The following is a 119,081-nucleotide window of genomic DNA, read 5'->3' on the forward strand; positions in this document are numbered from 1 at the left end:
GCAAAGGCTTAAGCTTTTCCTAAGGGCACCAGGTTTTCCTAGCGGAAAAACAACCTGTGGACTGCATGCATGGGATCCTGAGTGTCCCACCATCCTTACAGCTGTGGTCCTGGAGGGACCTAGCTTTGCTATAAGCAGGCTGATGAGGGTCCTGTCCTGTCCGGTGGAGATTGGGACATTTCCTACTTGGGATGCTGAGGATAAGAGGTATCTCCAGACTCTGGGATGAATCTCTCACACTCCAGTGAGGTAGAAGGACCTGGTAGGTGGGAGAGAGGCCTGAGTCTTCCATGCCCGCCCAGTTTCTATCAGTCCATCCAGTTCCAAGACTTCCATCCTCTAATAAGAAAACTAAAACGCCGGGTGTGGTGGCGCATACTCGTAAATCCCAGCTTTCGGGAGGCTGAGACAGTAGGATCTCGGTTTGTGGACAGCCTCAGCTACTTGGTGAGGCACTTTGCAACTCAGCGAGACTCTGTTTCAAAATAATGAATAAAATAATAGGGCTAGGGGTGTAGCTAGGAGGTAGAATGCCCCTGGGTTCCATCCTCAGTACCACAAAAATAATAATAATATCCCCAGTACCAAAAATAAATAAAGCACAGCTAGCCACAGTGGCCAACACCTGTAATACTTGGGAGGCTAAGACAGGAGCCTAAGCAGCACTGTAAGACCCTGTTTCAAATAAATAAAAAGGGCAGATGGTGCAGCTCAGAGACAAAATGCCCCTAGGTTCAATGCCCAGTACCACACACACACACACACACACACACACACACACACACACACGCACGCTTAAATTAGGAGGGCACGGTGGTGCATACTCATAATCCCAGTACTTGGGAGGCTGAAAACAAGAGAATCACAGGTTCATGGTCAGCCTCAGCAACTTGTTGAGGCCCTCAGCAGCTCTTAGTGATATTGTTTCGAAACAAAAAAAATAAAATAGGGCTGGGAGTATTGCTTAGAGATAGAATGCCCCTGGGTTCAACCCCCAACACCACAAAGAAAGAAGCTACCCAGGCATGGTGGTGTATGCTTGTAATCCCAGTACTTGAGAGGCTGAGACAGGAGGATCGCAGGTTCACAGCCAACCTCAGCTACTAAGTGAGGCCCTCCGCAACTTAGAGAGATCTTGTTGCAAAGTAAAGAATAAAAAAAAAGGGCTAGTGTTATAGCTTGGAGGTAGAATGCCCCTGAGTTCAATCTCCAGTGCCCCCCCCCAAAAAAAAGAAAGAAAGAAACTAAAGTGTTGATTCCACAAGTCAGCAGGATCATTAACTGAATAGCCAGAGGGCAGAAGTCACTGTCCTGTACCTAGCACCTGACTTAAAGCATGTGACAGAATCCACCAAAAGCCTCCATAGTAGAGCCCCATATGGACCTGGGTGGTAGAGCAACCCCCATAAAGAGGAGAAAGAGGTCACAGGAGACAGAGTGAAAAACTTTATTAACTGGTTTCAATGACAAAACAAGTGAATACACCTAAAAACGTGGACAGCATCTCCCCCCAGCAGCAGGCAGGGTGGGGGAGGTAGGAAGGGTAGACCTAAGGCTTTCCCCTCTATCCCCCAGCAGAAGTGGTACTCTAGGGAAAGGGCCAGGCTTCCTCCACCCAGCTGGGGGCCAAGAGATTTCCTCACTCAGGTAAGTCCAGGTCAGCAGCTGAGGGCAGCCAGTTGAGCAGCCAAAGGCCAGGCCAGGCCAGGGAGAAGATAAAGGGGGTCCAGGATGCCACCCCTCGAGGCTGACATCACCAGGGGGGTGTCATGGGCTGAGGATTCTGCAGATATGACATCACCACGGCAGAAATAGACAGCCTGAAGCAGAGGAGAGGAGTCAGTCCTGGATGATAGGCATGGATCCCCCCCTCTTACTCAGGAGCCCCACACCCAGCCCAGGCCAAGCCTCACATGAAGCTGCTCATCATCTGCTTAGTGTCCTCTGAGCTCCGGGAGTTGGCAAAGCTGATGAAGGAGCAGTAGACAGCAACCCAAGCACACCATTTCAGCTGGGGGACGGTGGGTGAATGGGTGTGTTAGGGTGGTGAGACATGAAAAGGAGCCCCAATATGCCACACCCCCAGGCACCAGTGATTCTTGGCCTTGTGCAGCTTGGACCTTGTCCATCCTGTCTTTTCATTCCCACTCCTTCACAGACTAGTCCAGGTACTGGGTTTTTGGTCCTAATGCCTGACCTACATCTCTGACCCCACCACATCCTCTCAGACTCCTCACATGTTAAGAACCCTGCCCTTTTTCCACCAGTCCCTTACAGGTAGCTTCAAAGCCTGGTTGCACTCTCTGGCCCTCCAGCCAAGTACAGATCCTGACCCGCCCCGGGCGATCTCAGGCCCCGCCTCCTCCGCTCCGCGGTCCCGCTCCTTCCCGAGCCCGCCGCCAGGGCTCACTCGCAGGCGGGGCTACGCCTGTGGGGAGAGCCCCGCCCACCTTAAGCATGAGGCCGCACATGCTGAAGATCATGCCCAGCAAGTTCATGTAGTCTGGCGTCGGGTCGTCCAAGGCCGGGTTATTCTCGCTCGGCGGGGGCTTGTACCTGCGACAGGATCAAGGGTCAGGGGCGCTCTCAAGTCCCGTCCCCGGGACGGCCAAGCGTGTCCCTCGGTCCTGACCGGCACCCAGAACCCAAGTCCCGTCGCCACGACAGTGGGGTCTTCACCTCAACACTTTGTTAGGCCTCCGAGGGTCCGACATATTGTTCGTGGACATAGCGAGTCCAAGTCCAGGTCGCTCCTCTTCCGCTGTGGGAGTAGCAGCTTCCGGTCTGGAAGTGGGGGGTGGATTTTAGAGTAACACCCGTAGTCCTCACGCTTCAGTTCCTAACCGCGGAGGCCAGGAACACCCCCAAGTGGAGGACAGAGAATGAGTAGATGCCAAGAAGAATTCCTTGAAAATTAGAAGGGGTCAGAGACTGAAAGCATATTTCAATATTCCCAGCCCTCCCCCAAATGTTGAAATTTTGAACACAGAAACGCGAAACTGGAAGTGGATCGTGGGGGACAAAAATAACATTACACCCAAGCATGGGTTTGTAAGGCTCGGAAGTCGGGATGCAGACTGGTAGTATGAGGCTGCGGGGAAGGGGGTCCGGGAGTGATGGCTTTCCCTGAGCCAAAGCCACGGCCCCCGGAGCTGCCTCAGAAACGGGTAAAGACGCTGGATTGCGGGCAAGGGGCAGTGCGAGCCGTGAGATTTAATGGTGAGCGTCCTCGTCTTCTTCCCGGGTCTTCCCGCCTTCCGAGGCCGGCAGCCCAGTAACCCCCGCTTGCTGTTCCCCAGTGGATGGCAATTACTGCCTGACGTGTGGCAGTGACAAGACCCTGAAACTGTGGAACCCGCTGCGGGGGACGCTGCTCCGGACGTACAGTGGCCATGGCTACGAGGTGCTGGACGCGGCCGGGTGAGCTGGGGGCCAGGCTGGGGTAGGAGCGCTGAGACCAGAATGAGAAGTCGACATTGACCTCTTTCTTGTCCTCCACTGACTTTCTCTTTCTTGTCCTCCAGCTCCTTTGACAATAGCAATCTCTGCTCTGGCGGCGGGGACAAGACGGTGGTGCTGTGGGATGTAGCATCAGGGCAGGTGGTGCGAAAATTCCGGGGCCACGCTGGTGTAAGTGCAAGCCTGGAGACTCTCACTTAGAGAACGCATGGTGGAGAGGACCCCATTAGCGCCTAGGTCGTGCTAGCTTTCATTATAGCTTTCCCCATATTAACACTCCACCAGCCACCACCACCACCTAACCCTGCCCCTCCCTGACCTCTACCATGTGCCCTTGCTTTACACTGCGAACCTTGCTGTTATCCCAACTCTGAAAGTCCAGCCTCCTCTGAATAGCAATTCCTGTTTCTCAGAAAGTGAACACAGTACAATTTAATGAAGAGGCTACCATCATTCTGTCTGGTGAGTTCAGGGGCCTGGGCAGGGGGCCCAGAGTGTAGTTGTAGAGCCCCAGACCTGACCTCACGATCATGCCCACTTCACAGGCTCTATTGATTCCAGCATCCGCTGCTGGGACTGCCGCTCACGAAGGCCAGAGCCAGTGCAGACACTGGACGAGGCCAGGGATGGCATATCCAGTGTGAAAGTGTCAGACCACGAGGTCCTGGCAGGGTGAGTGGATCCAGGACCCTGCCCCTCCTCAAGTGCTACTGAAAGCAAAACTACCTCTGGTTAAATTAGAATCTGCAGCTGGGTAGGGTGGCGCACCCCTGCAATTCCAGTACTTGGAAGGCTGACACAGGAGCTATCCCAGGTTCAAGGCCAGCCTCAGCAACTTATCAAGACCCTGTTTCAGTTTTTTTTTGTTTGTTTGTTTTTTGTTTTCTCTATACTGGGGGTTGAACCCAGGGGCACTCTACCTCTGAGCTACACCCCCAGCTCTTGTGTTTTTTTGTTTGTTTGTTTGTTTGTTTTTGCGGGTCTGGGGATGGAACCCAGGGGCATTTGACCTCCGAGCTACACCCCCTGCCCTGTTTTTTATTCTTTATTTTGAAACGGTCTCACTAAGTTGCGGAGAGCCTCACTAAGTAGCTGAGGCTGTCTGTGAACCGCGATCCTCCCGTCTTAGCCTCCCAAATGCTGGGATTACAAGCGTGTGCCACCACACCCAGCTTCTATTTTATTTCTTATCTTGGAACAGGGTGTAAGTTGCAGAGGGTCTCACCTAAGTAGCCATGAACTTGTGATCCTCCTGTCTCAGCCTCCCAGGTACTGGGATTACAAGCGTGCACTACCATGCCTGGCTTCCAGCCCTATTTTTTATTCTTTATTTTGAAACAGGGTATAAGTTGCAGAAGGCCTCACTAAGCTGCTGAGGTTGGCTGAGAGCCTGCAATCTTCCTGTCTCAGCCTCTCAAGTACCAGGATTACAAGTGTGTACCACCATGCCTGGCTCAAAATTTAAAAAACAAAATAGAGCCAGGCATGATGGTACACGCTTGTAATCCCAGTACTTGGGAGGCTGAGACAGGAGAATCACAGGTTTGAAGCCAGCCTCAGCAACTTAGGCCCTCTGCAACTTAGCAAGACCTGTTTTCCAAATAAAAAATAAAATAGGAGTTGGGTGTGGTGGCGCACAGGCTTATAATTCCAACATTTGAGAGACTGAGACAGAAGGATCGGGGTTTGCGGACAACCTCGGCTACTTAGGCCCTTTGCAACTCAGTGAGAGCCTGTTTCAAAATAAAAAGAATAAAAAAGTAGGGCCAGGGGTGTAGCTCAGAGATAGAATGCCCGCTGGGTTCCATTCCCAGTACCGCAAAAAAAAAAAAAAAAAAAAAAAAATAGGTCTGGAGGTATGGCTAGAAGTAGAACACCCCTGGGTTCCATCCCCAGTACCACAAAAACAAAAGACTGTGGATATAGCTTGTGGGTTCAATCCCCTGTAACAAGACAACCCCGGAACCCATGAATGTGGAGGGCTGACTGTCTGGTGGACGATCTGGAAAGCATGGAAAAGGGGGTCCAAGGGCTTGAGGAAGAGACTGTGGATCCTGGGTCCTGAGTCACCAAGCCATTGCCTCAGAATCCCACTTGTGCCCAGAATTGCTCAGAGGGCCCCCACCAGCTGGGAGTGAACTGGGAGAAGCGCTGAGGCTTGCCCCAGCCAAGGCTGCAGCTGGATCCACCCTCTCCTGCAGTTCCGTGGATGGCCGCGTGCGGCGCTACGACCTGAGGAAGGGGCAACTCTTTTCAGACTACATAGGCAGTGAGTGTGGCCGGGCTTGGGGGTCAGACAGGGAAGACAGTGGGGCAGTCAGCACCCTGGTCTCACCTGTGCCCATGTTCCCGCTCCCAGGTCCTATCACCTGCACCTGCTTCAGCCGGGATGGGCAGTGTACACTGGTGTCCAGCCTGGACTCCACATTGCGGCTTCTAGACAAAGACACCGGGGAGCTGCTCGGCGAGTGAGTCCCCCCAGTCCTGAGGCCCTCCCGCTCCCTCCCCTCCTCCTGCTGAGAGCCAAGCCCCTCTGCTCCTCCTGCCCCAGGTACACAGGCCATAAGAATCAGGAGTACAAGCTGGACTGCTGCCTGAGCGAGCGCGACACACACGTGGTCAGCTGCTCTGAGGATGGGAAGGTGTTCTTCTGGGACCTGGTGGAGGTGAGCCTTCCCTGCCACATTCCTACCAGGGCACCTGCCCCGCTCCTCTGTCCTTAACTATTGCTCCCAGGCCTAAAAAAGGAAGTAGTGCTGTGTATTGGAGCTGGGATCTTAAAGGGCATTCCAGACAAAAGGAACCGCATATGCTGAGGTCGAGGCATGGCACACACAGGTATGTCGGGAAGATTTTGGGAAGGGGATCGCAGCAGCACCCTGCAAATGCCATGCTGAGCCACTGGACTGACCCCTGGATGTGAGGAGCCAGCAGCAAGGTCTGACACTGAGCAACATGAGGCTGTAGTTCAGGAAACCTGAGCTACCTCCAAGCCAGGTGCAAAGCCTCAAGCCATACTGGGCGTGTCCCAGCCTGGTGGGGTGTTGGGCTGGGGACAGATCATCCTAACTTAGTGAGATCAAGATTACAAAACCTCAGGGAAAGAGACATCAGCACTGGGGCTCTGCCAACAGAATTCAGCTCTCTAAGAGGCCAGAGAATCAGGGGGAACTAAGATAGTAAGCATGTTCTGCCTACTTCTCTTGGGTCCCATAAACCAAAAGGATATTTTCAAGATGCAAAGAGGAACTGTGGTTCGCCTGAAAAAACATATGTTGTGCTGTGATTGGGGTGACAAGTAAGAGTCACTGGGGCTAGAGGCCCAGAGCAGCAAGACATGCTCAGAGCAGGGTGGTGGCCATGAATCGGTGGTCTCTGAACAAAGAGTGTAAAGGTAAGACCTGGGTAGAGAGATGTGGCGTAAGAAAGACCCTGAGGCCATTCGGCCTGAGCACTCAAGGACACGGCTCCTGGGGGGCCTAGCTTGAGCAGATGAGGTTGCACTGACCAGGAGGTCACTAGAAGCTGGCGGCCGGAGGCCAGGGGGAGGTAACTAAGGGCCTTGTTCTGGATCTTAGGGAGGGCACATCCTGGCCACTAAGAGCTGCTCCCTACCCCTCTCTCCACAGGGTGCCCTGGCACTGGCCCTGCCTGTGGGTCCCAGTGTGGTACAGTCTCTGGCCTACCACCCCACGGAGCCCTGCTTGCTGACTGCTATGGGGGGCAGCATCCAGTGCTGGCGAGAAGAGGCCTACGAGGCAGAGGGGGGAACAGGCTGAAGCCAGGGGACCCAGCACCAGGACCAAGGACCAAGACAGACTGCCAGAGACCATTTATTCCAGAGATGCTGCTGACCATGGAGTGGGAAGGGACTGGGGCTACAAGCAATAAATAGAGAAGGGGTAAGGCCTCCCCAGGGCTCAGCTGCTCAGTCCTCATTCTTCTCCGGCATGAAGGCATCTGCCTTCTGGGCAAAGGTTTGAGCCACCAGCAGAGGGAAGACCAGGGAGGCATCAGCATAGACCTGCAGAGGAGATCTGGGTGAGCCCTGCCCTGTGGCCACAGCCCAGAGGCCCCAGGCCCCCCTTAGACAAGCTGTCACCTTGACTGGCTGAGCATCCATCCGGATCTTGCCCCAAGAGACAGCCTCATCTGGCCGCGCACCTGAGTCCGAACCATCAAACTCCTGGGCTGTGTTGATGTAGACGGCATAGTCAGCCCCATTGCGCTGTGGGGAGGAGCAGGGCAAGCCTTGTCAACCAGTCACGGGGCAGACAGGCAAAAGGGCAGTATACCAGGACATTGGAACCAGTGTCCTGTTTGAAGGAACCCCTTGAAAAGTGCTTTGTTCCAGGAAAAATGCCTGACTCAAAGGAGTTGCTGGGCAAATAATGGGGAGTGTTACCCCAGAACTGACCTCCTAGGCAAACATCCCTAATCCAGAATGCTTCAAGCCAGGCGTGGTGGCACACACTTGTAATCCCAGTATCCGAGAGGCCAAGACTGGAGGATCGCGGTTCATGAACAGCCTCAGCTACTTAGTGAGGCTTTTGGCAACTCAGTGAGACCCTGTTTCAAAATAAAGAATAAAAAAATAGGGCAGGGGTGTAGCTCGGAGGTTGAATGGCCCTGGGTTCCACACACACACACACAGCTTCAAAATCAGCCAGTAATCCCGGTGCTTGGGAGGACTAGACAGGAGGATTGCAGGTTTGAAGCCAGACTCAGAAACTTAGTGAGGCTCTGTTTCCAAATAAAAATAGGCCTGGTACATGTTTGTAATCCCAGTACTTGGGAGGCTGAGACGGAGGATCACAGGTTCATGGCCAGCCTCAGCTACTTAGCTGGGCTCTCAGCAACTTAGTAAGACCTTGTTTCCAGATTTAAAAAAAAGCCGGGCGTGGTGGCGCACTCTTGTAATCCCAGTACTTGGGAGGCTGAGACAGGAGGATCACACAGGTTCGAAGCTAACCTCAGCTACTTAGTGAGGCTCTCAGCAACTTAGTGAGACCCTGTTTCCAAATAAAATATAAAATAGGTCTGGGAGTATAGCCCGGAGGTAGAAAGCCCCTGAGTTCCACCCCCAGTACCAACAAAAAGATAAAATAGGGCTGGGGGTGTAACTTGCAGGCTGAATGCCCCTGGGTTCAATCCCCAGCACCACACACACGCTTCAAAACCCAAGATTTTGCTGGGCGTGGTGGTGCTGCACGCTTGTAATCCCCTCACTTGGGAGACTGAGGATTGTGCAGAGATTGGGAGAGGAGGACTGTGCAGGTTCAGAGCCAGCTTCAGCCAGCTTAAGAGACCCTTTTCCAAATAAAATATAAAATAGGTCTGGGAGTATAGCCCAAATGTAGAAGGCCCCTGGGTTCCATCCCCAGTACCACCAAAAAAAAAAAAAAAAAAACAACCCAAGATTTTAAGAACTGCTAGAACACCACAGTGGGAAATTCTACACCTGGCCTTCTGTCACAGGTCACAAACTACAGGTAAGTTAAAAATACTGAATCACCTTCAAGTGGTGTGTATAAAGTATGTGTGAAACTAATGGATTTCAAGTTTAGACTTGCGTCCCATCTCTAAGATACTTCATTATGTATTGCAGATATACAAAATATCTCCAACTAGTCCAGGTGTGGTGGTGCACGCTTGTGATCCCAGCATTTGGGAGGCTGAGACAGGATCGTGGTTCACGGACAGCCTCAGCTATTTAGCGAGACCCTGTTTCCAAAATAAAGAATAATAAAATAGGGCTATAGCTCAGAGGTAGAGTGTCCCTGGGTTTCAGCCCCAGTACCTTAAGGAAAAAAAAAAAACACATATATCTCCAACTGAAACACTTCTGGGCCCAAACATTTCCATAAAAGATATTCTGGCCATGCGTGATTGCATGAATGTGCACACCTGTAGCCCCATCTCAGGAAGCTGAGGCAGAGGATGGCTCAGGGCCAGCCTGGCAACAGAGACCCTATTGCAAAAAGGAAAAGAAAACAGGTATTTAACCTGTCTTAATCCCCCCATCTGCTCAACAGCAGTTGCCGCTAACTCTATATGAAGATGCCCAAACCCAACCATCCCTTCCCTGCTCCACTCAGCCACCCAGGTTCAGCCCCAGCTCAAACTCAACTTCCCACAACCTGTTCTTCCTACAGCCACCAGAGGGCACTGATGAGTATCAGCATACACCACCACTTCTGAGCTAGGCCAGCCCTTCTCTTGCCCCACAAGGCCAAGCACACTGAGCAGAGGCCAACCAGGGCCACGCCACGCCCACTCCCCCTCTAGCACCTACCTCAGGCACTTGAGGGCCTTTGCACTGGCCGTTCCCTCCACCGGCAATCTTCCTGTGATAACCACATGGCTCCTAGGAGGGATCTCCCAAAACCTTTGCTCACACAACAGTTCCCCGAAGCCTCCCTCCAATACCCTTTACTGAATGTGCCTCTCTCTGTCATCCAGTTTTTTTGTTTTGGTTTGTTTGTATAAAGGGCATTCTACCTCTGAGCTATATCCCCAGACCTATTTTATTTTTATTTTTTCTTTTTGCAATACTGGGGATTGAACCCAGGGGCATTCTACCTCTGAGCTACACCCCCAGCCCTACTTTTTTTTTTTTTTTTTTTGGTGGTACTGGGGGTAGAACCCAGGGGCTTTCTACCTCCAGGCTATACTCCCAGACCTATTTTATATTTTATTTGGAAACAGGGTCTCACTAAGTTCCTGAGAGCCTCACTAAATAGCTGAGGCTGGCTTTGAACCTGTGTGATACTCCTGTCTCAGCCTCCCAAACGCAGAGATTACAAGCGTGCGCCACTATGCCCGGGCCCAGCCATATTTTACTTTTTACTTTTTTTTTTATGGTACTGGGGATGGAACCCAGAGGCATTCTACCTCCGAGCTACAACCCCAGCCCTATTTTTCATTCTTTATTTTGAAACAGGGTCTCACTGAGTTGTAGAAGGCCTCACTAAGTAGTAGCTGAGGCTGTCCACAAACCACGATCCTCCTGTCTGTCTCAGCCTCCCAAATGCTGGGATTGCAAGTGTGTGCCACCATGCCCGGCCTTATTTTTCACTTTGAAACAGCATCTCAAGTTGCTTAAGGTCTTGCTAAAGCTAGCCTTGAACCTGGGATTCCCCATTTCAGCCTTGCAAGTACTGGGATTACAGGCATGTACCACCATGCCCAGCTTCCAGCCATTTTTCTTTTTCTTTTTTCCTATATTGGGAATTGAACCTCCAAGCTACAGTCCCAGCCCTATTTTATTTTTTTATTTTGAAACAGGGTATTACTAAATTACAGAGGGCTTCACTAAGTTGCTGAGGCTGGCTGCGAACCTGCAATCCTCCTATCTCAGCCTCCCAAGTACTGAGATTGCAAGCATTCGCCACTACGCTGGCTCTTCTTTATTTTTTTGAAAAAGGGTCTAAGTTGAAGAGGACCTCACTAAGTAGCTGAGGCTGGCCACACACCTGCGACTTCCTGTCTTCTCCCAAGTACTGGGATTACAAGTGTGTACCATGCCTAGCTTTAAATTTCATTTTGAGCCAAGGTCTAACTCTGTTACCAGGCTGGTCTCTGTCTCAACCAGTCTTCCTGCTTCAAGGTTCCCAGCAGCCCAGATTACAGGCTCGTGTCATGGCGCCCAGCGAGCCTTATTTCTCCCGTTAGCAATTACTGCCTCCTGACATGTATGTCACTTGTTCTCTCTCCTCCTAGGGGAGTCCTAGGAGGGAAGGGACCCCAGCCTGTCTATCCGTGGATGTGGCCCAGGTCTAGCACACAGTGTGTCTTCACAGTGGGCATAAGTCCAACTCCCCCACACCACGCCCACTCACCATGAGGTTGGCATTGGCGATGTGGTGCTTGACCACGCCCCCACCCAGGATGATCATCCCGGAACGCTTGGCAAAGATGGCCTGTGTGTTGATGAGCCGCAGGTCTGAAGGAAGAGGCCATGGTCAGGCTTGGGACACAGCAGACCCTCTTTTCCCTGCTCCTCTGGGGCCCCAGCACCTCACCCTCAACGATGTCCAGGACCAGGCCAGGATTCTTATAGGAATGGAAGAAGATCATGTCGCCTAAGGAACCGTCTGTCAGTGCAGGGCTCAGCACCGGGATGTGGTTCTGAGGGAGGACAGAAAGGTCAGCAGAAACAGCTCCAAGCCCAGCGGGGCAGTTCGGTCCCTGTCTCCATCCCAGGAGCACCCTCCCTGCCTGAATGGGAGCAGGCTGCTTCATTTCTTTAGGCCTATTTCCTGTACTGTGAAACAAGGAGAAAACCCACAAAAGATATGTAGGAGCCGGGCATGGTGGTGCAAACAGCATTTGGGAGGCTGAGACAGGAGGATCATGGTTCGTGGACAGCCTCAGTTACTACTTAGGCCCTCCGCAACTCAGTGAGACCCTATTTCAAAATAAGAATAAAAAATAGGGCCGGGTGTGGTGACACACGCTTGTAATCCCAGCATTTGGGAGGCGGAGACCGCAGGATTGCAGTTCGCGGTTTGTGGAGAGCCTCAGGTACTTAGCAAGGCCTTTCACAGCTCAGTGAAACCCTGTTTCGAAAAAAAAAAATAACAGGCATGGGGGTGTAGTTCAGAGGTAGAATGCCTCCTGGGTTCCATCCCCAGTACAAAAAAAAAAAAAAAAAAAGATCTGTAGGAAGGTATCTGTGCTTAGCAAGCAGTCATTTTTGTTCCTTTACAGACTCAAACTTTGCAGCTTCTGAGGAGCAGGGTACCCTGGGCCAGGTCCCGGGAGTTGCCAAATGCTCTCCTAGATCGTGGAGGACCACAGCCAGGATATTAGGACCACCCATTCAAATTCAACAGCTGTGTGACTTCAGACAAACTACTTAAACTCTCTGTGTTTAAGGCTCATCACCTAAGTGTGGGAATGCTGGGCACAATAGCAGCGACTTCCCAAGTGGCTCTGAAGATAGGTTAACACATGACAAAGCCCAGGAACTCTGTCGCCACCCAACCCCTCACCTTCTGGGCCCAGTAATACACCGACTCTGGGTGGTTGATTTCCTTGCCAAGCCGGGCGATCATCTTGGAAGGCGTCCACTTCACACCCTACGGGGGAGAGACATTAGTATCAGCCCACATTTCCCCCAACTCCACCATGCTGGTCCCCTCAAGCCATTCCAGACCCACCTCACCTCTGTGTTCTGCTCCAGCACCATCTGGTCCAGAATGGGCATCAGCCAGTCCTCGAACTTGCAGTAATTGTCATTGGGCACCAGCAGGTTCCCAATCCTGGGGACGGGAGACATGTGGGCATTAGTCCCTGGGTCCTTGGCCCAGCTCCCCTGCCTGGCACGAGGATCCCCACCTGTTGATCCCGTTCTCTCGGAGCTCCTTGCCCCTCAGACTGAACTCGCCCAGGTATGTGGGCGCCAGGCACTTGATGAGATCCTCCTCCACGCCGCCAGCCGTGGTCACCAGTACATCCACCTGTGGCCACAAGGCAGCGAGGTGAACGCTCGCGCTGGTCAGGACTCCTAATATCAGCCCTCACTCAGCTCCTCGCCCTCTCCTCTGCACCAGAGCTCCTCATCTCACTTAAATGCTGAATAATCTTATTGCTGGTTGACCCAGATAGACCACAGCTATAGCCCCATCAAGCCCCCACCATGTTATGCTGCACAAGGTAGCGAATAGTTTCACGGATGCCTGAGCTGATGAGGTTGGATGTATAGCCCAGGAAAATGGTGCAGCCAGTGAGTGGGCGGCGGCTCTGGGTCAGGTCCGAATGCTGGTCTTCATCTTGGGACAGCGGCTCCAGCTTCTTCTCTATCTAGTAGGAAGGGACGGGGCACATTAAATCCTGGCTCCCATACACCAGCCCGATGACCCCACACAGGTTCCAGAGTCAGATTCCTCCTCTTGGCCTTGCCCTTTTCTTTCTTTCTCTCCTTTCTTTTCTGTCTCTCCTTCCTTCCTTCCTTCCTTCCTTTCTTCCTACCTTCCTTCCTTCCTTCCTCCCTCCCCCTTCCCCTCTCCCTCTTCCTCTCTCTCTCTTTCATGGTACTGGGGATGAAACAACCCAGGACATTTTACCTCTGAGCTATACCCCAGCCGTATTTTTTTTTTTTTTTTTTTTTTAGAACTGGGAATTGGCCTGTAATCCCCACCTTTGGGAGGCTGAGACAGGAGGATCACACAGGTTCAAAGCCAGCCTCAGCTACTTAGTGAGGCTCTCAGCAACTTAGTGAGGCCCTATTTCCAAAATAAAAATAGGTGTCTGGGAGTGTAGCCCAGAGGTAGAAAGCCTCTGGATTCCACCCCCAGTACCACAAAAAAAAAAAAAAAAAAAAAACTACTTCTAACAGAGACCAAGGAATGTCCTCTATGTACTCTACTCCTTTCCCAGTATGTATCTCAGGGAACACATTGAGATTTTGCCCTTTCATTAATCAACTAATTTAATTATTTATTATTTTGGTGCTGGGGATTGAACCCAGGGACATTCAAACTCTCAGCTACACCCTCAGCACGTTTCATTATATATATATATAATTTTTTTTTGGGGGGGCAGGTCTGGGGATGGAACCCAGGGACATTGGACCTCTGAGCTACACCCCCTGCCCTATTTTTTATTCTTTATTTTATTCAACACCTTAGTGAGACCCTGTTGCCAAATTAAGCCAGGCATGGTGGCACATGTTTGTAATCCCAGCATTTAGGAGGCTGAGACAGGAGGATCGCGGTTCATGGACAGCCTCAGCTACTTAGTGAGTCCCTTTAAAACTCAGAGAGGCCGTTTCAAAATAAAGATAAAAAATATGGCTGGGGTGTAGCTCAGAGGCAGAATGCCCCTGGATTATATACCAGTACCAAAAAATAAATAAATAAATAAACTTTGCTTAAGCTTGCAGCAGAATGGTTCTGGCTATTTTTTCTAAACTAGCTAAGAACAAGAATCCATGGTGACATCTCAAAGGGTTACAAGCACCACCAGAAAAAAAAGGGGGAAGGGGGCTCACTAAACTGACCTCGAACCTGCAATCCTCCTGTGTCACCCTCCCACGTGCTGGGATTACTGGTGTGCACTACCCACACCCGGCTAGACTTTCTCCTTTTATAGCTCAATTTAATTCTTTTTTGGTCTTTTCATTTTTGGTCCTGGAGGTCGATTCCAGGTTGCCCTCTTTTTTTTTTTTTTTTTTTTGGTGGTGGTGGTACTGGGGTTCCTGGAAGCCCTTCTACCTCCGGGCTACACTCCCAGACCTATTTTTATTTGGAAACAGGGTCTCCTAAGCCAGTGCGCGCGGCTGGCTTCGAACCTGCGTGATCCTCCTGTCTCTGCCTCCCAAGCGCGGGGATTACAAGCGTGCGCCACCACGCCCGGCTCAGGTTGCCCTCTTTTAGGAATCAGCATCTTTTAAGGTCTAGCTCCCTTTCCAGGCGGGAAAAGCAAATCCAAGTTCAAGCCGCGCCCTGATTTAGGTTTCTCCTTCAATTCTGTTCCATTTCAGAAATCTGTAAATTTGCCTAGAACCTATCTCCTATACCCCACCGCTCCTAATACTGGGATTTAATTACTGCTGGAACGTCCCTTTCCCTGAACAGAAACTCCCGCCAAGGACAAGCCCGCCTCCCTCCAGCTATTGGGCTGCTCCAAAAAAGGCACACCCCTTTTTCCCCCGGTAGGTCCCGCCCTCAAGGTTGCCATTGGTCCTACGAGGCGCCACGCCCCTCCCCGGCCCAGGAAGTCCCGCCCTAAGCCTCACCATAGCGTTGACTTGCTGTACGGCTCGCCCAAAATTGGTTGCCTGGAAGCCAGTGGTGCCGAAGGCCTCCAGGAGTGCGTGGTAGTCGACGCCGCGGCTGAAATCGTATCCCCGGACCTGGGCGCTCTCGGGCGGCAGAGGCGAGCTGTGCTTCAGCACGGCGGCCACCGCTGCTGCGGGCGCCTCCCCGTCCGGAGACCCCTCCATGCGCCTGCGGCCCAGCTTTCGGGTCACAGCCGCCCCGGGCCAGGCCTACGGCGGCCCGGCACGCACGTCTCTCCGAGAGCACAGGAAATACTGCTGGGGAACCCTGCCTCCCCCCCCCCCGGGAAACAGGAAGTTGCTTTGTCACATGACTCGGTCCTACCTATAAGCTAGGGCGCAGACTTCTAGGCGCCGAGGGTTGATACTACGGAAGCCCCAAGGAGGCACTATTTCTTTTCGCGTATTAGCTTCACATAAATGAAGATTTATTCCTACTTTAATGCCCCCTGCTGGAAACCCGCAGTTTTATACGGTGCTTGCCCATAAGCCCCTAACCCTAAGGAGCAACAAAATATTTCTTTGGGCAGAATTTAGGTCAGCAGGGAGAATCCGTTTCAGCCTCTCTGAGCCTCTCGTCAAATGGAATAGTAATTCCTATCGGCGCCCTTCAAGTTTCCACCTACTGTGCAACCCCCATTCTTCCTTCCCCAACAGCTGGGTGAAGGATCTCCTTTGGGATGTAGGTCAGATATCCTCCCCTAGCTAGACTGTGATGCCCCCATGGGGTCTGTAGCGCATACACACTCCTTACCATACGCAGGGGCCCCCCTTATTTCCTTATAGTAAAGGAAAGGCTCTATGTGATTTAATGGTAAATGAGACCAAGAAGTGAACTCTGCCATCTTGGAGACCACGGTATGATTTGGGGATATAACAGCAGTAACCAGGCATGGAGACACACACCTATAATCCTAGTACGTGGGAGGCTGAGGATCTAAGGTTTGAGACCAACTTCAAATATTTAGCAAGACCCTATTTCAATATAATGTCGTTGTTATGTGTAGTACTGGGGATGGAAACCAGGGGCTTTCTACCTCCAGGTTTCACTCCCAGACCTATTTTTATATATTTATTTGGAAGCAGGGTCTCATTAAGTTTTTGAGAGCCTCACTAATTAGCTGAGGTTGGCTTCCAACCTCTGTGGTCTTCCTATCTCAGCCTCCCAAGTACTCAGATTACAAGTGTGTGCCATCACATCTGGCTTTTTTTTTTGAAATAGGGCCCAGCTGGCTGTGGTGGTGCAAGTTGTAATCCCAGCATTTAGAAGGCGGAGACAGGAGGATAACAGTTCACACATAGCCTCAGCTACTTAGGCCCTTTGCAACTCAGTGAGACCCTGTTTAAAAAATAAAGAATAAAAAGTAGAACTGGGGGTGTAGCTTGGAGGTAGAATGCTCCTGGGTTCCCTCACCAGTACGGCAAAATAATAAATAAAGAAAGCTGGGTGTGGTGGCTCACGCTTGTAATCCCCGCGCTTGGGAGGCTGAGACAGGAGGATCACATAGGTTCAAAGTCAGCCTCAGCAGCTTAGTGAGGCTCTCAGCAACTTTGTGAGACCCTGTTTCCAAATAAAATATAAAGTAGGTCTTGGAATGTAGCCCAGAGGTAGAAGGCCCCTGGGTTTCATCCCAATACCACAAAAAAAATAGGGCTGGGGGTGTAGCTTGGAGGTAGAACACTCCTAGGTTCAGTCCAAACACACATACACGCACGCACACACACACACACACACACACACACACACACACATATACACACATGCAACAAACAAATAAGTGAGCAGGGAATATAGCTCCGTGGTTGAGTGCCCCTAGGTTCAACCCCCAGTACTGGGGTGAGAACCAGGGTGTGTGTGCTAAGGACAGAGGCAGTCCTGGGAGCTGGAGTCGGGGTGAGCAGGATACAAACAGGCACCATCAGCATAAGCCAGGATAGTTATCTGTGGGGAGGGTCAGGCAGTGTAGACAGAAAGCAGGAAGGCAGGGTGGGGCCTGAAGCCAGGTTCACTCCATGTCATCAGGGGATGGCAGAGGCTGGCAAAGGAGGCCTGGTGAGGATGTGGGGACAGTTAGCAAAGCACCCAGCAGGTCAGAGAGGCCTCGCCCCTACTCCCCAACCAAGCTGCTCATCCCCAGGGGAACGGGGTTGGGGGGGGGGCACATGAGGCCAGCTCAGCGGGTGGGCCTCCTGGGGCAGGGACCCCCTCTGCTGAGCAGCTGCTGCTGTTGCTGCTGGTGACATTTCACTGGGTCCTGACTTCAAAGTCTCTGCAGGGGTGGGAGGGAGGAGAGGGCTGGAGAGGGGGAGGGAGCCAGAGCAGAGCCACTGCGGAGGATCAGGCAGCCAGGGGCTTCAGGACTCCTCAGCCGAAGTACGTGACGGGTCCAAGAGCAGTGGCCTCACCCGCGGCTCCCAAGGGGACAGGGCAGGAGGCGTAGGGGCCCCTCGGGCAGCCCTGGGCTCGGGGTCTGGGGCTAGGTCCACTGCTCACAGCCCCGCTCATCCTCCCCCAGATGTCTAGCAAGGTGGCTCTCGGCAGTGACATCGGACAGGCCCGCCGGGCCGTAGAGCAGCTGCGGATGGAAGCGGGCATCGACCGAGTGAAGGTGAGGACTGCGCTGAGCGAGGAGGGCATGCAGGTGGGCGCACCTGGGTGGGGGGACAGGTAGACACCCAGGTCTGGCTGTTGGATTGGTCTGCAGGTATCCAAGGCAGCTGCCGACTTGCTGCAGTTCTGCACGGAGCAGGCCAAGAGTGACCCCTTCCTCGTGGGCATCCCAGCTGCCACCAACCCCTTCAAGGAGAAGAAGCCCTGCGCCATCCTGTGACCCCACAACAATGCCACCCCCATCCCCCAACAGCCCAGGAGGCCCCAATAAATATGAAATGATTCTTCCTTGGGGCAAGGCTTGGTTGATCTGAGATGGGGGTCATGGGAATGTCTGGAGGCTTGTGGGGCTTGCAGGCATGAACCCTCCTCCCTCCTCCACCCACCTCCAGGGTCACAGCCACAGCAGCACGCACAGCCTGGAGCCCTAGACAGAAGAGCCCACACCCCAGGCCCTCCAGGATGGCCTGAGAAGGTGCCTACTGGTGTTGAGACTTGATCTGGGCTCAGGTTCCCCTCTACACACCACATGCAACTTGCACACAGAGGACACCACCGTAGACACAGGCACCACAGCCTTCGGGACTCCCTCTGACATACAACCTCCGTGCAGCAGCAGCGGGCTCCTGCACCCAGCTCCGGGCTGTCTCTTCTGCCCCGTCCCTCGTGGCATGCAGAGCCCACACTCCAGGCCAGGCACTGGTACAGCACATACGGTTTATTTTTCCTTTGCTCTCAACGTGGTGGGGGAGCATCCAAACCAGGAACAAACAGGAGCCCAAGGGTGGGGAGCAGCCCCCTGGGTGGGCCAGAACCGCAGTGTCACCAGACGCTACGTGCAGCCCAGGCACCCCACCTGGCCACAGCCAGGCTCTGTGTACCCCAGGCCCATGGGGCAGGGGCAGAGGCAGCACCAATAGAGGAAGGTCCCCCAACAACAGAGGCCGAGCCTGCCAGCCGGCAGTGCCCAACACCCACATCCGTGTCTGCCTGCTCAGGCCTGCAGCCTCCACACCTCCAGCGACACGTTCCCAGAAGCCACCACCATGTTAGCCTGGGCACAGACCTGCAAGAGGAAAACCAGAGTGAGGGTTGGCCCCTGGGCCAGCCCTGCAGGCACCTGGGGCAGGGTCTTACCCCGTTCATCATGTTTGGGTGGCTTCGGGTGTAGATGGTCCTTGGTGGGTCTGTGGGCACGTGGACCTGTGAGGGACAATGGGCATCGATCAGAGGTGAGCCCCTGGGAGGTGGGAGAACCCAGGAGGCCCTGTCCTCACCCGGATGGTCTTGTCCGTGGATATGGTATATAAGGCCCCCAGCGAGTGCTTGATCCCTGTGATTTGAGACTTGTGGCCCACGTCGAAGGACTACAGGAGGAGGGGCATGACACTCAAGCAAGGCTCTCCCACGGCCAGCCCTCCCAGACCACCAAGGGACAAGGGCAGGAAGGAGGCCCAGGGTGGGGGGTAGACGGGCACAGCCAGGCACCCCAACAGACCCGGATGAGCTGGAAGCCACCATTGCACTTGGCGAAGACTTGCAGCAGGCCCTGGTTGTCGCCAGTCCAGAGCTGAGGCTCCAAGTAGGACATGCAGAGCAGGTAGGAGTCCAGCTGGGAGAGGGTACAGAACAGAACAGCTCAGGCGGACTGGCCAGGCCGCAGCCCAGGCCTGAGAACCCCAGGGAGGGGAGAGGGAGGGGGAGGGCAGGGGAGGGCAGGGGAGGGCTCACCCACCTGCAGACGCTGGAGGACCCTGTTGGCCCGCCGGTCAAACACCACAAGGGTGTGGTCCTCGCTGCCCGTGATGATGTGCCTGTCCTCGGCCAGCAGGGCCAACACAGCGCTGGAGTGCAGCTTCAGGCTCTTCAGTTCAACTAGGCCAGCTGGGCAGGTGACAGGCCGGGGAGGAGGGGGACCTCAGAGGCCCTCGAGACCACCAGGCCCACATGAGGATCCCCGCTCCCCTCTGCAGGGCCTCTGACCAACTCTAGGAACCCTGGGCCTCTGCCATGCCACCCTTCCTTCAGCCCCACCAGCTCCTCTCAGTACAGAACCAAGCATCTTATCCCCCACTGGGATCCATGCTCAGCTCTGCCTGGAGTGCCCAGTGGTCCTTTAATTCCACAAAATAACAATAAATAAGCCAAGAGTGGTGGTGCAATCTTTAATCCCAATACTTGGGAGGCTGAGACAGGAGGATTGCAGGTTTGAGGACAGAGGAAAGCTTCAGCAAGTAGTGAGATTCTCATCAACCTAGTAAGACCCTGTTTCAAAATAAAAATTAAGCCTGGTATAGTGGCACACATTTGTAATCCCAGCATTTGGGAGGCTGAGACAGGAGGATCACCGTTCGAAGACAGCCTCAGGTACTATTTAGTGGGGCTCTTTGCAATTCAGTGAGACCCTGTTTCAAAATAAAGAATAAAAAATAGGGCTGGGGGTGTAGTTCAGAGGTAGAATGCCTCTGGGTTCCATCCCCAGTACCACACACACACACACAAAAATAAAAAATAAAAATAAAAATAAATAGGGCTGGAGATGCAGCTTGGAGTTAGAATACCTCCAAGTTCAATCGAGTACCACACACACACACACACACACACACACACACACACACACACACAGAGAATACATAAGCCACAGAGGAGCCACGTGCGGTGGTGCATTGCTTGTAATCTCAACACTCAGGAGACTGAGACAGGAGGATCCCAGGTTCTCAGCCAGTCTCAGCTACTTAGTGAGCCCCTCTACCACCTAGTGAGACAGTTTCAAAACAAAGAATAAAAAAATAAGCCAAGTGTGGTGGCACATGCTTGTCATCCCAGCATTTGGGAGGCTGGGATAGGAAGATCACGGTTCACAGACAGCCTCAGCTACTTAGTGAGGGTCTCTGCAACTCAGTGAGACCCAGTTTCAAAATAAAGAATAAAAAAATAGCCAGGCGTGGTGGCGCACGCTTGTAATCCCTGCACTTGGGAGGCTGAGATAGCAGTATCGCACGGGTTCGAAGCCAGCCTCAGCTACTTAGTGAGGCTTTCAGCAACTTAGCGAGACCCTGTTTCCAAATAAAATATAAAAAAGGTCTGGGAGTATAGCCCGGAGGTAGAAAGCCTCTGGGTTCCACCCCCAGTACCACAAAGAAAGAAAGAAAGAAAGAAAGAAAGAAAGAAAGAAAGAAAGAAAGAAAGAAAGGAAGGAAGGAAGGAAGGGCTGGAGCCAGGCGTCGTAGTGCACTCTTGTAATCCCAGCATTTGGGAGGCTGAGATAGCAGGATTGTGGTTCACGGCCAGCCTCAGCTATTTAGGCCCTTTGCAACTCAGTGAGACCCTGTTTCAAAATAAACAGGGCAGGGGGTGTAGCTCAGAGGTAGAATGCCCCTGGATGTCCCCAGTACTGCAAAAAAAAAAAAAAAAAAAAAAAATCTGGGATGTAGTTCAGAGGTAGAATGCCCTTGGGTTCCACTCCCAGTACTGCAAACAAATAAATAAATAAATAATAAGATAATAAGCTGCAGAGAAGGCTCGTGTGCCAACAGCATGCATTCTAGTTGTTTTTTTTTTTTTTTTTGGTTTTTTTTTTGTTTTTTTTTGTTTTGTTTTTTTTTTTGTCGTACTGGGGATGGAACCCAGGGGCATTCTATCTCCAAGCTCCAGCCCTATTTTATTCTTTTTTTTTTTTTTTTTCTTTTGGTGGTACTGGGGTTCCTGGAAACCCTTCTACTTCCAGGCTACACTCCCAGACCTATTTTTTTTTTATATTTTTATTTGGAAACAGGGTCTCTTAAGCCAGCGGGGCTGGCTTCGAACATGCGTGACCCTCCTGTCTCTGCCTCCTAAGCGCGGGGATTACACAAGCATGCGCCACCACGCCCGGCTTTTATTCTTTATTTTGAAACAGGGGCTCACTGAGGCTGGCTGCGAACCTGCGATCCTCCTGTCTCAGCCTCCCAGTGCTGGGATGACAAGCGTGCCCACCAGGCCTGGCTCACTCTAGACCTTTTATGTGAACTAACTTATCTAGTCCATCTATGTTATTATCACCCCTCCCTAAAGCCCTACAAGGCCAGCGGTGTTACGGTGATTCAGGGGCGTGCGTGCGTGTGTGTACGTGCGTGCGTGCGTGCGTGCGTGCGTGCGTGCATGCGTGTTGCCAGAGGTAAAATCCAGGGTTTCTTACTATGCTAAGCAGGTGCTCTAACACTGGTCTATACAGTCACACAGCACGGAAGTGGGGGAGTCAGGATTCCAACCCAACCTCAGGGGCCACTCAGGGCTCCTCTACACCTCAAGCTTAGTCGCGTGTGCAGCCCCACCCACGCCGCTCTTAGGAGTGAGCACCTGGCTCACTGCCTGTTGCCCCAGACAGGCTGTGAGGCCTGGGCGCCTCCTTCCCCAGCGTGGTCTGCAGGCCCGAGATAGCCCAGCTCTCCCATCTGAGATCCAGGACTCCCAGCCCACCTCTGGGGTCGTAGATGGTCACCTTCTTGTTGTAGGTGCCAGCCACCAGGATGTCAGGTAGGTAGGAAAGGCACAGCACCGCCCCCTTCTCCCTGGGGACAACAGACCACAGGGCAGGGCAGCAGCCAGGCAGCACCCTGCCCCCCAGGGCCCCCCATCTGGGTCCCTTCACACTTTATCTCGCCGAACTGCTGCCCGTCGGCCGCCATGTCCCACAGCTTCACGGTGCTGTCCCAGGAGCCGGAGCACACACGATGGTCCTGCGCTGCCAGTGACCACACCCAGCCCTGCGGAAGCAGGCACTGCAGTCACATGTGGCTGCCCACCCAGAGGGCTCAGGGCTGGCTCTTCCCACAGCCCACGGGGCAAGGCTGGGTGGACTTTCCTGTTTTGGCACATGAGGGTCAGAGAGGTCAACAGATTCACCCAAAAGCCACACAGCTTTTTTTCCCCACTGAAGTGTGTGCGTGTATCACTGGAGATTGAACCCACGGACATTGACAAAATGGGCAGGGGAAAAAACAGTCCCTAGCCAGGCATGGTGGCACACACCTGTAATATTAATCCCAGTACTTGGAAGGCTAAGACAGGAGGATCACAGGTTTGAGGCCAGCCCTGGCAACTTTGTGAGACCATCTCAATAATAAGAGCCTCAGCAACCTAGTGAGGCCCTTTTTCAAAACCAAACAACAACAAAAAAGACTTGGGGTGTAGCTCAAAGGTAGAATCCCTCTGGGTTCAATCCCCAGTATCTATCTATCTGTCTCTCCCTCTCTCCCCCTCCCTCCCTCCCCCCTCCACAGTCCTTGTATCCATAGCTAAAACACCCAGAATTCTGGCAATTGATTGGCTTATTTCTCACCAAATCCTGAGGAGGGTACTGTAATGTATCCCTGGATGAAGAGTGCCCAGTGGCCCTTCAATCCCACAAGATAAGAATCACAAGCTCAAGGACGGACGTGGCAAGTTAGCAAGACTCCCAGCAACCTAGAGAGATTCTGTTTCCAGATAAGAAACAGTATAGGACTGGGGTATAGCTTGGTACTACCAGATGCTGTTTTTTTTTTTTTTTTTTTTTTGTGGTACTGGGGTTCCTGGAAGCCCTTCTACCTCCGGGCTACACTCCCAGACCTATTTTTACATTTTTATTTGGAAACAGGGTCTCCTAAGCCAGCGTGCGCGGCTGGCTTCGAACCTGCGCGATCCTCCTGTCTCTGCCTCCCAAGCGCGGGGATCACAAGCGTACGCCACCACGCCCAGCCAGATGCTGTTTTTTAAATAAATAATTTTTTTTGGCAGATCTGGGGATGGAACCCAAGGGCATTCGACCTCCGAGCTACATCCCCTGCCGTATTTTTTATTCTTAATTTTGAAACAGGGTCTTACTAAGTTGCAGAGTAGCTGAGGCTGTCAGCAAACTATACCCGATCCTCCTGTCTCAGCCTCCCAAATGCTGGGATTACAAGCGTGCTACACCACGCCCGGCTCCAGATGCTGTTTTATACATGATTCAACTGAGGCACAGACTTGAGTCTTCTCCCCAAGATCACACAGCCAGGATGTAGCAGAGTGGAGATGTGAACACAGTATCAGCTTGTCAGCCATGGACCTGATCCACCTTAACGACTGGTAGCGGTACCCTTCATAGCCACTTCTCATGAAAGGAAAGTTAAGCGGAGTCTGGCTGATCCCAAAGGGCAGCCCTACAATGCCCACACTGGGCCTCTTGAGGTACACCTGGCCCCTACTGTGGGCCAAATCCTGACATTAGTGCATGTTTTTGTTTATGCATAGTTAATCTCTATTCATCCACATCCTTACTGACCACTGCAAAAAGAAGAAACAAAACCAGAGAATCAGGCATCTCAGCCAAAATCACACACCAAAACCACATTGCAGGATGAGATTCGAATCAATGCCCACGTTACATGCCTCAACCCCTTGCCGGCCCTCACCTTGTGGGTGCTGTTGTGTCTGGTGCCCAAGGTCTTGACCAGAACATGGCTGGGGTCTGCCCCCAGCTGCCGCAGGTCCCACAGGTTGACATTGCGATCTCGGGAGCCCGACAGACAGAGTGCCCCATCCTGGAAGGAGAATAAAGTGATGTTGTTGCGGCTCCTCTGGACCCCCGCTGGTCCTCCACTGAGCTCCCCTCACCTGGAGCAGCAGCACTGTGTCGATGCAAGCCACATGCCCATCGGAGAGGCAGAAGTATTCAGCCCGGCGTCCATCATCTGCCCACTGGGCCAGGTGCTGTTCCAACTCAATGCAGGCTGCTGGCCAGTCAAAGTCCTCCTCTGTGGGATATCACGAGCAGGGTCCGCAGTGGGCACCAGCTGGCAGAACTCACCCCTGGCTTCCTGAGTGCCCAACCCACACCAGCTTTGAGCAAAACCTACCTGGATCCCTTGCCCTACCAGAGCCAGCCTAAGCTCTGATTGGGAGCCACTGAACTCCCAGTAGGTCTAGGACTACTCCTCACCCATTTACAGAAATAGGGCCTCAACACCACCTTTCCAAGCCTCATCCCCCATCCTAAGCTGAGGGGACAGAAGCCTTAGGACTTTGATATCCTTACCCTTCAATCCTCATACTGGGGTCATATAAATAATCCTTCTTGCCTCAGCCACCTAAGCAGACCCAGGCAAATCTTTCTCAAACTACTCTTTGTAAACCAGGATTTGCCAAGATACAGAACCCAAAGGGTTGGGGCTGAAGCTCAGAAGTAGAGCACTTGCCTAGCATGTGTGAGGCCCTGGGTGCCATCCCTAGCACCAAAAAAAAAAAAAAAAAAAAAGGGCAAAGACCAAATGACAGAAATTTTAATGGGTTGGATGGCAACAACTTGAGATTTACTGATCTAAGATTCCACTACCCACACCCTGCACAATCAAAGCTTCCAGATGAGGGTAACCAACCATCTAACTTCTTACTCATGTTGACTCAAGACAGTATCTCAGGCTCGATAATATCAATTGAAGGACTCCACACTGTCTTCTCCCACAAGGGCCAATGAACTTACTGCCTAAGATGACTGACTAGACCAAGGACTTGAAGTTCTGTGGTAGTTGGGGTCAAGGATCCCAGCCTCTAAGCCTCAAGCTATCTTAAGTGTTGCGGGGTCTGGACTATAGATTCCCAAACTTACTGGTTTACCAGCCCATTTCCAAGAGGGGGGAAAAATCTACTCAGTGCTCTCTTGGGAACTTCTACTAACCACTTGTATTTATTCAGTTGCCTCAATTGCACTAAAGTCCACTACCCATTCTCTGATTATTCCAGCATCTCCACCCAAGGCGCAGTATTTATTGGGGATTCTGGAAAACTATGCTAGCCTGGATCCTGAGTGCTGGCCTCATCCCTCTTGGGTTAAGGTTCTAGGGGACAAAGTCTTTATCACCAATTGCCACCTCCACCTCAAGCAATACACAGAGTCTGAGACTTACTCTGAGTCCCAAGCACTTTAAATCCCAGGGTTACCCCCAACCAGGGATGGAGTGCCATCAGATGCCAAGCCTGAGGTTAAGGCATCCCAGAGACCCAAGTGTCTGCGTCTTGTTCCACTCACAGGTCATAGGTTTTGGCGACACCAGAAACACCTTAGGCTCCAGCCTGATTCCAGAACAGACAAGCCTGCTCCAGAAGCTGTGCCTACAGCACCCCCACGAACCTCTACCCCACCCCAAGCCTGACCTAGGCGGGCGTCCCCGATTCCCGGGGCGCGCGCACCTTCCACCACGGGGTAGGGCGCGCGTACGCGGCGCTGCACGCGTAGCCTCCAGGTGACATGGTCACGCACAAGGTCGCTCAGCGCGTGGCACACCCGCGGCAGGACATGGAGTACCAGGCGCGCATCCAGGTAGGCGCAAATCTCGAGCAGTATCTCCGGGGGAAGGCTCAGCAGGCCCGGCACACCGGCAGTTGGGACCTTTGTCGCCGCCCTTGGCTCGGGGGCGCCGCGAGACTCGGCGGGCGCAGCTAGCACCGAGGCGCGAGGGGGAGCCAGCCCGGGTTTCGGGGGGCTGAGCACGCGGGCCACGTAGGCCTCGGCCTGCGCGTCGGGGTCAAGCTCTGGCTCCGGTTCAGAGTCCTTGTCCCAGACGCCAGAACAGTCGCACGACCCTGGAGGAAGCTCCATGGCGACCGGGTGGGCGCGGCCGGCGCAGCCCTGTCAGCCGCCAGCCCCGCGTCCTGTCTCCTAGGCAGCGAGGACACCTTCCGGCGCTGCCTTATGACGCTAGCAGACCGGAAGTGGGCGGTTCCGAGGGAAAGTGGAAAGGCGGCCAAGGCCCGCGTGCTAAAGGGGTAGTGTTGGGCAAAAGGGTCGGTACCCGCATTTTCACCATAGTGCTGGGATTGAACCTAAGGTATTCTACCTGAGCTACACTTCTAGCCGGATTTTATTTTGAAACAGGGTTAGCTTGAAGCAAAGTAGAATTATCTCCACCTTGCCTAACAGATGTTCAGAATAAAACTGGCGACCAGAAGTACTTTTATTGTGGTACTGGGGATGGAACCCAGGGGCATTCTACCTCGGAGCTACACCCCCAGCCCTATTTTTTATTCTTTATTTGAAAACAGGGTCTCACTGAGTTGCAAAGGGCATAAGTAGTTGAGGCTGGCCACGAACCTGCAATCCTCCTGTCTCAGCATCCCAAGGGCTGGGATGCACCACCACACCTGGCCTGGCAAAACATTTTTGAGACAGGGTCTCACTAAATTGGTCAGGCTGGACTCCACTTCCCATGCTCCTGCCTCAGCCTAAATTAGGATTACAGCTACCCACAACCTCCACCAGTGACTTCTGTTTAGGTAATGAAGCTTCTTCAGGGGCATACTACCTCCAAGGTACGCCCTCGACCTCATTTTATTTGGAAACGGTTGTGCTAGGTTGATCAGTCTCACTGCTTGCTGATACTGCCTCAAGCTTGTGATCCTCCTCTCTCAGCCTCCTAAGTACTAGGATTCCAAGCTTGCTGCGAGGCTGGCTCAATTACTCCCAGAGGCCCCATGCATCCCATTTCTACAGATCCACACATCTCCGCCACTACCAATCCCAAGAACACAGTAAACTAGAGACCATGGGTTTCACAAGAAACTGATCTTTACTCAACAAAGTTCTACACAAGTGGAATCTCACGCCACCTCGGCGCCAGTTCCCAGCACAGCACTGTAACAAATGGACAGACCTGGGAGCCTGCAGGGAAAACAGGAGAGGGAGGGACTTGGGGAAACAGGGAGGACTGTGGATCAAGGCCAGTCTGGGTCCACAGCTCTGGGCAGGGGAAAAGCTGAAACTTGAGAAGCTGAAACTTCGTTGTGCAAAAACCAACCAAAAATAAATTAAAAAAATTAAATAGCTTTCTTTAAAAAAAAAAAAAGGGGGGGGGAGGAAAACTAGAACCAGGCTCCCCTTCCCTGAAGGTGGTTGGAGGCCCCCATCTTGGACAGAATGAGGGTTACCAATCCCATCAGACAGCCAATCCATCTACACACCCCAAGTCTCAGTGGAGGATGCTCCCAAGAATTGGAATTACCAGAAATCTAAATGGTAGTTTAAAAAAACCTTTTTACAAATGGCTTCCAGAGACCTGCTCAAGTTTTGGTGGCTTGGTGGCAGGGGTTGGGGGGATGACTAGCTGAACTATGGAATGTGTACTAAGTACCCCTTGGAATAGAGGCAGGGCCTGACCCTGTCCACAAGACACTGGGCCAGGGTGGGGGTGGGGTTCAGGGCTTTGGAGGGATGGATGAAGCAGACTCCAAGATGCAGGCCTACAGTCAAACCCCAAAATACAAGGTACCCCCAAAATAGAAAGCAGAAAGAAGGAAAAAGGAAAAATACTAAGGGGGCCACAGGGCCCAGTTTCTGGCCAACTCCAAAATAACTATGCCCCCCTCTTCAGGGGAGCCTGTCCCACTTTGACTGAACTCCAAAGCAATCCCAGAAGGCTCTCTAGAATTGCTGTCAAGGTCTGGTGAGGTCTCCGAGCCCAATGGACACTGTGATGAGCAGATAGTCCCAGAGGGATATCCCTTTTCACCTCCTCAAAGCCCTGGGGTTACTTCTTGCTGGCAAAGCACAAACTTCCACCCTGTGCCATCACCAATTATATGTTGCTGCCTGGAGCTCTTGAAGGAGGCTCTTGGGAGCACAGGAGCCAGTCTGCTCTTGTAGCTGCTTCTGGAGAGCCTGGAGAGGCACACGGGGTGCTAGCAACTCTGGCTGCCCCCAGCTTCCTAGGGAAAAAGGTCCCAGCCCAGCACCAAATACCGCTGGCGAGCAGGAGGGAATGGGGCAGCCCCAGGCCAGCCCCAGCTGCTGTTCCAGTGGCCCCACTCTGCCAGTTTGGGATGGGACCAGGATGGGGACACATTGGCTGAGGCTGCCACGAAGCTGGCAGGAAGTGTGCGGAGCAGGTCCGAAGCGTGCACGTGCTGACAGTGTGGCCAAGGTGGCCGTCCTCCTCCCCCGCCCCAGCCCTCCCCAGTCACTGCCGATTCCGGCAAAACAGCAGAAGCTTCTTATACTCTAGATGCAGGTTACACAGAAGGCCGCACGGCTTAACTCAGGGGTTCACTAATTCTACTGTCTCCATGCAGTCGGGGAAATGGTGGGGCGGCTGGCCCAGCCTGGCTGGCTGCAGTGCCCGCACATGCGTGTGGCCACGTGTGTGTACGCGTGTCTACAAGGACCCTCCCTCCCCGCCTGCGATCCCCTCGCCTCACCCGAAGCCAGATTCGGCCATCTTTGTGGATTCTTCCCTCCCATGTGGCTGGCCCAGGTGGGCTGCCTGCGGCGACCCCGACTGGGGGGGCCCTTGCCTGCCAAGAAGTCCCACCCCCCTCCCTGTTTGTAGGATGAGTGCAGAGGCCCCACCCACCTGCCCGTGCACCAGCCAGACAGGCCTGGGGGGCAGGTGAACGGACGGTTCTAGAAGGCGTCTGGATTTGGGTCCCACTCACTCCTCCCTAACCCCCCTGGACCAGGGCACAGCGACTTCTGGATGCAGCGCACTCCCCAGCAATCCCTCCAACGACGACACAGACAGAAACCTGAAGGGGAGAGGGAGCGTCAGGACCTGTGTGCCTTCCGCCCGTGACATTCCCGGCAGGGAGGCCTGCTCACCTGACAGTCTCCAGGCTTGCCTAGACCCCGTAGAAGGCCGCTAGTCTCTCCTTGAGAAGCGGAGGAAACTGCTCTGAGAACTGCTGCCAGTTCTCCTCCCCGACTTGGTCTTTGAAGCCATGGAGGATCTGTAGTGCAGGAGGAGTGAGGGGTGGGCCAGGGCACAGCCAAACAATGGCCTTGCCCCTGCGTAGCAGTCAGGAGCCGCCCCAGGGACTGACAGGGCTGAGCAAGAGGCTCACCTTATAAAACATGTCCCGAAGGTCATCCTTTGGGCTCACCCAGGAGGCTACAGCATCGCAGAAGAAAATAAAGTCCTGAAACATGACGGATCCCATGTGAGGGGCCGCCCCAGCCAGCCCCCCCCCGCCCTCAGAGCCCAGCTGTCCGACCTGCACGACGCCTCCAGGGTTGACACCAATCATCATGCAGATGCCCCGGAAGGCAGAGTCCTTTTCCTCGTTGTCCCTGATGTTCCTGAGGGACGTGCACCTGCAGGGAGGGAGCACTGGGTCAGGGGACTGAGGCTGGTGCAGTCAATGGAGGGTGGAGGAACCGGGAAATTGGTGGATAAGCCTGGGACAGACATCAAATGGGGATGAGGCAGCGGAAAGGGGTCAGGCCTGCCTGTCCCACCCACCCCGCTCTCCAGGCCGCAGCCCAGCAGGCACGCACCAAGGCCGGATGAACTGCTGCAGCATAGGTGCCACCTCCTGGGGGCACACGTAGCCCAGGCGGCCGATGGTGATGGCTGGAATGGCAGAGGGACTCGTCAGGCGACCTGCAACCCCGAGCGGCCCCGGGACGGTACGTGGCGGGGCCTCTGGCACCAGGCACCAAGCCCCGCCCCACGGGCCCCAGGGGAATGGCTGCCTCAGCCAGCTGAATGCCCAGTTTGGCCCAGTCAGGGTCCCCTCCCCTCAGCCTGGGTCTCTTTCCAGTTCTCCCCAGAGCCAGCATTTTTCTTGGGCGGTTCCCAGAATCCCTTCCCAGGTGCTTCCACAAACCCTCACTGGTTCTTTGGCAAGGCCTTTAGTGAGTCCCCTCCCAGTCCAGAACTCTACTCCAGGAGGGGAGCAAGGGAGCAGGAGCCCAGGCCTGGCACCCACCTGTGTTTTCCAGCAGCGTCTTGGGTGTGTTGGGCCGGTTAATGATCTCCACCAGGTTGTTAAGAACCATTTGCACGTAGGGCTGCATCTCTGCCCCTAGGGAAGAGCCAATCAGAGTGCAGTACTCTGCCACCCACAGTGAGCCAGTTAGGGATGAGGCACCTTTTCTTCACTGACCCCAGCTCCACCTAGAGGCTGGTTGTTCCCAAATGTTGAGGGAACAAAGGACCTTCTCTGACTACTCCCCAGCCCAGGATTCATAGCCAGTCAGAGACGGACCCATTCGCCATACACACCAGAGGCTTCCCTGGAATCCCCCACTGGACACCATGAGACCACTCTGTCCAAGGGTAGGAAACCCTTAGAGGCATCCTCTTTTCTTTTTTCCGTGGTACTGGGGATGGAACCCAGGGGCATTCTACCTCTGAGTTACACCCCCAGCCACACACACACACACACACACACACACACACACACACACACATATTTTTTTTTTTTTTTGAAACAGGGTCTCACTGAGTTGTAGAGTGCCTCACTGAGTAGCTGAGGCTGGCCACGAATCGTGATCCTTCTGTCTTAGCTGGGATTACAAGCATGCGCCACCACGCCCAGCAGAGGCATCCTCTTGACCCTGGCTCCCATTCCCCAGGCCTGGAACAGACCAATGGGGAGAGGTACGGCCAGTCCACTTGCAGCAACTCACCCATCTGCATGCATATCTCCCCAATGGCCCAGGTGGCATTGTTGCAGACAGAGATGAATTCAGGGTTTAGATTGGTACCCAGGATTGGCATGAATTCAGCTGGAGGGGAGAAAGAAGTATGGTAAGCAGGAAGGCTAGGCAGGGCCGGCTGTCATGACAGACCAGGCAGGCCCATCAGACAGTACGAATACATCCCAGTTCGGTCACAGTGCTCCCGGGGCATGAGTCCATCACTTGGGCCAGGGCTACAGTCACAAGTAGAGGACAAGGTGAGTTCTTACCAATACAAGGCTTGACATGGATGAAGCAAGCTTTGGTGAGGTCTCCCAGGAGGGCAAAGGAGCTTTGCCGGACCTCAGGCATGGAGTCCTGGGGGTACAAGAGGGTCAGCATGGCAGGGCTCCCCTCCACTACCCAGCAGAGCAGAGGAAGCACAGTCCTTGGTATACATCCTGAACATGAGCACTGAGGCCAAGGCTAAGTTCTACCTTCTTGTGGGGGCCGAGTGTGGCTCCATGTGCTTTGCCTAGCATGCTGGCCCTGGGTTCCGTACCTAGCACTGCAAAAAAAACCCCTACTGAATGTATATCCCCCCATTATTGCCTAAATAATACTATACAACCTTTTCACTACATTGCAGAGGGCCTCACTAGGCAGCTCAGGCTGCAATCCTCCCATCTTAGCCTCTGATACTGGGATTGCAGGCATGTGTAGTACAACCATTTACATCGCATTTATATTATACTTGGAGCCATCTAGATACCCAGGACAACTGCACTGGAGAGGAGCTTGTGTTTCCTTTTTTTTTTTTTTTTTTTTGGTGGTACTGGGGATAAAACCCAGGAGCATTCTACCTCTACACCCCCAGCCCCATTTTTTATTGCAGAGGGCCTCACTAAGTAGCTGAGGCTGTCCGCGAACCATGATCCTCCAGTCTCAGCCTCCTGAATGCTGGAATTACAAGCATCTGCCACCACGCCTGAGGTTCCACTTTTTTTCTTCTTTTTTGCAGTAATGAGGAGAGAACCCAGAGGCACTCTGCCACTGGACAACATTCCAGACCTTTTTATTTTGAGACAGGGTCTTGGCTAAGTTGCCAAAGAGGGCCTCAAATTTACAATCCTTTCGTCTCACCTCCTGAGTAGCTGGGATTACGGGCATGTGCCACTGTGCCCAGCTCAGAAGCTTTTTGATAAGGCCCCCTTTCCACGATGTCCTTTGTGCACAATCGTGGTCACGAGTCCTCCAGGGCGGCCTGCACAGGCTGCTGAGTGTGGCTGCTGGCCAAGTAAAGGCCTGCTTCCCTGCCATCAGGGGCGGTAGGTGTAGGAAGCAACCTGTATGGATGGTCCACCTACCTGCATACACTGGAAGAGTAGTGTCATGATGTTGCTTCGGGCCACCAGCTGCTCCACATGGCCACCCAGGCCCTCGGCCAGGCCACTGAGCAGATCCAGGGCCACAATCATGAAGTCCTTGTCTGGAGCCTCATACTGCTCAGGGTGCTGGGTGTACATCTGGATGGGGAAGGGAATGGGGATGGGTCAGGGGGAGTCTGAGCGGTGGCAGCAGCACAGACGAGCAGGGGTCAAGGGGTGCTCACCATAGCCTGGGCCAGCGTCTTCTGCACCAAGGTGACACAGCGCTGGTAGACAGGCTCACAGTAGGGCAGAAAGCCGCTCTGCAGGGCGGTGGCCACTGACGACAGGCACTGGTGGGGGAAGACGGTTGGGGAGGTGAACTCAGACAGGGCTCACGGGCGGGGGAGGACCTGGGCCCACTCACCTCCAGCAGGGGGAAGAGGTCCTTGTCTTCATCCTTGAGCTCGTTCCACTTCTGGATCAACGGGGGCATGAGCTTCTGGATGTACTCCTGGAGGGGGAGCGGGAGGTTGGCCTCTCGGGGGAAGCCTGAAGCTCAGAAAGTCCAGCAAGGCCTCACCACACAGCCAGACCTCCCGGCCCTCCTGGCTTTTCTCAGCTGTCTGTCTGGGGTACTTTCTCCCCTACCCAACCTTCCCCACGAGAATCCTGAGCTGGGGCCTCCTGATTCCCGCAGGCCCTTGTACTCTGGGCACAGCACTCACCACACTGTGTCCTGTCTGTCTCCCCCACTAGAATGGGAGCATGACAAGGGCAGAGATCAGGTGGGTCTGTCTGCCTGTCCAGGTCTTGGCCACGGAGTGGGGAGGAGGGCCACTCTGGGGTCTCACCGGCTGGTTGAGGTGGTGGCCCACGGAGTCAGCCAGAGTGCCGATGGCATCGTAGAGGATGAGCAGGTTCTTGTGCTGGTACTTGCCAAAGGCGAAGACAAGGGTATCTAGGATGTAGCTGAGGTAGGGCACCAGCTCTGTGCAGGCCTCCTCCTCCAAGGTGGCGAAGGCACTGGCAGGAAGATGGGATGGAGGTCTTAGTGGACCACGGCAGGTGGCACTGGGCCACGGTTGGGAAGGACCCACATAGGATCAGCCAGTACGAATACAAGACAAATCAGGGCTAAGTCAGCCGTCAGAGTTGTCATCATTTCCCAGAGAGCAGCCAGGGCTGGGAGCCAGGCGGGTCAGGGGCCAGGGTCACCTGCAGGCAGCCTCCTGCACTCTCTTGTTGCCATCCAGGATGCGCTTGAGCAGTTCTGTCATGAGAGGCTTGAGGTGCATGTCGGGAGGCTGGCTGACCACCCAGTGGGCGTAGCGGCTCAGCGTCCAGCAGGCGATGGAGCGGACCAGGGCCTTCTTGTCTGACAGGCACTGGATGAGATGTGGGATCAGCTCGGGCAGGTAGGGCACCATGCCCTGCATGCAGCCTACAGCGACCAAGAGACAGGAAGGGACAGTTTGGCTGGGGCCCAGAGCAAGGCTGACCCCAGCTGAGCCCAGGGCCACTTATTTTTATTGAGAAAAGGATCGGCCCCACCTAACAGATGGAGAAACTGAGGCTCAGAGGTTAAACCACTGGCCCAGGATATTCTCACAGAGCCCATGAAAGGGAGGGCAGGAGGGGAAGCAGAGGGAGTAAAACCATGGCATCTGGGGGCAGTGTTACCAGTGAATCCTGGATCAGAATCTACAAGGTGGCAACCCATATGCCAGGCATGTGGTGGACCACTGAGTTATACCCTCAGCCCACTTCAGACAAGTTTTTACAAGCTCTCCAGGTAGGGGGTTCCTGCTGCCCTGTCCAAAAATTTTAGGACAGTTCTAGGGAGCCTGAAGACCATGCCAATTACAACACACTATGTTCAACACGGGGAAACGCCATCAAGGCATGCTTCCGATTCTGGTAGGGCAGCCTGCCCCTGGCACTGCCTGGGCCGGCTCCCAAGGCTCCAGCCAACATGAGGGTCAGAGGGGAGGCCAGGTGGACACCTCCGTGGGCGTGGGTGGGCGGAGGACTTACCCTCAGCAATGGCACCCAGCACCAGGATGCCGGACTCTTTGACTACCCACTCGGGGTGGAACAGGAGGCCCTTGAGCAGGGGGAGAAGGTGAGGCAGCAGTTCTTCCCGGAAGACATTGGCAAGGACATCGAGGGCAGCTGCTGAGCACTTCCCTGGAAGAGGAGTTGAGGGGCAGAGTCAGGGAGACCCATCAGGCAGGTGGCTGGCCTTCCTGGTGACCCTCCCTACACCCCAACCAGAGACTGGCCAGCTTTTTGGCTTTCTTTTCTTGGGGGAGTATTTTTGGTACTGGGGATTGAACCCAGGGGCATGCTACCTCTGAGCTACAACTCCAGCTCTAACTTATTTCTTTTGAAGCAGGATCTTGTTAGGTTGCTAGTCTCGCTGAGTTGCTGAGGCTGGCTTTGGCCCTGCGATCCTCCTGAGATTGTAGGCGTGCACCACGGCACCTGGCTGTGATCGGTCCTTCATTCACAGTCTGCTCCCCACCAGCTTCTAATCACCTCCTGAATGGGAACCCGGGGCCTGCCACCGCACCCCCAGGGCGGGGCCACGCACTCAGATTCCAGTCAGACAATGCGTCGTCATCATCATCATCTTCTGCATCATCAGAGCCATCCGGCCGCTCAGCCTCATGGGGCAGCGTCACTGTACGCGACTTGTGGAAGCGGGGCTTGATGTCCTGCTCGCTGTCCGGGACCGCTTCATCCTCCTCCACATCCCCCTAGGGACCGGGCCAGCAGATTATTCAGCACTACAGGGAGAACCCAGCCCCAACACGTCTTCCCTAGAAGACCCATGCCCGGCATCGCTGGACCCTGCCTGACCTTGAGAAGGATGATGTCAATTTCTGAGTACTTCATCCCATTTACGAGGATGGGGATCAACCTGTCAGGAGAGAGGCTGTTCATCCGGGTGCAGGGGCCCTGCTTGGGGACCACAGCCTGGGGAGAGGGAAGCAGAGGCATGGGCAGCAGTGTCCACAAGGGGCACACTGCAAAGCGTGCGAGTACCATGCATCCTGCACCCATTCGTTTCCCTTTGGAGAATTAATTACCCAACACATTTTCAGCCACCACAATTAGGTGATATCACCTAGCAGCCTGTGTGGACTGCCCTAAGGTACTCAGAGGCGAACTGGGCGTGGTGGCGCATGCTTGTAATCCCAGTATATGGGACGCTGAGATAGGAGGATAGCAGGTTCACAGTCAGGCTCAGCAACTTAATGAGGCCTCCACAATTTAGTGAGACTGTGTTCTAAAATAAAGAATAAAAAATAGGGCTGGAGGTATAGCTTAGAGGTAGAATGCCCCTGGGTTCCATTCCCAGTACTACAATAAAATAAAATAAAATAAAATAAAATAAAATAAAATAAGCTCTGAGTCCAAAATAAAGAATAAAATATAGGGCTGGGGGTATAGCTCAGAGGTAGAATGCCCCTGGGTTCAATCTTCAGTACAGAAGGAAAAAAAAAAGCTGGGCATGGTGGCATACACTTGTAACCGCTGTACTTGAGAGGCTGACATAGAAGGATTATAGGTTCATGACCAGCCTCAGCTACTTAGTAGGCGCTCTGCAACTTAGTGAGACCCTGTTTCAAAATAAAAAATGGGGCTGGGGGTACAGCTCAGAGGCAGAATGCCCCTTGGTTCAATCCCAAGTTCTGCAAAAAAAAAAAAAAAAAAAAAAAAAAAAAGTTCTGAGCCGAGCCATGCCAGGCATGGTGGCACACACCTATAATCCCAGTACTTGGGAGGCTGAGACAGGAGGACCACAAGTTCAAGGACAGCATCAGCAACTTAATGAGACCCTTGTTTTCATAAAAATAAAATAGGGAGCTGGGCATGGTGGCACAGACTTGTAATCCCAGCACTTGGGAGGCTGAGACAGGAAGATTGCACAGGTTTGAAGCCAGCCTCAGCTACTCAGTGAGGCTCTCAAAAACTTAGTGAGACCCTATTTCCAAATAACGTATAAAGTAAGTCTGGGAGTATAGCCCGGAGGTAGAAAAGCCCCTGAGTTCCAACCCCAGTACCACGATAAAATAAAATAAATAAAATAAAATAAAATAAGGGATAGGAGTGTAGCTCAAAGGTAGAATGCCCCTGGGTTTAATCCTTGGCACCACACACAAAAAAAAATATATATAGTGCTGGGGGCTTGGAAGTAGAATGCCCCTGGGTCCAATCTCTAGTAACACCACACAAACACATGCGCACACACACACACACACACACACACACACACACACACACTCGGGGCACATTGGGACATGTTCATCATCTCAGTATTTGGGAGGCTGAGACAGGAGGGTCACAGGTCAGAGGACGCCCTCAGCGAGAATCTCAGTAGGGTACAGCTCAGAGGCAAAATGGCTCTGGGTCCATCCTAGTGCCACAATAAATATGTAAATGAATCATGTATGCAGGATTAAAGTAAAATGACAGAAGGTGTGGACTGCAGCAGGTGCAGAAGGTGATCAATCAAAAGGGAGGCAGATGCACCACGAAGGGTGGAGGTTAGGGTGGGCCAGGGCAGAGGCTGCACTCACTGGACCAGATGGGAGGCCAGAACTTCCTTGCAGATGGGCTGCTCGGCCAGCGTCAGCCAGAATTCACAGGCCTCGAGGGCCACGTTCTCATCATGGTCCTGGGTCCTCTGCAGCATGTACTGGGGTAAAGGGGGAGAGACTGAAGCCTAGCCCAGCTACAAGTGGCTCCCAAACCCCTTAATAGCTGTCCACCTGCCTGCCTGGGCCGGCCTTGGTCATGCACACCTGGATAATGCTGTGCATATGGGGGATGAGCCTGTCAATCCGCACTTCCAGAAGCATCACCAGGGCACGGCACACATTTTTCCGCACTTCAGGGTCATCATCCACGGCCAGGGCAAACAAGTGCTGCAGGGAAGAGCAGGATCAGCTCTCAGAGGCCCATGGCCACTCACTGTCCTACCCCAGCCCTGCAGCTCACCTCGATGAAGGTGTCAATGTTGTCCATCAGTGCCTGGGCCCGGTCCATGATGAACTGGTTCACACAGGCGATGGCATGGGACCTGAAGGGATAAAGGCATGGGGTCAGCTCTGGCCTCACTTGCTCCAAGCCCCTTGCCCTCGTGTGCCCTGAGGAGCTGAGCCCACCGTATTTTGGGACTGCAGTGCTTGAAGAACTGCAGGAACTTGGGGATCATGATGTTCAGGGGCCTGTTGAGCGCATCACTATCCAGAAGCTCTGAGGAGTCTTCACAGATCTTCTGCAGGGCTCCAAAGGCTCCCTGTATGGAGAGGAGAGGAGAGGAGAGATGGGTGTGAGTCCCCATCTGGGCTAGGTCCCTGCTTGGGTGGGCCACAGCTGGCCTCCTACCTCACAGGTGTTGTAATCCTCCGAGTTGAGCAGGTTGCACAGCTGGGGCAGCAGCTCAGGCCACATCTGCAGCTCACCCTTGGAAGCGATGGTGGTGATGAGAATACCTGGGGCAGCCGGGAAGCACGCTGCCTCAGGCTGGGTGGGCACTGGCTCCAGCTTTCCCTGTGCTACCCTGCTAAGTCCTGAAACTTCCAGGCCTCATTTTTTTTTTTTTTCCTTTCTTTTGCAGTGCTGGGATGGAACTTAGGGCCGCATACATGCTAGAGAAGTGCTCTGCCTTTGAGCACCACCCCAGCCCTGGGTACACATGGTGTTCACTGACTCAGCTTACATCCTCGGGGCCTGTGAGCAAGCCATTCCAGCCCCCGGGAGGCAGCCTGAAATAAACAGTAGGATCCCTGCCCCTGGAGATGAAAAGAGGATGTAAGGTAGGGAGACGTAAAAAGAACCAGGAAGCCACATGCCAGGGGCCAAGGGGGGAAATACAGCAAAAGACGCTACACAGAGGCCAGCAATTTCATTTATTTATTTACTGGTACTGGGAATTGAACCCAAGGACATTCTACCTCCAAGCTACAGATGCAGCCCTGTTTTATTTTTTATTTGAAACAGTCTTGCTAAGTTGCTATGGCTAGGCTTGAACCTGCAATCCTCCTATCAGCAACCCAAGTATAAGGAGTAGACGTGGACAGCATCAGGCCGGGCAGCAGCCATTTTAAACTGGGTAGCTACAGCAGGCCTCACTGATGGGGCATCTTGACATGGGAACAAGACCTGAGGGAGGTGAAACCGGTCAGGGAAGAAGCATCAAGGTCCCTACAGAGGGAGCATCCTAGGCAGAGACTGGGCAGTGCAAAGGTCCAGGGGCAGGACCAGTGAGGGGGCCACGGGGCAAGAAGAAGGGGGAACTATGGGAAGAGGTGATGGGGACAAGTGTGCAAGGCTCGGAGCCTCACAGAGAATTTGCTGTCTATTAGAAATCTAAGAAGCCAGGCACAATGGCTCACACTTGTAATCCCAGTACTTGGAAGAGTGAGACAAGAGGATCACAGGTTCAAAGCCAGCCTTGGCAAGTTAGTGAGACTCTGTTTAAAATTAAGAAAGAGTCGGGCGTGGTGGTGCACACTTATAATCCCTGCGCTTGGGAGGTGGAGACAGGAGGATCGCACAGGTTCAAAGCCAGCCTTGGCAAGTTAGTGAGACTCTGTTTAAAATTAAGAAATAGCTGGGCGTGGTGGTGCACGCTTGTAATCCCTGTGCTTGGGAGGTGGAGACAGGAGGATCGCACAGGTTCAAAGCCAGCCAAATAAATAATATAAAATAGGAAGCCGGGCATGGTGGCACACGTTTGTAATCCCCATCCCCGTGCTTGGGAGGCTGAGACAGGAGGATTGGGCAGGTTCGAAGCTAGCCTCAGCTGGCTTAAGAGACCCTGTTTCCAAATAAAATATAAAATAGGTGTGGGAGTGTAGCCCGGAGGTAGAAGGCCCCTGGGTTCCATCAAATAAATAAATAAATTTGGTACCACCAAATAAATAAATAAAAAATAAAAATAATTTAAAAATCAGGCTGGAGGTATAACTTGGAAGTAGAATGCCTCTGGGGTTCAATCCCCAGTACCAAAAAAAAAAAAAAAAGAAAAGAAAAAAAGGAAAAAAAAAGGGAAAAAGATAAGAGCAAAGCATGCATGGTGGTACAGGCCTGTACGCCTGTAGTCTCAGTACTTGGGAGGCTGCGACAGGTGGATCCCAGGTTTGAGGACAACCTTAGCAATTTAGCGAGACCATGTTTGCAAATAAAAAATAAAATAGGGCAGGGGGTGTAACTCAGAGTTAGAATTCTTCTGGCCTCTCAATCCCCAGCACCACACACACACACAAACAATAAATAAAGCCTAGGACAAAATCCAATCTGAGGCAAGGGAGACCAGCCGAGTAAAGGTGCTGTCAAGGCAGACATCACTGAATGCCACAAGATGGCAGTGTTTCCTAGAAGGTGAAGCCAGCACCACTTGACTCCCAAGAGTAGAGAAAGGCACAGGTTCACAGCCAGCCTCAGCTACTTAGTGAGGCCATCTGCAACTCAGTGAGATCCTGTTTCAAAATAAAGAATAAGACAAGTGTGGTGGCGCACGCTTGTAATCCCCGTGCTTGGGAGGCTGAGACAGGAGGATCGCACAGGTTCAAAGCCAGCCTCAGCTACTTAATAGGTCGGGGAGTAGAGAAAGCCTCTGGGTTCCACCCCCAATACCAACAAAAAAGGGGGGGGGAGGGGGGCAGGGGTAACTACAATGCACAAATTAAAAAAAAAAAAAAAAAAAAAAACAGCCGGGCGTGGTGGCGCACGCTTGTAATCCCCGTGCTTAGGAGGCTGAGACAGGAGGATCGCACGGGTTCGAAGCCAGCCTCAGCTACTTAATGAGGTTCTCAGCAACTTAGTGAGACCCTGTTTCCAAATAAAATATTAAAAAGGTCTGGGAGTATAGCCTGGAGGTAGAAAGCTTCTGGATTCTACCCCCAGTACCACCAAAAAAAAAAAAAAAAAAAAAGTAGATGAGGGTGCAGAAAAAAACAAAGGTGGGGATATAGCTTGGAAGTAGAATGCCCCTGGGTTCAATCCCCAGTACTGGGGGAAAAAAAAAAAGAGAGAGAAAAAGAAAAGTGCTAAGAATCTGGGCCAGACCATGATACAGATGCCTCTCACCCATCTGTGAACCTGGCCACATCACATAACCTCTGTCCTGGGTGCTTGGACCTTAAGGAAAATAAAGAACACCAACCTTAAAGGCAGGCATAGAAGAACATGCCTGTAATCACAGTGCTTGAGAGGCTGAGACAAGAGAGTCGCAGGTTTGAGGCCAGAACACAGTAGATTAATGAAACCCGTTTCAAAATAAAGAAAAAAATAGGTCTGAGAGTGTAGCTCAAAAGTAGAACACCTCTGGGTTCGATCCCCAGTACTACAAAAACAAAACACTAGTCTTAGTTCTACACAGTAAGGCTGGCCTCTTAACTATAGCTACTCAGGAGGCTGAGGCATGAGGATCTGATTTAAGGAGAGCCTGAGCAATTTATCAGAGATCCTGTGTCAAAATTAAAATGACTGGGCCGGGTGTGGTGGCGCACACTTGTAATCCCCGCACTTGGGAGGCTGGGACAGGAGGATCGCACAGGTTCAAAGCCAGCCTCAGCTACTGAGTGAGGCTCTCAGCAACTTAGTGAGACCGTTTCCAAAATAGGTCTGGGAGTATAGCCCGGAGGTAGAAAAGCCCCTGGGTTCCACTCCCAGTACCACAAAAAAATAAGTAAAATAAAAATAAAAATGACCGGGGGTGTAATTCAGTCTTAAGAGTGCCCCCGGGTTAAATCCCCACAACTGCAAAAATAAATACATAAGATCACCAGCTTCCTAAGGTTACTGGGAGCCTTCGATGATTTAGTCTAAGTACCGTCATCCTATGGGGGACTGGTTCTAGGATACAACCTCAGAATATCAATCTCAAGTCCCTCTGCAGAATATGGCCTAGTATTTGTAGAGAGCTTTCACACATCCTCCCAAACACTCTGCACTGTGCATGAGAGCGTGTGTGTGTGTGTGTGTGTGTGTGTGTGTGTGTGTGTGTGTGTGTGGTGTACTGAACCTGGGGCATTCTACCACTGAGCTACAACTCCAACTGGTTTTTATTTTTTAGAAAAAGGGTCTCACTAGCCGGGTGTGGTGGTGCACGCTTGTAATCCCAGCATTCGGGAGGCTGAGACCAGAGGATCGCAGTTCACGGACAGCCTCAGTTACTTAGGTCCTTTGCAACTCAGTGAGACTGTTTCAAAATAAAGAATAAAAAAATAGGGCAGGGGCTGTAGCTCAGAGGTAAAATGCCCCTGGGTTCCATCCCCAGACCCGAAAAAAAAAAAAAGGGTCTCACTGCCTGGCATGGTGGCTCAGGCTTGAAATCCCAGCACTGGGGAGGCGGAGACTGGAGGATCAGGGTTTGCAGATAGCCTCTACTACTTAGGCATTTTGCAACTCAGTGAGACTGTATCAAAAAAATAAAAAGACTAAAAATTAGGGCTGGGGTGTATCTCAGAGGTACAATGCCCTGGATTTCATCCCCAGTACCACAAAAAAAAAAAAAAAAAAAAAAAAGGGTCTCACTAAGTTAAAGCTGGCTTTGAACCTGTGATCCACCTGTCTTAGCCTCCCAAGTACAGGGATTGCAGGTATGCGCCATCATGCCTGGCCTCCAGCCAATTCTCAGCATCCTCTGTAACTTCCTTGGTCAGCCTTCTGAGACTCAGAACAGTGTCCATTAACTCATTTACATTGCATCTGAATCGCTATTGGTGACAATTAACAAAGGACTGTCCCTGCACGGGCAGGGAGTCCTGCTAGGCCCTTAATACTAAGAACAGGACCTGTCACAACATTCTGGACACTGAGTCACTATCTCCAAATAAGAATGGCCATTTCAAAGCCGGGCGTGGTGGTACATGCTTGTAATCCCATGATTTGGGAGGCTTTGACAGGAGGATCGCAGTCCGAGGACAGCCTCAGCTACTACTTAGTGAGACCCTTTTTCAAAAAAAAATAGGGCTGGGATGGTGCTCAGAGGTAGAATGCCTCTGCGCTCCACCCCCAGTACCTAAAAAAAAAAGAATGGCCCTTTCCAAAGGGAGAGGCTCTCTATACCGCCCGAATCCTTCCCCAACTCTGCCACTCACCACTCAGGTCCCTTAACACCCCAGAGCCTCAGTTTCCTCACCTGTCCAATGGCAACAGTTAACAGTGCTACCACACAGAATGCTGGAACCTTTGAGAGCAAGCCCCTGAACACACTGAGCGGCTTCCTGGCCCAGAGCCTCTGAGCCGACCCCTGTTGCCCTCCTGGTTCAGGGCCTCTGAGCCGACCCCTGTTGCCCTCACCGATGGTGGCCCGGATGAGCGAGGAGGCGTCGCCAATGTTGTTGAGACACTCCTGCTTGATGAAGTCGGCCACGGGCGGCGGGAAGCTCTGGTAATGCGCCTTCACGTTGTTCTTAAGGATGAGGCCGCTGAGCGAGCGTGTCGGCTCATCTGAGGGGAGAAGTCTGGGGTTCAGGAGGTCACGGGGAAAGCGGGGTGCAGCTCACGTGAGGGGCGCACAGGGCATACCTTCTGATTTGAGTCTGGTCAGGACGAAGATCAGGTAGTTGTTGAAGTCAGGGAACTGGTTGAGCTGTTTGAGTTTCTGCTAGACTGTTAAGGGACCTGGAGACAGGTGGCTTCCCCAGGCAGGGTGCCCTCACGGCCACACAGCGGAGGGCACATGTGACTAATGGGACCAGGCTGCAGTTCCTAGAATCCCACTCATCCACCACTAGGTCCAGAACACCTCAGAGCATTTCAGGTAACCCAAACTCACACATGGACCAGTGCTGAGTGACTGAGCGTCTCCCCTGAGCCCCTGCTTCTGAAGACTCTGCCAGAAGAGAAGAGGGCAGAGAGCCCTGATGCCCTGAAGGTAGCAGCTGATACTCAGCACTACTCACTAAGCAGTCCAATTTTGCCTGCTTAAAAAAAGGGGAGACAAGGTGCATAGGCACAAGAGTAGTCCCAGCAACTCAGAAGGCTAAGACAGAGCCGGGCGTGGTGGGGCACGCTTGTAATCCCCGCGCTTGGGAAGCTGAGCAGGAGGATCGCACAGGTTCAAAGCCAGCCTCAGTTACTTAGTGAGGCTCTCAGCAACTTAGTGAGACCCTGTTTCCAAATAAAGTATAAAATAGGTCTGGGAGTATAGCCTGGAGGTAGAAAAGCCCCTGGGTCCCACCCCCAGTACCACACACACAAAAAAAAGCTAAGACAGAATCACAAGTTTAAGGTCAGACTCAGCAACTTAGCAAGACCATGTCTCAAAACCAAAAGCAGAAAGGGCTGGGGGGTGTAGGTCACAGGTAGAGCATCTGTAGTTTCAGGCCCCAGTACCACACTCAGAGTGGATGACTGGGTTAGCTCTGTGGCAGAGTGCCCCTTAGGCAAAGCCCTAGGTTCTATCCCTAGCAACTCCAAAAAAGAAATCCCAAAGTTTCAAGTGAAAGCTATTAATGATTTAAAGATTGACAAAATTTAACTTATATTTTGAACATTCAATTGAAACAAAAGTTAACCACGAAGCCTAAACAAAACCCAGTGCCCACTCAAGGTGCCCCCTCACCTGGGGCCACACCCCCCCATTCTGATAGGACAGGTTAAACACAAATCTGCAGGGGCTAGAGTTCCCATCCTGGCTCCACTTTTTACTTGCTGCCATCCTGGGTTAGACCTTCTGCCTCTCTAAGCCTGGACGTCCCCATGTGTAAAATGGGGAGAGTAAAAGCACCTAATTCAATATTTAAAGGAATAAGCACTCAATGAACACTGGATATTTTCAATATTTCCATAGTAATCCCTGTCACTCTGGGAATGGGATCCAGATTCTAATCTGTAATTCTCTGTCCAGGTCACGCTGTCTTTCCCACAGCAGAAAGTCTGGAGGATCAGAAACTGGTCCCCTCCCTCTCTGGCCATCAGGAGCTGCTGCAGACATCTGTCAGGTTCCCCCAGCCCCAGCCCCGGAAGGAAGGAAGGATACATCCTGCACGACGCGCTGAGTGGCTGTGTTGGGCGACTGCGAGTCTTTGAGCAGCTGCAGGACCTGCTGCAGGCCCTGCTCGTCTGGCTGCCAGTCCATGGCGCAAGGCGAGCTGCAGGGGTAGGGGCCGGGGTCAGCGCTGGATCCCTGGGGCTCCGCGTGAGAGCCGGGTTGAGTCCCCGAGGCAGTGGCAGCTGCCTGACGGCGGGAGCGCCCTCGGCGGACAGGCGGAGGCCGCCGATCCACGCCCGCCCAAGTGCGGGGTCCCCTCCAGCTGCGCCATCCCCGGCCACGCAGTCGCGAGCTCGGGAGGGCAGGTGGGGGAACATGGAAGCGGGCCACGGGAGGCGGTAGTGCTCGGCGGATCCTCATCGGACCCAACCTGGAGCCGTCTTCCCAAGGCGGCCCATGCCGCCGCCGCCCCCGGCTGCGGGCCCTAAGGCTTCCGCCTCCCTCGCAGCCACTGGGCGAGGGCCCACCCTCCTCCACATCCAGGGGCCCCGCCCCAGACCGCGATAGCGCCCCGGCCCCCGTGGTCTCCCTTGTACAGGCACAGTCTCTGAAAATTCCCCTTCCCACGAAACCAGGCCCTCAAGCTCCGCAAATCCCAGCCGTCTCCTGCCCCGGTCAGTTCCCCGAGTTCCTCAAGGTGCACCGTCCGGAGGCGCTGCGATCATCCAGACCCCGGTCTCCTCCCCTAGTCCGGCCCTTCGAGCTCAGCGGATGCCAGACGCCCCCTTTGTGGCCTGGCCGGACCCGGTCCAGCGATTCCCCTTGATCAGCCCCGAAACAATCGCCAGCTAGGTCTAGGTGGCCTCTTCGAATGACAGCCGGCCAAGCCCGCTCAACCCGCAGCAGAAGCCCCCTGGACCGTCCCCGCCGCTGCCCCAATCAGGTCTGGCCAAGCCTCTCCCCTCCCCTCCCACCCTCCACCCCATCCAGCAGTAACTCGTACTGACGGATCTCTGCTGACTCCCCAATCAAGTTCCGCCAAGCGCCCCCCCACGAACCCGAACCCCCCTCCGTCAGATCCCTGCAGTTCCCCCCAGTTAGGCCTGGCTCAACACCCCCCGAGGCACTCCCCTCAAGGGATGCCAGCGCCGCCGCCAGGCGACCCAGACCCAGCAGAACCAGAGCCCTCTAGGCCGAAGTCTGACGCCCCTCCCTGCCAGGGCCCAACGAGCCCCCCCAACTTTCAATGCGGCCTCCCCCAATCAGACCCAACCAAGCCCCGCCGAGGCAGGCCCCCACACACACCCGTTCCTCGCGACGTCCCCCAATCAGGCCCTAAGCAGTCCCCGGCCGCGTCCCCCAATCAGATCCCCTCCAGCCCGACCCCGGCCGCCCCACTGGCCCGCTTCTCTCGGCACCGGGACCTGGCCCGGCGCGGAGGCCCCACCCCCGAGCGCGGCGGCTTCCCCCTCCCCCGCCCGGCCCGTTCTCCCAGCCTCGCGGATCGGGCCCAACCGGGTTCCCGGCCTGGCCCGGCCCGGCGCGGCCCCGACGGCCGGGTGCGCATGGAGCAGGCCCAGGGCCGGGCGCGGGCCGGGCTAGCGGGAGCCGAGCGGGCCCGGCTCTGAGAGAGGCCCACTTACCGGCCCCGGCGGCGCCTGGCGCTGCGGCTTCTCCTGAGCCTCGCGCGGAAGGAGGGAGCCAAAGAGAGGGAATAAAAAAGAAAACGCGGCCCTACGTGAGCCGCCGTGGCTTCCGTAGTCCGTTCAAACTGGCCCAGCCCAGCCAATTGGAAGGCGCCGCCATCGCACGTGACCTGGCACTGGGCGACCCGGGCCCAGCCAGAGCCGGGTCACGTGACAGAAGAGCTGCCGCCTCTGTCGGCCTCTCTAGACCGTAGGTCCTCCCAGCGTCTTGTTTTCTCAGCATTTCACGCCCAGAGTTCTTTGCTGGGGCCACTATTTGGTAGCGAACTGGGACTCTTGCTCTGTGATGGATCTGGGAACTCCTCGGCTAGAGCCAAGTGCACCCTTATCCTCCTAAGAATTTAACTGTTCCCCTTCCCGCCCATCCGAGGGTACTTAGGAGTACCCTGTGTGCGCACACAGGCAGAGGGACTGAGCTTGGGGCGGACTTTATACCCCAGAGACAAAGCAAGTCAAACCAAGGGAGTGCCGGCCAGAGTTCCTAACCTAAGCCACCGCTCCCACTTTGTGTGATTTTCTTTTTCCAATGTGATACAAGGAAATGGAAAAAGCCATAAAGATATTTATATATATATAATTTTTTTTCAGTACTTGGGATGGAACCCAGGGGCATTCTACCTCCGAGCTACACCCTCAGCCCTATTTTTTTATTCTTTATTTTTGAAACAGTCTCACTGAGTTGCAAGGGGCCTGAGTACCTGAGGCTGTCTGCAAACTGCGACCCTCCTGTCTTAGCCTCCCAAATGCTGGGATTACAAGCGTGAGCTACTATGCCCGGCTAAGATGCAAAATTTTTAACTTAAAATGAATAAAATAAGCTTGAGCAGAAGACCTAATCCTTTTCCCTACCTGAAATGGAACGAGATGAATCCCTTGCCCAGGAAATTTAGGGCAAGGGCAGGGTCACGAAGAAAGAAACCGTGATCCACACTCCACCCAAATACAGTAGGGCACTATCATTTTTCCTGAGCAAAGCATTGTAGAGTCCTGGAAGCTTTTCCATTTCCTTCCTCTCCTGGCCCTATGGATAACAAAGTGGTGGGCGTCCTCCAGTCACTGGGGGCTTCAGCTTCCTCTTTTGTCAAATGTGTAGGATAAGTTTGTTCCGTAAGAAATAGCCAAGTTAAGCATTACCTGGCCAGCAACCAATTGTTCTTTAAAAACGCAAAGGCCTCCTTTCCCTTTATTCAGCTAGTTACTAAACCAATATTTACTGAATCCACCAGGGCTCTACTTCCGAAAGACAACCCAGCCCTGCCCTGAGGGACCTTTTGACCCTAAGAAAAGAAAAAGGTCAGCTTGCTCTACCCTGAAGAAAAGGGGCAAGTTTAGCCCACTTTCCGTTGGCAAAAATCAGTCCCCGCTCCATTCATTCGTGAAGAGCAAATGCTAGGGCTTCCCCAGCTGACGCCTAACTTCGCTTGGAGAATCAGGAAAGACTCCCTGAAAAAGCGGCAGGAATCCATTCCACTGCCAGCGGAGCAGAAACCGGTCTTGAGACACTGGCCAGAAGCTGTCGTCTGCGCGTGCGCAGTTCCCCCTCCCACTCCCATGAGCCCTGAACTACAAATCCCATCCTGCCTAATGCTTGCCCCCACATTTTTAGGCTCTAGCTCAGAATCAAAAGCAGTATTTCAGAGGCTGAAACAAGAGGACCAAAGGTTTAAGACCATCCTCCACAAGTTTTCGAGGCCTTGTTTCAAAATAAAATAGGGTAGAATGCCCCTGGGTCCAATCCCCACTAAAGTATGCGCGCGCGCGGGCGCGCACACACCCACACCCACACCCAAAATCATCGTTCTTGTTTTAGTTCTTTAGGCTCTGGAACTTGAACCCAGGGGCATTTTACCTCTGAGCTACCCCACCAGCCCTATTTTATTTATTTGGAAACAAGGTCACTAAATTGCCAAGGCTGAAGCTGAATCCTCCTGTCTGGACTCCTCCAAGTACTTGGATTACAGGCATATACCACCACGGCCAGCTTTTTTTTTTTTTTTTTGGCAGGGGGGATTGAACCCAGGGCTCCACCGAGCTCCACCCCCAGCCCTATTTTTTCTTCTTTCATTCTTTCTTTTCTTTCTCTCTCTCTTTCTTTCTTTAGGTGGTACTGGGGTTCCTGGAAACCCTTCTACTTCTGGACTACATTCCCAGACCTATTTTTTATATTTTTATTTGGAAACAGGGTCTCTTAAGCCAGCGCGGCTGGCTTCGAACCTGTGCAATCCTCCTGTCTCTGCCTCCCAAGTGTGGGGATTACAACCGTGTGCCACCACGCCCGGCTTCTTTATTTTGAAACAGGGTCTCACTAAACTGCAGAGGACCTCACTAAGTAGCTGAGGCTAGCAGCAAATCTAAGATCCTCCTCTCTCAGCCTCCCAAATCCTGGGATTACAAAATGGGATTACAAGCATGTGCCACCCACCTCTCATGGCTTTTTTATTCACTTATTTGTGGTACTGGGAACTAAACTCACTGGGCATGCTACATCCAAGCTACAGTTCCAAATCTAGTTTTTATTTTGAAACAAGGTTGCAAAAATGAAACAAGGTTTTTGTTTGTTTGTTTTTGCAATACTGGGGATGGAACCCAGGGGCATTCTACCTCCGAGCTAGACCCCCAACCCTATTTTTTATTCTTTATTTTGAAACAGGGTCTCACTGAGTTGCAAAGGGCCTATTTGCTGAGGTTGGCCAAAAACCTGTTATTCTCCTGACTCAGCCTCTCAAATACTGGGACTACTAATCTCACCACACTTAACTTTTTAGTTTGCTAAACTGCTGAGACCGGCCTCAAATCTATGATCCTCCAGTATCAGCTTCAAAAGTATTGGAATTATGGGTGTGTGCCATTACCACCAGCTTGATCAGCATTATTATTATTATTATTATTATTATTATTATTATTATTATTATATTTGGTACTGGGGGTTGAACCCAGGGGCATTCTACCTCCAAGATACACCCCAGCCCTATTTATTTTTTATTTGGAAACAGGGTCTTAATAAGTTGCTAAGCTTGTCTTCCATCCTCCTGTCTCAGCTTCCGAAATACTAGGATTACAGGCATGTGCCACCACGTCCAGCTTTCATCAGCAATTGTGTGTGTGTGTATGTGTGTGTTACTACAATTCTACGATTGAGCCCAGGGCCAGTCTACCTCTGAGTTACACTCCAACCCTATTTTATTTTTATTTGGAAATAGGGTCCCTAGGTTGATGGAATCTCACTATTGAGACGATCCTCCAACCTGCAATCCTCTCAGCCTGCCAAGTACTATGGTTACAAACATGTGCTATCACACCCAGGTTTTTGTTTGTTTGTTTGTTTTTGCAATACTGAGGATGGAACCCAGGGGCATTCTACCTCCGAGCTAGACCCCCAACCCTATTTTTTATTCTTTATTTTGAAACAGGGTCTCACTGAGTTGCAAAGGGCCTAAGTATCTGAGGCTGTCTTGAAACCATGATCCTCCAGTCTCAGGCTCCCAAAAGCTGGGATTACAAATGTGTGCCACCCAATCTGGCTCATCACGCCCAGATTTGATCAGCAATACCCACCCCTCCCCGCCCGCAGTACTGGGGATGGAAACCAGGGGCATTCTACCTCTGAGCTATACCCCCCAGCCCTACTTATTATTCTTAATTTTGAAACAGAGCCTAAGTACCTAAGGCTGTCCAGGAACCACGATCCTCCTATCTCAGCCTCCCAAATGCTGGGATTACAAGTGTGAGCCACCAAGTACAGCTTGATCAGCAATTTTTAAATGACCCCAAGATGAACTTCAGCTGTAGAGTGCTTGCCTGGCTTGGGTGAAACCCTGAGTTCCATCCCCAGCACAAAATGAAACAAAAAGCCGAGCGTGGTGGCACACGCTTGTAAGCCCCGCGCTTGGGAGGCTGAGACAGGAGGATCGCGCGAGTTCAAACCAGCCTCAGCTACTTAGTGAGGTTCTCGGCAACTTAGTGAGACCCTGTTTCAAAATAAAATTAAAAATGGGTCTGGGAGTATAGCCCAGAGGTAGAAAGCCTCTGGGTTCCACCCCCAGTACCACCAAAAATAAATAAATAGACTGTATGAATATGGCTCTTAATTTTTGCAGTGTATAGGATTGAATCCAGGGTATCATACATACCAGGCAAGTGCTCTACCACTGACAGCCCTGGCACTTACTTTAGAACTTGAGATGCTTCCCTATTTTGCCCCTAACAGATGAAGAATCTGAACCACACAAAGGCTAAGTGATTTACCCAAAAGCACACAGCCAGCAGGCACTAAAATAGGTTGAGGCCAAGGCTGTGTCTCACCAAAGCCCAAACTTGATTCTCCTCCTCCTTTCTTTTCTCAGGTCAGAGCTGTGAAGCATGGCGGAGGGAGGTACCCAGACTTGGAGTGTCTCTTGCCTCTCGATGCTACAGAATAGAGGCCAAACTGCTGCAGAGGTGACCTACTTCTCTTGCTTGTTTCTTTTTAAAGATCCAGAGGTTGTTACTGGCTTCTGGTTATGAGAAGAGTTGGTGGCAGGACAGCTCCATTGGCTTCCTGAGCCCCCCATCCTCAGGCCAAAGTCATACCTGGACCATCTCAAATACCCCAAAGGAGGAGGACTTTTTTTTTTTCTTGGGGGGGGGGTCTGGGGATGGAACCCAGGGACATTCAACCTCTTGAGCTATACCCCCTGTCCTATTTTTTATTCTTTACTTTTTTTTTTTTTTTTTTTTTTTTTTGCTGGTCTGGGGATGGAACCCAGAGGCATTTGACCTCCGAGCTACACCCCCTGCCCAATTTTTTATTCTTTATTTTGAAACAGGGTCTCACTGAGTTGCAGAGAGCCTCACTAAGTAGCTGAGGCTGTCCATGAACCGCAATCCTCCAGTCTTAGCCTCCCAAATGCTGGGATTACAAGCGTGCACCATCACACTCGGCCAGAGGACTTTTGAGCCTTCCTGGAAAATAAACCAGGTAAGTATTGTGTCTTAGCCCAAAGTAAGAGGGGAGGGTGTCCTGTTCCAAAGTCTGCTTTCGGTTTGATGGTTTGACAAGCCAGGCATGGTTTCAGCTAAGGGTCTTGCACCTGCCTTCCTTCTACTTGGAACACTCCAAGGTCCCTCCTCCTTCCCTCGAGATTTGGAACAAATATCACCTTCTTAAAATCATCCTGACCAACATACTTAAAATCACCACTTTTTCCACTCTCCTCTGGGACTTTGTGTGTGTGTGGTACTAGGCATGGAACCAGGGGCATTCCACCTCCGAGATACACCCCTTGTCCTATTTTTTACTTATTATTATTTTGTGTGTGTGTGTGGGGGGGGAGGTACTGGGGGTGGAACCCAGAGGCTTTCTACCTCTGGGCTATATACTCCAGACCTATTTTATATTTTATTTGGAAACAGGGTCTCACTAAGTTGCTGAGAGCCTAAGTAGCTGAGGCTGGCTTCGAACCTGCGCGATCCTCCTGTCTCAGCCTCCCAAGGGCAGGGATTACAAGCATGTGCCACCATGCCTGGCTCTATTTTTTATTCTTTATTTTGAAAAAGGGTTTCACTGAGTTGCAAAGGGCCTAAGTAGTAGCTGAAGCTGTCCTCAAACCATAATTTTGTCTCAGCCTCCCAAATGCTGGGATTACAAATTTGTACCATCATGCCAGCTCTCTGGGACCTTCTGCTACAATGTATAACCACCTGAGTGTTCTTTGTATTTGTTTCTTGCCTGCCCTCCCCCTAACTAGACCACCAGATCCACAAGGGCTGGGATTTCTGTGTTTTGGTGGCAGCTGTATGTCCTTATAAGCAGGTGTTCAGATCTGTTACCAGGGAACACTCTGCCCCAGAGGCTGCATCTAAACTATCGCCCAGCAGCCACCTGTCCTTCCTCAGGTTCCCAAGAGGGCCAGGCACTTTCTGTATGCTGGGACTTCCCTCTACATGGGACCTCCTTCTTGACTTTCCTCAGGACTCTGAGCAAATGTGAACTAAAATAGCCACCTCCCCGAAGCCTCTATTCTACCCCTGTTTGTGGTCACCACCCCAAATGGCTTCCCCTTTGTCCCTACCTCCTCCAGCATCTGCAGAGAGCATCTGCGGCATCTCCTTCTGCTCACTGCCAGGGTCCCTGGGGCCTAGAATGGCTGGGCATACGTGTTCAGGAAGTATAGCCAAGTGAACAAAGCATGGCCTCCGGGCCACCCAAAATGGAGACTGCGTGTGTGGTGCTGGGCTTGGAACCCAGAGGCTTTGCACATGCAGGCAGGTACCACTGAATTGCACGCCCAGTGGCAGCCAAAACAGGCTATGAAGATGGACACTGGGCTTCATGTACAGAGGGACCATGGGGTCTCCAGGAGAGTCCCTGACAAGAGGAGGGTGTGCCCCTGCCCTCCAAACCTTCCCACTGTCCTCATTTGAGCCAGATCCCAGCTTTGGCAGGTGTGGCGCAGCCCCATGGGGAAGGGCTTAAATTCCAAAGCACAAAAAAGACAAAACCATGCACACAGCTCCCGCACTAAGTCAAGTTCTTTACTTCCCAGAAGTGATGGCTAAGGGGAGGGAAAGGTGAAAAGAGGAAGACAGAAAGAGGCAGAGAGAACAACAAGGTGGGAAGAGAGGGGATAGTAAACCACTGTTCTAATAAGTCTCAGGAGGCAAGTGCTCAAGGTAAAAAAGAGTCCTGGAGAATCATCCGCGGCTGCGGGAGCACCTCGATTTCCTTGTGTGTATCAGTCCTCGGGAAGGCTGCTGCCGCTGCCGCTGCATTAAATAGTTATGTACATCGCAGAGAGTCCCAGGCCGTGGTGCACGGAGAGGGGTCATTTCACCAGGGGCCGAGTTTTATCATCGTCGCCGCACTGGTGGGCTTTGTACTTTTTCACTTCTGCCATGTACTTGGCCCACGCATCACCTTTACTTGTTAATACCTGTGGGGTGGGGGACAAGAGGGGTTGGGAGAGAGGACCATGGAGGCCGAGAACCGAGGTCAGGACTGAGACGGCTGACCCATCCCCAGTATCGCCCTGAACGTCCTGGGTTTGAGGACAAGGTAGGCAGAGCTATCTGGGGACTTTGGGGAGAGCCTTGTACCCACCCAGGCACACCCCCCAGGGCAGGAAGCTGGACAGGGAGGGACAAGCCTCATCACCAGCACAGAGGCTAGAAGGCAAAGGCGGGGAGACAGCCTCCCTCCCGGCCTGCTCACCTCATCCTCAGTCTTCTGCTTCTTGGCTACTATTCCCGTCTTGAGGGCTAGTTTGTTCCCGCCTCTGCGCTTGCCCACCTGGGTGAAGGGACAGAAGACTGCAAGGGTTACAGGAGCCGGGCCCGCCCTTGGCGGCGCTGAGGCCCACTACACCTTCCTAGCCCGGCCCGGTGGCCCGTCCCGACGCCGCGCCCAGCTCCACCAGCCGGCCGACCTGCGCAGCAATCAGAGAGGAGCACACGCGACTCAGCGCCTGTCCTGGGCCTGCCATGCCCAGGCAATCCTGGCTCCTGGGCTGCCCTCCCAGGGAGCTTGAAGAGCGGCTTTCTGGGTGGGGACCAGTTCTGTACTCTCTCTATGCAAGGGCCTCACCTGCCCCTGGTAGAAACCATGAAAGCTGCAGCAGCTCCCTTTATAGCACACTTACTGTATGCTAAGCCCTGGCTGAAATGTGTCATCTCCTTCACATTCGGTTACCCAAAGATGAAAGTTAAAAGTCTTTTAGGAGAGCTCATGATAACAAACACTGGAGGGAGGCTCGGGGTTAGACGCGTCTAAGCCACTGGGCAGAAGGCATCCGGAACCACTGGCCAACAGATTCCCCTGTACCTAGCCCGTTAAGGAAGCAGCCACAATGGCCCCTGGATGAACAAATGAAAAAGACAGTGACAAACACTACTGCTCCCAGTCATGGAGAGGTCTCAGCTTCCATGCTCAGCTGTCACACCTACCCATGCCCTGACTTTTATCCTAGTATCCCATCATTTCCTCTCAACTGGGGATTTCCTGTGCTCCAGGGACTGCAAAAGGCTTCAGAGACATAATCCCATCTTCAACCTCTGTAGGTGATCCTGGGTCTATTCTCATCCTTTTTCTTTTTCTTCTTTCTTTCCTCTGTGTGTGTGTGTGTGTGTGTGTGTGTGCGCGCGCGCGTGCTGGAAATGCAACCCAGAACTTCACATATGCTAGGTGAGTGCTCAGCCAGATATATATATATATATCTCACACCACACACCGCACACCACACAGCCTATTTTTTTTTTTTTTGGCGAATGTGGGGATGGAACACAGGCATTCAACCTCCAAGCTACACCCCTTGCCATATTTTTTCTTCTTCTTTTTTTGTGGTACTGGAAGTGGAACTCAGGGGCTTTCTACCTCAGGGCTATATTCCCAAACCTATTTTATACTTTATTTTGAAAACAGGGTCTCACTAAGTTGCTGAGAGCTTCACTAAGTAGCTGAGGCTGACTTTGAACGTGTGCAATCCTCCTATCTCATCCTCCCAAGCACAGGGATTACAAGGGTGCACCACCACACCCAGCTATTTTTTTATTCTTTATTTTGAAACAGGGCCTCACTAACTTGCGGAGGGCCTCATTAAGTGTTGAGGCTGTCCACGAACCATGACCCTCCGGTCTCGCCTCCCAAATGCTGGGATTACAAGTGTGTACCACCACACCCGGCTCCACACAGTCATTTTATTTATTTATTTTGGTGCTACTGGGGTTTCTGGAAACCCTTCTACCTCCGGGCTATACTCCCAGACCTATTTTATACTTTCCATTTGGAATCAGGGTCTCTTAAGCTGGCTTCAAACCCGCGGTCCTCCTGTCTTCACCTCCCAAGCGCGAGGATTACAAGCATGCCCCACCACGCCCTTCTGCACAGTTAAAATAACAGATAAAGAACCCGAGGCTAGCAGAGATTAGATCACTTGCCCAAAAGCCACACAGGGAGAGCCAAGATCGGAACTCCCAACCAAGTCTGTTAGTCTTAAATCAGTACTCTTTCCTCCACAGGGCCTTGATCTCAACACCAGAGACCAAGAAAGCTCAGGGCTGGCAATAAGTCCAGTTTATCTAGCTAAGAGTTTCTCAACCTAACACTGACTTTTTTTTTTTTTTTTGGTAAGGGGATTGAGCCCAGGGCATTCTGTCTCTAAGCTACATTCCCATTCTGTTTTATTTTGACAAAGGGTCTCAGACTTGCCTCTAACCCACTATCCTCCTGTCTGTCTCAGCCTCCCAAGTACTGGAATTACAGGTGTGTGACATCGCGGCAGTCTCACTATTGATATTTTGGGCTGGATTGTTCTTTGTTGAGGGGAAAGGGGCTGCTCTGTGCATTGTAGGATGGTAAACGGCATCCCTGGCCTCTACCCATAGACGTCAGGAGCATCTCCCCAGTTTTAACAACCAAATATGTCTTCAGCTCTTGCCAAATATGGGGGTGGGGGAAAAGGTCACCAGTTGAGAACCACTGGCTTAGCCCTTCCGATAAAACAGACTTGTGCTAACCACTTTTCCAGGATCACCTCATGGAACCCGTGGTACATCAAAAGATGTAATGATGCCCATTTCTGCACCTAGAGAAAATGAGAGTAGGCCTGCACAGAGACTCCAGAGGTGCAGGGATCTTATCCATCACAGCCACTACTGCAAACCTTGCACCTCGCACGATGCCCAGCACAAGGTAAGGTGCTCAATAAATGGATATTAGTTGAATAAGATCCAGAGAAGCTAAGCAACCTTCCTAAGTGGGCAGTCAGCGTTCTGACACTAATGTACACAACTCAGTGTTGGGACTCAAATTTGCAACCCTCCCTCCTATTTTTCCACAGTAAAGGATGGTTCCCATAACCAAAGTCTAGGTACCAAACAGAAGGCCTAGTATCTAAGTTTCCCTGGACCCGGAGCGCTGTTTCCAATTCAATCCCGGCTCCTAGTTCCCGGAGAGTAGGATCTGGGGGTCCCCACGCCCGCCCTCGGTCCCCTCTCGTCGGGAATCCAGGTTCCACGTCTCATCGGGTGACCTGGACAGCCAGCCTTCAGCGGCTGGAGGGTGGCCTAGGGTTCCGATTCCCCTCCTCAGCCCCGGAGTCCCCTTCCAAGGCAGGCCCTGGCGCCCGCCCCCACCCCCGCGGCTCCTTACGAAGCTGAGCGTGGGGCCCGGGCCGCCCTTCCTCTTCGGATCCCCTGCGCCCGCGGCTGCGGTAGCCGGCTGGTCGGGTCGCGGCGGGCCCGGGGGCGGCTCCTCCTGCCGCTGTCGCTGCTCCTCCTCCATCTTCCGCTTGAACAGCTCCAGGAAGCTGCCGTCGTTGGCGAACAAGTTCACGCCGCCCGACACCGGGCTCGAACCGGCGCCCGACACCTCATCGTCTCCGCTTTCGGGTGACGTCCCCGGCCCGGACTCAGCCCATCGGCTCCCGCCGCCGCCCGCGGGGCCTGGCGCCTCCCGGCCTGGAGGCTCCGCCCGTCTCCCTCGGGCAGCCATTTTGTCGCCAGGTGCCGCGCAAAGGACTTCGGGAAGGCCGCTCCGGCCCGCGCTTGGCGCCCGACTAGCCTCGTCCGGAACAATGCATGCCGGGAAGAGCTGTCTGGGCCCGCGCGCGTGCGCAGAGGGGCGGGGACTAGGGCGGGGCGAAGCGGAGTATGACCCAATGGGGCGCGGCCTCGAGGAGCCGGCCCGCCCCACGGCTTTTAACAATCCGGCTAGACAGGGGTTGGCTACACACCAACGTGGGGTCCCGGGGAGTGCGGCTTTCGTCTGGGACTGGGCTGTAACAGACTTTCCGAAGTGGGGTTCCCGTAGAGGGTGGGAGCGTACTAGCTTTCCAGGCTAGACTCTCCGTCTGCCACCAGGGATTAGCATTGCGAGTGAAAGGACCCTGACTGAGGCTGTATGCTCAACACATTGGAACTTAGGTCCCTAGCTGGGTCTAAAGCATGTCCCGGGAATCGCTTCTACAAGGAGCGTGGGTGCAGGTATGGTTCCTGCCCAGCATGGGGGCTCAGGGCGTACTGGACGGGAGTGTGCAGACCCTGCCCGCAATTAGAGTCGTTTTCCCGCTCACCTAATCTCGGCCCCGACACCCGTTTTCAGCCACCCGATCGATTTGTCCCTGATTGGTTTGCGGCAGGAGCAGGAGGTGGCTCACAGCCAATTGACTAGCAGAGGGGGCGGACGTGACTCTACGTTCGGAGCCCAATCTGAACAATAAGAGGAAAATGATCGACATGAGGTTGAGCCTATAGAATCGATCCAGTACCGACCTCGGCTCAAACTTCACTGAAAGGGCTTGGACAGGGTGTTTGGCTGGTTGCTAAGGAGAGGTTGGCGGCTACCAGGGCGTGAGCATGACTGGTGGAAGTCAAAAGATGTAGCCAATGAAAGGAGTGCTGCAAGACTTAGAGCCCAATCAGTGAAGGGGAGTACATGAGCCCTACCAGTATGTTCACTAGGCAGGGGAATCCATTAAAGATATAGGCAAGGTATTTATAACATGAGACTGAGAACTATAAAGCAATGAAACTATAGCTTCTCTTATCTCCTAAAAGTCAGTTTGTCTGAAAATTAATTCAGGCTCTTAGTCGTAAGAGGAATGTAATAGATAAATTTTCCTTGTAGGCGCTTTGCGTGGTGCGCTCCGCTCGATCACGTGAGCCGGCTCCAAGATGGCGGCAGGGGTGGCTGGGTGGGGGGTTGAGGCAGAGGAGTTCGAGGATGCACCTGATGTGGAACCGCTGGAACCCACGCTTAGCAACATCATCGAGCAGCGCAGCCTTAAGTGGATCTTTGTCGGGGGCAAGGGTGGCGTGGGCAAGACTACATGCAGGTAGAGAGTCTAAAGAGGGGGCCTGGGAAGGCGGGTGGGATGTACCACTGAGGGAAGGGGAGGCCCGGGACCCGCTTTTCTACCCCGAGCGGAGCCGGGAGGCTGGGCTGGGGTCTTCTGAGTTGTAATCTCCGTAAAGTTACCTGCAGCCAATAAATGACAGCACCCCGATGCAGGTCTGGCACCATGTGAGTTGGACTATCCCTGTTGGGGATTGGGTGCCAAACCACAGTGAACCCAGCGCACGGACGGGCAGAGGAGGACCTAGATGTCCCAATCGGCTAGGCCATACTCGACTGAGCTTGAAGTAGGGAGAAGGGCACCATGGCAAGCTGTCTGGACCTGAAGAAGGTGGGGGAAAGAACACGTGATCAGACTGTCTCGGGCGGGAACCATCCTAAACTTCAGCAGAGAGTTGAGGGAAAGGGAACAGAGACAAGCTATGCTGGCTGAGCAGCTGGACCATGCCACTCTGTGCCCAGCAAAGGAAAAACGGGCGCCAGGTCCAACTGAATCAGTCAAATGAAACTAAGAACTGTGATCCAGATGGGAGAGCTCGTAGATGAGATCCCTGACAGGATCTCATGCTTAGTTCCACAGTGACTCATGCTCTCCTCCTAAGACCCCTGCTAATTCAAGTCTCTGCTCCTCGGACTCAACATCTCCCCATGCAGACCCAGGCAGCAGAGCCCAACACCTTGCTCCCAGCCTTTCCACATTTCCTTTGTGCAGCTGCAGCCTGGCAGTCCAGCTATCCAAGGGGCGTGAGAGTGTTCTGATCATCTCCACAGACCCAGCTCACAACATTTCAGATGCTTTTGACCAGAAGTTCTCCAAGGTGCCTACCAAGGTCAAAGGCTACGACAACCTCTTCGCTATGGTAAGTTAAGCAGAACGTGGCTTCCCACTTCTGGAAGAGGGCCCTTAGGCCTTTCTCTGGCCTACCCACCAGCAGCCACCATTGTCCTGCCCATCCTAAATCCTGTATCTCTTCTGTTTCACTCCTTCCTTGATGAAGGAATGAAGGAGACGTGTTTGAGGGGCAGTAAGTGGTCAGAGTGACTAGAGCTCACTGTGCCGGGGTAATGGAAGGAGAGGTTGAAAGATCAACCAGAGGTACATGGTATGGAACTTTGCAGCCGTTGTGAGCAGTTTGGCTTTGTTTCTAAGTTTACAGGGAAGGTGTTTATTTTATTATTTATTATTTGTTTATTTTGGTATTGGGGACCAAACCTAGAGACATTCCACCTCCAAGTTATATCTCCAGCCCTTTTTTCTTTTTTTGGTAGTACTGGGGTTCCTGGAAGCCCTTCTACCTCTGAGCTACACTCCCAGACCTATTTTATACTGTTTTTTATTTGGAAACAGGGTCTCTTAAGCCAGTGCGGCTGGCTTCGAACCTGCGCCATCCTCCTGTCTCCGTCTCCCAAGTGCAGGGATTACAAGTGTGCACCACCACGCCTCTTTTTGGTTTTTTTTGGTGGTACCAAGGATGGAACCCAGGGGCATTCTACCTCCAGGCTACACCCCCAGCCCTTCAGCTCTATTTTATTTTTATTTTTATTTTGAAACACAGTTTTATTGAGTTGCTGAGGCTGGCTTCAAACCTGCAATTCTTCTCTCTCGGTTTTTCCCAAGTACTGGGAGTACAGGCACATGCCACTATGCCAAGTAGGAAGCTATTTATTTTAAGCAGAGCACTATCATGGGCAAATTTGTGTGTGTGTATTTGGCAGTATTGAGGATAGAACCAGGGGCATTGTACCTCCGAGCTACACTCCCAAGTCTATTTTTTAGCATTTTTATTATTTGACACAGATTCTCACTTAGTTGCCAAGGGCCTCACTAAGTAGCTGAGGCTGTCCACAAACCTCAATCCTCTGGTCTCTACCTCCCAAATGCTGGGATTACAAGCATGTGCCACCATGCCCAGCCCAAATTTATATTTTAAAAAGTTTCTTCTGCCGGGCATGGTGGCACACACTTGTAATCCCCACGCTTGGGAGGAGACAGGAGGATCACGCAGGTTCGAAGCCAGCCGTGCTGGCTTAAGAGACCCTGTTTCCAAATAAAAGTATAAAATAGGTCTGGGAGTGTAGCTCAGAGGAAGAAGGGTTTCCAGGAACCCAGTACCACCAAAAAAAAAAGTTTCCTCTGGCCAGGCATGGTGGTGCAGGCTTGAGACCCTGTTTTCTAATAAAGTATAAAATATGTCTGGGAGTATAGCCCGGAGGTAGAAAAACCCCTGGGAGCCAGGCATGGTGGCACACGCTTGTAATCCCAGCATTCGGGAGCCTGAGTTTGAGATTGGAGGATCACGGTTTGCAGCCAGCCTCAGCTACTTAGTGAGGTCCTCTGCCACTTAATGAGACCTGGTTTCAAAAAATAAAGAATAAAGCCAGGTGTGGCACATGTTTGTAATCCCAGCATTCAGGAGGCTGAAACTGGAGGATCATGGTTCGCAGACAGCCTCAGCTCCTTAGTGAGGCCCTCCACAACTTAGTGAGACCCTGTTTCAAAAAAAAGAATAAAAATAGGGCAGGGATGTGGCTCTGAGGTCAAATGCCCCTGGGTTCCATCCCCAGGCCCTCAAAAAAAAAAAAAAAAGAAGAAGAACAAGAAGAAGAAGAAGCAGCAGCTGGGTGTGGTGGCGCACGCTTGTAATCCCCGCGCTTGGGAGGCAGAGACAGGAGGATCGCGCAGGTTCGAAGCCAGCTGCGCGCGCTGGCTTAGGAGACCCTGTTTCCAAATAAAAATGTAAAAATAGGTCTGGGAGTGTAGCCCGGAGGTAGAAGGGCTTCCAGGAACCCCAGTACCACCAAAAAAAAAAGAAGAAGAATAAAAAATAGGGTAGGGGGTGTAGCTCAGAGGTTGAATGCCCCTGGGTGGGAATCCCAAGATCCACACAAAAAAAAAAAAAAAGAAGAAGAAGAAGAAGAAGAAGAAGAAGAAAAGAAAAGCCTCTGGGTTCCATCCCCAGTACCGTTAAAGAAAGAAAAAGTTCTCTCTGGCTGGACATGGTAGTGCACATTTGTAATCCCAGCACTTGGGAGGCTGAGATAGCCCGGAGGTAGAAAAGCCCTGGGAGCCGGGCATGGTGGCACATGCTTGTAATCCCAGCACTTGGGAGGCTCAGATTGAGATTGGAGGATCAGAAGGTTTGTGGACAGCCTCAGCTACTTTGCAGAGCTAAGTTGCAGAGAGGCCCTCTGCAACTTAGTGAGACCCTGTTTCAAAATAAAGAATAAAGCTGGGCGTGGTGATGCACATTGTAAGCACACTGTAATCCCAGCATTTGGGAGGATTACGGTTTGCAGACAGCCTCAGCTACTTAGTGAGGCCCTTTGCAACTCAGCAAGATCCTGTTTCAAAATGAAGAATAAAAAATAGGGCTGGGGTGTAGCTCGGAGGTAGAACACCCTGGGTTGGTTGGTTGGTTGGTTGGTTGGTTGGTTGGTTGGTTGGTTGGTTTTTTGGTGGTACTGGGATGGAACCCAGGGAACTTCTACCTCCAGGCTATACTCCCAGACCTATTTTATATTTTATTTGGAAACAGGGTCTCTTAAACCAGGCGAGGCTGGCTTTGAACCTGCGAGATCCTCCTGTCTCAGCCTCCCAAGAGCTGGGATTACAAGCGTGTGCCACCACGCCCGGCTAACACCCTGGGTTTAATCTCCAGTACTAACCAAAAAAAAGTTCCCTCTAGCTGTCATATGGAGATTGCATTGTAGTAAAGGTTAGGAGGAGGTAGACTAATAAAGGGGCCAGGGGTGTGAAAGGTGAGCAGTGAGACAGTAGCCTGCATGCTCATGCAGGAGCAGAATGTTGGGGGACAAGTAGTTAGGTTTGGGTGTGTATTTTGAAAGTATAACAGAGTGCTTGATTATAATGGGTGAAGAAATAAGGAAACAAATTCAGTATATGTCTTATCTTTCTCCCTAAGTAGTTGGAATGGGGAGAACTAGGAAAAGAACAGATTTAGGATGGACAGATCAAAAGTTCTGTTCTGTCTACAGGGAATTCAAGGTGCCCACTTGAACACCCAAGTGGGGAGATGACAGTAGCTTAGTTATATGACCCTGGAGCTTGAAGGTTAGCATTGACTTGAAAGTAATTTTCCATACTTATGAGACTGGTCTTGAACTCAGCTCAAGCAATCCTCCTGCCTCCGCCTCCCCAGTAGCTAAGACTACAGGTATGCGCCCCCTTACCAGCTGAGAAGGGCTTTTTGGTTGTAGTACTAGGACTTGAACCCAGAAACATTTTACCTCTGAGCTCCACCCCTAACCCTTTTTATGTTTGTTTTTCTGTTTTGTGGTGCTGGAGATGGAACCCAGGGGCATTCTACCTCTGAGCTATTTTGAAACAAGGTCTTACTGAGTTGCAGAGAGGGCCTCAGTAAGTAGCTGAGGCTGTCCACGAACCCAGATCCTCCTGTCTCAGCCTCCCCTCCCAAATGCTGGGATTACAAGTGTGCGCCACCACGCCCCGCAACCCCTAACCCTTTTTATTCGTTTGTTTGAAATAAGATCTCCCTAAGTTGCCGAGGCTAGTCTCCAACCTGTAATCCTCATGTCTCAGCCTCCCAAATTCTGAGATTACAGGCATACGACAGCACACCCAGCACGGGGCTGTAAGCGAAGACAGAGCGTGTGTATTTGCAGCAGGGAATTTGCCAACAGTTGGGGACAGGTAATGCTGGAAAAGAATAAGTTTCATCCAGCATATAGACCCAAGACTTGGGTCTGCCAGGGTCAGGGACTCTTTGGGAAGCAGAGGAAACTGGGGCATTTCCTGGAGAGGATGACGGTTCTGGCGGCCAGCAGCTTCTCTTTCTCACAGAGTTAAGGGCCTCAGTGAATAGGAACAGGAGCAATTTGAGAAGGGACAAGATACCACAAAAACACTTCTGAGGACAGAAGGAAGGCCACAGGGCTTCTGGCTCGTCCAGTGCCCCTTGTAGATCTGTGATCAGGAATTACTGGTCAGATGTGCTCAGGCCCTTGGGTGCAACACCACCAGAAAGCTAAGAATAAGCAGAATGGGAGGTTTTCCAAGCCCAGAGGGAAGAGGAAAGCAGCCTCTGGAACCTGGACTTACAAGGGTCCTGACCCACAGAGGTTTGAAATAACAGGCCAGAGAAAAGGAGCCTCAGGTCCAAGAATAGAATGTGGAATAACCTATCAAGGGTGTGGCTGGGCCTGTACTGGAGGAGTGAGGGGAGGCAAGCTCCCGGGGGCTTCACCAGGGGATCTGTGAAGTCACCAAGAAGAGGTGGCGCAAGCTGGACGTGGTGATACGCACCTGTAACCCCAGTACTTGGGAGGCTGAGCCAGGAGGATTGCAGCTTTGAAGCCAGCCTCAGCAACTTAGCGAGGCCTTAAACAACTTAATGAGACCCTACTTCAAAATTAAAAAGTAAAACAGGGCTAGATATGTCACTCAGGTAGAATGCCCCCAGGTTCAATCCCAGGACCACCAAAAAAAGAAAAAAGAGGTGTGCGGGCAGTCGTGGGTGTGTCTTAGGAAATCAAGTTCCAGGTGGAGAACACCCATGCAAAAATGCCCTGAGTGTGATTTCAGCATCTTTTTTTTGTAGTGCTGGGGATGGAACCTCTGGGCCTTCTACCGCCAAGCTACACTCCCAGACCTATTTTCTCACTAAGTAACTGAGAACCTCACTAAGTTGCTACGGCTGGCTTTGAACCTGCACACCCCCTGTCCCAGCCTCCCAAGTTCTGGGATTGCAAGTGTGTACCGGCATCTTTTTGCAGACCATGGTCAAGGTTTGCAATTTTCCACTTGTTTGTGGCGGTTTGAGCACTAGCCCAACCACTGGAGATCCTAAGTCCCCAGGGAAAGGCCAGGACATAATGATGCGGGGCCTCTGGTCAGAGCGGCACACTGGCTCTGTGGCAGGCCGGAAGCCTCCCCTGCCCCAACAGTCATACTGACTTGAGTCTCTTCCGCTCTGGCCCCCAGGAGATCGACCCCAGCCTGGGCGTGGCGGAACTGCCAGATGAGTTCTTTGAAGAGGACAACATGCTCAGCATGGGCAAGAAGATGATGCAGGAGGCCATGAGCGCCTTCCCAGGCATCGATGAGGCTATGAGCTACGCCGAGGTCATGAGGTCAGGGCCGGCCAGCGGGGGTGGGGGCCGCCCGGGGCGGAGAGGCCGGAGCAGGCCTGACCCCCGTCTCCCCTCAGGCTGGTGAAGGGCATGAACTTCTCGGTGGTGGTGTTTGACACGGCGCCCACAGGCCACACACTCAGGCTGCTCAACTTCCCCACCATCGTGGAGCGAGGCCTGGGCCGCCTCATGCAGATCAAGAACCAGATCAGCCCCTTCATCTCACAGGCAGGCTGGGCCCCAGGCACACAGGCGTCCTCGGAGCGGGAGCGGGCCCCAGCCCCCAGATGGCCGCCTCACAGGCCCCGGTCCCCACGTCCCGTCCGTTGGTGCTTCCCACTGGGTGGGATGAGTCTTCACCCACCCCACAGGCAGGACTCTGCCCCTCCCCGTTCACTCTCAAGCCCTGCCCTGCACAGTTGGAAGCACCACAGCCAGGCGTCCTGCCTCCACGTCCCCCGCACCCCATACGTGCGGTGGGGGGCAGCTGTGTGACCCCAAGCAAGTTCACCTGTCTGGACCTCCCCTTCCTTGTCTGTCAAATGGAGATCATGAGCAGGGCATGGTGCCTGTAATCCCGGCGACTCAGGGGGCTGAGACAAGAGGACTGGAGTTTCTAGGACAGCCTCAGCAATGTAGTGAGGCTGTATCTCAAAATAAAATCAAAGAGGGCTGAAGGACTAGGGGCTTAGATCAGAGACAGAACAGCCCCTGGGTTCTGTACTAGCACCACAAAAGCAAAAAAACAGAGCGGCCCATGGATTATCATTAAGGTGGTATTTCTACACAGCCCAGCTTTATCTCTGGTGTGCATATGGCCCACCAGCCTCATGTAGTCATATTTGCTGAGCACTACTCTGCCCTGCTCAGTCTTAGCATATCATAATATGCCAGCTCATCTAGCACAAGAGTTCTCAGAGGTAAGCTTTACAGATGGGGAAACTGAGGCTCCAGGATGTCAACCCCCTCCTTGCCGGTTCTCACGTAAATGGCAGAGTGGGGATTTGACTGACCCCAGGAATCTGTTCCCAGGCTCATGCCTCTGACCACCAGGGGGAGCCAGGAATTGTGCTCCTGGTTTTTAGCGAGTCCCCCACCCCCTCCCTGGGGGCTTTAAATGGCCCCAGGTGAGCAGTGAGCCTGTGGCTCCTCCCCACAGATGTGCAACATGCTGGGCCTGGGGGACATGAATGCAGACCAGCTGGCTTCCAAACTGGAGGAGACGCTGCCTGTCATCCGCTCCGTCAGTGAGCAGTTCAAGGACCCGGTGAGTCCTGTTCCAGCAGATGGCCAGAGGCCTGGAGGGAGTGGGGATGGGCTGGAGCCAGCCCTCACCATCCTCTCCTCTCTCGTGCCCTGCAGGAGCAGACGACTTTCATCTGTGTGTGCATTGCTGAGTTCTTGTCCCTGTATGAGACAGAGCGGCTGATCCAGGAGCTGGCCAAGTGCAAGATCGACACCCACAACATCATCGTCAACCAGCTCGTCTTCCCTGATCCTGAGAAGCCCTGCAAGATGTGCGAAGCCCGCCACAAGATCCAGGCCAAGTACCTGGATCAGGTGTGCACACCCACCCAGCCAGCTAGCTCCAGCCACTGAGGCACCTCTGCTCAGCTCATTAGCTATATATGTATTTCTTTTTTTTGGTGGTACTGGGGATTGAACCCTTGGGCATTCTACCTCCAGGCTATGCTCCTAGCCCTTTTTATTTTTTGTTTGGAAACAGGGTCTTGCTAAGTTGCCAGAGGTCTTGCTACGTTGCTGAAGCCGTCCTCAAACCTGGGATCCTCCCATTTCAATCCCTCCAAGGGATTACAGGTGTGCACCACAATGCCTGGCCTGTTTTTTGTTTTTGTTTGTGGTACTGGGAATGGAACCCAGGGGCATTCTGCCTCCGAGCTACACCCTCAGCCTTGTTTTTTATTCTTTATTTTAAAACAGGGCCTCACTAAGTAGTAGCTGAGGCTGTCCTCAAACCACAATCCTCCTGTCTCAGCTCCCAGATACTGGGATTACAAGGGTACAACACCACGTCAGCTGACCTGGCTTGTTTATTTTTTTATTTCCTAGTTCTAGCTAGGCTAGCACTAACCACTGAACAATATTCTCTGGCCTTTTGTACATCCCTCTACCCCTGAGGGATCCCCTACTTGAGATCCTTCTGGCCCTAGAGGACTGTGGCTAGCCTGGCTTGGGTACCTGTGGTGCTGGGGGGCAGGAGGTCCAGCCCAGTGTTCTCTGACATTCCCAGCCCCACTCCTGCTGATGGCCCTAGGAAGCCTTTTCCCTATACTCTATCCTGGGCCCTGGAGGCTCCTGGCCCAACCCCTTCCGTGGACCTGCCCTCTGCTTGCCTTCCTGCCCCTCATTGTGGCTCTCTGTCCTCTGGCCCGGCTGCAGATGGAGGACCTGTATGAAGACTTCCACATCGTGAAGCTGCCGCTGTTACCGCATGAGGTGCGGGGGGCAGACAAGGTCAACACCTTTTCTGCCCTCCTCCTGGAGCCCTACAAGCCCCCCAGTGCCCAATAGCACTGCCACCAGCCCCAGCTGCTGCCGTCTCACACCCCCTCCGGCCCTCCCCACTCTCCCCTGGGACAGAGTTTGCACAAAGTCCCCCATAGTACAGGGGGAGCCACTTGGGGGGCGGGAGGCAGGGAGGGGGTTTATTCCCCCTGGTGGGGCTCGGGGGAGCTGTAGATGCCCCCCCACCTCTCTGCCTCTCTCTCCTCAATAAAGTAATCTTAAAACCACTGTGTTTGTTGATAAAAGGAAGTGGGGGTGGGGGTTAACACCCTCATGTACAATTGCATAGGTTGTGCATTGCTCAGAATTAGCACACTAGAAAGCAGCTTCACAACAGGGTGTCAGATGTGTGCTTATCCTGGCAACTTTGGGAAAGGGTGTGTAACGGTGCGCTGTTCACTTCTGCATGGGTAGAGATGTCCCTGCTCGGGCCTGAAACCTGGAGTTGTAGAGGCTACTTGTCCTTTTCCTCCTCGGAGGCTCAGGCTCGGGGTGTGGGAACCTAGAGGCCCGGCCAGCTCAGGCTCCTGGGGTGGATTAAGCAGGCAGCGGGCCCAGCGCTGCCTGCTGTTTAGTTTGGGAATTAGTGGGCGCCCTGGGCAGAGGCTGGACTGCCAAGCTGGGGATTAACAGCCCCACCCCCAATTCCTACCTCCCTTGGATGGCATCAGCCCCTCCCGACTAGGGGCTGGAACAGTAGGGATGATTAGGGGGACCGGATGGCAGAGGACTCTGGCTGGAAGGGCCCTGAAAGTTGGTCCTGCCTCCACAGGGGTCCCACAGAGGCCAGGGCCACCTTGGTCCCTTCATCCTTAAGCTGGGGGCCTAAGTGCAGCCACTCCCTGGGTCAGAGCACAAATTCACCAAACCGCCAGGCTCTGGCCTGGAAGGCACCTACTGGGCCCTCGCCGCCTGCCTTGGCTGCTCCTTCTGCCAGGGCAGCCGCTGCCATCCCTGCTGGAGGCTGTCAGAACCCTCAAGACGTGGAGTGTTTGCAAGTTCCAAGCAGGAGCTGGTTGGGGGTGGGGAACAGAAAGAGGGTCCTGGAAAACACAAATGACTCAAAGCCGTGTTCAGGACTCACACACCCAGGGTCTGGGTGTGCCAGGGTGTATTGTGTGTGCCAGGGGAACCCAGCCACCAACCTAAACGTGACTCCTCCACAGGGTGTGTGCAGCGGGTGTGGGCATGTTGGGGTGGCATGAATAAACAAAGGGGGGGTGCAGCTGGCAGCAGGGGCCGCAGGCTTTATGCCACATTGCCTGGGTTCCGAACCCAGCTGTCCCACAGAAGAGTTGCTTAATGGGAGCCTCAGTTTCCCCACCTGGATAGTGGGAGTAGGAGCACTGAGTGAATTTCGTAGACTGGCTTGTGAGGGTTGGTTCAGAGACATGAATCAGCATTTTATAGCAGAGACCTGCCTGTCAGCATCTGTTATGATTTGCCGTTAACAATCACCGTATGAACTAGTCCAGGCTACCTCTTCCCCACCTGTCCCGAGAGTCCTGTATTCAAAAGTGCATGCCTATAATCCCAGTACTTGGGGGACTGAAACAGCAGGATAGCAGGTTCGAGGACAGCCTCAGAAACCTAAGAAGTGCTCAGCAACCTAGTGAAACCGTTTCAGAACAAAAATTTAGCCAGGCATGGTGGTACACGTTTGTAATCCAAGTACTTGGGAGGCTGAGACCAGAATTTCGGTTTCAGACAGCCTCAGCTACTACTTAGGCCCTTTGCAACTCAATTAGACCCTGTTTCAAAATGAAGAATAAAAAATAGGGCTGGGTTGGGAGGCTGAGATCTGAGGATTGCATTCACAGACAGCCTCAGCTACTAAGCAAGGCCCTTCACAACTCAGTGAAACCCTGTTTCAAAAAAATAAAGACTAAATTAATAGGACCGGGTGTGTAGCTCCGAGGTAGAATGCCCCTGGGTTCCATCCCCAGTACCGAAAAAAATAATAATAAATACAAATAAATAAAAAGACTAAGCCTGGCATGGTGGCCCACACTTGTAATACCAGCATTTGGAAGGCTGAGACTGGAGGATTGCAGTTCACGGCCAGCTTCAGCTGCTTAGGCCCTGTTTGTTTCAAAATAAAGAACAAAAAATAGGGCAGGGGATGTAGGTCAGAGGTTGAATGCCCCTGGGTTCCATCCCCAGGCCTGCAAAATAAATAGACTAAAAAATAGGACTGGAGGTGTAACATGGAGGTAGTATGCCCCTGGGTTCCATCCCTGGTACCGCAAAAAAAAAAAAAAAAAATAGGGTTGGGGGTGTAGCTCCGAGGTAGAATGTCCCTGGGTTAAATCCCAGGTTCTGAAAAAAAAAAAAAAATTGAAAATAGGCCTGGAGGTATAGCTTGGAGGTAGAATGCTTCTGGGTTCAATCCCCAGGACCACAAAATAGAATGCAAGGGCACGGGTGAGCTGCGGGAGAGGGGATGAGCAACAGGGTTCTATCTGTACGAAGTGCAAAGACCTAGGGAGTGTGATTACACCCGATCCCAGAACTGCACCTGTTCCCCTCCAGGTCCGGCAGCTGAGGCCACCGCCCCGTCGCCACAGCCGCCCCTTCACTCCCGTTTATAGGCTGGCCAGCAGCTGGACAGCGAGAAACGGGTCCGAGGGTGTCCTGCCTAAGCCAGTTCCTAATTACCCCGGGCGGGGCAGACATCTGCCAGCCCCGAGAACACAGCGTTCCAGCTCTGGGCCTGCGGGCGGTTCTGCACCCAGCCATCCGCAGTCCTAGCGCACCCGAGGGGCTCCAGGGCGCCCTCCCCCAGCCTGATCCCGAGCCTCACCTACCCCATCCGGGTCTGCGGGTCTGCCAGTTGTCCTGGAAGTCGGGGAACCGAGCGGGGGTACTTTTGTGCCCGGCTGGGAGTACCCACTCTTAGGCATGTCTGTAGAAAGCACATCTGTCCCGAATCAGTGCCAAATGTGGATTTATGCCCTCAAGTTTGTGTGTTCAAGGCAACGTTGATGTCTGAGACCTCAGAGTACATGCATATGGAGGCGTTCAGGAGGGACTTTCCTACGTATTGTGTGTGTGGGAGGCGGGTACTGGGGTTTGAACCCAGGGGTGCTCTACTTCTGAGCTGCACCCACAGCCCTATCTTATTTTATTTTATTTTTTTCCAGTCTGGGGATGGAACTCAGGGGCATTCGACCTCTGAGCTACACCCCCTGCCCTATTTTTTATTCTTTTTTTTTTGTGTGTGTGTGTGGTACTGGGGGTGGAACCCAGGGGCTTTCTACCTCTGGGCTATACTCCCAGACCTATTTTATACTTTATTTGGAAACAGGGTCTCACTAAATTGCAGAGCGCCTCACTAAGTAGCTGAGGCTGGCTCTGAACCTGTGCAATCCTCCTGTCTCAGCCTCCCAAGCACGGGGATTACAAGCGTGTGCTACCACGCCTGGCTTTTTTTTTTTTTTTTTTTTTTTTTTTTTTTTTTGAAACAGGGTCTCACTATGTTGCGGAGGGCCTCACTAAGTAGCTGAGAGCTAAGGCTGTCTGCAAACCAACTGTGATCCTCTGGTCTCAGCCTCCCGAATGCTGGGATTACAAGCATGCGCAACCACGTCCGGTTTATTATTTATTTGGTGCTATTATTTATTTGGTACTGCGGATAGAACCAGCATTCACCCCCACCCCCTTAAGTTTATTTTGAAAGAGGTTCAACAGGGTCTTGCTAAGTTGCTAGGGGTCTTGCTAGATTTACTGAGGTTGGCCTCAAAATCTGCAATCCTCCTGTGTCAGCCTCTTGAGTACTGGGATTACAGACATGCACACTGCCACCAGATACATGCTTCATTATCACACGTTATCGTGAGGGGGTGCAGGGCCCAGAACTCTCCTCCTCCTGTTCTGCATGGCTGTGGGAGCACCGAGTGTGCCTGAGAGCTGAGAACCTGGTGTGTCCAGGGTCTGTCTCTCTGCCCTGGAGCTGCATGTTGTGGTGGGGATAGCGCTACATGTGCCTTGTGTGACTTGAGAAGTCTTTAAGGCAGTGCAGACTGCCTCCTGGGCCGCTCTGGTTGTGTGAGACTGGGTTAAGGGAAACAGAATTTGTGTTTGGGTCTGCCAGGTGAGTTTCTGTGTGCATCTTTGGGATGGTATGACTGACTGTAGGTCACTGTGGTCACCTCGTCTCACTGAGCTGTGTGTATGTGTCTCAATGTCTCTGGAATGGAGCCCATCCCTGCCCCCTCCTCCAGCTCCCCGATCCAGATGCCTCGGACCTACCAGGGAGTGACTGGAAGGGGGACGGGGAGGAGCGAGGAAGGACAGGGCAGGCTTCTCCTGGGGGCAGGTGGAACCTGGGAGACTTCTCCCAAGTTCTCAGACGGTAGCTCAGGGGAGGGGGATGGGCTAGGGAGGGGCTGCCCACGCCCACTCCCCAGCCCCCTCCCGCGCAGGGTCTGGCTTCAGCCCCACCCAAAGCCCAGGCGGCCCGTCCATTCGTCTCTGTCCTTGTGTGTCCCAGCACCCGCCGCCTTCAGCACAGGTGAGGAGATCCGGGGCCTGGGGGATCCAGGGGCGTGAGGCCGGGGTCCTCCTGGAAGTGGGGAGCAGAGGGCTTGGAAACTGCAGGGGTATGCGTGGAGGAAACGCCCAGGTGGGTCCTGGAGGAGCAGGGGAGGAGGGCGGCCGGCAGCGTGGGCAGGAGAGGGGCCGGCTGAGGCGGGGGAAAGCCTGGGAACCCAGGTCTTAGGGAGGCTAATTCAGAGGGCTCCGACAGTGTGCAGGGGAGGATGAACCTGGGGGTGGGATCTGGAAAGTGAAGAGAGGGAGCCAGAGTGGGGATGGGGGGATGGCACTGGGAACCTAGAAACTGAGGCACTGGGCACTCGGCGGGCAGGGAAGGCTGGACACGGCCAGGGATGGGGCTGGACAGGGGCAACTCAGGAGCTGATTGGGAGAAGAGAGGACCCAAGGGTGTAGGAGGGGGGAGCGGGAGTCCTGGGACGGGGACATTAGGAGGGAAAGAAGGGCAAAAGACGAGTCCTGGGAAGGACACCGCCTGAGAGAGGGGGTGGAGAGGTGAACCGGGTTGGGCGGGGGAGGATGTAGAAGGGAGGACGGGCGGGCGGATGGGCTTGGGTGGGGCAGCCAGCATGGGGTCTGTGTACCTCCAGGCCCCTCCCAGCCGCCCCTTATTCGGACCACAGGACCACGCCCAGTCCGTCCGCCCCTGGCCTGGGCCAGGATGACCGTCACCTACACAGCCCGCGTGGCGAACGCCCGCTTCGGCGGCTTCTCCCAGCTGTTGCTGCTGTGGCGGGGGAGCATCTACAAACTTCTGTGGCGCGAACTGCTCTGCTTCCTCGGGCTCTACATGGCGCTGAGCGCCGCCTACCGGTGAGGTGGCCGCGCTGTGGGGAGGGGGCGGGTGGAGCGACGGGCTGGGGAGGGGCGGCCCGCCTGACCCGCCCCCGGTGCCCGCAGCTTCGTGCTGGCCGAGGAGCAGAAGCGCTACTTCGAGAAGCTTGTCATTTACTGTGACCAGTACGCCAGCCTCATCCCAGTGTCCTTCGTGCTAGGTGCGGCTGCGCCTGGGTGCCCGTCCCGCTGTCCCCAAGAAGCCCATTCCCAGAGACCCCCCATTCCTGCCCCTCTGACAATCCTCCCTCGCATACAACCGTCAGAAGACCTTCACTAATAGTCCCACACCGTGAAAGTGTCACCCGGTCATCTTCCCAGGGGAACTCCATCTCACCCAGAAGCCACCCCAAGAACACTCGCCCGCGTCTGCATCAGATAACTAGCGCCCCCATCCTGCATTCCAGGGAACCCAAGTGACTCTTCCCCTGTCAAGTCCACCCGGGGGACATTTCTCCAGAATCCCTCTCACTGCCTCAATGCATGGATGGGGTGACCAGCCTACGTAAGGCTCCTTGACTGATTGATTGATTACCCGGAGATATTCTACCTCCAAGCTAAACCCCTAGCCCTATTTTTTTCTTTTCTTTTCTTTTCTTTTCTTTTTTTTTTTTTTTTTTTTTTTCCGTACTGGGGATGGAACCCAGGGCCATTCTACCTCTGAGTGACACCCCCAGCCCTATTTTTTAATTCTTTATTTTGAAACAGGGTCTCTCTGAGTTGCAAAGGGCCTCACTAAGTTGCTGAGGCTGTCTGCAAATCGCGATCCTCCTGTCTCAGCCTCCCAAATGCTAGGATTACAAGTGTGCACCACCATGCCTGGCTTCCTAGCCCTATTTTTATTATTTATTTATTTATTTATTTATTTATTTATGGTGGTACTGGGGTTGGTCCCAGGTGCCCTCTACCTCCTGGCTATACCCCAGCTCTATTTTATTGATTGTGTGGAAACAGGGTTTTGCTAAATTGCTAAGGCCTCACTAAGTTGCTGAGGCTGGCCTTGAACCTAGGATCCTCCTGTCTCAGCATCCAGTACTAGCCTTTCAGGCCTGTGCCACCACGCCCAGTCTTATTCTTTATTTTTATTTTTATTTCTATTTTATTTGGAAACAGGGTCTCACTAAGTTGCTGAAAGCCTCACTAAGTAGCTGAGGCTGGCTTCGAACCTGTGCGATCCTCCTGTCTCAGCCTCCCAAGCGCCGGGATTACAAGAGTGTGCCACCACGCCCGGCTCTTATTTTTTATTTTGAAACAGTCTCACTAAATTGTTGGTCTGACTAAGTTGTTAAGGCTGGCCTCCAACTTGCCATCCTCCTGTCTCAGTCTCCCAAGTACTGGGATTACAGGCAAGCACCACCCACCACTCCCAGCGAGGTTCCTTGATTCAGACCCTGTGCCAAACTCCTTCAGGAGTTCCTGGCTTAGTGCTTAGGGGTGGCTGTTGTGACAAGCCTGCCCAGGCGCCCCTGATGGTCACTACACCTCCACAAACCAGCCCCCTCCAGCGTCTCAGATTCCCATGGTCACTGCCACGTGGCCCCGTGGCTCGGGTGACAACCTGCCTATGTGCCCCTAACCTGGGCACGGGCTCTCCATCAACAAACTGGAATCCCAATCCTTGGGCATCTCCAGTGACACCCAAGTAGCCAGGGTAACCCAGCCTGCTGATGGTGTCTGGGCAGAACCCCCAAGTTCTCAGCCCAGGCGATCCCCGCGTGATCAGGATGACCAAGCTGCTCCCTGATGCAAACCCTATGCCGCCCCTTTTCCCCGCGTGGCCCCCAAGCTCCTGCCTGACGCTCCCCCTTGAGCCCCCATCCCTGGCTTGCCCACAGGCTTCTACGTGACGCTGGTGGTGCACCGCTGGTGGAACCAGTACCTGTGCATGCCGCTGCCCGACGCGCTCATGTGTGTGGTGGCGGGCACCGTGCACGGGCGCGACGAGCGAGGCCGCCTGTACCGCCGCACGCTCATGCGCTACGCGGGGCTCTCGGCCGTGCTGATCCTGCGCTCCGTGAGCACCGCGGTCTTCAAGCGCTTTCCCACCATCGACCACGTCGTGGAAGCGGGTGAGTCCCGGCCCCCCCACGAGGAGGGGCGGCGCGCGGCCAGGACCTAGGGCGGGGCGAGTAACCCCAGGCCTCCGGGTGCAGGATTTATGACCCGCGAAGAGCGCAAGAAGTTCGAGAACCTGAACTCCTCCTACAACAAGTACTGGATCCCCTGCGTGTGGTTCTCCAATCTGGCGGCGCAGGCGCGGCGCGAGGGCCGCATCCGCGACAACAGCGCCCTGAAGCTGCTGCTGGAGGTGAGCGTGCTGGAGAGCCAGTCCTACCTAGTACCGCGGATAGTGCGCCCCTGGGTGAGCCAGTCCTACGCAGTACCAGGGACAGTGCGCCCCTGGGTGAGCCAGTCCTATGCAGTACCAAGGATAGTGCGCCCCTGGGTGAGCCAGTCCTACCTAGTACCACGGATAGTGCGCCCCTGGGTGAGCCAGTCCTACGCAGTACCAGGGACAGTGCGCCCCTGGGTGAGCCAGTCCTACCCAGTACCACGGATAGTGCGCCCCTGGGTGAGCCAGTCCTACCCAGTACCAAGGATAGTGCGCGCCTGGGTGAGCCAGTCCTACCCAGTACCACGGATAGTGCGCCCCTGGGTGAGCCAGTCCTACCTAGTACCACGGATAGTGCGCCCCTGGGTGAGCCAATTGTACGCAGTACCAGGGACAGTGCGCCCCTGGGTGAGCCAGTCCTACCCAGTACCACGGATAGTGCGCCCCTGGGTGAGCCAGTCCTACCCAGTACCAAGGATAGTGCGCCCCTGGGTGAGCCAATTGTATGCAGTACCAGGGACAGTGCGCCCCTGGGTGAGCCAGTCCTACCTAGTACCACGGATAGTGCGCCCCTGGGTGAGCCAGTCCTACCCAGTACCACGGATAGTGCGCCCCTGGGTGAGCCAGTCCTACCCAGTACCAGGGACAGTGCGCCCCTGGGTGAGCCAGTCCTACCCAGTACCACGGATAGTGCGCCCCTGGGTGAGCCAGTCCTACCCAGTACCAGGGACAGTGCGCCCCTGGGTGTGTCCACGGAAGCCCGCCCCGCGCCTCCCACGAGGCAAATTACAAACACCCCCACCTGGCAAAGCCTCCCCAGGTGCCTTCTCTTCACGGGACAGAATCCAGCACCCCCCAAAGGCACAGCGCATGGTGCCCCGCTCCAGGGGTACACTCTCCACCAGATACTCCTGGCACTCCCAGAAGCACACTCCCACCTCCCATCAGGTGACACCCACCACCACCCGCCATCCCTGGTACACACGGCTGATCCCCATGGGTGAGAGCTCACAGTTCTTCTTGATTGTATCTGCCCCCAGGAGCTGAATGTGTTTCGGGGCAAGTGTGGAATGCTCTTTCACTACGATTGGATTAGCGTACCCCTCGTCTACACCCAGGTAACACCACCTTGCCCGAGTGTATACTCCATGTCAGAGGCTGTGACATATTGATCTCAAACAAAAAGCCAGCTAAAACTACATCATGGTTCCTGGTACCCCGTGGTATGTCTGTAATTCCAGTACTTGAGAGGCTGAGACAGGAGGATCCCAAATTAGAGGCCAGTGGCATGGTAATCTATAAAACCCTGTTTCAATTTTTAAAAATAGGGATGGTAGCCAGGTGTGGTCGTGGGCACTTGTAATCCCAGTACTTGGGAGGCTGAGACAGAAGGTTCATGGACAGCCTCAGATACTTAGTGAGGCCCTCCGAAACTTAGTGAGACCTTGTTTCCAAAAGAAAGAAAAAAAAAAAAAGCCAGGAGCTGGGCTTGGTGGCACATGCTTGTAATCCCAGCATTCAGGAGGCAGAGACAGGTAGATCGCAGTTTCACAGTTCATGGACAGCCTCAGCTACTTAATGAGGCCCTCTGTAACTTAGTGAGACCCTGTTTCAAAATAAAGAATAAAAAGTAGGGTAGGGGGTGTAGCTTGGAGATCGAATGCCCCTGGGTTCCATCCCCAGACCTGAAAAAAAAAAAAAAAAAAAAAAGCTGGGTGTGGTGGTGCACACTTGTAATCCCAGCATTCAGGAGGTGGAGGATGGAGGATCCCTGTTGGTGGACAGCCTCAGCTATTTAGTGAGACCCTCCACAGCTTAGTGAGACCCTGTTTCAAATTAAAGAATAAAAAATAGAACAGGGGGTGTAGCTTGGAGGTTGAATGCCCCTGGTTTCCATCCTCAGACACAAAATAAGTAAATAAGTAAGTAAATAAATAAATAAATAAATAAATAAATAAATAGACTAAAAAATAGGACCAGAAGTATAGCTCAGAGGTAGAATGCCCCTGGGTTCCATCCCCAGTACTGCAAAAAAATTTTAATTAATTAATGAAATTTAAAAACATAGGGCCAGGCGAGGTGGTGCACACTTGTAATCCCAGCATTTGGGAGGCTGAGACAGGAGGATTGTAGTTCACAGACAGCCTCAATTACTTAGACCCTTTGCAACTCAGTGAGACCCTGTTTCAAATTAAAAAAATAAAATATAAGACTGGGAGTATAGCTCAGAGGTAGTTCTGGGTTCTGGGTGCTTCTGGGTTCCATCCTCAGTACCACACACACACACACAAAAAAAATAGGGCTGGGGTAGCCAGGTGTGGTTGCACATGTTTGTAATCCCAGTACTTGGGAGGCTGAGACAGGAGGATCACATATTCCCAGCCTCAGTAACTTTGTGAGGCCTTTTGCAACTTAGTGAAACCGTTTCACAATAAAGAATAAAAAAAAAAAAAATAGCGCTAGGGTGTAGCTTGGAGGTAGAATGCCCCTGGGTTCCATTCCCAGTACCAAATATATATATATATATATATATATATATATATATATATATATATATACACACACACACATATTCCCAAATATATATATTTATATATAATATATATACTCCCAAATATATATATATATATATATATATATATATATACACACACTCCCATCCAGATATATGTGTGTGTGTGTGTGTGTATATATATATATATGGATGGGGGTGTATTTCAGAGGCAGAATTCCCGAGTTCAATCCCCACTACAAAAGAAAATAGCGCTGGTTGTGTAGAATGTGCTTGGGTTCAACCTCCAGTAAAACACACACACACACAATTATGATCATCAACATCCCAGTGCTTGGGAGGTGAAGACAGGGGCATCCCAAATCAGAAGACAGCCTCAGCAACTTGGCAAGACCCTGAGACGAAGGTCAGTTTCAAGGCCACGCTCAACAATGTAGGAAGGCCGTCAGCAACAGTGAGACCCTGTGTTCCCCGTCAGGGATCTCCCACCACCTAGCTCTCCAGACAGGCCTGGCCCCGTGCCAGCCCTCCCACGGGCCTCACCCCAACCTCCTCTCTTAGTTCCCACATTTCCTTCTGCCTTAAGGGGTCTGCCCCACCCCTTCCCGCATATTAGCTACCCCAGGGGCATTCTACCTCTGAGCTACACCCCCAGTCCTATTATTTATTTATTTATTTAGCATTACTAGAGATGTAACCACTGCTCATTCTACCTCCGAGCTACACCCCCAGCCCTATTTTTTATCTTTTTTTTTTTTTTTTTTTGGTGGTACTGTGGTTCCTGGAAGCCCTTCTACCTCCGGGCTACACTCCCAGACCTATTTTTTTTTTTTTTTTTTTTGGAAGCAGGGTCTCTTAAGCCAGCACAGCTGGCTTTGAACCTGCGCAATCCTCCTGTCTCTGCCTCCCAAGCCCTGGGATTACAAGCGTACGCCACCACGCCCGGCTATCTTTTTTCTTTTGAAACAGGGTCTCACTGATCTGCAAAGGGCCTCACTAAGTAGCTGAGGCTGGCCATGAACCACAGTCCTCCTGTCTCAGCCTCCCAAATGCTGAGATTATAAGCATGCATCACCATGCCAGACTTTTTTTTTTTTTTACTTTATTTTGCAGTACTAGGGATGGAACCCAGGGTCATTCTAACATCGAGCTACACCCCCAGCCCTATATTTCTTATTATTCTTTATTTTGAAACAAGATCTCACTGAGTTCCAAAGGACTAAGTAGCTGAGGCTGTGCATGAACCAAGATCCTCCTGTCTCAGACTCCTAAATGCTGGGATTACAAGCATGTACCACCATGCCCAGCTCTTATTTTTATTTTGAAACAGGATCTCGCTAAGTTGCAGAGGGCCTTGCTAAGTAGCTGAGACTGGCCTCGAACCCAAGATCTTCCTGTCTCAGCCTACTGAGATTATAAACATTTGCTACCACACCCAGCAAAGACTCCCCCCACCCCACAGTACTGGGGATGGACCCCAGGGGCATTCTACCTCTGAGCAACACTCCCAACCCTATTTTTTTTTTTTTTTTTTTTTTTTTTGCTGGTTTGGGGATGGAACCCAGGGGCATTTGACCTCCAAGCTATATCCCCTGCCCTATTTTTTTTTATTATTCTTTATTTTGAAACAGGGTCTCACTGAGTTGCAAAGGGCCTCACTAAGTAACTGAGGCTGTCTATGAACCGTGATGCTCCGGTCTCAACCTTCCAAATGCTGAGATTATAAGCATGCACCACCTTCCCCGGAAAGACCCTGTTTCTTTCTTTCTTTCTTTCTTTCTTTCTTTCTTTCTTTCTTTCTTTCTTTTTTCTTGTCTTTTCTTTCTTTTTTTTTTCTTTTATTGTGATACTGGGAATGGAAGCCAGGGGCATTCTACCTCCAAGCTACACCCCCAGCCCTATTATTTATTCTTTTTTTTTTTTTGGTGGTACTTGGGGTGGAACCCAGAGGCCTTCTACCTCTGAGTTATACTCCCATTTTATTTGGAAACAGGGTCTCACTAAGTTGCTGAGAGCCTCACTAAGTAGTTGAGGCTGGCTTCGAACCTGTGTGATCCTCCTGTCTCAGCCTCCCAAGCGCGGGGATTACAAGCGTGTGCCACCACGCCCGGCTATTTATTTAATTAATTTATTTATTTACTTTGGTGGTACTGGGGTTCCTGGAAGCCCTTCTACCTCCGGGCTACACTCCCAGACCTATTTTTACATTTTTATTTGGAAACAGGGTCTCCTAAGCCAGCGGGCGCGGCTGGCTTCGAACCTGCGCGATCCTCCTGTCTCAGCATCCCAAGCGTGGGGATAGCAAGTGTGCGCCACCACGCCCAGCTATTTATTCTTTATTTGGAAACAGGGTTTCACTAAGTTACAGAGGGCCTCACTAAGTAGCTGAGTCTGTCTGCGAACTGAGATACTCCTGTCTCAGCCTCCTGAATGCTGGGATTACAAGCAGGCGCCACAAAGCCTGGCAAGACCGTTTCTAAATAAAAAATAATATAAGAAATGAAGAGCCGGGAGTGGTGGCACACACTTGTAATCCCTGCGCTTGGGCGGCTGAGACAGGAGGATCGCACAGTTTCGAAGCCAGCCTCAGCTACTTAGTGAGGCTCTCAGCAACTTAGTGAAACCCTGTTTCCAAATAAAATATAAAAAAGGTCTGGGAGTATAGCCCGGAGGTAGAAAGCCTCTGGGTTCTACCTCCAGTACCACAAAAAAAAAAAAAGAAAGAAAGAAAGAAAGAAAGAAAGAAAGAAAGAAAGAAATTAAGAAAAGAAAAGAGATGAGGACTAGGAGTGTAGCTTGGAGGTTGAATGTTTCTGCGTTCAGCCTCTAGTACCAAAATAAGTAATAAAAGGGCTGTAGGTGTCTCTCAGGGGTAGAAACGCCTGGGTTCAATCCCCAGTTACCAAATAAATAAAACTGCACTACAGCGAGGCCGGACTTCAGCCCCGTCTCTCAAAGCCTCCTGATGCGGGCCCTGCCTGCCCCAGGTGGTGACCATAGCCGTGTACAGCTATTTCCTGGCTTGCCTCATCGGTCGTCAGTTCCTGGACCCGGCGCAGGGCTACAAAGACCACAACCTGGACTTGTGCGTTCCTATCTTCACCCTCCTGCAGTTCTTCTTCTACGCGGGCTGGCTCAAGGTGAGCGGCCCACCCCGCCACCCTGCACCCAGCCGGGTAAGGGGATGGAGGTGAGGTCTTCAAAGTCCTGCCCTCCCTGGTTCCCGCTCAGGTGGCCGAGCAGCTCATTAACCCCTTCGGAGAGGACGACGACGATTTTGAGACCAACTTTCTGATCGACCGCAACTTCCAGGTGAGAGCGGGCGCACGCCTGGTCCTCGGCGACCTCTCCTGGCGGCCCTGGCCTCGAACTCGAGGCTGGCCCCGGCCTCTCCCCGAACCGCCTTTCTCTCTTGGGTCCCCACGCTCCCTCCCGCCGAGAGGGGTCCGCCACACCCCCTCCTGCATTTTCGCGCCCCCAGGTGTCGATGCTAGCAGTGGACGAAATGTACGACGACCTGGCCATGCTAGAGAAGGACGTGTACTGGGACGCAGCAGACGCCCGCGCCCCCTACACCGCAGCCACCGCCTTCCTACTGCAGCAGCCCTCGTTCCAGGGCTCCACCTTCGACATCACGTGAGCCGGGGCGGGGCGGGGCTGTGGGCGGGGCTGTGGGCTCTGCCGCCACCCGAGGAGTATACAAGAAATGAAGACCAGCGGGCTGGTGGCCACGCTTTTAATCTCAGCATCTCCGGGTTCGCGGACAGCCTCAGCTACTTAGTGAGTAGCTCAGCGAGACCCTGTTTCAAAATAAAGAATAAAGAGCTGGGCGTGGTGGCGTAGGCTTGGTAATCCCAGTATCGGGGAGGCTGAGACCCGAGAATCTAGTGAGGCCCTCTGCAATGTAGTGAGACCCTGTTTCAAAATAAAGAATAAAAAACAGGACAGGGAGTGTAGCTTGGAGATCAAATGGCTCTGGGTTCCATCCCCAGATCCGCAAATAAATAAATAAATAAATAATAAAAATGGGACTAGAGCTCTAGCTCGGAAGTTGGATGCCCCTGGGTTCACCCCAAGTACCGCAAAAAAAAAAAAAAAAAAAAAAAGGCTGGGAGCTCAGTGGTCCATCTCCAGTCTCAAGGGTGAAAAAATAAAAAAGGGAGGCGAGGCCCCAGCACCAACGCACTGTCGGTCCCGCAGGCTGGCCAAGGAGGACATGCAGTTCCAGCGGCTAGACGGTGTGGACGGCCCCCTGGGAGAGGCGCAGGGCGACTTCCTGCAGCGCCTCCTGCCGGTGGGCGCCGGCACCGCCGGAGGAGGCCTGCTGGGCCGGCGCCTGTCTCTGCTGCGCCGCAAGAACAGCTGCGTGTCGGAGGCATCCACAGTAGCCAGCTGTGCATGCGCGGGCGCTCCAGACGGCGAGGCCCCAGAGTGCACCTGCGGGAACCCGCTACTCGACTCCGGCCCGCGGGAGCCCGAGCCCGAGCCCCCTACATGTCTTGAGCCACTTGCCCCCCTCCCCGGACCTGCCTCGGAGCCTTTCACCACCGTGGCCATCCCGGGGCCCCGGGGACCAGCGCCGCCCTGGCTGCCCAGCCCTATTGGTGAAGAGGAGGAGAACCTGGCCTGAGACCCTGGGGCGTAACCCCAAAGGGCAGGGGACGAGCCCCCCCAGAACAGCAGCCCAGGTGTGCATGGACCGGCTCTGCAAAGCTGCCCTGCTGGTGACTAGTGGGTCTGGCACTGTACCAAGGGTACCCTGCGGCTTTGAAAGTCTTTTCCACCAGCTCTGCCTCCTGACCCTACTGCCCGAGTGGCCTTTACCAGATAGGGGTCCTGCTGTGTTATTTCCTTCTAATGGAGACGTGAGCGCTTACTCCATGGAATGATCCTGACGGTGAGACAAAGTGACAGGAAATGGTCGCTTTAAAGCATATGCTGTATAGTAGGTGCCCAATAAACCCTGAGTGGTTTCTACTCAAACTTATTGGCATGACTTCTCTTACCAGTCATCACCCTGAGATTTGAGCATTCTGCCAGAGTTTTTATGTTTTTATACCTCTGAGCCACCAGCCCTATTTTATTATTTATTTATTTATTTATTTTTACGGTACTGGGGGTGGAACCCAGGGGCATTCTACCTCTGAATGACCCCCCCCCCAGTCCTATTTTTTTATTCTTTATTTTGAAACAGGGTCTCACTGAGTTGCAAAGGGCCTCGCTAAGTAGCTGAGGCTGGCTTTGAACGTGCGCAATTCGCCTGTCTCAATCTCCCAAATGCTGGGATCACAAGCATGCGCCACCACGCCTGGCTCTTATTTTTTATTTAATTTTATTTATTTATTTTGCGGGCCTGGGGATAGAACCCAGGGGCATTCGACCTCTGAGGTACACCCCTGCTCTATTTTTTATTCTTTATTTTGAAACAGTCTCACTGAGTTGCAAAGGGCCTCACTAAGTAGCTGAGGCTGTCCACGAACTGCGATCCTCTGGTCTCAGCCTCCCGAATGCTGGGATGACAAGTGTGCGCCACCACGCCCGGCTTCATTTTTTATTTTGAAACCAGGTCGCGCTAAATTGCTGAGGCTGTTCTCCAGCCTGTGATCCACCTGTTTTCGCCTCTCAAGTACTGGGATTACAGGCGTGCGGCACCATGCCCGGCTCTCACAGGCCCCTCAAAGGCAACATGCCCTCAAAAGTGCCACAACCTGCCACCCTTTATCTATCAACTCGTCTTTCTAGGTGGTAAGGATGAAACCTTGGAGCCATCCTGGACCCTTTCTTTGATCTGCCTCCACATCAATCTAGCAGTAAATCGCACCAATTGTACCTTAATTGTACCCAAAAGCCAACCAAAGGTTTCTCATTCCTCCAGCCCCTCTGCCCCCTGGCTAGAGCCTTCAATGGTACCTACCCACCAGCCTGGGTTGGCGACCCTTACTGTTCCTCTCCAGGAACCACCAGAGGGCGCCCAGAACACCCGAGTCAGCTCACAGCCTGTCTGTGTTTATAATCCTCCAGGGCTGCCACCTCACTTAGAATAAAAGCTAAAGGTACTCCCTGCAGCCCGGGAGGCCCCAAGCAATTCCCTCCCCTACTCGGCTCTCACTGTCCTCCTCACTTACCCTGACCCAGCCATACTGTACTTCAGACCTGACAAGCAAGGTCTCATCTCAGGGCCTTTGCACATGCTCTCCCTCTCCTAGGACAGCTCCTCCTTCAATATCTTTCCCTCCTCCCTCAGGCCTCTATTTAAATTAAGTAACGCTTGCCTGGAGAAGGTGCACCCCTGTAACCCCAGTACTTGGGAGGCTGAGACAGAGGTTCAAAGCCAGCCGCAGCAATTAAGTGAGGCTCTCTCAGCAATTTGGTGAGATACTGTTTTTAAATAGAAAAATAAAAATGGGCTGGGTGTGCATCTCAGAGTAGAATGCTCCTGGGTTCAATCCCAGCACCACAGAAATAAATAAATAAATAAATAAATAAATAAATAAATAAATAAAGTCATTCTGTAGTGGGGCTTCCTTTCCTGGCCTTTTATTTTTATTTTTTGGTGGTACTAGGGGTGGAACCCATGGGCCTCATCTACCTCCCGGCTATACCCTTAGACTTTTTTTTTTTTTTTTGCAGTACTGGGGATGAAACCCTGGGGCATTCTACCTCTGAGTCACAGCCCCAGCCCTACTCTTTTCAATTCTTTATTTTGAAACAGGGTCTCACTGAATCACAAAGGACCTAAGTAGCTGAGGCTGTCTGCAAACAGCGATCCTCCTTTCTCAGCCTCTCAAATGCTGGGATTACAAGCATGCGCCACCAGGCCCGGCTACTCCCAGACATATTTTATACTTTATTTGGAAACAAGAGTCTCACTAAGTTGCTGAGAGCCTCACTAAGTAGCTGAGGCTGGCTTCGAACCTGTGCAATCCTCCTGTCTCAGCCTCCCAAGCGCGGGGATTACAAGCGTGCGCCACCACACCCGGCTCCCTGCCCTGTTTTTTATTCTTTATTTTGAAAGAGGGTCTCACTAAGTTATGGAGTGCCTCACTAAGTAGCTGAGGCTGTCTGCAAACCAGAATCCTCCTCTGGGATTACGAACCAGAATCCTCCTCTGGGATTACGAGCGTGCCACCACACCCGGCTTTTATTCTTTATTTTGAAAGAGGGTCTCACTAAGTTGCAGAGGGCCTCACTAAGTACCTGATGCTGGCCATAAACCTGAAATCCTTCCTGTATCAGCCTCTCAAGTACTGAGACTAGAAGTGTGCACCACCATGCCTGGCTCTGCCTCAGCAATTTGGCAAGACCTTGTTTCAAAATGAAAATAAAGCTAGGCGTGGTGGCGCACGCTTGTAATCCCTGCACTTGGGAGGCTGAGACAGGAGGATCACGCAGGTTCGAAGTCAGCCTCAGCTACATAGTGAGGCTCTCAGCAACTTAGTGAGACCCTGTTTCCAAATAAAATATAAAATGGGTCTGGGAGTATAGCCCAGAGGTAGAAAGCCTCTGGGTTCCACCCCCAGTACCACAAAAAAAAAAAAAGAAAGAAAAAAAGAAAGAAAATGAAAATAAAAGGAGCCGGGTGTGGTGGTGCACGCTTGTAATCCCAGCATTTGGGAGGCTGAGACCAGAGGATCGCAGTTCGCGGACAGCCTCAGCTACTTAGTGAGGCCCTCTGCAACTCAGTGAGACCCTGTTTCAAAATAAAGAATAAAAAAATAGGGCAGGGGCTGTAGCTCGGAGGTCAAATGCCCCTGGGTTCCATCCCCAGATACACACACACAAAAAAAATAAAAATAAAAAGAGAGAGAGAAAAGAAAAAAAAAGGAAAATAAAAGGGACTGGGGTGGTAGCCTGGAGGCAGAATGCCCTGTGCACAGACACAATTCTCATGGGCTGAGCACTACTGTTCATTCACATCTGAGTAAGAATTCAAGGTGGGTGTGGTGGAGCACGCTGGTAATCCCAGCATTTAGGAGGCTGAAATAGGAGGACAGCCTCAGCTATTTAGTGAGGCTCTTTGCAACTCAATGAAACCCTGTTTCAAAATAAAGAATAAAAAATAGGGCTGGGGGTGAAGCTCGAAGAATGCCCCTGATTCCACCCTTAGTACCGCAAAAGAAAAAAGAAAAAAGAATCTGAGCGAGGCCTTCCTTAAAAGCAATGACAGGGTCCCTGGCCTACCTTCTATCCCTCACTTTGGTGCACAGATTTCAACCAGGGCAGATTTAATACCTTTATTCTTCATCTCAAATATAAAATCAGGCTCTCCCTAAGCAGCACATTAACTCCAGAAAGAGAATCAAGGATAAGAATCACCTTGCTAAAAAGACTAGACTGCTATCTGTCACACACGCTTGCCATGCTCCCAATCTGGGGGAGCAAAGGGCAGAGGTCATGACCGCAAGGCCCTCAACCAACTGGCAGGACCTGATGCTAGGTGCCACATGAGCTGGAAGGACCCAGGATGGATGGAGCCCTGTCTGGCCGGGCAGGTGGCAGGATCCTGAGGTCCATCAGTGCTTGTCAGTAGGGCGGAGGTTCAGAGATGCCAAGCGTCCCAGGGGTCCACGGCGACCATTGGTGGCCAGCCGCTGCTGTGCCAGGAACGACTGGGCGTGGGCCGGCGCCCGCTCCTCCCCAGCTCGCTGCTGCAGGGCCATGCCCTAGAGGGAGGGGTGTGGCCAGGTGAGGTCAGGTACCAGGACCCCGCCCCATTCCGTACCCATGGAAACGGAGCACTCACCATGTTATACCAGGCACTGATGAGCAGCTTCTCCTCCTGCTCCCGCTGACTGCGATTCTTCTCAAAGTCCATCTGCCAGGGAAGCAGGCGTTAGGGGCCCAGGCGTGCAAGAGGAAGTGCAAAGGGACAAGGTACCCACCTCCAGGTGCCGAATTCGCACGTCCCGCTCCCGGAGCTGAGTCCTCAGGGCATGGAGCTCTGGCGGTGCCCCTCCAGGTGGCCTCTGCTTGGGTTCTAAGGTCTGCATGATCTAGAGGTTGGGAAATCACAGGCTGACCTTGGGCTTGCAGTCCTCCTTTGATGCACTGGGTACATTTTTGTGTGTGTGTAATATTGGGAATTTAACCCGGAGATGTTCTACCTCTGAGCTACACCCCTGGCCCTGTTTGTTTATTTATTATTTATTTATTTATTTATTTATTTATTTATTTATTTATTTATTGTGGTACTGGGGATTGAGCCCAGAAGCATTCTACCTCTGGCCTACACCTCCAGCCCTATTTTTTTTTTTTTTTTAATAGGGCCTCATTAAGTTGCTGAGGTTGGACTCAAACCTGCAATCCTCTGGTCTCTACCTCCCAAGTACTGGGATTACATTATAGGCATGTGCACCCTGGCTTTTATTTTGAAACAATGTCTAAAATGCTGAGAGTCATACATGTGTAAGAGTCCCACGCTTGTAATCCCAGTGCTTGGAAGGCCGCACTGGCTTAAGAGACCCTGTTTCTTTCTTTCTTTTTTTCTTTTTTTTTTTTTTTGATGGTAATGGGGGTGGAACCCAGAGGCTTTCTACCACCGGGCTATATTCCCAGACCTATTTTATATTTTATTTGGAAACAGGGTCTCACTAAGTTGCTGAGAGCCTCACTAAGTAGCTGGGGCTGGCTTCGAACCTGTGTGCGATCCTCCTGTCTCAGCCTCTAAAGTGCTGGGATTACAAGGGTGCGCCACCACGCCCAGCGAGACCCTGTTTCTAAATAAAAGTATAAAATAGGTCTGGGAGTGTAGCCCGGAGGTAGAAGGGTTTCCAGGAACCCCAGTACCACCAAAATAAATAATTCAATCAATCAATCAATAAATAAATAAATAAATTGCTTAGAGTCTGAGTTGATGAGGCCGGCCTTGAACTTGCAATCCTCCTGTCTAAGCCTCCCAAGTACTGGGATTACAGTTGTGTCACCCCAGCCCAGCTGGGGTACATTAAATGCAACTGCCCTTAACCGCAGTGCAGAAACATACAGAAGTCTGGTCTGTGGGGTGAGATGGGTGTGGGCGGCAGAGACATGAAAACTGGCAGGAAGTGAGTCCATGGGAGGTGCAGGACCCATGGGGCTTGGGGCTAAGGCACGAGGACACGGTGTCCTCCCCGTGCTCCTGTGTCCTCCCTTGACACCGCATCCTCACCGTGCGTGCTTTGTCCACGTAGCGGCGGTACCGCTCCTCCATGGCCCGCAGGTCTGCGTCCTTCCTCTGCAGGCTGTCCTGCAGCTCTTCAATGCGCCGGGCTGCTGAGAGGACAAGCGGCTGCTCAGATCTGCACCACGCTCTAGGCTCCCGCAGCCCTGGCCGAGGGCCCCTGCTTACTGCTGCTGTCGGCGGGCGGCTCCAGTTCCTCCATGTACTCTCGCTTCCGCTGCAGCTCCAGATCGGCTTCATGCAGCTTCTGCCTGTGGACAGGGATGGACGGCAGTGGGCTGACCTCCAGGCCGCCTGCTCTTTCTCTATTGCTTGCTCTGCTGGGGTGGGACTCAGGGCCTTGGCCACGCTAGGCAAATGCTAACAGCCGAGCCACATCTCTTTTTCCCCAGTGGTGGGCTCAGCCCTTCTCAGTTGGCCAGAGGGCCCTTGCATGGCTGCCTGCTGCCCCGCCAGCCCCAGGGCTGTGTGCCTCGCCCGGGCCCACGGGTGCTCAGACAGCAGCTCCCAGTCTGCGCAGCCTTGGCCGGGTCCTGTACCCCAGCTCCCCTCTGTGCACTCCCCCACCCTACAGCCCCCATGTTGGTCTGGCCGCCACTACCCCTCCCCAGCTTCTTCAATCCTCAGCCCTTTTCCTTTTCCACCCAGCTGCCAGTGATTTTTTTCCTAAAAGAGATTTCATGTAAAACAAAAAAAAGTTACAGACTACAAAAAAGTTGTTTCTAACCCAGTGCAGTAATGCACAACTGTTTTCCCAGCTGCTTGGAAGGCTGAGGCAGGAGGTTTGCAAGTTCATATCCTGCTCTGGGATTTAGCCAGACCCAGTGTTTAAAATACCAAGGAAAGTCGGGCATGGTGGCACACCATGTAATTCCAGTACTTGAGGCTGAGACAGGAGGATCGCGGTTTGTGGCCAGCCTCAGCTACTTAGTGAGGCCCTCTGCAACTCAGTGAGACCCAGTTTCAAAATAAAGAATAAAAAATAGGGCAGGGAGTGTAGCTCGAATGTTGAATGCCCCTGGGTTCCATCCCCAGACACCCCCCCCCAAACACACACAAAATAAATAAGTAAAAATAAAAAATAGGGCTGGGGATGTAGCTTGGAGGTAGAATGCTCCTGGGTTCCATCCCCAGTACCACAATAAATAAATAAATAAATAAATAAATAAATAAATAAATAAATAAAAGACTAGTTGGGCATGGTGGTGCACGCTTGTAATTCTAGCATTCGGGAGGCTGAGACTGGAGGTTCGTGGTTCACGGATAGCCTTAGCTACTAAGTGACGCATTCCGCAACCTAGTGAGACCCTGTTTCAAAATAAAGAATAAAAAAATAGGGCAGGGGGGGTGTAACTCAGAGGTCGAATATCCCTGGGTTCCATCCCCAGACCCACAAAAAATAAGTAAAGAAAGAAAGAAAGAAAGAAACTAAAAACATAGGACTGGGGGTGTAGCTCAGAAGTAGAATGACACTGGGTTCCATCCCTGGTACCGCAAAAAAAAAAAAAAAAAAAAGAAAAAATAGGGCTGGAAGACAGGCTTGATGGGGCATGGTTGTAATCCCAGCATTTGGGAAGCTGAGACAAGAGGATCACGATTCAAAGAAAGCCTCAACTACTTAGTGAGGCCCTCTGCAACTCAGTGAGACCCTGTTTCAAAAAATAAAGAGTAAGCCGGGCGTGGTGGCGCACGCTTGTAATCCCCATGCTTGGGAGGCAGAGACAGGAGGATCACGCAGGTTCGAAGCCAGCCGCGCGCGCTGGCTTAGGAGACCCTGTTTCCAAACAAAAATGTAAAAGTAGGTCTGGGAATGTAGCCCGGAGGTAGAAGGGCTTCCAGGAACCCCAGTACCACCAAAAAAATAAAATAAAATAAAGAGTAAGACGGGCGTGGTGGCACATGCTTGTAATCCCCACGCTTGGGAGGCTGAGACAGGAGGATCGCGCAGGTTCAAAGCCAGCCTCAGCTACTTAGTGAGGCTCTCAGCAACTTAGTGAAACCCTGTTTCCAAATAAAATAGAAAATAGGTCTGGGAGTATAGCCTGGAGGTAGAAAGCCTCTGGGTTCCACCCCCAGTACCACCAAAAAAATAAAAATAAATAAATAAATAAAGAGTAAAAAATAGGGCTGGGGGTGTAGCTCAAAGGTAGAATGCCCCTGGGTTCCAACCCCAGTAACACACACACACACACACACACACACACACACCACCACCACCACCACCACCACAAAAAAGAAGTAACTATGACTTTATCGCACTATCTGGCTGAAAGGTCCTTTATGGCTACCCATTCTGCCTCCCCTCCATAGTCCATTCTCCTTCCCTGGGTTTATAAGATCATACTGACCTGAGTCCTTTTTTTTTTTTGGCTATAAGGGATTGAACCTAGAGGCATCCTGCTTCTAGGCTATATCCTCATATATCCTCAGCTGTATTTTGTTTTGAAACTGGGTTTCACTAAGCTGCTGAAGGTTTTGCTAAATTGCTGAGGGTGGCCTCGAACCTGTGGTTCTTCTGTCTCAGCCTCCCCGAGTTCATTCTTTCTGTCAGCTCATTAGCTTCCTCACTAAGCAACTTCCATGTGACACCGAGTTAGCCCCCCCCCCCCCCAGCCTTTGCTCTGGCTTTTCGGGCCCCCGGGCGTGCCCTCCCTCTGACACTTACAGATGTTCCTCCAGCTTCCTCTTTAGCAGCGTGGGCTGGGGAAGAAAAGGTAGTGTATGAGCAGAAGGCCCAGAGGTCTGAACCCCTTCCCAGGGCACGGGTGGGGTGCCTCCCTGGGCCCGCAGTACTCACAATGGCCTAACCCGGGCATCGGATAGCAGGGAGAGAGGAGCGGAGGGTTACTGGGGGAGCAGTGTCGAGAATGGGGACAGGCAGGGAGGAGGTGGGCACTCACGTCGTCGGTCTTGCCCCCCTGCTCCTGCAGAGCTTTCTGCAGGTCCTCCACCTGGGCCCGTAGCTCCAACAGCTGCTGCTGGTTCAGCCTACAAGTTGGGCGCAGCTCAGTGCGGGGCCCGCTCTCCGGCCTCCAGCAGGCCAGGTCCCCCTGCCCCTTACTCACCGCTGCTCGGTCTCCAGCCCGTGGCGCGCGCGGTTGGCCTCCTCCAGGTGGCGCTGCAGCTCCTCCTGCCGCTCGCGGTCGGCGGCCTCCTGCAGGCACAGCCGCTTGTTCTCCAGCTGAAGCCGCAGGAGCGTCTCCCTGCGGACCCAGAGGTGAGCTGGGCTGGGGAACCCTCTTTACTCAAGCCAGCTGAGCCTTCAGGGCGGCCCGGCAGGTGGACGGGATAGGTTCTCCAACCCGCTAGGGCTCAGGCTCTGGGGGCGAGGCCAGGGACGGCGAGCTAAGGAGACTGAAATGGGCGGGACCGTAAGCTGCTGGAGCCGCAGGGGAGAGTCAGAACGCGGGATCCGGGTGTGGGAAGAGGAAGAGCTATCTCTGGGAGGGCTAGTCAATCCTGGAAGGCGCTGGTGATGGAATTTAGCAAATGTACTAAAGAGGACACAACTGGTCCTGGGGTGGACCAAAGAGGGGATAGAGCGTAGGATTTTTGCATGTGAGGTGGAGCAAGGTAGGATGGATCATCTAATTTGTGTATTGAGGATGAGTCCTGGAGAAGCAAAGTCACCAAGGAGAGCTAGAGCCTGGACCAGGTTAGAACGGAATTAGGGGTGGGAGGGCCTAGGAGCCCTGGAAGTCTACACCAAGCAACCAAGGCTAGTAAGAGGTGGGCGCTAGGAGTGCGGCTGAAAGCTGGCCCTGCAGAGCTGGGCGGGATACCTGAGCTCCTCAGGCAGAATCTCCGCTGCTAAGTTTTCCAGGCCCGGTGGGGTGGGATCCAGCGAGGGGTCTGCAGAATGCGAGAGAAGCCTTCAGGTCCTCTTTCCAAGGAGCATCTTTGGGGGCTCAAGTTCCACCCCAGGACACCCCTCCCTGGTGCCCGTGGACCTCCAGCTCACCCGCCTGGGACAAGCCCCGGGGCTGCAGCTGGGCGCAGCGCAGCTCCTCGTTGGCCTCTCGCAGGGAGTCCCTCTCCGCCAACAGCCGCTGCAGGGACAGGAAGCGAGATGCCGCACTAGGTGTCGTTGGGCCACCTGGGAAATGGGCTCTCCTGGGTACGCAGGGCTGGGCTTGGGCCGGGGACTTCAGCCTTACCTCCTTCTCCTTTGTCACAGATTCATACTTTTCCTCCAGGTTGCGACACTCAAACTGCCATTTCTCGGCCTTCAAGGCCTCCTCCTGCCGCTGGCCCTGCAGTTCCTGCACCTGAACGGAGGGGAGGGCTGAGGACTGAGGAATGGAAGGAGGGCAGCGACTGAGGAGGCCAAAGGGGTCCACCATAGCCGGGCGTGGTGGCGCACGCTTGTAATCCCCGCGCTTGGGAGGCGGAGACAGGAGGATCGTGAAGGTTCGAAGCCAGCCTCAGCTACTGAGTGAGGCTCTCAGCAACTTAGTGAGACCCTGTTTCCAAAAAAGTATAAAATAGGTCTGGGAGTATAGCCCGGAGGTAGAAATCCTCTGGGTTCCACCCCCAGTACCACCAAAACAAAAAACAAAACAAAAAGAAAAAACAGAGGGGTCCACCACCAAGAACTTGGACAGGTGGCTGCAAGAAGCGGGGCTTATAACCCAGATACGGGAATCTGGCCCGGGAGGAGGTGGGCCAAAGGGCGTGGCCTACATCTAAGCGAATGAGGGGCTCAGAGGCGCTGGGAACCCGCCAAACCCGGGGACGCATGGCTGAGGGCGGAGTCACTCCGAGGGCAGGCTCCCCAGGCCCCGCCCTCGCCCCACCTCACCTGCCTCCGCTGCACCTCGAGCTGGGCCCGCAGCGAGCCCGCCCGGCGCAGTTCATCCTCCAGCTGCCTCGTGCGCTCCGCGTGGCCCGCGTTGCATTCCTCCAGCTGCCGCACCTGCCGGCGCAGCTCCCTCAGCTCGCCCAGGCGGCGCCGACAGCTGTTCAGGGTGGCCTCCAGCTGCCCAGCGCGCTCCGAGGACTGCCTGAGGGAGGGGATGAGGAGCGGGACAGTCCGTGGTCAGCCGGAATATTTAGGAGAAGGCTGTCCGCCTGCAGAATACTGGTTCAAAGCCTCATCCGAATACTTAGGAGGCTGAGACAGTAGGAGGGAAGGTTCGAGATCAGTTTTAACAATAGAGGGAAACTCTCAGCAAGCAACCTAGCAAGACCCTGTTTCATTAAAAAAAATAAAATAAAATTAGTTGGGCTTGCTGTAGCTCAGAGTTAGAATGCCCCTCGAAGCCAGGCGTGGTGATGTACACTTGTAATCCCAGCATTCGGGAGGCTGAGAAAAGAGGATCCCGATTCGCGGCAAGCCTCAGCTATTTAGTGAGGCTCTTTGCAACTCAGTGAGACCCTGTTTCAAAATAAAGAATAAGCCGGAAGCCGGGCGTGGTGGCGCACGCTTGCGCTTCGGAGGCGGAGACAGGAGGAACGCGCTGGTTCAGGGCCAGCCTCTCTGGTTTAAGAGACCCTGTTTCCAAATAAAAAAAATATAAAAAATAGGTCTGGGAGTGTAGCCCGGAGGTAGAAGAGCTTCCAGGAACCCCAGTACCACCAAAAACAAACAAACAAACAAACAAACAAACAAACAAACAAACGAATAAGCCAGGCTGGTGGCACACGCTTATAATCCCAGCATTCGAGGGTCTAAAACGAGAATCACGGTTCGCAGACAGCCTCAGCTACTTAGAGAGGCCCTTTGCAACTCAGTGAGACTCTCTTTCAAAATTAAAAAGACTATGGCCAGGCGTGGTGGCGCAGGCTTGTAATTTCAACTTTTGGAAGGCTGAGTGAGACCAGAGGATTGTGATTTGCGGACAGCCTCAGCTACTTAGTGAAGCCCTCTGCAACTTAGTGAGACCCTCTTCCAAAAATAAAGAATAAAAAGTAGGGGGTGTAGCTTGGAGGTCCCATGCCTCTGCGTTCCATCCTCAGACACACACACACACACACACACACACACACACACACACACACAAATTAATACATAAAAAAATAAAAAGAGTAAACAATAGGGCTGGGGGTGTAGCTCAGAGGCACAGTGGCCCTGGGTTCCATCCCCAGTGCTGCAAAAAAATAAAAATAAATCACACTTGTAATCCCAGTACTTGGGAGGCTGTGATAGGAGGATCGGAGTTCATGGACAGCCTCAGCTACTTAGGCCCTCCACAATTTAGTGAGACCCTGTTTCACAATAAAGAATAAAAAATAGGGCTGGAGGTGTCGCTCAGAGGTAGAATGCCCTGGGCTCAATCACCAGCACCACCCACATGAAAAAGAATAAAAAAAAATAAGGCTGGGGTTGTAGCTCAGAGGTAGAATGCCCCTGGGTTCAATTTCCAGTAACACACACACACACACACACACACACACACACACACACACACACACACAGAATGCCCCTTGATTCAATCTCCAGTACCACAACACACACACACACACACACACACACACACAGAATATGGGTCAGCCAGGGCCTGGCACTGTTGGGAGTCATTAGGGAACTAGTCCAGGATTATAATTGGGGGGATCCCCAGGGATGGAATCGTGGGAACACAGAAAGGTGCAGTTATGAGGGACCTAGAGAGGACTGAGGATACTTCAAGGACACCTTGAGGTCATAGAGGAGCCATGGGGCAAGAGCACTGTAGAGTTCCTAGAAGTGCAGTGGAGGAGCTGGGTGTGGTAGCCCAGGCTTATAATCCCAGTCAGTAGTTGGGAGGCTGAGACAGGAGGATCACGCGGGTTCAAAGCCAGCCTCAGCTACTTAGTGAGGCTCTCAGCAACTTAGTGAGACCCTGTTTCCAAATAAAATATAAAAAATAGGTCTGGGAGTGTAATGTGGAGGTAGAAAGCCCCTGGGTTCCATCCTCAGTACCACATACAAAAATAAATAAATAAATAAATAAATAAATAAATAATATGCAGGGTGTGGCAACACACACTGTAATCCTAGTACTTGGGAGGCTGAGGCAGGAGGATCACACAGGTCTGAAGCCAGGCTCAACTAGTTATTGAGGCCCTGTTTCAATATAAAGAATAAAAAAAGGAAGCCAGGCATAGTGGCGCATGCTTGTAATCCCAGCATTCGAAAGCTGAGGCAGAAGGACTGAGTATCACAGACAGCCTCAGCTACTTAGCGAGGCCCTTGGCAACTCAGTGAGACCCTGTTTCAAAAAATAAAGAGCCGGGCGTGGTGGCACACACTTGTAATCCCCGCGCTTGGGAGGCAGAGACAGGAGGATCACGCAGGTTCGAAGCCAGCCTCGCATGCTGGCTTAGGAGACCCTGTTTCCAAATAAAAATGTAAAAATAGGTCTGGGAGTGTAGCCCGGAGATAGAAGGGCTTCCAGGAACCCCAGTACCACCAAAAAATAAAATAAAATAAATAAATAAAGAGACAAAAATAGGGCTGGGGTGTAGCTTGGAGGTAGAATGCCCCTGTGTCCCATGGCCAGTACCCCCCCATCCACATACAAAGAGCTGGTGTAGTTCAGAGGTAGAATGCCCCTAGGTTCAATCCCCAGTATTAAAAAAAAAAAATAGAGTGCCAGGCATGGTGTTGCATACTTGCAATCCTAGTACTTGGCATGCTGAGACAGGAGAATTACAGGTTTGAAGGCAGCCTTGGCAACTTAGCGAAACTCTGTTTTTTTGTTTGTTTGTTTGTTGTTGTTTTTGGTGGTACTGGGGTTCCTGGAAGCCCTTCTACCTCTGGGCTTCACTCCCAGACCTGTATTTTTTTTATATTTTTGAAACAGGGTCTCTTAGGCCAGCGCAACTGGCTTCGAACCCGCGCGATCCTCCTTTCTCTGCCTCCCAAGCGCAGGGATTACAAGCGTGCGCCACCATGCCCGGCATAGAAACTCTGTTTTATTTTACTTATTTATTTATTTTTAGCGAGTCTGGGGATGGAACCCAGGGGCTTATAGAAACTCTGTTTTAAAATAAGAATAAGCCGGGCGTGGTGGCGCATGCTTGTAATCCCAGCATTCGGGAGGCTGAGACCTGGAGGATCACGGTTCGCGGACAGCCTCAGCTACTTAGTGAGGCCCTCTGCAACTCAGTGAGACCCGGTTTCAAAATAAAGAATAAAAAATAGGGCATGGGGTGTAGCTCAGAGGTCAAATGCCCCTGGGTTCCATCCCCAGACCCGCAAAAATAAATAAAATAAAATAAAATAAGAATAAAATAGGGCTGGAGGTGCAGCTCGGAGGTAGAATGCCCCTGGCTTTGATCCCTAGTACCACAAAACACACATGCACACACACACACACACACACACGCACACACGCGCACACACATGTCACAAAAGGGCTATAAAGCGGAGTCCTGGAGGGTATAGTGGGATCCAGGGGCATGATGGGGCCCAAATGGTGCAGCAGAATCTAGAGAATATTGGGGTCTAGAGATAGTAGCAGGAAGGGTCCTGTGTCTGTTGAGGTCTGTAGAGTCTGGGGAGCATGATTTGGGATATGGGGACACTGTGGGATCCCGGTGAATTCCATAATTTGGGATACAGGGCCACTGTGGATCCGGAGAGTTTAATGGGGTCCGGGAGTTGTGGTGGGGGTTCAGGAGAGTGCAGCTCAGTGTGGGTGGTACTGGGGGGTTCGGGGTGGCACCGTGGGGTCCAGTGTGGGGGTATTTGGGGTTACAGAGGTGCTGTGGCATTCGTCAGTGGCATGCGGTGGCACCCAGGGGCCACCACTCACCGCAGCTCGTCCATCTCGTCCTTCAGAGCCTGTGCCTCCTGGGCCAGGCTGGTCAGCGCCTGGTTCCGCTGCTGCAGATCCGCGACCTCCCGCTCCAGCTCCGCACAGCGCAGCCGCTCGTCCTCACGGCCACTCTCCAGCCTGTGTGGGTAGGCAAAGTCATGTGAGGGGCTGCCCTGGCACCCCAGCCCCGGGCCTGCCTGGCGCCCACAGCGACCGCACCTGAAGTTCTCTTCCTGCAGCTGTTCAAGCTGGGACTGCAGCAAGAGCAGCTTCTTAGCGGTGAGGCCCGGGGCGCCCTCGGCCTCCGGCCGGCCTGCCAGCTCCCGCAGCGAGGTATTCTCCTGCGCCAGGCTCTGCTTCTCCTCTGACAGGAGCACCAGCTGCGGGGAGGGCAGGTGGTGAGCTGGGGCTTGGACAGGGCAACCCTGCCCAGCGGCCCTCAGCTCAGCCCACCTGCCGCTCCAGGTCCAAGCAGCGCTGCCTTAGCTCGTCTCCCTCCTCTGCCTCCTCGCTCAGGAAATAGTACCTGCGAGACTGAGATAGGCAAAGGGGGCGGGGGCGGGGGGCTGAGGATTCAGCACCAAGGGAAGAGGGCTGGGATGTCTACAAGCCCCGGGACCCAAGAGAGTACGGGGGTCCCAGGGAATTGGGAGAAGAGTGACTTGGGAACCCAGGGAACTGCCAAGGTAATAGGCGAGGACCCTGAAGGATTGGGGGTGAGTTGGGGGCCCCTCCACCTTGGACAGTCCTGAGAACCAGTAGTGGGGTCTGGACCTTTAGCAAGATTCCTCAGACTCACCTGTGTATCAAAGCTGCCATAGGTCTCCGGGGACAGTGAGTTGGAGGTGTCTTTGGTCATGAGCTGGGGATGGGGGAGACAGGGCTCTCTGAGGTCGACCTCAAGGCTGAAACCCTCTCCTCTCCCCGTCCTATGGGTGGCCAGTTCTGCCCAATAACTCCAGCCACAGACCACCTTCCCACATCTGGCACAGAGGGACACCAGGTCTGTTTACTTATTAATCTATTTATGTATTTACTTATTTACTTATTTACTTATTTATTTGCTGTATTGGAGTTCGAACACAGGGTCATTCTACCTCTGAGCTATATCCCCAGCTCTATTCTTTTTTTTTTTTCTTTTTGCAGGTCTGGGGATGGAACCCAAGGGCATTCTACCTCCAAGCTACAACCCCAGCCCTATTTCTTATCTTTATTTTGAAACAGGGTCTAAGTTGCAAAGGGCTTCACTAAGTAGCTAAGGCTGTTCGGGGCTCAGCCTCCTGAATGCTGGGATTACAAGTGTTTGCCACCATGCCTGGCCTTCCCCAGTCCTCTTTTATTTTTATTATTTATTTATTTGTTCATTCATTCATTCATTGTGGTACTATTCCTAGTACCACAATGAATAGAACCCAGGGATGTTCTACCTCCGACCACACCTCAGAATTACTTTATTTATTTTGGTAGTACTGGGAATTGAACCCAGGGGCATTCTACCTTCAAGTTACTCTCAGCCTATTTTTATTCTTTCTTTAGGTACTGGGGATGGAACCCAGGGGCACTGTAGCTGAGGCTGGCTGTGATTCTACAATCCTCCTGTCTCAGCCTCCCAAATGCTGGGATTACAAGCGTGTGCCACCATGTCCGACCTAAAAGCCAATTTAAAGGTGCAAACATCACAGTCTACTAGTGGCTTTTTTTCCCCTTTTCCTCTGAAAATAAAACAGAAGAGGTCCCTGTGTGTTACTTCACCCTCACTCCTCTGCACCCCCCTGAGACAGGAGGATCGCCTTTGCAACTCAATGAGACCCTGTTTCAAAATAAAAAGAATAAGCCGGGCGTGGTGGCGCACACTTGTAATCCCAGTGCTTGGGAGACTGAGACAGGAGGATTGCACAGGTTTGAAGCCAGCCTCAACTACTTAGTGAGGCTCTCAGCAACTTAGTGAGATCCTGTTTACAAATAAAGTATAAAATAGGTCTGGGAGTATAGCCCGGAGGTAGAAAAGCCCCTGGGTTCCACCCCCAGTACCACCAAAATATAAAAAGAATAAAAAAGTAGGGCTGAGGGTGTAGCTTGGAGGTAGAATGCCCCTGAGTTCCATCCCCAGTACAGAAAGAAAGAAAGAAAGAAAGAAAGAGAGAGAGAGAGAGAGAGAGAGAGAGAGAGAGAGAGGGCTAAGGGTATAACTTAGAGGTAGACTGTCCCTTGGTGCAATCCCCAGTACCAAAAAAGAAAAAAAAAATAGTGTTTCACTAACTTGCAGAGGGCCCCAAAGTTGCTGAGGCTGGCAGCAAACCTACTAGCCTCCTGTTTCAGCCTTCCAAGTACTGGGATTACAAGTGTATGTCACCATGCCCTATTATTTATTTATTTTATTTAATTTTTCCAGTGCCAGAGAGGAACCCAGGGGCATTCTACCTCCAAGCTATACCTCAGTCCTATTTTTTATTCTTTACTTTGAAACAGGGCCTCACTAAGTTGCAAAGAGCCTCACTAAGTAGCTGAGGCTGGCCACAAGTACACCACATACCTGGCTCCCGCCCCCCCCCCCCCCCCCCGCCTTTGGTACTAGGGACTGAACCCAGGGGCATTCTACCTCCGAGCTACACCCCCAGTCCTATTTTTTATTCTTTATTTTTTGAAACAGAGTCTCACTAAGTTGCAGAAGGCCTCACTAAGTAACTGAAAGGCTGTTCACAACCCTGTGACCCTTCTGTCTCAGCCTCCCATGTATTGGGATTACATGTGTGTACCACTGCACCCAACCCATTTATTTATTTATTTTGAAACAGAGTCTTACTAAGTTATGGGGAGCCTAAGTTGTTGAGGCTAGCTGAAAACCTTGTAGTCTCCTAAGTACTGGTATTACAGGCATGGGCTACCACGCCCATCTCCTTTTATTTTAATGGTACTGGGAATTGAACCCAGAGGCATTCTACCTCCCCGCTACAGCACCAGCCCTATTTTTTACTCTTGCCCTAGCTCTTTTAAAAATTAATTTATTGAGCCAATGTGGTGCATGCTTGTAATCCCAGACCTGGGAGGCTGAGATAGGAAGACCACAGATTCACTGCCAGACTCAGCTACTTAGTGAGGCCCTTTGCAACGTAGTGAGACCTGTTTCAAAATAAAAAATAACAAATGGGGCTTGGGGTTAGCTCAAGGTAGAATACCCCTGGGTTGCATCCCCAGTACTAAAAAAAAAAATTATTTTGTGGCACTGAGGATTGAACCCCTGAGCTACACCCCTTAATTACTTATTTTGTGTGCATGTGTGGTGCTGGGGTTGAACCCAGGGATATTCTACCTCTGAGCTACACTTCTGGCCCTATTTTATTCTTGTATTTTGAAACAGGGTCTCACTAAGTTGCAGAGGGCCTCACTAAGATGCTGAGTATGTCCTCAAATCTGTGATCCTCCCATCTCGGCCTCCAAGCACACACCACCACACCTGGCTTTCTTTTTATTTTGAAATAGGGTCTAAAGCTGGATATTGTGGCATATTCCTAGAGACTAGACAGGAGGATTGCAGGTTCCAGGCCAGCCTCAGCAACTTAGTGAGACCCTGTTTCAAAATAAAACATGCCGGGCGTGGTGGCATAGCTTGTAATCCCCGCGCTTGGGAGGCTGAGACAGGAAGATAGCGCAGGTTTGAAGCCAGCCTCAGCTACTTAGTGAGGCTCTCAGCAACTTAGTGAGACCCTGTTTCCAAATAAAATATAAAATGGGTCTGGGAGTATAGCCTGGAGGTAGAAAACCTCTAGGTTCCACTCCCAGTACCACCAAAAAGAAAAAGAAAAAGAAAAAATAAAGTAGGGCTAGGGGCCAGGCGTGGTGGTGCATGCCTGTAATCCCAGAATTTGGGAGGCTAAGACAGGAGGATTGCAGGTTCAAGGACAGCCTCAGTAAGTGGTGAGATTCTCATCAGCCTAGTAAGACCCTGTTTCAAAAATAAAAATAAAATAGGGCTAGTAGTGTTGCTTAGAGGTTGAATGCCCCTGAGTTCAATACTCAGCACCAAAAAAAATAAATAAATAAAATAAAATAGTGCTAGGGATATAGCTCAGAGGTAGAATGTCCCTGGGTTCAATCCCTGGTATGAGAGAAAGGAAGGAAGGAAGGAAGGAAGGGAGGGAGGGAGGGAAGGGAAAAGAAAAGAAAGCAAAAGAAAAAAAACAATGTCTCTCATGTTGATGATCATCTCACTACTTGCTGGGGCTGACCTAAACCTGAGATTCTCCTGTCTCAGCCTCCCAAACACTGGGATTACAAATATGCACCACCATGCCCAGTTTAGTTTTTATTTTGAAACAGAATCTCATTAAGTTGCTGAGGTTGGTCTCAAACCTGCAATCCTCCTATCTCAGCCTCCCAAATACTGGGATTTTTGGTGTACGCCATCACACACAGCTAAGCCAGATTTTTTTGTTTGTTTGTTTGTTTGTTTCTGGGGATGGAACCCAGGGTCATTCGACCTCCGAGCTACACCCCTGCCCTATTTTTTATTCTTTATTTTGAAACAGGGTCTCACTAAGTTGCAGAGGGCCTCACTAAGTAGTAGCTGAGGCTGTCTGCGAACCGCGATCCTCCAGTCTCAGCCTCCCGAATGCTGGGATTACAAGCATGCGCCACCACGCCCGGCTTTTTTTGTGGTACTGGGGATAGCACCCAGAGACTTTCTACCTCTGGGCTACATTCCCCGACCTATTTTTATATTTTATTAGAAACAGAGTCTCATTAAGTTGCTGAGAGCCTCAATAAGTAGCTGAGGCTGGCTTTGAAACTGCGCAATCCTCCTGTCTCAGCCTCCCAAGTACTGGGATTACAAACATGCGCCCCCACGCCCCACTAAACCAGATATTTTGAGCCCGCAGGATTGTAACTTAGAGCTGCCAGGTGCTGGCAGACACATGAGACAGAGATGTCCAGCCAGCTGACTTCCAGGCAGAGCCCAGACCTAAACAGATGCCCCTGCCCTGGAAATATCCCCTCCCCTGACACTCCCTGATAGAGCCCACCACCCACCTCCTGGATGGCTTCCATCACTACATGCTGAACGGATTCCTCCAGCGTCATGATTCTCTGGATGTGCTCTGAGGATCAAGGTAGGAGTGACTGAGACCCAGGGGTAAGTTGGAGAGGAAAGAGCATTTCCTCAGGCCGTCCCCAGTACCCCTTAGCCTTCCCCATACCTTGCTTTTTCTCACAACTGATGGCACAGCCCAGCACCAACTGAAGGAGTTTGCCCAGCTCTGCAGGGTCTGAGAACTCGCCAATGAGGCTCACGTCTGGGATGTGCTGCTCCAACACAGGATGCCCCAGGACCTGAGAACGAGGGAAGGGAGGGGGGAAAGGGGTGTTAGGGGCTTATGGGATCTCCCCCTTCTCCACACCCCAACATCGCTTTTCAGTTACTCACGTCCTGGGAGTATTCCTCCAGGCTCTGTAGGATCTTCTCCAGATTGCTGACCTGGGGAAGGTGAAGAGATTATGTTCAGGGCTCCAGAGCCTGCCCACTCTCTGCTCCTCATCCTGTTCGGGCTCATCCTTTTTTTTGTTTTGTTTTGTACTGGGGATTGAACCAGGACTTTCTACCTCTGAACTACACCCCCCAGACACACACACACACACACACACACACACACACACACACACACACACACACGCTTTGTTTTTTCCCACTGCTGGGGATGGAACCCAGGACCGGGTGCATGCCAGGCAAGTGCTCTACCCCAGCCCTTTATCTTCCACTCTTTCTGCTACACTTATTCCTCTCCAAACAGCCAGAGGGAGCTTTGTAAAGGCCAAACCAGGTTGCCTCCTTCCTCTGCTAATGCCCTCCCCAGACTTTCCACAGCACTTAAAATAGACTCTACACAGTCTTCCATGGCCTGCCAGGCTGCTGACCTCACCTCCTGCAGTCCCTGCCCTCTGCTCTTGGTTCTGGCCTCCCCATCATGCTGTGATCACACGCAGCTCACTCCCAGATCAGGGGCTTTGCATCTATTGTTCCCTGTGTCTAGAATACCATTCCTCCAAATCTCACACGGGATCAGCTCACCTCAAACCTGTTGCTTTCTCTCATGGCTACTTTTTGTCATAATATATATATATATATATATATATATATATATTTATATTCAGCAGTTAATTTTTTTTTTTTTTTTTTTGCGGGTCTGGAAATGGAACCCAGGGGCATTCGACCTCCGAGCTACACCTCCTGCCCTATTTTTTATTCTTTATTTTTTATTTTTTATTTTTTTTGCCGAGCTACACCTCCTGCCCTATTTTTTATTCTTTATTTATTTTTTTTTTTTTTTGCAGGTCTGGGGATGGAACCCAGGGGCATTTGACCTCTGAGCTACACCCCCTGCCCAATTTTTTATTCTTTATTTTGAAACCAGGTCTCACTGAGTTGCGGAGGGCCTAAGTAGCTGAGGCTGTCCGCGAACCGCGATCCTTCGGTCTCAGCCTCCCGAATGCTGGGATTACAAGTGTGTGCCACCACGCCCGGCTAGCAGTTAATTTTTTAGGGGGGAGATACTGGGATTGAACCCAGGGGCAGTCTACCTCCAAGCTATATCTCCAGCCCTATTTTATTTTTGTTTTTATTTATTTTTTTAGTGGTACTGGGGATTGAACCCAGGGGCATTCTACCTCTAAGCTACGCCCTCAACTCTATTTGTGTGTGTGTGTGTGTGTGTGTGTGTGTGTGTGTGTACCCCTGGGGATGGAACCCAGGGGCATTCGACCTCCAAGCTACCCCCCCCTGCCCTATTTTTTTCTTTTTTATTCTTTATTTTGAAACAGGGTCTCACTAAGTTGCGAAGGGCCTCACTAAGTAGCTGAGTCTCTCGGGTAACCACAATTCTCCTGTCTCAGCCTCCCAAATGCTGGGATTACAAGTGTGTACCAGCATGCCTGGCTTATTCTTTTCTTTTGAAACTGGGTCTCACTAAGTTGCAGAGGGCCTCACTATAAGTAGCTGTGGCTGGCAAAGAACCTGGGATCATCCTGCCTCAGCCTCTCAAGTACCGGGATTATAATCATGGGCCACCTCATCTGACTCTATTTTTATTTTGAAACAGAGTCTGTGTTAATGAGAGTCTTACTACTTGCTAAGGCTGTCATCCTTTGCCTCAGCCTCCCAAGTACTGGGATCACAAGCGTGCACCATCACGCCAAGCAAAATTTTTGTGTATGTGTTTGTCCACATCACTAGAATGTTGGCTCTGTGAAGTCAGGATTCTGTGTTATTCCTTGCTGAATGACCAACATGTGGGGTGCTCAATAGATGAACAAAAGAACAAATAACTGACCACCAGACATCTGTCCTTCCTCCTGGCCAGGCCCTTCTGAGCATCACCCGGGATGTATGCCTAGCCAGCCCTTCCCTGATCATCACTTCACCAGTCTGTCCCCTAGTTCAGAGTCCACCTGTCACCTTCAGCCTCCAGTTGGGACCTGGGTCCTCTGAGATGCCCTGGAGCCATGCTTCGTTGAACCAGGAGGAGTCTCTGGGGGCGAGAAGGTGTGATGAGCTAGCTGGGGGACCCTGTGGGGATCCTCCCCCACAGCCCCACTCACATCTGGTTCAGCACGTGGGCTATAGCGAGGCCATTGCTCAGTTCCTGGGAGCTGCCACAGGATGGAACTGGGAACGTCTGCAGCTGAGGGGGAAAGGAAAGGGAAATGGGGATATTCGGGGCGAGAACCGAGTCACTCTTCTTTTGCAGACTTTTCAGGCCAGCAGAAACCTCACGCGCTGCCAGCTCTACAAGGAGTGGCTTCTGCACACCTGGAATCGGAGGAGGCGTGGCCTCACTTCACCTCCGCCTAACAAAACCCGCGCGACGAGGTCAGGGAGGTGCCAAGAGTCACCTAGCCCCAGCAGGCACCACGTGACCAGCCAGCACACCTGCACCCTCTAGCCACAGAGAGGCGGGGCCTCACCTGTTCTTTCCACGTAGGCCTGCCACGTGACAGGGACGGGAGCTTAGGCCAGAGTCCAACGGCCCAGTTGGCCGACGACCCCTTCCCCCTTCCAGCCCAGGACAGAAGAGCTGACCGAGGCAGGGCCTCTGCCCGAGCAAGAGGAGCGGGCGCACACCTGTCCCCAACCCCGCCCCCCGACCTACCCAGGTGAGCAAAGACCCGCATAGCTCGGCCTTGTCCACGCTCATGGCTCCAGATCGGATTCGACCCGGGCCACAGAGCACCCGCGCGGCAGCCGCCTCGGAGTCCGCCACCAGCGAGCGCCCGCAGCCCTGACCTCCCGCTCGGCCTAGAGCGCCGCCCCGCCCCGCCCCGCCCCCTAGACACAGGCCCCGCCCCTGTCACGTGGTCGCTTCCAGATGCCCGCTCTTGTCTCCAGCCCCACCATCTTGGATCCGGGCAGGTTTCGGACTCCTGCTCTACCACTAGAGGTCAGTCTGGCCTAGCCTTGCGCTTTGGGAGGGTGTCGGTACCCCAGTTCTTTAGGGTGGGAAAAGTCCTCACGATTCTTCTGACGAGGAACTGCTCCACCCTGGTATACCGACATATTTACGTCCTTGTCTTGCAGTTGAAAGAACTTATTTAACCACATTATTATTATTATTATTATTATTATTATTATTATTATTATGTAGTACTGAGAATGGAACCCAGAGGCCTTCTACTTCCGCGCTACACCTATTTTATATTTTATTTGGAAACAGTCTAAGTTTCTGAGAGCTTCGAACCCGCGTGATCCTCCTGTTTCAGGCTGCCAGGTACTCGGATAACCACCTTACTATCAGAACCTTTAAATGTGCGGGGAGTGACAGGCGTGGTGGCACATGCTTGTAATTCCAGCTTTAGGGAGACTCCCGGTTCTCAGACAGCCTCAGCTTCTTAGTGAGGCTTTTTGCAACTCAGTGAGACCCTGTTTCAAAATAAAGAATTAAAAAAAATAGGTCTGGGGGTGTAGCTCGGAGGTAGAATGCCTCTGGGTTCCATCCTCAGTACTGCAAAAATAAGTAAATAAATAAATAAATGTGCGGGGAGGCGCGAGCCATAACACATTCTATGGGGAGTGGAGGATTCTAAAAGGGTCTTCCCTCTGGAAGTGACTCGGTAGTCCCTCACCAAGACTATGTGATCGCGAGTGTGGTCGAGGTCAGAAAGGTGAGCCAGACACGTAATCTGGGTGGTGGGCAGGCACTCGTGCCCAGCCTGGATCCTTTCTGCACTGGGCTCCCGCAGATGTCCCCCTACCTCAGAACCCAGGGCCCAGCCAAAGCAGCCTGTCGCCTGCCGGCCACCAGGGGGCACGCAGGCCGCGGGAACGCTACCTACCAGGAAAAGAGGGTCCGCCTACCCGGAGACCCTTTTGGGGCGTTGGAGAGAGCTCTAAGAAAAGCATAGCAACTTGTAGTTAACAATAAAATCGCAAGCCACCATTATAGAGTGCTTATTGTGTTCAGCCCCTGCGCTAATTTATTAAATACATAGACTGCGGAATGCCACCCCACGACCCTGGGCGTCAAGTGCTGTTTTAATTCCCGGTTTTGCAGACAAGAAAATAGTGGACCAGGCTGACCCGGCTTTGAGAGGAGAGGAAAAGCCCCGGCCTGCGCCCTTTTACCCCGGGGTCCCCAAGACAGCCCCTCCCCCGCAGGCAGGAGGGGTAATGTGCAGTAATTAGAGGTTATTAGCTGTACCCGGAGGGAGGGGCGGGCTCTGCTTTGGGGGCGGTCCCAGTCGGAGAGTGGAGCGTGGCATCTTCCCAGAGTCTGGCTTCAGGGACTGTGTCCTAGATCGGGGTGGGCCAGATGACATCTGACCCCACCTGCTTCACACAGCCACTACACCCCAAAACACTGGGCCACAGACGAGTCAGATGTGCATCCACACACGTGCGAGGGACTTGGAGGCTGGCCCGCCTCCCCACACAACCTCCTCTCGGTAGTCTTCCAGACTCCAGCCTGAGGAGGAGCGGAGGGGAGAAGGGGAAGAGGACGACGGTGGGTGTTTCTGGACTGGGCTGCCTCCCCTCGGGCGTGGAAACAGCTGGCCCATCCAGCACCCGCCAAAAGAGGAAAACTAAGCCATCCCACCCTCAGGTAGCAATGGGAATTGAACCAGGAACCAGGATTGCTACAAGGATGGGGGGCGGGGACGTTCTGGGACCTCCAAATATTTGTGGTGGTAGTCGCAGGGATTATGATGTTTAGAGAAAACCTGGAAACCTAAATATTCAGGAGAATTGACTTAAATTGTTCTAACGTCGATGCGATGATTTTTATGGTCATCCCAGATGTTTAGGGAGCCAAGGTTTACTAAGTTCTTACTTTCAATTTGGGCAAGGAGCCACACCCTCTGTTTGGGACAACCCGGAGTCCTAGGTTTTTTGGGGGAAAGGGGAGTCCCATGTTGGTGTAGGAGACCAGCAATTCCTGTTTTGCAACAAAGGAAGCCATGCTACCGAGGGATCTGGGTGCTTTCTACAAAGGTACAAACCATCCATTTTGAACTGGAACCCCATATTTGGAGAAATGATGCAACCCATTTTAGGTGCAGGGAACTCCAAAGTTTGGGGGTGGTCTAGATAGCCCCACCATGCAGGTCTGGGCCAGCAGCCCCCAGCTGGTTTGGGGACCCCACCCCCTCCTGCCTATTTCCAGGAACAGCTGAGGCCAGCCTGGGTTGTACTGCTGGGAAGCCAGTGACTCAGCCCCTCCCTGTGGCCACAGCTGGACCCCGGCCTGCCTCCTCCTGCCTGCACATCTGGGCAGGGACCCAGTCTTCAAGGCTGGGATGGGGCCCTGGGTCCTGCAACTGGAGGACAGCACTCTCCTATCTCGCCCCTCCTTCACTGACCAAAACCACTGGGTGGCCAGTTTATGCTTTATGACCTTGGGAGATTGGCAGATCCCCCACACCCAGGTGCTGGCAGCCTGCCAGCAACTCCTCTCCTGCCCCTGACCCCATCCTGAGTGTCTTGTAATCCATGTGAAGAGTGTTTATTTTTGTGTGGGTGTGAGGTGGTGGGGTCTGTGATTGTGTGTGCAGGGTGTATGTATTTGCTTTGGGGTGTCTTGGGGCCCTGAAGTTCACGCAGCTGGGTATCTGTCTGAGTGTGATCTGATGATGGGGACAGGCAGTTGGGGTCTAGGGGGCAAGTGTAACGCATCCTGGCCCATCTGTAGTGACCTGAGCAGGAGCCTTGTGCACTTTCTCCTGTCCCTGCAGTCTTGGTGGCTGTGGCATTGTGACATTCTGATTATGTCTTCATGTTTGGTGTTTCTGTAACTACTGCACAGTCCTCTGTATGGGACTTAATTTGGGGTAAGTATCCTTGTTCTTTGTGTTGAGAAGTGTGTGACAAGCCAGGCATAGTAGCAAATGCCTGTAATCCCTGCACTAGGGATCACAGGTTCAAGGCCTGCCTCAGCAGCAACTCAGTGCGCTTCTCAGTAACTTATTAAGACCCTATTTTAAAAGCATTGCTGGGGAAATTGAATTCCTCTGGTTCAGTTCCCAGTAACACACACACACACACACACACACACACACACACACACACACACACAGAAGTGTGTGACAGGCCAGGTGTGGTGGCACATGCCTGTAATCCCAGTACTTGGGAGGCTGAGACAGGTAGATCCCAGGTTTGAGGACAGCCTCAGCAATTTAGGATTGCATCAATTTGTGAGATCCTGTTTCCAAATAGGAAATAAAGCCAGGCATGGTGGCACATGCTTGTCAGCTCAGTGCTTGGGAGGCTGAGACAAAAGGATTGCAGGTTTGCAGCCAGCCTCAGCTACTTAGTGAGGCCCTCTGCAACTTAGTCAGACGCTGTTTCAAAATAAAGAATAGCAGGGTGTGGTGGCGCACGCTTGTAATCCCAGCATTCGGGAGGCTGAGACCAGAGGATCGCGGTTCACAGACAGCCTCAGCTATTTAGTGAGGACCTCCGGAACTTAGTGAGACCCTGTTTCAAAATAAAGAAAAAAAAACAGGACAGGAGGTGTAGCTCTGTGGTTGAATGCCCTTGGGTTCCATTCCCAGACCCGCAAAAAAAAAAAAAAAAAAAAAAAAAGAAAGAAAGAAAGAAAGAAAGAAAGAAAGAAAGAAAGAAAGAAAGAAAATAGGGTTGGGTATAGCTCAGAAGTAGAATGCTCTTGGGTTCTATTCCCCAGTTCTGAAAAAATAAAATAGGGCTGAGGGTGTAGCTTGGAGGTAGAATGCCCCTGGCACCACAGTACTGGGTTCAATCCCTAATATCAGAGGGGAGGGGGAAGAAACAAAAGAAAAAATGTGTACGACAATCAATGCCTCCATAAGGCCTTAAGATTTTGTCTGAGCCAGGCCTGGTGGTGCTCGCTTGTAATGCCCGTGCTTACAGGTTTGAAGCCAGCCTCAGCTACTGAGTGAGGCTCTCAGCAACTTAGTTAGACCCTGTTTCCAAATAAAATATAACATAGGTCTGGGAGTATAGCCCAGTGGTAGAAAGCCCCTGAGTTCCATCCCCGGTACCACACACACACACACAAAAAAAAAGAAGATGATCATGTTCTACTGTGTGTGTGTGTGTGTGTGTGTGTGTGTGTGTGTGTGTGTTTATTGGGGACTGAACCAGGGGCTTCTACTTCTGAGCTATACCAGCTATACCCTGAGGCTGGATGTATTTGATTCCTTCCTTCCTTCCTTCTTTCTTTTCTCCCTTCCTTTCTGTCTGTGTGTGGAGGTACTGAGGAGTGAACTCAGGGGCATTCTACCTCTGAGCTATACCCCCAATCTTTTTTTTTTTTTTTTTTTTTTTGGCAGTGCTAGGAATGGAACCCAGGGGCATTCTACCTCCCAGCTATATCCTCATCCCTATTTTATATTCCTTATTTTGAAACAGGGTCTCATTATATTGCAGAGGGCCTCACTAGCTGAGGCTGTCCTTGAACCGCGATCCTCCTGTCTCAGTCTCCCAAATGCTGAGATTACAAGTATGGGCTTTTACTTAATTTTTTACTTTATTACAAGCATGCTCAGCTTTTACTTTATTTTTTATTTGCAGAGGGCCTCATTAAGTTGCTGCCACTGGCCTTGAACTTGCAACCCTCCTGTCTCAGCCTCCCAAGTACTAGGATTACAAGTGTGTACCACCATGCACATGAAACATAGTCTCATAGCCAGGAATGGTGGTACATACTTTAAATCCCAGTACTTGGAAGGCTAGCAGATAGGAGGATAGCAGATTAGCAGCCACCCTCAGCTACTTTAGTGAGACCAATATGCAACTTAGTGAGACCCTGCTTCAAAATAAAGAATAATGAAGCCAGGCGTGGTGGCGCACGCATGTAATTCCAAGCATTTGGGAGGCTGAGACAGGAGGATTGTGGTTTGTGGACAGCCTCAGCTACTTGTGAGGCCCTTTGCAACTCGGTGAGAGCCTGTTTCAAAATAAAGAATTAAAAAATAGGGCTGGAGGTGTAGCTCTGAGGAAGAATGCCCCTGGGTTCCATTCCAGTACTGGAAAAAAAAAAAAAAAAAAAAACCGCTGAGGCTGGGAGGCTGGCCTGGACCTTGGGAGCCTCCTGTCTCAGCCTCCCAATATCCCAATGCTGGATTACATGCCGGCTCACCCTACTTTGCCTGTGTCTTTATCAGGAACCCTTGAACCATATGACTTGGTCATGTGTGGTCTGCCCATACCCTGGAACGATCTGAGCCTCTCTCTGCGTGGTCTTGTCTCTGCGACCGCATCCTACTTCTTCCACCCTGTGATAACTTCGTAACGATCGTGTGTGCGTGTGCGTGCGTGCGTGCGCGTGTGTGTCTACCATGTGCCTGGGCCCCCGCGATCTCCATTTGAGAGTGCTGGTTTTGTGACACTCTCAGCCCCGACTGTCCAAGACTACTGCGTTCCGCTTGGTCTCCAGAGTGGGGTGAGCTCGGAGTGGACGAGCGGAGGCCGGCCGGCAGGTGTCCCCCGCGCGCGGCCCCCCGCGGCCCCGGGCTGTGTGCGCGCTTCTCGGCGGGGGCGGGCGCGGCCCCTCCCCCGGCCTGCGCGCTGCGGGGGCGCGTGCGTCGTGCGTGACGCGGGCCCCGGCGGGGGGCGCTGCGTGCGTGGAGCCCGACGCGGTCGTGCGTGCGAGCGAGCGCGGGGCGGCGGGAGGGGGAGGGGCGGGCTACGTGCGTGCGTGCGTGCGCGCGCGCGGGGGCGGCGCGGGGGCGCGCGGCCTCGCCCCGCCCGGGGCGCTGGGCGCGGGTGAAACCCGGGAAGGGGCTGCCGTTAACCCCTTCCTGCCCTACCCGAAACTGCGGCCCCTGGGCCGAGCGCTCGGGGGCTTCCCCGGCCCGGGGGGGGGGGTCCCTGCTGGGGGAGAACCCCGCCGCCGAGCTGAGACCCCCCCTCCGGTTGCCACGGAAACCAGAGCTTCCCGCGCAGCCCGCGCGCGCTGCCCCCCGCCCTTCCTCTAGCTCCTTCCCCGCGGACGCCTTGGCTCCCGCTCCAGTCCTCGGGAGGGGGCTGGGGTCGGCGTGACTCAGGCCGTGCGGCCCGGGGGTCCTCCGTCCGCAGCCGGCCTCGCCCCCTCCCCCCGCCCCCGTGAGTCACCCCGCGCGGCTTTCCCCGCGTGTGATTCAGGCCCCCGGGGAGGCCGCGGCCTCTGGGACCCCCGCCCGATGGCTAGGGCTGGGAGCCTCAGCTCTGGGGAATGGGCGCCCCTTCCGGCGAGGAAGCGTCCCCTTAGCCGGCTCCCGCCGAGGTCCCCGGGGCGCTTCCCCACCCCATCCCAGGCGTGCGGGAGCCCAGCCCCCACGGCCCACAGGAAGTTTTGGCAGAGACTGCCGTGGCAGTGAAGCGGTTAAAGCCGTTTTCTTATTCATTTCATCCTGGGGCCCATTTTGACTCAGAGCTAGCGGGTGCCCCCTTGAGCTGGGCCTCAGGGGGCCAGGGTTTGTCCTCCACCCTACAGGTGCCATTTTTACAAGGAGGCAAGTGGTGAGCTGGCTGGGGATCCGGGGTAGCAGCACGCAGAGCTAGGTTCAAATCCTGCCTCTGCTCTCAGTGCTGTCCGAATCTCCGTTTCCCCATCTGAAAATGGAGGGTAATTTTCCAGCTTGTTGGGTTACCGTGGGGATTAGGAGGATAATGGACGGGATTCTTCCCACCCAGAGCTGGGCACAGGGGCAGGGAAGGCTTGTCCTGTCTCTCAAGCCTAGATGTCCTGGTGCCCGGCAGAAGCCAGCGTCCCATGCCCCACCCAGGCGCTCTGAGGCCATGGGGTTCATTCTGTCCACCCCCTGCCCCGGGCGGGCACCCAGGAAGTGAGAGGCGGGGCAGGAATGAAGAGGAACCTGTTGGGCCCGTCGCTTCCCCGCCCCCCACCCTCATTCCCTGGCCCTGACGGGACCCCCCCACGCTGCTGCCCCACCCCCGCTGCCCTGGACGCCTGGGTCCTGACCCGCGGGTGGCTGGAGGGAGGGGATGTCGGATGGAGACAGTCTCGGGAACATCCTGTGGACTGCTGGCTGGACTGATGGGAGGGTCAGCCCCTCCCAGGGCAGGGCAGACATCAGCTGGGGGCAGAGTAAACATGGCCCAGGGTGGCCAGACTGGGGGCGGGAGGGGGGCCTGCAGAAATGGACACACACACAATCACCCTCAGAGAGCCGGCCCAGACACACAACACCCCCACTCCCTCATCCTGACTGCTGAGAGACTGCCAGCCAGAGACACAGGGTCAGACATACATCTGGGCAAGATGACCTAGCAATGGCTGGCACCTATTGACAGTAGTCTCAAAAAGAAGACTGGGCTCAGAATGTGCCTAGCATGAGCAAGGCCTGGTTTCCATCCCCAACACAACAAAAAAGAAAAGTCACACTGCTAAACATTCAACAGTGCCAGGTGTGCCTGTGGGCCCAGTATTTTTGTTTTGTTTTGTTTCGGTACTGGGGATTAAACCCAGGGGTATTCTATCTCCAAGCTACACCCCCAGCCCTATTTTTTATTCTTATTTTGAAGTAGGGTCTCACTAAGTAGCTGAGGGCCTCACTGAGTAGCTGAGGCTGGTCACGAACCTGCGATCCTCCTGTTTCACCCTCCCAAATACTAGGATTACAAGTGTGCACCATCATGCCTGATCATGCTTGATCCCAGTATTTGAGAAGCTGAGAGGAAGATTACAGGTTAGAGGCCAGCCTCAGTAATTTAGCAAGACCCTCAGCAACGTTTTAATATTTATTTTTGTGGTACTGGGGATTGAATCCAGGGACATTCTAATCTTTGAGTTATACCCCCAGCCCTATTTTGGGGGGTACTGGAGATTGAACCCAGGGAGCATTCTACCCGAGTTATACCCCCAGCCCTATTTTTTTATTCGTGTGTGTGTGTGTGTGTGTTACTGGGGATGGAATCCAGAGACATTTTACCTCTGAGATATCCCCCAGCTATATATATATATATATATATATATATATATATATATATATATATATATATATATATATAGTGGGGGGGGGCTGGGGATGGAACCCAGGGGCATTCGACCTCTGAGCTACATCCCCTGCCCTATTCTTTATTCTTTATTTTGAGACAGGGTGTAAGTTGCGGAGGGCCTCACTAAGTAGCTGAGGCTGTCAAGCAAGCAGTGATCCTTCAGTCTCAGCCTCCCAAATGCTGGGATTATAAACCTATGCAAACACGCCCAGTTTCCCAGCCCTATTTTTTTTATTTATTTATTTTGAAACAAAGTCTCACTGAGTTGCAGAAGGCCTCACTAAGTAGCTGTGGCTGTGGGGGTTATTCTTTATTTTGAAACAAGGTCTCACTAAGTTGCAAATGGCCTCACTAAGTAGCTGAGGCTGTGGAGGTTATTTATTTTGAAACAAGGTCTCACTAAGTTGCAAAGGGCCTTACTAAGTATCTGAGGCTGTCTGAGGCTGTTCCCCAACCAAGATCCTCCTGTCTCAGCCTCCCAAGTACTGGGATTACAAGCCTGTGCCACCACAGCCCACTTTTATTTTTATTTTGAAACAGGGTCTCCCTAGGTTAATGCAAGTCTCAGTACTTTCTGAGGCTGTCCTCAAACCTCTGGCTCCTCAGCAACTTTTATTTTGTTTTTTTGTTTTTGTTTTTTGTTTTTGTTTGTTTGTTTTTGGTAATCCTGGGGATAGAGAGAGCTCAGGAGGATTTTACCTTTGATCTACATTCCCAACTCTATTATGTATGTATTATGTATGTATGTATGTATGTATGTATGTATGTATTTTTGTAATGCTAGGGATGGAACCCAAGGACACTCTACCTCCGAGCTATACTCCCAGCCCTATTTTTTATTCTTTATTTTGAAACAGGGTCTTACTGAGTTGCAAAGGACCTCATTAAGTAGCTGAGGCTGTCCATGAACCACGATCCTCCTGTCTCAGCCTCCCCAATGCTAGGATTACAAGCATGCGCCACCATCCCCAGCCCAACTCTATTATTTAAATTTTTATTTTGAAACAGGGTCTGATTAGATTAATGAGCATCTCACTACTTGCTGAGGCTTTCCTCAACCTTCAGTCCTCCTGTCTCAGCTTCTCAAGTACTGGGATTACAAACCTTCACCACTAAGCAGGACTCTCAGCAACTTTTGAAACCTTCTTTCAAAACATAAAATAGGGGTGTAACTAAGAGAATATCCCTGGGTTCAGTCCCTGGTACCAATAAATAAATAATTAAAAAAAATATTAAAGCCAGGCCTGGTGGTGCATGCTATAATTCCAGTACTTGGAAGGCTAAGATAGGAGAATCACAGGTTTGTGGCCAGCCTCAGCAATTTAGTGAGACCCTGTTTCAAAATAAAAAATAGCCGGCCAGGCGTGGTGGCCCACACTTGTAATTCCAGCATTCTGGAGGATCACGGTTCGCGGACAGCCTCTGCTTCTAGTGAGGCTCTGCAACTCAGTGAGACCCTGTTTCAAAATAAAGAATGAAAAATAGGGCAGGGGGTATAGCTCAGAGGTAGAATTGACCTGGGTTCCATCCCCAGACCCACAGGAAAAAAAATTTTTAATTTAAAAAATAGCTGGGCATGGTGGTGCATGCTTGTAATTCCAGAATTTGAGAGGTTGAAACAGGAGGATTTGCGGTTTTTGGACAGCCTCGGCTACTTAGTGAGGCCCTCTACAATTCAATGAGACCCTGTTTCAAAATAAAGAATAAAAAGTAGGGCTGGGTGTGTAGCTCGAAGGTAGACTGCCCCTGGGTTCAGTCCCTAGTACTGGGAAAAAAAGAAAAAAAAAAAAGGAAAAAAAAATACAGGAGGATTGCAGGTACAAGGCCAGCCTCAGTAGTTTAGCAAGACCCTCTGCAACTTAGCATGACTCTATTTCAAAATAAAACAATAAGTGGGGTATAGTGGTACACCCTGTAATCCCAGAATTTGGGAGGCTGAGACAAGAGGATTATAGGGTCACGGCTAGCCACAGCAACTCGGCGAGATCTTCAATATAGTGAGACCCTGTTTCAAAATAAAATACAAAATAGGGCTAGGGGTATAGCTCAGAGGTAGAATGCCCCTCCAGTAACCTCCAGTAACCCCCCAAAAATATGTGGGCAGGGTATGAGTGACAGAGATCAGTCAGCTCAGCACATGGGCAAGACAGAGAATGGCATATCAGCCTCAAGGGAACAACGCACACATTGCTAGGCTGGGAAAGAAGGTACCCAGGAGGCTGACAAGCACCCCGAGAGCCACACAAGAGACGAGCAGGCACACATATGGTGTGCACAGGTTCTGACGCACCAGAAAGGCAACACGCACGTGCACACACACACACACACACACACACACCAGACACAGGCCACACAGATCAGCCAGGCCTCTCTCTCACACACACATGCACAGACACATGCCACATTCACAAAAATCAGTCATGCCCCCCCACCAAACCCAGAATACACGCACAAATTAGCTGCAGACCTCCCCCCCCCTCTCTCTCACACACACACACACACACACACACCAGCCACGGACCACACATAGCACAGAGACCTCACACACACAAATGCAGCAGACACAAATAGGTTATGAACTCCAGAACAACCCACACATCCATGAACATAGGCCAGCCACATGCAGACCATTTCATAACACATACACACACACATACTCCCCCCCCCCCATTTGCACAAAGCAGAAAAGAACCCCACAGGCCCCACACCCCTTGCAGGGTTGGGCCAGCACACCTCCAGGAGCCCTGAGACAGGCCTCACACACTCCCGCACGCCCTGACAGGCCAGCCACAGGCACACTCATAAGCTGCCCCGCCACACGTCTGTGCTTCCCCCAGGCCCTTACTGAGGTTCTATGGGGTGCTGGGCTCCGTCCCCCAGAGATTTCGGTGCTTCCTCTCCCCAAACAGTACCCCACTTCCCTTCCTCTCTGATGCTCCCTACTTCCCCAGGGAGGCCCAGCTCTGTAGCTTCTCTGGCCTGAGGTGTCAGCCTGTCTTCTCATCCCATCCCCCATAAGGGAGTCCTGAGATCTCAGGGATGCTCAGGCCCCCCAAGACTGAACCAGCAGCTGTGTGGGAAACTCCCCCGTGCCCAGTTGAGTCAGCTTGAAGACAGACACTGCTTCCAAGAAAGCCAAGCGGCTTCCTGCCCCACAGAGGGAGCGAGGGACCCCCAAAACCACAGAGGTGGGGGAGGAGAGCCAGCAGGCAAAGGATTCCTAGGGAAGGGCCTCTCGGATCCATTCTCAGCTTCTTCCAACCCTGCTGCCTGTCCACACCCAGGGGCAGGGACGCAGGAGGCTGGGTGCTACGACTTGTGGGTTCTCGCCCTGGCCTGTGTACTAGGTGACTCAGACAGCCCCCGGCCCAGTTTCCTGGTGAGGGCCCCGCTGCCGGCCAGACAGAGGGGCCAAGGAGGAGGAGGGTCATCGGACTATTTATAAGAAGGAGAAGTCCTTCATGCCAAGACCAAAAGCCCCAGAGAGACCCAGGGGTGGGGGTGGGTGAACTTCCTTCTTATCCTGGCCCCCAGGTCCCAGGCATGTGGGGGAGGCCTGGGCACAGACTGCTCAGCCAGAGCCCGGGCAGTACCTAGCTGCCAGTGTGGTGCCAGGCCTGGCAGGGGAGGGGGCTCTCTTCACACCCTGCTCACTGGGGCAGGCCTGGCGCCAGCGGGACGGCGTGAGGGGGTGGTGCCCAGGCCACAAGGGTGAGACTGGCAGGGGCCTGGAACCGGCTGGACCAGCTCGGCTGGCCCCCGCCCTCCCTAGCTGGCCCTTTCCCCACCCCCTGCTCAAACACCCATGCAGAATGCATGCAGCTACCCCCATGACATGCTGGCCCCCTCTCTGTAGACAACTATGACCTTTGTGAACCGGCCCACAGAGCTGGGCATGCAGTTGGTACTGCATAAATGCCCGTCTGGTTGGGATCATCCACAGTACGCTATCTAGTACTTTGGAGGCAGACAGCACTGCCAGCTAGAAAACATCAGGCAAGCTCCTGAATATTCTGTGCCTCAGTTTCTCATTTGTTCAGCATGGCTACAAATAGCAGGCATCTTGCTGGATCCTTGGAAACAGCCAGTGACGACTCTGTAAGCCACTTAAAACAGTGTCTGGCCTATGCGTGGTAAAGAGCCATTTAAGTGTTAGCTATTAAAATAATAATTGCTATTTCTCAGTATGTCTGCCTGTCTTAAGTGTCTCTTTGTCTGTCTGCGTGTCACTGACCCTGCCCTCATCTGCCTCTGTGGGATCTCTCCCTGCCTTGACCGCCAGCCCCCATACACCCACTCCTGCTTGTTAGGGCCCTGAACTCTCTCAGCCCTCTCCTCTGGGATGGTCTGGCCCTTCTCCAGGACTCCCCTCTGGCATGGCCAGCCTCAGCTCTGGCCACAAATGACTCACTGTGGCCCGTGGGACCTGCAGGTTGGCTTCCCAAGGTGCTGCCCTCCAGCCTGCCCTGCCCCCAACGCTGCCCGCCGGGCCCTGCGGGCCAGGGCAGATGTCAGCTGCAGTTATTAGCATGGGCAGGAGACACAGGCCTGGCAACCTGCCGGCCAGACTCAGCGGCCTCTGGAATCTCCCTTGAGCCCAGGGCGGGGGAGGGGAGCCGCTGAAGCAAAGGGAAGAGGGGCTGGGACTCTCTGGGGTCACAGGGACCCTCCAAAGACTGGGATGGCCCAGCCTCTCCTGGGGCCTTCCTCCCCAGCGCCACGCTCTGCTGGACTCCCCCTCACGGCTCAGTTTCCCTCGTTGCCGTTTTCGTTTTCCTTCTCTCCCCTACACTTGGTGAACTCTGAGCCTCGGCTCCACAAAGGCGAGTCCGTTAGCTCTTGCCCCCTCCGCCTCTCCCTACCCTAAAGTAGTCTCCATCCTCCTACAAGACGCAGGCCCAGGAGACTCAGGAAGAGGGAGACCGGGTTTCTCAACTCCTGTCCCAGTGGTTCACATTCTAAGTGCTTGGAACTCCACCTCAAGTCTTACTGGAAGCTTCACTATGTAAACCTCCAGTCTGTCCTTTCTGCGGAAGATGTGGAGTTTCTCATCTTCCCCTGGATTTTCCGGTGCCCTTTGGGGAGAAGGAAGCCCTCAGAGGAGAGACACAGCCTGGGGAGGAAGGTGGTCTCCCTCTAGGTATAGGAGATGGGCAAAGGGCTTCCAGACTACAGTGAAGGAGGGCGGTATCCAGCCCCTGGAGGTAACGGGAGGAAGGGGCCAGACCTCCTTGCAAAAAAGAAAGGGCGCCCTGCCCAAGGGCGGAGGCAGCCGCGGTGCCAGCCCGCCCAGGCCCAGGCGCCGGGGACGCCTCGAGGCACCGGCCCGCCCCCTCCGCGCGCCTTTGGGCCGGGGGCGAAGTCCGACCCAGGCCCGCGGGCAGGCAAGGACCTGCCAGGTTGGGTCGGGCCGGGCTGGGCCAGGCGGGACGCAGCCCCAGAGCTGCTGGGCGGGGCCGGCCAGGCCGCGGAGGGGGCCCGGGGGCGGCGGCCGGGGCTGGTCGGGACTAGCCGTCCGGGGGCCGGGGCGCGCCCTGGGACCTGGCAGCTACCGGGCTCCAGACTCCTGGCTTGGAGCCCTAGGACAACGCTGGTCCCGCCCCTTCCTGTGCCCTAATATGGGTGTGGGGGAGAAACTCCGGGGTCGCCCCACCCCTAGTCCTGCACGACGACTCAGGCCTGTTGCCATGGCAACCAGACCCCGTTCCCCGCTGCCACCCCCTCCCGCGGGCCAATGGAACAGTCCCCGTACTGCGGGCTTCGCGGGAGCTGCGGGCGGAACCATTACTGGGGAGGAGGAGAGAGGATAGCGACCGAGGTCTCTGGCTGGGCGGGATCTGCGCGCCCGGGCCTCCGCCGTGCTGGGTAGTCGCAGGCCTCAGTTCCTCTTCCCGGGAGCAGAATGCGGCCGACCCGGGGCGGGGCGCGCGGTCCCGCAGGATCCCAGTGACGGAGCCAGGGCCGGGCTTCTTCCCCCGGGGCTGTTGCCACACTTCCTGCCCCAGCGCTCTTTCCCCAGCCTGTTTCTAAGGGAGGGAGTGGGGTTGGGCGGCCGCGCCCCGGCCGTCCGGCTTGGTCCCCACTCCAGCAGCTGTCTGCGTGTCAGGAAAGTCCAACATCACTGCGGCAGGGCTTTGGGATGGGGGCAGAATGTACAGGTGCTTAAGGTTCACCCGCGAAGGAGAATGTCATTCATAAGATCCTCGCCAGGATCCTCGGTTAAGTCTCAGTTTGGTACCCTCTTGTCATGGTTCTCTTAGCTCTGAAGATGCGCCCCCACCCTTCTAACGCTACATCAGGGCTTCGAAGATGACTGCTGCTGCTCTCCTCCTCCTCCTCCTCCTCCTCCTCCTCCTCCTCCTCCTCCTCCTCCTCCTGGTACAGGGGATTGAACCCAGAGTCATTCTACCTCCAAGCTACACTCCCAGCCCGATTTTATGTTTACTTTGAAGCAGGGTCTCACTAGGTTGATAAGAGTCTCACTACTTGCTAAGGTTGTCCTGGAACCTGAGATCCTCCCATCTCAGTCTCCCACATTCTGGGATTACAGGTGTGCGACGCCGTGCCGGCTAGATGACCGTCTTCTGCAGGACCCGCCTCACCTTCTATCCCACCTATTTTACTGCCTCCTCGAGGCACCCTTCCTCACTTTTGCTGTTGTTGAGGTACTGGGCGTTGAACCTGGGGCATTCTGCCACGGTACAGCCAAAGCCCTATTTTCTTTTTTCTTTCTTTTCTTCTCT

At 52.9% G+C, this 119,081-nt stretch overlaps 10 protein-coding genes across 18 annotated transcripts; 4 read left to right on the plus strand and 6 right to left on the minus strand.

Annotated features, from left to right (window-relative positions):
• Nucleotides 1-1,753: 1,753 nt before the first annotated feature.
• WDR83OS (WD repeat domain 83 opposite strand) lies at nucleotides 1,754-2,729 on the minus strand (the record flags this gene model as incomplete). The annotated part of the gene is made up of 4 exons (XM_080715281.1): nucleotides 1,754-1,820; nucleotides 1,914-2,011; nucleotides 2,451-2,556; nucleotides 2,680-2,729. 4 exons carry the CDS (start codon nucleotides 2,727-2,729, stop codon nucleotides 1,754-1,756), a joined length of 321 nt encoding a protein of 106 aa, XP_080571407.1.
• Nucleotides 2,730-3,116: 387 nt separating this feature from the next.
• On the plus strand, nucleotides 3,117-7,238 carry WDR83 (WD repeat domain 83; the record flags this gene model as incomplete). Its single annotated transcript, XM_080715673.1, has 9 exons — nucleotides 3,117-3,219; nucleotides 3,300-3,420; nucleotides 3,525-3,630; nucleotides 3,873-3,921; nucleotides 4,005-4,131; nucleotides 5,661-5,728; nucleotides 5,819-5,927; nucleotides 6,011-6,125; nucleotides 7,089-7,238. 9 exons carry the CDS (start codon nucleotides 3,117-3,119, stop codon nucleotides 7,236-7,238), a joined length of 948 nt encoding a protein of 315 aa, XP_080571799.1.
• Nucleotides 7,239-7,387: 149 nt separating this feature from the next.
• On the minus strand, nucleotides 7,388-15,409 carry DHPS (deoxyhypusine synthase; the record flags this gene model as incomplete). 2 transcript variants are annotated; one of them, XM_080715789.1, is made up of 9 exons in its annotated part: nucleotides 7,388-7,483; nucleotides 7,562-7,687; nucleotides 11,301-11,404; nucleotides 11,484-11,589; nucleotides 12,456-12,542; nucleotides 12,629-12,725; nucleotides 12,802-12,923; nucleotides 13,102-13,266; nucleotides 15,203-15,409. In XM_080715789.1, the coding sequence occupies 9 exons, from the start codon at nucleotides 15,407-15,409 to the stop codon at nucleotides 7,388-7,390; spliced, it is 1,110 nt and encodes a 369-aa protein (XP_080571915.1). The 2 variants fall into 2 exon arrangements, with proteins under 2 accessions (XP_080571915.1, XP_080571916.1); XM_080715790.1 differs by lacking the exon at nucleotides 11,301-11,404 and having other exon boundaries at nucleotides 7,562-7,650.
• A 2,351-nt stretch (nucleotides 15,410-17,760) lies between these two features.
• GNG14 (G protein subunit gamma 14) lies at nucleotides 17,761-18,075 on the plus strand (the record flags this gene model as incomplete). Its single annotated transcript, XM_080715906.1, has 2 exons — nucleotides 17,761-17,853; nucleotides 17,950-18,075. 2 exons carry the CDS (start codon nucleotides 17,761-17,763, stop codon nucleotides 18,073-18,075), a joined length of 219 nt encoding a protein of 72 aa, XP_080572032.1.
• Nucleotides 18,076-18,849: 774 nt separating this feature from the next.
• Nucleotides 18,850-26,451, minus strand: FBXW9 (F-box and WD repeat domain containing 9; the record flags this gene model as incomplete). Its single annotated transcript, XM_080715957.1, has 10 exons — nucleotides 18,850-18,921; nucleotides 18,993-19,058; nucleotides 19,133-19,222; nucleotides 19,354-19,467; nucleotides 19,591-19,739; nucleotides 22,314-22,405; nucleotides 22,488-22,600; nucleotides 24,269-24,397; nucleotides 24,471-24,610; nucleotides 26,043-26,451. The coding sequence occupies 10 exons, from the start codon at nucleotides 26,449-26,451 to the stop codon at nucleotides 18,850-18,852; spliced, it is 1,374 nt and encodes a 457-aa protein (XP_080572083.1).
• Nucleotides 26,452-29,462: 3,011 nt separating this feature from the next.
• TNPO2 (transportin 2) lies at nucleotides 29,463-44,991 on the minus strand (the record flags this gene model as incomplete). The annotated part of the gene is made up of 22 exons (XM_080715382.1): nucleotides 29,463-29,570; nucleotides 29,685-29,934; nucleotides 30,118-30,223; nucleotides 30,552-30,647; nucleotides 31,255-31,353; nucleotides 31,536-31,623; nucleotides 32,613-32,771; nucleotides 32,858-32,965; nucleotides 33,040-33,126; nucleotides 33,467-33,638; nucleotides 33,831-34,056; nucleotides 34,650-34,802; nucleotides 35,209-35,374; nucleotides 35,478-35,538; nucleotides 37,202-37,320; nucleotides 37,427-37,549; nucleotides 37,623-37,704; nucleotides 37,790-37,923; nucleotides 38,013-38,119; nucleotides 42,936-43,085; nucleotides 43,164-43,239; nucleotides 44,620-44,991. The coding sequence occupies 22 exons, from the start codon at nucleotides 44,989-44,991 to the stop codon at nucleotides 29,463-29,465; spliced, it is 3,042 nt and encodes a 1,013-aa protein (XP_080571508.1).
• A 7,870-nt stretch (nucleotides 44,992-52,861) lies between these two features.
• On the minus strand, nucleotides 52,862-56,742 carry TRIR (telomerase RNA component interacting RNase; the record flags this gene model as incomplete). Of its 2 annotated transcripts, XM_080715241.1 has the most annotated exons (3): nucleotides 52,862-53,188; nucleotides 53,467-53,544; nucleotides 56,401-56,742. In XM_080715241.1, 3 exons carry the CDS (start codon nucleotides 56,740-56,742, stop codon nucleotides 53,081-53,083), a joined length of 528 nt encoding a protein of 175 aa, XP_080571367.1. In that variant the 3' UTR covers nucleotides 52,862-53,080. The 2 variants fall into 2 exon arrangements, with proteins under 2 accessions (XP_080571367.1, XP_080571368.1); XM_080715242.1 differs by lacking the exon at nucleotides 53,467-53,544.
• Nucleotides 56,743-57,923: 1,181 nt separating this feature from the next.
• Nucleotides 57,924-66,747, plus strand: GET3 (guided entry of tail-anchored proteins factor 3, ATPase; the record flags this gene model as incomplete). The annotated part of the gene is made up of 7 exons (XM_080715674.1): nucleotides 57,924-58,084; nucleotides 58,817-58,964; nucleotides 64,067-64,215; nucleotides 64,293-64,443; nucleotides 65,375-65,482; nucleotides 65,578-65,775; nucleotides 66,616-66,747. The coding sequence occupies 7 exons, from the start codon at nucleotides 57,924-57,926 to the stop codon at nucleotides 66,745-66,747; spliced, it is 1,047 nt and encodes a 348-aa protein (XP_080571800.1).
• A 5,209-nt stretch (nucleotides 66,748-71,956) lies between these two features.
• On the plus strand, nucleotides 71,957-81,603 carry BEST2 (bestrophin 2; the record flags this gene model as incomplete). The annotated part of the gene is made up of 9 exons (XM_080715841.1): nucleotides 71,957-72,108; nucleotides 72,196-72,290; nucleotides 73,965-74,198; nucleotides 74,283-74,437; nucleotides 75,502-75,579; nucleotides 79,961-80,113; nucleotides 80,205-80,285; nucleotides 80,455-80,609; nucleotides 81,174-81,603. The coding sequence occupies 9 exons, from the start codon at nucleotides 71,957-71,959 to the stop codon at nucleotides 81,601-81,603; spliced, it is 1,533 nt and encodes a 510-aa protein (XP_080571967.1).
• Nucleotides 81,604-85,486: 3,883 nt separating this feature from the next.
• Nucleotides 85,487-104,059, minus strand: HOOK2 (hook microtubule tethering protein 2; the record flags this gene model as incomplete). 7 transcript variants are annotated; one of them, XM_080715206.1, is made up of 22 exons in its annotated part: nucleotides 85,487-85,636; nucleotides 85,717-85,788; nucleotides 85,856-85,966; nucleotides 87,121-87,224; nucleotides 87,301-87,383; nucleotides 89,798-89,832; nucleotides 90,033-90,120; nucleotides 90,198-90,335; nucleotides 90,915-90,984; nucleotides 91,094-91,181; nucleotides 91,290-91,400; nucleotides 91,934-92,063; nucleotides 95,871-96,011; nucleotides 96,093-96,253; nucleotides 96,327-96,407; nucleotides 96,673-96,735; nucleotides 100,902-100,969; nucleotides 101,069-101,201; nucleotides 101,296-101,346; nucleotides 103,321-103,393; nucleotides 103,464-103,546; nucleotides 104,015-104,059. In XM_080715206.1, 22 exons carry the CDS (start codon nucleotides 104,057-104,059, stop codon nucleotides 85,487-85,489), a joined length of 2,079 nt encoding a protein of 692 aa, XP_080571332.1. The 7 variants fall into 7 exon arrangements, with proteins under 7 accessions (XP_080571332.1, XP_080571330.1, XP_080571328.1 ...); XM_080715204.1 differs by having other exon boundaries at nucleotides 85,856-85,957; nucleotides 87,121-87,221; nucleotides 91,934-92,135; XM_080715202.1 differs by having other exon boundaries at nucleotides 87,121-87,221; nucleotides 91,934-92,135.
• Between the last annotated feature and the right edge of the window lie 15,022 nt (nucleotides 104,060-119,081).

The sequence above is a fragment of the Muscardinus avellanarius genome, assembly GCF_963383645.1.
Source record: "Muscardinus avellanarius genome assembly, chromosome: 18".
Classification (NCBI taxonomy): Eukaryota; Metazoa; Chordata; class Mammalia; order Rodentia; family Gliridae; genus Muscardinus; species Muscardinus avellanarius.